Raw genomic sequence first — 144,179 nt, 5'->3', positions numbered from 1 at the left:
CGCCCGTGTTGACCTTGTTGAAGCCGGACCAGCGCACGATCTTGTTGCCGAGCTTAGACACCACGTCGGAGCCGGTCATGAGTTCCTTGATCTTGTCCTCCCGCTTGGGGCCCGGCTTTCCGTTCACGGCTGCCCCTCGGCCTGCGGACTTGGCTCCGCGACCTCTGGCCAACGCCCCACGGCCTCGTACGGTGGCGGCTCCCCGCGGTAGACCTCTGCCAACGATGCCACCTCGTGCCATGCCTCTGCCAACGATGCCGCCCCTCGTCAGGCCTCTGTACACAACACCACCCCGTGGCAGCCCCCTGCCGACCACCCCACCCCGGAGAGGCCTCCTGACGGGGGCGCCCCCGCGGGGGGACGCGCCCGGCATCCGCTCCGCCGCCTGTTTGCGCTCCAGGTAGGCTAGCCTCCCCCGAGATGCGTGGGGCACCGGCCTGCCATAGCCCCGCCTTGGCCCGGCGCCTGCGAACTCCTCTTCCCGCCTGGGGGGCGGGCGCCGGTACTCGCGTTCATCCGACCACATAGGCTCCCGGGGCCGCGCGAAGTCGTGCTCCCGGGGGTCGGAGCGGCTGTAGTAGTAGTCATCTGGCCTCAGCGGACTGCGGGAGCGCCGGGGGTCTGGGTAGTAGGGCGGCGGGGATCGCCGGGTCGGGGTGGAGTAGGCAGCCGGGTGGCTCTCCGGGGCTCGGTAGTCATCGCGGGGGCTCCGGTAGAGTTCCTCCTCGTACCTGTGCGGTCGGGACGGCCCTGGGGAGCGGAAAGAGTGTGAGTACGAATATACATCAAACACCATGATCATTCATTCATTCATCCATCCATCGCTGCGGGGGGCGCACACGGCGCCGCACTTACCCGAGGAGCGGAAGGGGTCCTCGGCGCTGCTCGGCCGGAAGGTGCCCACCATCTCCTTCATGATGGCCTCGAAAATTTCCCGGGACACCTGCTTGTCCGCCATCTCCGCTCCGATCTTCAGCACCTGCAACGGGAAAGGGGCGATGAATACCTGGCTCCGGAGGTGCACCGGAAGGGGGGCGCGCACAGGTGAACACGGGGAGGACAGGCAGGCAAGAACGGGGGGCCTCCAGTTTCAGCACCGGGGGCAGGCCGGGGAGCGCGGCTTGATTCAGCACCAAGGATAGTCCGGGACTTGCACAAAAACTAAATGCGCAAGATCAACTGGTGCAGGAGGGCAGAGCGCCGGGAGGGCGACCAAAGCACTAGAAGCGGCAGAAGGGGCCCAGGAACGGCGGTGACCACTCAAGGCGTGGAGCTGTGCGGACGAGGGTAGAGAACTCATCCCGCTTACGCGACGGTTAGAGTCGGCAGCCCCTGCATAGGCCCTAGAAGTGCGGTGCGCCGGCCGGGGCAGCGACAGAAGGGTATAAGGACGGGGCGCGCCGCTGAGCAGGCCTGTGAGGGATTCGCCGAGGGCCCTAGCTACCAGGCCCGGGTGGAGAAAAGTGGACGGCCCGCGGCCGATGCGCGCTCACCGTGTGTGGTATGGGAAGCTGCCGGGGGTGTCTGCGGCCGCGGGCGGTGCGTTGGTTCCTGCAGCGGTGATGGCGCAGCTCCGCTCTCGGATCTTAGGCTCCGAACAAAGGGACGTTGCCTCCTCGCGCAGCGTCTCTTCACAGCACGGTCGGGTGCGCGCACGTACTCACGTCACCAGGAGGCGCCAATGGCGCGAGGCAGGAAGATAAAGGGCGGTAAAGCTTTGCGTCTGGGTCTAGGAAGGGAGGAGCGCCCAATCACGACGCAACCTGGCCTGCAGGGCACGGAAACCAAACTCGTCCAATCCGGTCCTTAGGGCATGCGGAAACAGGCTCTCAGCGCGCCCAATCACAGACCATCCAAGCCAGTAGCTCATGTAAATAGGCTCACAGCGCGACCAATCACGTACCTGCCAGCCCGTGGGAGTGAAACAGATGCACAGCTTGTCCAATCACGTTCCAGTCAGCCCTTGGGAGTGGGACAAGGCGCGGGAAACAGATGCCCAGCCTCCGGCTAGTCTCTCTCTGGAAGATTATGCTATTTCTTCAAATTTCATTTTCCAGCGGATCGAAGGGCGCTCTATTGTAAAGGGGTGGCCAGGGATATGTCCCTCTCTTTTATATCAAAACTATTTTGAAGATTTGCTACTTAACCAAGGTCGATAGGGTGGACACAAAATGTCCCATTTCTTTCACAAACCGATCAGGTTTAAGGTCCACCTTAATCAAAAGTGACATGCGTTGCCCTGCTGAAAGAGAGCAGGTTGCTGTTATGTTCTGTCTTTACAGTTGCTTTGCTAACCATGCAAATCACACTGCACCCATACCGACACTATCTCTGTACACATAGGTGTACCAGAGGTTTTGGCCCTCCACAAGGAGACCCGGCAAGTCCAGCAAATTATCTTGAACAAGCACTCCTCGAACAAACAATGCTCTGTTGGGGTCTTTCGTGCACTTCCAGAAGAAAATTCACACTTTAGGGTCAATGTCGATAGTAGCTGTCACTTTGTCTTCCAATAAGGTTCTGGTATATTCTGCTTTCAATCTTGCCCTGGCCCCATTCTTTAGGATTGTCTGATTTTCTTGGTGACATACTCTGTTCCGACGATCCCAGGCGATAACATTTGTTGTGGCAAACATATCCAAATGGATTGTCACTTCTTCAGATACGCCTTCAGGTGCTGGTCCAGGATGCCAGAGTCTGTTTTGCCCCGGTTCCATGTCTAAGGATCCATCTTTGTCCTCTGTATTGCCCTCCCTGTATTAAAAAAAGTGACCCTGAGTTAGGATCTCTGTATACTCCAACAAATGCTAGATTTTATGGGCTATACAGCCTCTCGAGAGGGTAGGGGTTTCAACATGCACACACAGTTACGGAATGCTTTGCTCAATTTTTCAAAGCCTTCCAGGTACCTCATGTCTTATTTTCTAGAAGCTTGTTCAGGACGCCCCTTAGTTCCTAGGAAATTAACCGCTCCACAAGGCGTTCAGGAGATTACAGACGATAGACTGAATAGAGCCCTGTCACGCTCTCCTGGTAGGCTCTGCCCTACAGGGGGCCATTCCTCATCTTCCCCAGTGCATTGGTAATATTCATGGCCCCAAAAGGACTGCATCTCGTAAGAATTAACACCAAAATATATATACATGGACCCATCCCTGGACCGCTCTAAGGGCCCTTCCCTGCGCCCTTCGGCAGCTGCTAGAGCCATAAGAGACATTAATGCTCCGCTAGACCTTTTGGATGTTTGGTGTACGAGATCCCTTGAAGCAGAGGGTTTCACTCACTATTCAGCCCCACATGACATCACACCAGAATTGACTACTGGTTGATTTCCAGATCGCACTTTCCCTGCGTGGTCACTTGCACTCCACTTCCCGTTCATTCTCGGATCACTCTCCTGTACTGCTGGACATTGATATTACCCCAAAGAGGAGCGCGCCCTTCACATGGAGGTTTCCCCCATATTCTTTATTAGACACGGTCATTAAAGCAGAGTTGCCTCATCTATTGAATACTTTTTTAGCATGAATATTGGGTCAGTTGACCATTTCTTTACAGTGTGGGAGACATTTAAGGAATTTATTAGAGGGAAAGACATCTTCAAACATGCAGGAGTGCTCTGCTCATTACGGAATAGACTGTGAATGCTCAAGTGGCAATTGGCTCGGATGAAGCGGACCCTCCTACAGGGTGGTGATGCTCAGGTCTTAGAAGATCTGAAAAAAACTCTTGAGGAATACCATGAGGTTGCGGATGGCGAGGTGAAGCACATGGGCAAGTATGCTACAGCTAAGACGTATGGCGAGAGTGAGCGTCCTGGTGCAGTTCTCGCTGCACTGCAACGACACAAAAGAGAGTCCAGCTTGATTGCGGAGTTACGGAACAAAGACGGTGGTCTGTTGTTTGGCCCTTGGAGATTGCTGATAGATTCCGCATATATTACGTGGAGCTGTATAGTTCCAAATTTGTTCCAAACAAAGCTGCTATGCAAGAATACCTAGAGCACATACAAATGCCATGGCTTACCGATGCCCACAGAGAGCACCTTATGGGCCCTCTTGATCCCAACGAGATCCGCACTGCACTTAATACTATGCAAAACGGCAGTGCTCCAGGCCAAGATGGGCGCACAGTGTCCTTCTAAAAAACATTTAAGGAACTTCTCATACCGCATCTAGCCACACTATTTGAGGAAATGGTGGAGGGCAGCGTGATGCCTCCCTCTATGAAAGAGGCATTGATAGTGACCCTGCTGAAACCGGGTGAGCCCCCAAATGAATGCTTGTCCTATAGGTCCATGTCACTCTTAATTGTGGACACAAAACTCTTTGCTCAAATCCTAGCAAATCAATTGGCTCCATTTGTCCCGTTCCTGGTGTTCTGCCTGGGTTGTCGGATCAGATAGAACCCGCTCAACAGAGCCTCTCTAACCCAGCCAGAACGTTACCCTCTCCCTAGGGCCTATTCACAATAAGTAACCACATATATATATATATATACCACCTAAGGACAGGGAATTCCTACTATATATGTACCAAGACCTCTTATAATACAAGTGGCGGCCTCGCGATCCCAGACGGACCCAGGACTTCCTACCCAGACGGCAGCCTTAGCCTCGCGGTCCCAAACGGACCCAGGGCTTCCTACCCAGACGGCAGCCTTAGCCTCGCGGTCCCAAACGGACCCAGGACTTCCTGCCCAGACGGCAGCCTTAGCCTCGCGGTCCCAAACGGACCCAGGACTTCCTACCCAGACGGCAGCCTTAGCCTCGCGGTCCCAAACGGACCCAGGACTTCCTGCCCAGACGGCAGCCTTAGCCTCGCGGTCCCAAACGGACCCAGGACTTCCTACCCAGACGGCAGCCTTAGCCTCGCGGTCCCAAACGGACCCAGGACTTCCTACCCAGACGGCAGCCTTAGCCTCGCGGTCCCAAACGGACCCAGGACTTCCTACCCAGACGGCAGCCTTAGCCTCGCGGTCCCAAACGGACCCAGGACTTCCTACCCAGACGGCAGCCTCAGCCTCGCGGTCCTAACTGGACCCAGGACTTCCTACCCAGACGGCAGCCTCAGCCTCGCGGTCCTAGATGGACCCAGGACTTCCTACCCAGACGGCAGCCTCAGCCTCGCGGTCCTAGATGGACCCAGGACTTCCTACCCAGACGGCAGCCTTAGCACGAGTTCATCCTATGATCACCCTAACATACAACAAAGGAATCAGCGTTACTATTTATCAGATCACACAAGAACCGCCAGTTTGAGCACAACCTGTTCTCTGGTTCGAGGGGCTCCTCTCTCCCTTATTCAGCTACCACTTACCTGATCAGGGTTAACATCTGTTCATGTCAAGTCACAGCTGACTAGAAGAATAGGCTACCCTCTTATACAAGAACACGCAGCACATGTTGATTCACTACAAACTGACTTTATTATATATCATATACGCAAGCACATAACATTACAGTGTGACACATAACCTGTAAAGAAAAGTGAAAGATTAGGTTGTACACTCTAATAAGAAAGGGGTCGACATCACCTTAGTCGTGTGTAGCCTGCACTCAATGGTCATCTAGGTTCCCTTCTCGTCTGTGCCTCGGCTCGCCTGGAGATCACACCTCCGTAGCTCCCTTCTCCGAGTCACTGGGACCTCTTCCTCATCGGCTACTCTCTCCTCTCTGGCAATTCTGCTAGAAGAGTATCTGTCTCTTGGTCTTTCTCCGCCCTCAAGTTTGTCATCTGTCTTCCCTGGAATAAGTAGTAGCTTTTCTGCTAACGGCTAGGTGCCGCCTATAGATTGAAAGAATAAGTGCCAGTATCTGCCTCAGACTTTCACTAATATAGAGGTGCATTTTCTCATGGAAAATTCCAGCCCGTAACCTGCCGCTCACCAAATTCTTGTACCTCCCCGTGCCAAGGACACTTTCCCAGCCGGCCGGCCTGATGTAGCGTCTTCGGCATGAAGAAAAATACAATCCTTCGATAAGGGCCGGTCTGAACCGGTTCTCTCCAAGCGAATAACACCTCATAACTAAAACATCCCCTTTAACCTAGAAGCATCTCAAGCTGCTGGAGCAGAAAGAAAGATGGAGTCTCCCCCGTTTGAGGCCTACCAGGCCTGAATTCAGCACGGCTCCATGAAATACCCTCACTACAGGGCAGGCTATCCCTAAGACTAACGAATCTATCCCCTAGGATATGTGTGCAAGCCCTGATCTATGGGGAAGAACACAGAATCATGTCGAAGTGCCTAGAAAATAGACTTCATTCACTACTCTAACCCTTAGGCTTGAATGGTAGAGAGACTGAAGTCACCCTAATCACCCATCAACACAATAGGGCCGGGAAAATCAAGCAGTACACCTGGTCGAGCTGGAACAGGCGGGCTTTGTCCCAGGGTGCACTTTAATGTATAATCTAAGAACTGTATTTGGGGCCATTCAACATATAAAACTAGAGGTCAAAGCTGCTGCCGTCTTCCTAGATGCGGAGAAGGCATGCCTTTCAGTGGAGTGGGCATTTATGAAAGCAGTGCTGCGACGGCTTGGTGTGGGCGATGTCTTCCACAATCTGGTGACAGTCTTATATAACATGCCGGTAGCCAGGGTTAGGGTTGGTGATACTGTCTAGTCTCTAATTGCTATTTTGAGAGGTACTCGGCAGGGTTGTCCACTGTCCCCACTGCTATACGCCATAGTGGCAGAACCATTGGCGTGTGCACTAAGAGAGTACCATGGACACTGAGGAATGCGTATCCCTAATTATCATCTCATTCTATTTGCATATGCTGATGATATGCTTTTATACATACGAGAGACAAGAACCAATCTAACCCCTGTATTTAATGAGGTCATGCGATTTGTCGCCACACCAGGCCTCGGAGTCAACTGGGCTAAATCCATTATTTTTACTCTGACCCCTTCCATGACGCCTATTGAACTGGATTTCCGATTGCAATGGTCCTCTGATCCACTTCGCTATTTAGGCATACAAGTACACACAAATTCAGAATTGGTGCTCAACGAGAATTATGGGAGGGCAGTCTCCAAACTTGAGGGTGATGTGAATCGTTGGATTCGTCTCCCATTATCACCAATAGGCTGCATTTCCCTTATGAAAATGATAGTCCTCTCTAGATTTCTCTTCCTGTTCCAAAACATTCCGATTATACTCCTGAAGCATGTGCTTAAAGTTCTCCGCTCATTATTTTTTATTTTTTTTTGAAACCGTTTATTGCAATCTCAAGTATATACAAGTATGGGCCTACAACCTTCCGGCCGGCCGCTAGAGTGACAGGAGCACCTGACGAACATACAAAAAGGCACTTGGCGTTGCAGAGAAGTAAATCAGGAGGTATCAACGACGTGGGCCACATGACTCTAAGCCCACAATACGGTTTCATTTTATACAAACACAACAACACAAAAAAACCACACCCGCAAGGCAACCCGCAATCGAAAGTAACCGCACGTGCTCCTCAAAGGAGGGACCCCGACCATCCACAGGAATCTAAAGAGGGGGAGGGGAAACAAATCCAGGACTGGGGGAACTCTGTGCCCGGGGCTGGGGGAGGGGGTCAACTAGGGGGACGGAGCCGGTGAGGCGGCAGGCAGCAGTGGTGGCTCGCAGATACCCCCGCGGTAGGCGTTCCAGGGGCCCCATACTTTCACCCACGCCCCAGGCTTACCCCTTGCCACATACACCACCTTTTCTCGGAACATGCACCAATCCATGTGTTCTTTCCAGGCCGACACCGCCGGGGGCCGCTGGGACCCCCACAGTTGAGCGATGTCACGCTTAGCTATCATGTATCCCAGAGTCACCCATCGCGTCTGCGGAACCGAATAATCAGTTGGTTCCCACACATTCAGCAAGCATCTCCTCGCTTCAGGCAACAGTGCGACACGCGTAACCAGTCGCAGGACCTCATGCACACCACGCCAGAATCGCTCCACCTTCGGGCATTCCCACAAAATATGCAAAAAAGTCGCCAAAGCACCACACCCACGCTTACACAACCCATCCTCAGCATAGCCCATACGCAGAAGCCTTGGCCCCGTCATGTAAACCCGGTGGAGTATCTTAAGCTGGACGAAGCGAAGGCGAGCCGGTATGGCCACCTCCTTCGGAGAGGCCACCGCGGAAATCCAGTCTTCGTCGTCCAACTCCAGCCCGTCGGCAACCCAAGCCTCACGGAGGCCAGTCAGCAGGCCCGAGCGGTCATTGATCAATTTTTTGTAAATAAGGGAGATCGTGCTGTCCGGAACGTGGCCATCCAGCACTCTATCCTCCAGGGGGGAAGACTCCGGGATGGAGGCGACGTCTGGGAAGACGGAGCCCAGCGCGTGACGGACCTGCAAGTACCGAAAGTATTCACTGCCCTGCAGCTGAAACTCCGTCTGCAGCGTCTCAAAAGTTTTAAATCCCCCCCTCGTCCAGAGATCCCCCACTTTACTGATGCCTATCGTGTCCCACTTCTCGAAGCCCTTCGAGGTCCACAGGGAGCCCAGCCTCTCAGGCGCATACAACTGTGACGCCCGGGTCAAACGGTCCTTCCATCCCATAGCTGCATTGGCCGCGTGCCACACCCGCACCATGACACGCGTGGGCCCCGTCAAGCGGGGATCGGGCGCGCCAGAGTAGAGCGCTTGATTGTAGTCGCCACCGGGCAGGAGCATCTTGTCCATTTCAAATGCCGGGTTTAAGGCGGGCCCATAGAGGCCGTGATTAATTGCAGCTAGCTGGGAGGCCCAGTAATACCGCTTAATGTCCGGGAGGGCGATCCCCCCGTCGTACCACGGGAGCGGCAACTTCGCCAGGGCTATACGCGGCCTCCCGTCCCAGAACAGGCGGCGCTGTAGACTCTCCACCTCACGGAAGTAGCGCGCCGGGACTAAGTCCATAGTGTTCTGGAGAGCGTACAGGAAGCGCGGCAACGACATCATCTTAAACAATGCCGCCCGGCCGAGCGGCGAAAGCGGCAGGCGCCGCCAGCGCGCGACGTCCTCCTTCAAGCGCTGGAGGGGGGGAAGCAAATTCCACTCGTAGCGGGCCTCCGGGTCCAGCGTGATATAGACACCCAGGTACCGAAACCCCTGCGAGGCAATCTGGATCGGACAGCCCCGCGGGAGGACGGGAGCCTCCCCGGAAAGCACATAGACACAGGATTTAGCCCAGTTGATGACGAGGCCTGAGTTACGGCCAAAGGAGCGCAGGACATCAACCAGGACAATCAGTGATTTGCGCGGGGAGGCTAGGTACAAAAGGATATCGTCAGCGTAGAGGGACACGCGGTCCTCATACTCGGGGGTCCAACGGAGACCACGGATGGAAGGGTGCCACCGCAGCCACTCCGCCAGGGGTTCCAAGGCCAGTGCGAACAGGAGCGGCGACAAGGGGCAACCCTGTCGCGTGCCCCGTCCCAGCGCGAATGGGGCAGAGACTCGTCCGTTCACTACCACCTGCGCTAATGGGCCCGAATACAACAATTTGACCCAGCTGATGAATCCCGGTCCAAATCCAAATTTCGCCAGCATCGCCCAAATGTATGGCCATTCGAGCGTGTCAAACGCCATGGTGGCGTCTAAGGACGCCAAGATGGCCGGCTCCCGCACAAACGGAACACGCGCGAGCACCCCGTGCAAGCGCCGCAGATTGAGGGCCGTGTTGCGATGGGGAATAAAGCCGGACTGGTCTTGGTGGACCAAATCGCCCACCACGCCGACCAGTCGGTTGGCGAGCACCTTGGCAAGGATTTTGGGCTCCGCATTCAAGAGCGAGATAGGCCGATAGGAGGTAACCCGGTCTCGGGGTCTCCCCTCCTTGTGGATCACCACGATTGTAGCCAGACGTTGGTCCGGCGGGAGGGAGCCCCGCGAATGGGCCGCCAGGAACATCGCGCGGAGGTGGGGTGCCAGTACATCCGGTCGCAGCTTATACAACTCGATAGGGATGCCGTTCGGGCCCATGGCCTTGCCAGATGCGACCGAGCGTATGGCGAGGGCAATTTCGTCCGAGGTAGGAGCAGCATCCAACGACTCCCTGTCCTCCACCGAAAGGGAGGGCAGCGCGATATCTCGAAGCAGGGCATGGGAATCCGCCTCCGAGCAGGGAGAGACCGGGGAATACACCTCGCGGAAATAATCCGCGAAGCAAGAGACAATGTCTTCTGGCTCGGTGACACGTACACCATCCATCCTCTCAATCAGCGGGACCACACGACTTACTCTCTCCTTTTTATCCAACCACGCAATCAATTTACCAGCCTTATCACCCACATCATACAGTCGCCCCTGTTGCTCTCTACTGAGGCCCCTGGCTGCCTCCGTGACGAGGGCCCTATAGGCCGCTTGCTTAAGGTGTAGAACATGTAGTGCAGCATCCGTCACCCCACTCCCCAGATCACCCTCTAATTCAGTAATTTCGGCCTCCACCCGGGTCACCTCCTCCTGCTCGCGCCTCCGGGCATGGGATATGAAGGAGAGGGCCTCCCCCCTAAGAACTGTCTTGAAGGCCTCCCACAGGGAGATAGCCGAAGGGACAGACCCCACATTCTCCTCAAAATACCGCTGCAAGGCTTTAATCAAGTCAGCACGAATGGTGGGGTCGCGCAGGTACCAGGCATTGATTGGAGCTACCCTGCCCTCCCCCCTCGGGAGGACATCAAAGTGCAACAGGAGCGGGGAGTGATCTGAAATACCCCGCGCCAGATGGCGCACCTCTCCCACTCTCCCAGCATAGGCCGCAGGGACAAGGATATGATCAAGCCGCGAGAGGCTACCATGGGCACCCGAATGGAAGGTGTATTGCAGCTGCGTGGGATGTTTTAAGCGCCAGCAGTCCACCAATCCCAATGTATCTAAGAGGCCGGACAGCCACGCCTGCGCCCGGGGGAGGTCCCTAGGGGGGTGACGATCCATAGTCCCAGAAACCACCGCATTGAAATCCCCCCCAACCACCAGAAGCCCCCCCGGGAGGTCAAGGAGGAGGCGCCCCAGGTCCGCAAAAGTGGTAGACTGTAACCCCGGTGGGACGTACACTGAAACAAAGACAACTACTTTGCCCTCCATTCTCCCCACCAAGGCAGTATAGCGTCCCCTCTCATCATGGCGCACCTCGTCTATTTCCAGCGGGAGCGAGTTCTTAACCATGATACCCACCCCCCGCGAGCCAGACGTGAAGCCCGAGTGGGCCACCAAACGATAGCCACGCCGATTCATGGCACAAAAGGAATTACCAATAAGGTGTGTCTCCTGCAGAAAGACCACATCTGGCGAAATTCGTTTCAGATACTGCAGGACCACACCTCGCTTAATCCTATCCCCCAGTCCATTAACGTTCCACGACAACAAAGTCAAGTCCCTACCCCCCATCACGTACAGAAGCCATCATTCGTCCCCCCGAGAGCACCTCAAAAACACCAACACAGTAAAGGGTTTGCCTTGCGGTAAAAACAAACAACACCCCACCCCAACCCACCCGTCCCAACAGAACTCCCCCCTCCCTGCACCCCTGCATGAGCCCAAACAGCCCCCCCAAAGTGCAGTGTGCCTGTCGCCCCATAGATAAGAAAACTAACTAGTCCCCCAGAGGAGGAGGGAGAGCCCCCAAGAGACCCCGTACGACCTCCACGGGAGGGGAACTTACACAATCAGTCAATGATGACAATAATGTTGTCCAGAGCAAGGCCTACTATTAGTCCCTCAGTCCTGATCCGGCGAGCCCTCCCCGCCAACCGCGCCCCCCCCCCCACCCCCCCGGCCCCGATCCCCAGGCAAAGTGTCCAACCAGTCCCCGGCCGCCTCGGGACGATCAAAAAAGTGCGTGCGGCCATCCACCTCTACCCTCAACTTCGCTGGAAAAAGCATCGCATACTTGAGGTTCAGGTCCCGTAGGCGACGTTTGACTCCGAGAAAACTCAGTCTCTGCTTCTGGACCGCCGGAGTAAAATCAGGATAGAAGTTTACGTCCATATTGTCGAGTCTGACCGGTCCTTGTAGCCTAGAAGTCTGCAGGATAGCGTCTCTGTCCCGAAAGTTGAAAATCCGGGCAATGAGAGGCCTCGGAGGGGCTCCGACCTTAGGTCTTCCTCCGGGGACCCTGTGGGCACGTTCCACCGCAAAGAGTTTACTCAGCCCCCGGGGCTGGAGATGGGTAAGGATCAGGTCCTCCACAAACAGATCCGCCGCCTCCTCCTCACGTCCCTCCGGCACCCCGACGATGCGGACATTGTTCCTCCGGGCCCGACCCTCGGAATCCTCCAGTCGACGATCCATCAGGGCGCTCGCCTGGCCAAGTCGGCGCACCTCCTTTTGGAGGGCCGCCACGTCCGTTGTGAGGCCCGAGGTAGTGTGGGCCAAAGAGTCGACCCGGTCATTCGTCTTGGACAGATCGGCCCTCACCAGGCCCACATCCACGAGGACCGAGTCAATCTTCTGCGCCAGAGTGTCAAAGCGCTGGTCCACCGAGGCCTTCATCTCGGCGATGGCGCCCATGACGTCTCGGAGGGTCAGATCCGCGGGCAGAGCAGGAGCATCAGTCGGGCCCACAGGGGACCTACGCGGCGCCTCTGGAGATCCCTTCTGGAGGGTGTAGCGGTCCATGCTGTTGGATTGATGGGCTGCGCCACGGCGGGTCGATTTCACCTTTGCCCGGTCGCCATCTTGCTTCGTGGACATGGCTCCAGTCCCCAAATCGTGCCAATCTCCTTGAAAGGGGCCGACAAACCAGTTCACGGGCTCCGGGGGGGGGGGGGGGCGACCACAGCTCCGAAGGGCGGATCACAGCTGGCGGGCCGGCAGGGCACCCCGACGAGGCCACACCACCGCACGCCGCCCCGCGACCCTACCTCGCTTGGCAGCAAGGAGGGCGCGAAAGTGAAAGTGCGGGGTACGCGAGTCGCCCAGCCTTGCCCGCCGCTGTTGTTCACTTTGTCTCCGGATCGCCCCACAACTCCAATCCGGGGGGCCGGCGTGGAGAAGGCCGCAAACCTCAATCGGTGCTCCCGCCGGTGTCCGAGGTCCGATTTGGGAACGGAAAACGGGTGGCACCTCAGCTCGGTCTCACAAACACAGTCCCCTCGTCTAGGACAGGATATAGTCAGGATTTATGCAGGAGGTCGCGGAGGTCCTCGGGAGCCTCGCACCTACGCGGCCATCTTGGTTGCGCGCTAGGCTCCTCCTTCTCTCCGCTCATTATTAATAAAGCTTGCCTGGGCTGGGCAGCAACATGAATTTAAATGAAACATTCTTACATTGCCCTATTGCATGGGCGGCCTCAAAGCACCAGATCTAGAATTATATTATAGATCTGCGAAGTGCTCCATGCACACTGTTGGATTCGTGGTTGTCAAGAATTCCTGTCATACGAGGGGAGGAAAACGGTAACCAGCGAAAACGGACTACATCTCCCAGGATGCTTAGCGGTTGAGAGGTTATGTAAACAGGAGAGCTGTTACATAACTCAAGGAAAACACGCCCTATAAAGGGAGGAACCGGGAGGTACAAGGCTGTCGGATATTGTGTTTACACCGACGTACCTGCTTCGTGAAGAGCAGTGTTCCGGAGTGGTGCTCCAGTAAGGCAAGAACGGAGGTAGGTCGAGTCGTTACTCCCTGGGCCGTGTCTTGCCCCATCGTCACCTGTGAAGGACCCGGAAGCTCTACCGGTCAACCATTGAGCTTCGCTTTTTGACTCGGCTGAGTCCAAGCGCAGTGGCGCTTTTGCTGGTTGGAGTCGTAACTCCCAGCCCGACCAGAGACACAGGGACTGCCAGCTGTAACGCACACCAGGAGGTGTTTGCCGCGTTACAGACTCGGAAGTCCACAGGATCGATCGAGCGGCTGCTCTCGGTTCAGTCTTCTTGCTTGTGATTGGGGTATCGGTGACGCATCACCAGGAGGTGACTCCGCGTCCCGGTGCAGTCTGAGGAAGAGGTTGAGCGGCTGCTCCCTTCAGGTAGAGACCCCGGCTAGGTGTTTCCCTGACTCCTCGATTCTCCCCAACACTCTTCGTGCCCCTCACAGCCTACCGATTGGCATTGTCGGCCATTTCATTTCTGCCCTCTGTTGGCATACGCCGGGATCGGCGTATATGCAGAGGACGGTTAGGACCATCCGTGCTGTGGGCTGGTAACGTACTTAGCCTGGAGGATTCCAGTGACTATAACTTTTGTTTGTTCTTTGTATTTTATTTGCCTTCATTAAAAGAACTAACCCTTCACAAGTGGTTGCGTCCTCATTGTCGTGTCTGTTAAACGATCCTGAGACGTTCAGGGCGTTACAGTGGTCCACAGAACCATCGCATTTGCAGATTGAAAGAGTGGCAGCTGATCCTCCTACTCTCCTGCAAAAGCTGTTTCAAGCCCCCATCAAAAGACCCAGTACACTGGGCTCTATTAATTCTACTGTCCACGCTTGGCAGGATTTATTAAACAGACAGGCATGAGCACTCATGTACTCTCCCCTGATTCCGAAGGAATGGTGTCAGTGGCTCTCAGTTAGAAGAGAAAAAGAAGTAATACAAGCTCTAATGATACTAGGCATTAATAGGATGGGAGATTTATTTTTAGATGGTAGGGTTCGCAGGTGGGCAGACATTGAGGCCGAAGGGCATGACACCACACCACTTACACAATATCACTATTATAGAGTCAGACATGCTCTGCATGAGCTGCTTGGGGACGACATGCATGAACCCCCAGAACTACTGTCCCTCTCTTTCATTTTACGCTCCACCTCCTCCTCTAAGACTATAACTTCTATTTATAACTTGACACAGGAAACCAGGAGGATACATTCCACCAAAGCCAGACTAGAATGGCAGGGTGATCTAGGGATAGGTATAGATGATAGCACTTGGCGGTATTGTTGTGAAATGACTAAGCGCATTTCACTAAACGGAAGACATCACCTCATCCATGTTAAATTCCTCAAAAGGGTCAAATACACGCCTGTGAGACTATGTCGGTATGTTATGTTATGTTATCTGGAATTTATAAAGTGCGCGGCTACTCCCAAGAGTGTCCCGGCGCTGAGAAAAAGACCACCATAACAGCTGACAGAAATTCACCCTAACCACAGAACTGGAAAAAGCCTTGAGCTGGAAAAGCCACATCTTCAGATTCCCTTAAATGCCAGGAGGTCCAGGATCTGTCGCAAAGGGGGAGGATGGCTGTTCCAAAGTCGAGATGCTAATACTTGAAAAGATCTTCCCCCCACCCGGGAAAGCATGACCTTCGGAGTCAAGATCAGGTGCTGGGTAGAGGACCTTAAAGAACGCTGAGGCGAGTAGGGCTGAAATCTTTCCCTCAGATATGGGCCCCTATCTTATAGAAAGCTTTGAAGACCAGGACTAAGGCTTTAAAGGGGATTCCCGGCAGCCTGCTGTCGCTGCAGGGAGGGAGAGGCTCCGTTCCTGCATGTTGCCTGGTATTGCCCAAAGATTGCAGAATTTTGAAACAAGGTTAATCGCATACTGTTAGACTTGGTATCTTTCGGCGTGTTTCCCCTGTCTTTTTGCTTCCTGACCTCCCAGTTTTGACTCTGTTTTTGCTGGTTTAGTGTCTCTGCACAATTTCTCGCTGCTGTTCAGTGTTAAAGTGCAAGTGCTCCTGTTGTAAATTGTTGTTATGGATTGGCGATTCCATAATTGGTTATTCTGATTTATCAGTCAGTCCCTAGTACAGTGCACTGTGTGTGCCCAGGGCTGGTGAATCAAATGCTGCTAGTGGGCTTGAAGCACTAGTTGTGCTACCCACACAAGCAGCCATTAGAAGGTAACTCAGACCTGCCACTGCAGTATCTGTGTGCAGTCTAGTACTGCCATGTTGACTTGGCAAGTGCACCCACTTGCCAGTCCCTAACCTTCCCTTTTCTTACATTTGAGTCCCCCCTAGGGTAGGCCCATGGTACCCCTGTGGGCAGGGTGCAGTGTATGTGAAAGGTAGGACATGTCCTGGTGTGTGTGGCATGTCCTGATAGTGAAATACTGGCAATTTTGTTTTTCACTATTGAAAGGCTACCTGGCCTGTAGAAAAGCATGGGAGTTAATTTATAAAATCTTATAAATATAACTTCCCATTAGGACCAGATAGGAAAGTAAAGTCTAGTATGCCTGAACTCAGAATCAAAAGTTGCATCTTTTAGTAAAGATGATTTTTACATTCTGTTTGAAAATACCAGTTTTAGAAAGTAGGTATTTTCTTGCTTAGCCATCATGTGTGCCTCTGCTAAGATGTGTATTGACTGTCTGGCTTTGGAGTGACAGGGGCTGGGGATGTGCAGTGGCTCCAGAGAGTATGGATGAGTCAGAGCTGGCTAAAAAGACCTGGGCTGCATTTAGAGTAGTGGGAGGAGATTTCCTTGCACCTGAATGGGCCTGGTCTGCTGCAGACAATGCTATCTCTGCCTCCTGCTAGAAAGCAGGGCCAGAGAGGACCAAACTGGTTTGGACTAAACCCAGACACTCTCTGCCTAAGAAGACAAAGGAATTTGGGGTGTAAATATTGGGGACCAGACCCCAGAACTTTAGAACTCTTTTGGAACCAAGAAGACTGCCAAGAAGAAGAGCTGGAGATGCTGTGGGGACAGACTACCACTTTCCTCTGTGCTTTGCTGTGTTGGCCTGCAGTGGCTGCTTCTGTCTTGGGCAGTGAAAGGACTGGACTGAACTTTCTGCAATCTACTTTTGTGAGTTTCTCCAAGAGCTTGAGGTAGAGCTTGCCCCCTGTTCAAGAAGTCTCAGAAACAGCAAAGACTTCAAGTTCTTCTGCCATCAGCACTGGGAACTGTGTGTTTTGTGCTGCAACAGAAGAAAAAGCAACCCAACACCATCTACGATGCCGCTGCCGACTCAATGTCCTTAAGGCACCGCAGAGGGCACCGTCGCACGCCACACCGCAACCCGGGCTCACCGACAACGCTACCTGATGCCGTCACCGAGTTGCTGCTTGCACCGTGACCTGTGGGCATCGCTGTCCGCACCGCCTCGCTTCACGTCGTTGCCCTGGTATCCCAGATGACGCCGCTCCATGCCAACATCGACGCCGCTGCTTGCACCGTGGTTCGAGGTCACCGCTCATAAGTTACACGACTCACCATCCTCATCCTGCACCGCATCCTTGGCCTACAAATGCCGGTGCCATCATCTTCAGTTCGTCAGCCAACAACAGCGCTTCAGCAACGACGACACAGCTGCTTGCACCGTGACCTGCCAGCACTGCGACGAACACCGCATCACTTCGCACCGCAGCCCTGGTCTCACCGATGCCGCTAGACAACTGTCACCGAGCCGCTGCCTGCACCGCAACCGGAGGACACCGCACCTCTGCACTACGCACCGCAGCCCTGACACCTACTGACACCGGCGCTCCCGAGTTCAACCACGAGGAGTTTGATCTGCAACGTGTGTGACATCAAGGGCCCGACGACTCCTGCACTGACTTCCGGAACCAACGCCTGTGGACACCGGCCTTACGGGGCTCATCGAGAGGTCGCTGACGCTCTACAATTCTAAAGGTACTGTTTTGAGGGTCTTCCCGACACCTTAGCTTGCCCGTAGCGCCGCGGTGAGCCAGAACTGTTTGGATTTGTTATTCATGACGCCATGATAGCCCCAGATGAAGCTATTGACTTCAAGGAATTGTATTTCAAGTCTATTTTGATTACTGAAGATTTCTGAGAACTGTATGATAGATTTTTATTGTTATTGGTCTTGTTTTGGATATATTAAAATATTGGATATTTTTCTAAACTGGTGTGGTGTCCTTTTGTAGTGTCTTCACCCTATTACTGTTGGTTATGTGCAAATGCTTTACAAACTGCCTCCAAAATAAGTCTGACTGTTCGTGCCAAGCTACCAAGGCGGTGAGCAGGGGTTATTTTAGGAGTGTTACTCCCTTATTCTGACTAGAAGGAAGGGGACCTACTTGGACAAAGGTGCAAACCCTTGCCAACTAGAGACCCCCATTTCTAACACATACTAAATGAAGTCACAGGGCTCTCGCTAACACTAGATCTGCTGCTTGCTTTGTTAGGTTATACAAAAAATCGAAATAAGGAAGTCAGACGTTTGATGCAATGGGTTTACTACTTGCCAAGCACAGAATAGCAATGAGCTGGGATAGGGGCCCAGTTCCAACCATAGTGGATTGGTCCAAAGACATGTTATATTGTAATAAGCAGTCCAACATTTACAATGAGCTGTTACCTCCTCAGAATCGTCCTAAAGGTTTTTGGGGTTTATAACAACAATATCTTGTGGGAAAGGAAACTGGTGAACTGGAAGGAAACGATGTTGATTAGACTTGCTAGACATCAAATTGTATCGTAACCTGCCTGCTGCTGCATATGTGGGTGGTAAAGTTTGGTGTGTTCCTGGGAATTCAATAGTAAGTATCTTTAATGTATGTATTTCTAATGTATGTTATTAAGAGCCTGTAATGCACCATCTCTCTAGTTGTGATGTTAGTTATGCTTCAAAAACCTGCTGTGGGTCTATGCGGCAACCATCCAATATTGTTGTGTACTGCTAAGAGCTCATGTAATACTGTAAAAGGATTAAATAAAACAATTAAAACAAAAAAGTAAAATTATCTTTGAATTAAGAATGAAAATCATCGTAAAGCAATAGTACATGGAGTCAAACCAGTAGTGGTACAGTTACAAGTTAAGACACAGTGTATGTAGAAGCCCAGCCAAAGGTGTAACCCCACCCCCTGTTGTCAGGGCATCATGCTCCTGCGGTCTATATGTGGATCCACTACATCACTGAAGTCACCTCCCACTATATGCGTCACGGAGTCGGACTCCAACAATATCTCAGCTACCTTGTGAAGCGTTTGCTTTTGCAGCTGGGGCGGTGCGTAAACACTAATGTGAGTTCCCTTCAGCCCCATGTCCCCTGTACCTCAACAAATGTGCTAGTGGGGCCTATCTAGGTTTTGTTGGCATGGAAGGGAGGCATCGTATTAATGAGAGTGGCAACCCATATGGATCCAGAGGAAAATCCAGCATGTGCGTGAGTTGTGTATGCACCTCTCCATAAAAAGGCACACTGAGTGCCGTGGAGGAGTGTCTCTTGGAGGAGGACTATCAGGTTTCAATCTCTTAAGATATTTAGCCACCAACCCCTTTTTGATCTTGTGTCCAAGACGTCTTGACATTTAACGTCATTATGGAGTATCCTGCCTCAACCTGTACATGTGATAAAACTCCTGTGGTGTCTTGTGGTTGCATAGTTCTGGGAATGAGGACTCACTTCTCTACATTTGGTTCCACCGTCTCTTCGTTCAACATTATACAATTAACTACCCCCCCTTGCTTAACCTTGAAGCTCAGGAACCCCTCCTAGCCTCTCCTCCCCACTCTCTCCCACTGCCCACGCACTTTTCCCCAACTGTCAACATGACAAATGTGTCGCAGGTTAAGCTTGAGAAGTCTGTATCCATCCTCCCTCAAGCCCCCCCCTTAAAAGAAACCCAACAACGAAAAAATTGTTTATTTAACAGTAAAACTTGACCCCCACTGGGTGTGGCGAGTAAGTCTGGTAGAAGGGTAGTATCCATGCATTTCTTGTTCGTCAGGTCCCCTCTGTGGTTAATTTTCTGTCAGGTGGGAGGTCCCTGCTGATTCATTTCTGAGTCTCTGGGGAGGGCATTCTTCCCAGGTCCATGTTTCCTCTGGCATCTGGAAGAAGAATGATTTGCCCTAAAAGATAACTCAGTTTCACTGGGAAGAGCAGCATGTATTGGATATGAAAAGTTTGCTGTTTTTCTTTGACTGAGTCGAAGGTGCGCCGCTGTTTCTGGACTTCCCAGGAGTAGTGAGGGAAGACCATTATTTTGGATTGGCATGATGGACCTCCCCGATTTGTCGCATCTCCCGTAGTATCAGATCACGGTTCTGGTCATTTAGAAAGCGAGCTTTTAAAAGCAGTGGGGATGTTCCCATTGGTGGTCTGAAACTGGGCATCCTGTGGGCCCGTTGGATTACAAAGCAAAGCCAAAACTGTGCCATCGGGAGGGAGTCTCTGAGCCATTTACCCAGGAAGGATCCCACATCTAATCCCTCAATTCCCTCCGGAAAACCTATAAAGCGTAGATTGTTCCTGCGCGCTCGGTTTTCTGCATCATCCACTTTGCGGGTGATCTCCTTCAGTGAGGTTGCAAGGCTTGTGACTTCATTGCGCAGCGTGTAGGATATGTCCTCAACCGATTTGCGATTGTTAGAAATGGGGGCCTCTAGTTAGCAGAGGTAGGTACCTTTGTCCAAGTAGGGACCCTTCTTCCTAGTCAGGGTAAGGGGGTACACTTCTAAAACAACCCCTGCTCACCCCCTTGGTAGCTTGGCACGAACAGACAGGCTTATCTCAGAGGCAGTGTGTAAAGCAGTTGTGCACCTATACAGTAATACAGTGAAAAGACTACAACTGGACACCACACCAGTTTAGAAAAATAAGTAATCTTTATCTAAACCAAAAATCCACAATACCGTAATAAAAATATGACTTTCAAATGATAGAAACAGTTCTGTTCAAAGCAAACTGCAGATGCGACACTTTTCACATAAAGTACCTTGAATGCGTCACGCGCACCAACCTAAACTGCTGCAGGGAAGGTGATGCGTCAGTTCCTTACACCCAGGGAAGGTGATACGTTGGCTCCTTACTTCAGGGGAGGTGATGCGCCGGTGCCTTACTGTGAGAAAGTGCCATCTTTCTTGCCTAGTATGCCCCCACTTTTTGCTGAATTGCTGAATGTACTTTGACTGAGTGTACCCTGGAATCCTGCCAATCAGGTGCCCAGGGCCTATATTCCTTCCCTAAAACACACAAACTCCCAATTGGCAAACCCTGGCCACATGTCAGCCCCTGGAAAATGGTACCCTGAGTACCCAGGGCCTTGTGACCAGGTAAGGCCTCTAAGGGCTGCAGCACTCATTGTGCCACCCTTAGAGGCCCTGTACCCTTACACACACACACTGCCTTTGCAGGCTGGGTGTCTGGGTGCAGGACAAAACAAAGAGTCGACATGGCACACATCTCTGTGTACCATGCCCATCACCTACATATATCAGCCACCCCTCTGGCTGGGTGCCTTATGCCAATGGTGTGGGCACAGGAGCAGGAGCCCTGTGCCCCTACAGTACCCAGGTCCATTCCTGGGCACTGTAAGTGCAGTGCTGCCATTTAACAGTACATGGTGCTGAGAGCTTGTCAAACACGAACTCCACAGCACCATATTGGCAACACTGAAGACTGGGAAGTTTGGTATCAAACTTCTCAGCACATTAAACCCACACTGATGCCAGTGTGGAATTTAATGTACCAAGCACCCCAGATGGCATCTTAGAGATGCCCCCTTACAACTAACCTACAATCCACGTCTGCTCTGAGTCTGCCCAGGCTGCCACACAGCAGACACGTTGCTGGACCCCTGGGTGGGAGAGCCCCTGCTCTCCTGGGCCTGCAACAATGCACATCCTGGGCGAGGTGATAAATCTCCTCCCCCAGGATGAGCAAAGGGAAGCTTCAAAGGCATGCCGCCTCTGTGAGCTTCCCCAGGCCACTGCAACCCCCCACTCTGGCGGGAAGCTTGGCCGGAAACCCCAAACAAGGACAGGGGATGTGCCAGCCTGCCCACCCCACCCCTCAGGTGGGGGAGGCGAGGTGAAGCACATCTCCGGGCTCTCGCCATCTTGAAGATGGGAGGCCCTACCCTATCAGGACTAGGCTACTGCCCCCCTCCCACGGGAGAGAGGCAGGATAGGGGGTGTACCCACCCCAGGACAGGTACCCATTGGTCCCTGGCCTTCACCTACCTGTAACGCCCCTAAATCTAGTATTTAGGGGCACCCTGAACCTTCCTTCCCTAGATTCCAGATTCGAAACTACAAGAAGAGCAAGAAGAATAAAAGACCTGCCCTGCAGCTGCTAAAAAGAGGAAGACACCAACTGCTTTGGCCCCAGCCCTACCGGCCTGTCGACCCTTGAACCTGCTCCTGCTCCAGCGTGGCATCTCTCGTGGCCAGCAACCTCACCAACCCCGTAGGAACTGGCTACCTTTTGGCTCTAAGCCCCTGGGACTCCCATGAGTAGAGGCTCTACTCAAAACCTATCTCTTACCCCTGGCAGCAGCCCGGAACCGCGAACCCAGCACACTCTGCACCAGCCGAGCCTGGCCAGTGCCGGAGTGAACAAAGACCCTGAGGACGACCCCACGGCGACTGTGACCCCGAGTCCGGCACCCAAGGACCTCCCTCGACATTCCTGAAGAAGCCTGCAGCCTCAGAACCAGGTGCCCCCCCCAACCGCGATCAACTGAGGGTAAGATTTCCCGACACCTAAAGGCACCCCTGCACGCGGTGCCCCACGGCCCCTTGTGTCCAACCCCGGGGTACCTACCTATCCTCCAACTACCCAACTTACCTCTCGAAGTGGTGGTGGCACCCGAAGAGTCCTCGTCCCCGAGCTTGCAGTCTTTTTCCTAACCGGAGATTTCCCATTGACATCCATTGAGTGCCCGAAGGCTCAAAAGCACTCTGCACCCAGCCGCCCGAGTGGCCCTGGCAGTGAAAACTCTACTCCTTCCTACTTCCCCACTTGCCCTGAGTAAGTGACCAGGAGCCCAGCTCCCACAGCCGCGTGGCTTGCCAGTCAGCAGCCACCAAACAAGGCCCCCCTATCCCTCATAGGATAACATTGGGCCTAACTCTCTCTGCACCCAGCCGCCCTAGAGCCGCTGAGGGTGAACCAACTGTACCTACCTGACCCTGGGAGACCCCTGAGTCTGTAAACAACCGCAATGGAGCGCACACCGCTAGCTCCTCCTCCGGGTTGCCCCATGGGAAGCTGGTACATGAAGTTCTTGAGTGGTTCACCCCAGTGGGTGCAAGTAAGTACTTGTAAACGGATAATCTCTAGACCCGATACATATCCCGGGTTCTAAAATATCACCCGAGACATGGCTCGGGTTTCGGGATAACTTCCCTCCTCAGTAGAGAAAATAGTTAGGGGTGGAAGAGAGGGCCGCCAAGCAACCGTCAAGGGCCTCAGTGCCCACACAGGCACGCAGGTGCGTCGTCCAGGAGCTCGTCAGCTCAAAGCTCAAGGGAGCCATTTATATAAACAACCGCAATGGAGCGCACACCGCTAGCTCCTCCTCCGGGTTGCCCCATGGGAAGCTGGTACATGAAGTTCTTGAGTGGTTCACCCCAGTGGGTGCAAGTAAGTACTTGTAAACGGATAATCTCTAGACCCGATACATGTCCCGGGTTCTAGAATATCGCCCGAGACATGGCTCGGGTTTCGGGATAACTTCCCTCCTCAGTAGAGAAAATAGTTAGGGGTGGAAGAGAGGGCCGCCAAGCAACCGTCAAGGGCCTCAGTGCCCACACAAGCACGCAGGTGCGTCGTCCAGGAGCTCGTCAGCTCAAAGCTCAAGGGAGCCATTTATATAAACAACCGCAATGGAGCGCACACCGCTAGCTCCTCCTCCGGGTTGCCCCATGGGAAGCTGGTACATGAAGTTCTTGAGTGGTTCACCCCAGTGGGTGCAAGTAAGTACTTGTAAACGGATAATCTCTAGACCCGATACATACCCCTGAGTCTGTGCCCAGAACCTCAACTCTGCCAGTCGAGTACTTACCCTTAAACCGCAAACTCTATTTTCCTCATAGGGTAACATTGACTGGCTTTTTCCTGAAATTTCTTCTAAGTGTGGACTTTTCAAATCTTCAAATATTCACCTAAAATCAGCCGAGTGACAAAAACTAATTTACTCACCTGTTCCTAGGTGAACTCCCAGTGCTGGATCATGATGCCCAGCACTGACTCTGAAAAATCTCTACAACTGTACTTACCCGTAACTCAATTTTCTTCCATAGGAAACCATTGACTTTTTTTCTGTGAAATTTCTTTTAAGTGTCGATTTCTGCAATCTTTAAATATCCTTCAAAAATCGTATAATATCTGAAAACGTAATTGCTTACCTGTTTTGGATAAAGGTCCCAGTACTGAGCCTAGGCACCCAGTACTGGATTACAAAAGTAACGAGAACATACTGTACCTGTAACCTGCATTTTCTTCCATAGGGAATCATTGATTGTTTTCTCTGAAATATTTTCTAAGTGTCAACTTTTAAAATAGCTAAATATTAGTTAAAAATCATTACAGTACTTAAGTCGACTTTCATCACTTGATTCTGAGAACTGACCCAGGACTGAATCTAGGATTCAGTCCTGGAATTCCAAAAGTAATCTAAAAAGTAATCTGTTGCAAATCACTTGAATTTAACATTGAGCTCAATGTATTGTTGTGTTTAAAAATAGTTGCCTACTGCAACCTCTTGTAACTGTTTACTAAAATCTATTGCATATTGCAAAAGTATTTATATGAAACATCTACTGTTGAGAAAGTATATTTTACTCCAAGTGTTGGTTCTAAAATAAAACAAGCATATATTTTTTATATATAAACCATTGGCCTATAGTTCAGTTATTGAGTGTGTGAAACCATTTTCTGACTGAGTGTGTACAACAAATGCTTTACACTGTCCTCTGGTACGGCCTTACTGCTCGACCAAGCTACCACTTCAGAGAGTAAGGTTATACCTAACTTTAACCTCTGTCAAACCCTGGGGGACTGTGGACTCTGTACACCCTGTACCTATTAAGTAACAGTATATACAGAGCCACTTTCTCACACTTACTGCCACCCAGGGGCAGTGATGCGTCGGTTCCTTACTGAAGGGGAGGTGATGCGTCGGTTTCTTACTGAAGGGGAGGTGATGCGTTGGTTATTTACCATGACCTCGGCATTCTTGCAGGCGTGGCGCCAGATGCAATGCGTGAGAATTGGGAATGCGTTGCAGCCACGTTCCCGAGATGCTTTGGTTTTTGCAGCCGCACAGCTGGACCTGCATTGGAATCGGTGCGGTGATCTCGGACTTCGTAGATTGGTTCACTTAATGCGGCGATTTCTCGAGCCGCTGGCAGGCGCTGCATCGGTTTCTTGTATTACTTTCCCAGCTCCCAACAGCAGGAACAACCTCCAGAGGCCCAGAACAGCAGCAGGCACCTCCTGGCAGGTCAGAACTCCCAGCCAGGGGAGATGGGGGTGAGGTCTTTGTATCCCTTGGACTTCAAAAACAGCAGGAAAGCTCTACTTCAGGCCCTTGGAGATCTTCCTCAAGCAGGGGACACAGCAAAGTCCTTGTCCTTTCCTTGGCAGAAACAGCCACTGCAGGTCAACCCCCAGCGAATAGGACACTTTGCCCCGCATGCATTACTCCGCAGTGCTATTACCCTGCAGTTTTTACACCGCAAAATCTTTTAGAATGCAGGGCTTAACACCGCAAACTATTACCGTGGCGTTACTTTGGGGAATCCATTGTAATAGTTTGCGGTGTAAAGCTCTGTGTTGTAAAAGATTGTGCGGTGTAAAAACTGCAGGGTAATGGCACTGCGGATTAATGCATGCAGGGTAAAGGATGTTTCGCATCCCAGGCAGCACACAGCAAAGGGGCAGTACTTGTCCTCAGTTTCTCCAGCTATTCTCCTTGGCAAAGGTTCCTCTTAAATCCCAGAAGTAATCTACAAGTCTGGGCCCCACTCTACTCTTTAAAGTACAAAATCATTTGTTCTCTGGAGGCAGAGAGTTTCTTTGCCAAGCCAGAACCAGTTCTGTCCTCTCTGGTGCAGCTGCCTAGCAGGCGGTGGAGACAGAATTGTCCAAAGCAGACCAGGCACATTCAGGTGTGAAATAAATCTCCTCCCCTACTCTGAATGCAGACTAGGTCTATTCAGCCCAGCCCTGACTCACCCTGGAATGGAAGGACACACCTCACTCACCCCCCCCCCCCCCCCCAAGTGGCTGTCTGAACAGAATTCACATCCCCAGCCCCTGCCGCTGTACAGCCAGTCAATACACAAACCTAGCAGAGGCACACTGGATGGCTAAGCAAGAAAATACCTACTTTCTAAAAGTGGTATTTTCAAACCCAGAATGTAAAAATAATCTTTACTAAAAGAGGCACAGACTTATAAGATGTTATAAGTAAACTCCCCATTCTATTGGACAGATAGCCTTTCAATTGTAAAAAAACGAAATTGGCAGTATTTCACTAACTGGTCATGCCACATGCATCAGGGCATGTCCTACCTCTCCCATACACTGCACCCTGCCCACAGGAATACCGTGGGCCTACCTTAGGGGTGACTCACATTTAAGAAAAGGGAAGGTTAGGGCCTGGCAAGTGGGTGCACTTGCCAGGTCGACATGGCAGTACCAAACTTTATACAGACAGTGCAGTGACAGGTTTGAGTTACATTTACAGGCTGCTCATGTGGGTGGCACAATCAGTGCTGCAAGCCCACTAGCAGCATTTGGTTTACAGGCCCAGGGCACACCCAGTGCACTGTACTAGGGACTTAATAGTAAGTCTGGGGGGTGAACTTTGCTCTGCTCGCGGAGTTTGTGGAGATATCTGCACTCCGCGTTACGCAGAGCTCGCGGAGTTAAAAAAAACCTCCGCTCTGGGGAACGGAGCGGAGTTTTTTTCCTCGCTCGCATTCGTCAACATTAAGTTTATGAGTGCGAGCGAGGAAAATCAAACTCCCAGCAAGATTTCTCAACGTAAGCGGTCAGATTTCTCATTGCGAGCGGTTGTATATGCTCGCGACCGCGTTGAGAAACTGTCCGTTCACGGGGAGAAACCTGCAGCTTGAGTAAAAATCTACTTGAGCGGCAGAAAGGAAACAGTGCCTGCTTGCGCTGTGTATGGTGCCGTTCGTGATGATTGCACAGTGCAGACAAGCACCTGGCTCAGAGAATCACCGCGAACAGCATTTATACAGCCACTAGCGTGGCTCCGCGTAGCGCGGCAGAGTTTTTTTTGCACTTACGTAATAGCAAACCAAATAAGCCAATTAAGGAAACACTAATCCATGACATTTACTGAAGGAGCACTTGCCCTTTGGCACTGAAAAGCAGTGGCAAAGTGCCCAAAGCATCTAAACCAGTCCAACACACAGCAAAAACCTAGGAGGCACAAGGCAAAAATACAGGGGAAACCCACGCCGAGGATGCCAGGTCTAACAGTGATATTCGCCTGTGTCACCCTTTTGGATACATTGCATAGATCCTAATGTAGTAGGGTTACCTCCGAGCGGACTTCAGCTATTCTCCGTTCCAGAGCCTCTCTGGAGGAATGTATCGCCTGTAGGAGGGACACATTATATGGCAGGCATGAGTTTTCACCCACCGCTCTGAGTGGGAGGGCCATTACCTTTGCATATCTGTCCATTTTCATGTGTTTTGGTGGTCTCAGCTGGCCATTAAGGGTGGCTATGTCGCGGTGCCACTTCATGGAGGTACTGCAACTGAACGTTGTGTGGCTTAGTAATGCGATTTCAGGCTTCGACACACCTATCTGAGTGCAATACTGTTCGTGTTTATCTAGAAACTGGTCATCCCACCTGTTTGTGGTGTGTGACTCAAAGACTCCTTGTAGATTGGATCTCTTTTTGGGGCCTTAGGGGAACCTGTGGGTCACAGCTCAAGTTCTGATGACAGCGGATGCCCTGGGGTACATCCTTCTGGCCCACTGGGAAAATGCCCAATATGACCAGTATAGCCCTGCAGCCGCCCTCCTTAGGCATCCCAGCAGCGCAGCCCAGCCCCTGTCGCCTGCTGTGCCCTGTGGGATCGCCAGAGGCCCACTGCCCCCTTAGCCTACAAATGGCCCCGCAGCCCGTCGCTTGTGCGGACCAATGGCAGCACCTTGGATCTCTCTGGTGTGGCCGGGGAGCAAATCAGGGGTAGAAGGGGTGTTCCTCGGCTGGGAACATACTTATTTTTTATTTGCAGAACCAAGCAGGACTTGGTACAGGTAGGTAAATTGTACTTGCGATTGTAAAATTTTACAGTGTAAAGCAATTGGGAATGGATTTGCAAGTGTTACAGGTTTGTATATACTTTAAAAACTGTTCAAATTACATAGAAATTACCTTTGATTACTTTTGGATTCCATGGACTACTTAGAATGGTATGCCTAGATACCACACCGTGGATCCTACAGTACAAAGGTAAGTAAGACTTTTTCAGGTTTCAAACAGTTACTTTTCTCCCCTACAGGAACAGTTTCAACACAGAACATTTTCTGGACAAAAACCATGTAGTCAGCAATTGCAGGTAAGTAAAATGGTTAACAGTACTTAGCTTTTGTGTGCTGGACCAGGGTCCAGCAAGGTTAGGTTCTTCATGGAAACTCCACCCCCAGCGGAACTGGGGCGGCCGGGAGCAGAGTGCAAATTTGGCACCGGGCATGCCAATCGTGCTGGGGCAAAGATCTTCTGGGGGTTTTGTGGGAGCAAAGGGAGACCCAAGGCAGCACCAATAGCGCACCACCAGCGGCACAGGGGCGGCTGGGTGCTTGCACAGCATTGGGCGCCCAATGCTATTCTATGAGGATCTTCAAAATAAATCTTGGGATGCAGGAGCTGGTCAGGGGGCCAAATGAAGAAAATCAACAGGCAGGTAAGTATCTTCGGATGCAGGAGAATGTCTTGACCCATTTGGAACTGGTCGATTGGACTCAGGGCCGGAGACTGTAGGGGGTCTTTCAACGTCAGGATTTCTCGTCAAGATGTTGTCGTGAAGAGGCTGAAGGCTTCAACACTGGACCTTGGAGGTGACGCCCCTCGATGGTTTGGAGGACAGGACCGCTGGGTGACCCCTTCAGGACCGGTCGACCTTCTGGACAAGAGTTGTGGACGGCGGGTGCAGAGGTAAGCCCTGGAGCAAGGTTTCTTGGTTTCGTAGGGTCTTGATCTTCTTTTGTGGACAGAACCGCTGTCCTCTGGAGCCTTTAGTCTTTATTGAAGTTGGGGATCAGTCCTCACCAAGTCTGGAGGTTGCTGATCCTTTTTTAAGCTGTTGTTTTCTCTTGCAGGGATTTGGAAGCTGCAGACAGGTTGGTGCGGAGGGGCCAAGTCAGTTGGGCCTGGAGTCTTCACTACTTCGCCGTCTTCGGGTTCCAGTCTTCGTAGGTCGTTGTGAGGGGGTGGTCCGGAACAAGGATGGAGATTCCCCATATTTCACCTATGACGGCCCGGGTGGTAATGTAGGAAGGAAAGAGATAACTGAAGTAACTCCCTCCTCCTCACAGGAAGTAGAAATTCACTGGGGAATGTGCAGCGAATGGTCATCAAGGAAAAGACCGGAAGAGGAGGTAGCCCTGACCAGGAAAAGGACGCACTCCGATGAAGCGAGAGAGACGTGGAGGAACCCGGAAGACGCGGAGCCAAGCACGAGAGTGGAAGATAGGAGTACCGAAGAGGTCCCGCCGAAAGACCAGGCGAGACAACAGAACATGGCAGGAGAGGAAGAAACCGGTGAAGAAGTGAAGAACTGCTCCGAAGACTGGTGGATGCCCCCGGAGGTTGCTGTGGAGCCGCCGCAACTCAGGAGAGTTACGGAAGGCGCGGTGAGTTATACGGGCAGAAGGGAGGAAAGCGAAGGATCGGGTGAAGAGGGGCCAAAGGGATATTGACCTGAGAATATACCTGTAAAGTGTGCCCAAATCAAACCCTGACGCCACCTGGGATGGAAGCATACACTTTGGTTTAGAGAAGTGTGTACTTTCTTCCTTTGTCTTCACGCTCTGTTATAAAAAAAAGAGCACCATAATTTAAAAAGGATTAGCTGCATGATATTGTCAGCTCGGCTGTTTTACTTTGCTTTGTTCACGTCCTCTCAGGAAAAACCAACCTGGCCTTATCATTTAGAAATTTTGTCTTTTGGAGGAAATAGCTCTTTTCCCAGTCAACCTCACCTGCGGGGGTTCAACTGCTTCTTTAATGTTTATACTCTTTGGGGAAACTAGATGGAGAGACGTATGACTATGGATTGGACTGACACCAGTCAATGCATTTTGTATTCCTGACTCTATTAGCACTCTGGGTGTGGCGACTATAAATCATAGGGAAAAGAGGGGCATTCTACTTGCCATTGTTTTCTTATCTTTGGAGAGACTCCGGGGGTGCGTCAACCTGGCCTCACTGAGTGGAAATTTCTAGAAGAAGAAGAGTGACCTAAAGAGCATCACCAGGAGCATACTTAACCTTCAAAGCTGATGACTTTTTATTACTTAGCTCAACATATGCAATACATTTTGTCAAAATTGAATCACATATTAAGCCTCCTAGATTCTGTTTCCACCCATCCCTCCCACAGTCATCAATACTTAATTCCAAGGTTCAGGGCTGCCTCTACATACTACATTTAGGGGGCGTTTTAGGGGCCTCGAGGTAGTAGCCAATGGGCTACTGACCTTGGGGTGCCTATACCCTTGGCATGCTTACCTCACGTGGGGACGTGAGCACATCCCCTAACTCTGATTGGGTCTAGTTCTCCAACCCAAAATGGAGAGTTCTGGGGGAGGGGTTCACCTCAGCTACTGGCCAACTCAGGGGCGTGCCAAGCCAAGGTGGACACTCCTATCCTGTTTACAAATTGTCCCACCTGTCCTGCCAAAACGTGGGGCGAGGACTAGGGGGCGGGCATCTCCACTGGTTGGAGCTGCCCAGATCAGCTTAACACAAGGGGGAGCCTTTAAGATTCAACGCCAAGTGGACAGAGGAGAGGAGGGTAGAGGAGTTGGCCTAATGGCTAGGGCGCTCGACCTCGGACCTGGGGAACTGGTTTCAAGTCTCGGTAATGACGCTGAACATCATGTGATTCTGGGCAAATCACGTAATCTCCCAGTGCCTAACAAAAAATGAATGTGTGTCCTCATGTAACGTAACTGGTGCTATGTGAAGCGCTCTGATACCTGATTGGATTCGGGTCAAGTTTGCGCTATATAAAACTCGGCAACAAAAAAATAAAGTGCTGCTGTTCCTGCTAGGGGGAGGTGAGAAGCACCTCTACCCAGAGTAGGCTTTATTACTGACCTCCAGGAGCACAAAGGCTTCCACCCCAGTAAGTAAGAAACCTGTCTGATGGCGTCTGGCTGGCAGAGACCAGTCAGCCACTACACTAGTAGCTGGTCGTTTTTCTGGGGGCATCTCTAAGGTGCCCTCTGAATGCATTTTATAATAAATCACACACTGGCATCAGTGTGGGTTTATTATGCTGAGAAGTTTGCTGCCAAACTTTCCAGAATTCAGTAAAGACATTATGGTGCTGTGGAGTTCATAATGACAAACTCCCAGACCATATACTCTTTATGGCTTTACTACACTTACAATGTCTAAGAATGGACTTATACACTGTAGGGATACAGTGCGCATGAAACTGTTCCCTCACCAGGGCTACAGTGCACCCAGCTAGAGGGGAGATTTACCTATACCATAGGCAGTGGGTTGTAGACATGGCACACCGGTATGTGTTCCATGTCGCCTCTTCACTATTCTCTGCACCAAAACACGCAGCCTGCAATGGCAGTGTGTGTGTTAAGTACAGGATCTCTAAAAGGGGCACAATATGTGCTGCAGCCTTTAGATGCCTTCCTTGGTCACAGGGCCCTTGGTACCCATGGTACCTTTTCCAAGGGCCTGGACACCTGATTGGCAGAGACCCAGGGCACATCAAGTCAAAGTGCTTCAGAAGTCAGGCACAAAGTGGGGGAGGGGAGGTACTGCAACCAAAACCCAATTTCCTACAGACCCATTATGAGACAGTCCTCTTCTGCACTTCACAACCTTTCTTCGTTCCAACACATCACACAAAGAGTTAGTCATCCACCCGAACTCTTTAGTGTGGTCAACTTAGAATGACTATGCTCTTTTTGCATCTAGACGGTGGAGTCACTCCTCTTCTTTAGAGGGATGCGGAGGACTGAAGAAAGTGGGCAAGGTGACAGATTGCCCCACATGGAAAGGTGTTACCACTTTTGGGAGGAAAGAGGACCTAATGAGAAGCAACAATTTATCAGGTAATATTGTCAGGTAAGGAATGAGGCTTGGATGGCAAAGCCTGCAATTCGCTCACCCTTCTGGCAGAAGTGATTGCCATTGAAAAAGATGTCATGAAGGTAAGCAGCCGGAGGGGGCGGTTGTGCAGAGGTTTGAAAGAAGCATTCATCAGGAAGGTAAGAACCAAATTAAGGTCCTACTGAGGCATAATGAAAGAGGAAGGTGGGAACATATATACAAGGCCTTTGAGAAATCTTTATACAATAGAAGATTTAATTTATGAGGGTTGGTCTGGCAGCCTCAGGAAGGCAGACGGGGGTGTGAAAGGTGCCCTTTGAGACTGCCCATTGCAAAGCCCTGCTGAGCAAGGGTCAAAGTAAAAAGCAAAACTTGAGGGAGGGATGCAGAAAGAGGATCAATAGACCTTTCTGTATATTACTTTACTTTACAAATTTGTTCCACCGGCAGGCGTACACAGTCTTGGTGGAGGGATGCCTGGCAGCCAAAATAACATTGTAAACTTCGAGAGGAAGGCCGAATGCTTTCAACTGCTGCCACTCAATCTTAACGCAAGAAGACCTAGAGGTGACAGGTTCCGTGGAGGACCCTCTCCTGCCGCTGCAACAGAAGATCCACCCAAAGGGGCAGCCTGATCGGAGGATTGATGCTCAATTGCAGAAGCTCGGGATACCAGACTCCCCATGCCAAGTCTGGAGCCACAAGAATGATTTGAACCAAGTCTCTCTTGATCTTCTTGAGCACTCTGGACAGGAGTGATCTGGTCGGAAAGACGAAAACATCTCTGAACGAGAGCCGTCTTGGAAACTCCAGAGCGCAAAACTGCTGACATTGCATGTTCTCAGCAGAGGCGAACAGATATAACCAAGGCTCTCCTCACTGTTGAAAGAGACATTGCACCACGTCCAGATGGAGATTGCATTTGTGTTCCGCTAGGCTTGATGGCTGAGTTTGTCCGCCCTGGCTTTCAAAGAACCTGCCAGGTGTTGAACCACCAGTGATACGCCCTGCTGTTCCAGCCATGTCTAGAGATGCAGGGCCTCTCGACAAAGGGTCCGCGACCCTGCCCGCCCTGTTTGTTGTAGTACCACATGGCAGTGGTGTTGTCAATGAGCACTTGAACCAGGTTTCCCTTGATTGAAGGAAGAAAAGCTTTCAATACCAAATGAATCGCTCAGAGCTCTAGCAAATTGATGTGGAGTCCTCTGATCTCCACCTCTCTCACATGGCTGCCCCATCCCAGGAGTGATACATCTGTCACTACTGTGAGGTCTGTTTGGGGAAGGGAGAGGGGTCTACCTTTAACCCAATTGCAGTTGGTTAGCCACCACTGCAGGTCCTATGCAGTTTCCTTCAAGATCTGGACCGTATTGGAGAGATTCCCCTGATGGTGCGCCCACTGGAACTTCAAATCCCACTGCAGCACCCGCATATGCCATCTGGCATATGCCACTAGCAGGATGCAGGAGACCATGAGGCCCTGCAGCCTCAGTCATTCTCACCATAATCCAAGATAAAGGCTGAAATATCGGTATCATAGCATGAATATCCTGGACTTGCCGTTCGGGAAGATAGGCCCGAAACTGCACTGTGTCTAGAACTGCTCCAATGAAAGGGAGCGTCTGAGAGGGAGTCATGTGTGACTTTGACACGTTGATAGTGAACCCAGATGAATGCAGGAGGTTCACCTTAGCCTGGAGGTGGGAGACGACAGCCTAGGGTGAGCCCACCTTTAACAGCCAGTCATCGAGATAGGGGAGGACTGGCACCCCTTATCTGCGCAGATGAGCTGCAACCACCGCCATCACCTTTGAGAACACCCGAGGGGTGCTGGTAAAGCCAAGGGGAACACAGTGAACTGAAAATGCTCCCTACGGTAAACTGCAGACAGCGCCGATGTGCAGGCAGGACTGGAATGTGAAAATAGGCATCCAGTCTCCTGGGTCCAGGGCAATCAAGACCTGAGCCAGAGTAAGGACCTTGAACTTTTCCTTATTGAGAAAGTAGTTCAGGGCTCTCAGATATAGGATAGGATGAAGGCCGTTGTCCTTTTCGGGACCACAAAGTAGTGGGAATAACAACCACGGACTATTTCTGGCATCGGAACTCTCTCTATGGCTCCCTTGGCCAAGAGAGTCATGTCAGCTGGTTGTAAGCTGGAGGCTTGGCAGGAGGGGTAGTCTCGAAGGGGAGGGAGTAGCCCCTCCATACTATCTGAAGAACCCACCAGTACAAACTGATGTACTGCCAGTGGTGGAGGCGATGGCTGAAGAAAAATCAATCTTGTGACCTTCTGAAAGTGCTACCTGTGTCCTGTGGCTCGAACCCTTTGCAGTTTGCACCAGAAGACATTGTCCCCCCAAGGTTCTCCAACTAGTCTCCTGCACTAGCTGTGGTGGAGTACATTCAGCATCATCTAAGAAAAGGTTTTGACAAAGAAGTTCATATTAGGCTGCATGATGAATGCGCTAGACCTGACATGCATGGGAAATATGTCAGGGACCCTAAAAATGGCATTGACAGGGCATGGAACGCATGCCAGGATAAACTTGTAGACCTCTTTGGTCCCTTGGAAAAAGTCGAGATGGCTCTCGAGGTGCTGGAGACTGCTGCCACAAACTATCTTGAGGTCCTAGCTGGCTGATCACAAAAGGCGGTATGCCTCCACAGTAACACCAACTGTGCAATCTCTTCAACGCACAGGAACGCCCTAATTATGCACATCAACCCTAAATTGTAGACTTGGCAACTCCTGATGCTGGTCCCAATGCCGACAGCCTCCTCTTTGGGGAGAAAGCTGTCAAAGACACTGGAAAGCTCGTTAACAGCGTCACAGCCCTTGACAAAGCTCAGGGGTCTCCCAAGAAAGTCTTCCAAGTGAACCTTTTTGGCCAGGCGAAGCCTCCGCAAGCCTCCGATTTCTCAGGTATTTCCTTTATCTCATCCGCAATCTGCGTCTAGGAGGCAGGACTCAACTGTTTGTTCACATTTGGCAACAAATCACCCCTAACCCTTGAAGACCTTTATAGATTGAGATTCATGAGCTTCTTTACAAAGGTGCAATTTGCCATTCTTTCCCTCATCCCAGGGGATTTTACAGTACGATTTTCCTTGTTCAGAATAAAGGGGGAGGCCACAGCCTGGTTCCAAAACAAAGTTCAACCACTGTGTGGTCAACAGAAATCTCAAAATGGACGGCAGCCGCGGTCTGTGCAAGTAACAGCGGTGGGGAGGGTGGGTCCGGGTAAGGGGGAATTTTGAGGGACGATGCAGAGGGAAAATTATTTATTTAATTTTCCCTCAGCATCGTCCCTTGAAATCTCCACTTATCCGGCCCCACCTCCCCACGTCTGTTACCTGCATGGGCTGCTGCTGATGGAGGGGGAGACATTTGCTGAGAGATCTGTTAATGAAGGACAACTGGATGGTCCGTCTGGATCTGAAGGACGCTATTCTTACAGTACTGATCTTTCCACCTTACAGGAGGTTTCTGCAATTCCAACAGCAGGAGCAATGGTACGAGTACCTGGCTCTTCCTTTCGGTCTCTCATCAACAGCCTGGTGATTCACCAAGCTGATGCAGTCTATCGTGGAGAGACTCAGAGAAAGGAACAAGATTATTTATTTATCTAGACAACACAATTCTCAAGGCTCAATCACAGATTCTACCACTGGACCACAAGTATTATACAGTTCATCTCTGACAGGAGTTGGGTTTTTTCATCAATCATGCAAAGTCTGTTCTGATTCCAACCCAGACGATAGAATTCCTGGGGTTCCAGGTAGATGCGGTCAAGGAAATCATTTAACTCCCCTCCCAAAAATTGAAGGACATCAAGGTGGTCTTTAGATCTACATTGAGCAAACAACTGATTTTGTTGCAGACAGCAGTGAGAATTGCCGGATTCCTGGCATCCTCTATCCAGGCTATTTTCCCAGGCCCATTCCATTACAGGACTCTTCGTGTCTGAAGATCAGGCATCTCCGCAACGGCCTCTCGTACAACACCCAGACTTCCCTTTCCAAAAAGGCAACGGAAGAACCTAACCGGTGGTTACTGCACAAGGACGCTTAGAATGGCAGGGCCATTTTGGCACTCTATCCAACGTGTTGATCAAGTCAGATGCCAGGGTCGACAGGTGCAGAGACTTCTTCACTGGACAGCGTTGGGCCCCTCACAAACTGGACAATGACAAACTGCCTTGAGCTTTTTTGGCAGGTTATTTTTTCTTGCTATTCAAATGCTCTCCTCGGAGGAGAAATTGTTGCTGACTACTGCGGATGGACAACTTCTCGGCAGTCAGCTATATCAACAAACTGGGGAGCTCCAAGTTGTTGACAGATCACCAAGAATGTTTTGCATTTCTGCCTAAAACATCAGACTTCAGTGATTGTAGAGTATCTCCCGGGGCATCGTCATGTGTTTCAGCAGATTCAGACTCCCCTTGGACCTTGTGCGATCAACCCGTTTCCATCCCAACTTAATTACCAACTTCCAGTATTCTTCAGTTGGATGACAGATCCCTTGGTGAGAGCAATGAATGCGTCTCTGCAGGACAGGTCCAAGGGGCTGTTTTATGCCCCTTCTTCCCCATGATTGCAAGAGTGGCAGCACAGGTGAGGAGACAGGGAACGACAGTGGCCTTGGTAAACCCAATTTGGAAGGCCCAACCAGGGATCTCAGTTCATCAGATCTCAGTAGCTCTCTAGTGCTCTTCCAATGTTCACGGAAATCCAAGCAGGATCCCTTCGTAGACCATCATCCCATGATATTGCAACGCAGTCTACCTCTCACACCGTGGAAGGTTTCCGACAACGTTGCTTTGTGCCAGGAATTTCAAGACTGACTTACCTGCTACGAGCATGCACCCCCCTCCACTCACAAGCGATACACGCCCGCTTGGAGGAACTGGTTTGGTTGATGTGTGGAATGAGATTTGGATACCTTGGAGTCAGACTTAAAGGATGTTATAGGACGCTGACTTTTTATGTAATATTACCAATGTAAGGGCACACTAATAAAAAGTCCAGACGACCCTCATTGGTTTACAGGGCTTACTTTAATAATCCCCAGTGCTCTATTTGTGGTAGTGTGGTTGAGCAGTTGAGGCTTAAAGAAGTGTTTTGCATTTGTTGTACACAATCAATAAATGAGAAACACTCAGAGACTCCCTGAACCAGTGGAGTGGTGAGTTGCCCCCCCCCCGGCCTGTCCTGCCTAGCCTGGTGGACCTAGGCACAAATGCAGGATTGCCGCACAAATGCAGGTTCCCAGTGCGGTGCAACTCAGACAACCCGCTGTGAGGGAGCATGCGAGAAGAGCCGTGACCTAGACCTGAGTGCCATAGTGAACTGACGAGAGAACAGGAGCCCGCCGGAAAGAAAGACTCAGACGCAGAGGTGAGGCGGAGGCATACTTATGCCACTGGCAGGGTTTGGCTAGTTGCGGCACAGCGCCCCAGGCTCACACTAGGGCCTCTCCTGGTGGCAGCTCATCCTAATGATTATTGCGCTGGGTTGCCCCCCTTCAGACACCGCGTTGGGCTCTTGCGGGGCAGTGGATGAGCCCAGGCATACCATTGTAATTATGAGAGCTTGCAGCCCGGCCCGGCCCTCAAAACTCCTGTAAGGTTTTTCTTGTTTGTAACACTATATTTTTAGCCGTCAGTTTCCTGTTTGCTCTTTGTGGTCCATCATGGTGAAACGCGAAACTACTGAAACTCTTCAGGGAAAGGCATAAAAAAGTAAATCAGCTCCGAGTCCATCTTCTGATGATCCTACGAGGAACTTAATTCTATGGCAGTCCACAGAGTCTTTGGATTATGCTTCTCTGTCTTTACTGAAAGACAACAGCAGAACCCGGAAGGACAGCCCCTCGACAGTATGCATCAATCATATAACCCCCAAAGGTATAAATGTCCTGAACACTAATCAATTTCCTCTTTCCCCCCCCCCCCCCGAAAAACTCCTCCACACCTCCGTTGGCATGGTGGCATACTACGCAGAGGAGGTTGACCAGTGGGCAGATTACAACAACTATGCAGAATTTGAAGAGGTGCCCTACGAGCACCATATGGAGGAGCAGTTGGTGGAAGCCCTGGATACCCACGTCCAAGGGTCTGTGAACAGGGTGTTGGTGAAGGTGTTACAACTATTTACTAAGCCCCTGAAAAACTATGGAAAGCACAAATTAGGGGCATCTCTGGGTGAGCCATCATTTCACTCCTCAGCTGAAGTCCTTTCCCAAGTGGCGTCCAGTGTCCTTAGAGACCATGGTTATGGCGGCTCCCTCCCTTCTGGAAATTCATCTCTTTTGAATCCAGGGGAGGCGGAGGAGTCGTCTCCTGTTGCTCCGGCCACCTCTGAGTCAGAGCAGGATACGGAAGAACCTAAAAAGGTGACTAAAAGGAAGCGCAAAACTCACAATGTGAGTGGTACTCCGTCTCATAAAAACCTGCTGTTCAACCCCCGAATTATTGTCCATCGAGGTCTACCGAATGGGTGCTGTGTGTTGAGATAGCACCCTATGACAGGAGAACCTCCGACGAGGATTTGAGCGCCACATGCGTGCTACCTTGAGGTCAGAATGCCCTAGACCATCATTGTTGGGCAAAGTGGCGGACATGCCAGAATTGGATCCTAATATGGTTGCATTCATGAAAAAAGTTGCTAAAGACCTAAAAAAAAGGGGCTTGACAGGGCAAAGAGAGGCTGCCAGGATAAGCTACTGGATATATCTGGCCCTCTCAAGAAGATCTTTGACTCAGCCGTTCAGGCTAAAGACTCCAACACTCCATTAGACACAACGGAGATACTAGAATGGGCGCAGAGAGCCCTCTGCTTTTTTAGGCAATGCAAATTGCGCTTTATCAACCGAGAGGAGAGGGTCATTCCTAATGCGAATTGATCCACAACTTGCGGATATGGCTACAATGGAGGCTGGTACCCTGGCGAATGGGTTACTATTTGGTGACAAGTTTGTTAAAGAGTTGGGGAAATATGTGGCGACATTCTCAGCACTCAACAAAGCCCAAAGCAACATCAAAAAGGTTTTCCACACTGTCCTTCTTACCAGGGCCAGAAGCTTCAGGGCTCGATCGACCGGCCCTGGATTCAATCAGACCTCCAGACGCTTCGATCTAAGAGGACGTGGCGGAGCCCTGCGGTCCAACTTCTACCCCACCCAAAACCGTGGTGGCAGAGGCAGGCAGCATAGGGGAGGTTATCGAGGACAGAACACAACTGAGATGCCTCCTAATCAGGTTAACTTGATTCAGTGTGGGGAGGTCGTAGTGGGAGGCCGAATTGCTTTGTTTCTACGCATGTGGGAGAGTTTAACGAGCGATCCTTGGGTACTTCAGACAGTACAGGGTTTTCAGATAGAATTTTATGTGACCCCACATCAGACACACAGACCTCTACCCCTACGTTTTTCCAGTGTAGAGATGTCTTTCATAGTGGCGTCCCTGATGAGGAAAGGGGCCATTGTAGAGACAACCCGTCACCGTCACGGCTTCATCAGCACCGTATTCTTAGTTCCAAAGAAGGATCAGGGATTCAGATTTGTTTTAAACCTCAGAGAGTTCAACTCTTGGGGTAGTGTATCACCACTTCAAGATGGAGGGCATACACTTACAGCAAGATCTTTTCTTAGAAAAAGATTGGATGGTGCGTCTCGATTTAAAAGACGCGTATCTAGCAGTGCCTATTTTCCCTCCACATCGGAGATTCCTGCAATTCCAATGGAGAACCAAATGGTATGAATTTTCCGTCATGCCGTTCAGGCTTTCTTCCACCCCTCGGTGTTTCACCAAACTCCTGAAACCAGTGATCCAATTCGAGAGAGAGGTGAGACTCATTATTTATTTAGATGACATCCTTATTATGGCACTGAGCGTGAATACAGTTCTTCGACATCTGGCATGGACGTCTCAACTCTTACAAGAGTGGGGTTTTTTCATAAATTCAGACAAGTTTATTCTGACTCCGGCTTAATCAATTGAGTTTTTGGGATTCCAGGTGAACACAATAGTGGCACAGGTCTTACTCCCATTGAAAGAAAAGGATAGCGATCAAGAAAGAATTGAGGAGAGCACTTGCTTCTCTGACTATATCCGTGCAGACACTAGCCCGGTTAGCAGGCCTGTTAGCTTCATCGATTCAAGCAATCTTCCTCGGTCCCCTTCATTACAGGGCTCTCCAGAGGTTGAAAATTATGCATTTACGCAAAGGCTTGGGCTATGCAGAACAGATTCTGCTTTCCGAGGAGGCCAAGACAGAAATCACTTGGTGGTTGGAGCACATGGACGCATGGAATTGCAAGGCCATTTTTGCATCAGTTCCAGAAGTAGTCATAGAATCAGATGCCAGCAGATTGGGCTGGGGAGCCCGCTGCGGCTCAGTGGAGATGGGGGGCAGATGGTCCTCGGAGAAATTGAAACTCCATATAAATTGTCTAGAGCCTTTAGCGGGATCGTTTACGATCAGGACACTTTCTCCAGAGAAGGTGAGTTGTTGTATACTCCGTGGATGGACAATGTCTCGGCAGTGAGATACATCAATCGTCTAGGTGGCACGAGGCCCCGTCTGTTAGTGGAAATAGCCAAAGACTTTTGGCATTATTGCCTCCTACACCACATCTCGGTGACGGCGGAATATATTCCGGGCAGTTCCTATGTGGTGGCAGACTGGAACTCACGTTTTCTTTGAGATTACAGCGACTGCAAACTTCACCCCAGGGTATTCCAACAACTGAACAACAAGTGGGGCCCTTGTGCAATCGACCTGTTTGCGTCCAGACTGAACACGCAACTTCCTCAGTTTTACAATTGGCGACTGGTTCCACTGGCGATCAACTCGGATGTATTTCTTCAATCGTGGACGATGGGTATGCTTAGGCTGTCTGGAAATCGGTTAAAACAGACTGTACCAGACAGTACCTTACCAGATGAAAATCAGCTGACCTGGTTTAAACCGAGTGTAACTGATTTTCAAAGTTGTTGTACCACTTGGCCACTTGATGGAGCCAAATCATTACAAACCATTGGCCTGCCTGTGGTGGCCTGGCACGGAGGTGTCAGGGGAAAACACTGCTTCTGCAAATGGGGAGCCGAGGTGTGAATGGCCCAAGGGCCAGAGCAACACCAGGCCCCCTGCCTGGCTCACATGGGGGTAGAGGAGCTGTTGTGGTCTGCCGTCTGTCATACTGCGGCCCCACCCGAGTTCTTCAGACGTCTTTCAAAAGTCCATTTACTTAACGAGGCTTTGTTCTTAAAAAAGGAGTGGGCGGCGGGTAAAGAGGTGGCATGCTCAAGTTTCATCAGGAAAGAATTAAACCCACAAAAAGGAGCGTCTCTGTCACCTTCCTCAGCCTTGCAGGCTCGGTCCACCTTTCAAGATGCAAGGTTGGTGTTTTAAATGCATTTGTATTTTATTGAACAATACGCAGTTATTTGTTGAATTCACTTTGTAGAGTTGTGTTTCTGAGAAGCTATATCAAGAGATCCCGCATGTATAGTAGAGAGGAAACAGACGCCTGAAAGACTCTGTCATCAGGGTCTCTGCCACTTCTGTCCCGGGGAGGGTTAGAGACTTTACAAGATTGACTACACCGTTACGGCTAGGTGCTGTTCCTCAGAGCAATAAAGAGCCATGAAAGTTCCTAAAATAGTTCTTATGCTCTAAAGGCGACCACACCAGCCTTCAATCACCAAGTCAATATGGGCAGAGGTAATATCTTGAAAGTGAATGGGAAAGTGCAGGCTGTACGAAATGGGAACGTAAGTGTCCGACCGAGAGGCAGAAGAAATATTAATGTGACCCAAGCCATATTAGTAACAACTTATTGACGTATACTGCATGACCACGTACGGGTGGTAGATTTAGAAAAGCAAGATTGAATAGTAACACATCGTCCGGTTTTATGCCGGGGTCACACATGGCAGCGCCTGCTGAAAACATGTGAAAGAGGTGCGTCACCAGTGTTCAAGGAAGGTTCTACTTCCATGCAGGTCTGACTTTCATGTTTACTTCCTCTGTTTTCAAAGTATAGAAAGTCCGATCTTATACGCACAACACAGTCAAGTCTCATCCAAACAGCACATCCATTCCCGGGGTGGGATCTCTCTGGGGGACTAGAGCCTACGCACACTGGGCTCATGAGCAGAATTGTCTCTTCTTCAGAGGGTGTAAGTGAGGTGAACCTCTCTTCCAAGTATTAATTCACTTTAATAATAATACAAATTGTAGCTTGTTTTATGTGGCACGTCATTCCGCACTTCTGCCATTTCTAAGCGCTGTACAGAACAGGGCTTTAATTGAAGTACACTTGTATTTCAGACACCTCGCAGTCGCAATAGACCTCACGCTCCATTCACTTCAGCAGCCACAGCAGTATAATAAAGCGGGAACTCGACCCGAAGGTATTGGAGCCACAAGTGAGCTGTGGGGGGGGCACCATATTTAGATATTGGCTCTTATGGCATAGGCGGCCAATGGTACCCACGTGTAAACAACGCAGAAAATGCAATATATGCGCAGTCAGCCATTTCTTTGGAAGACACCAAATGAAGTGCCAAACAGCGCTTCACGTACACAACACGTGTGAGGGCGCTAAATCGATGATACAATGCAATGCAACACTTTGAGCAGGAGAGGGGTAGCGAGTTTGGAACACAGACTGTAATTCCCAACCTGCTGAGTGACCAATTCATGCTTTCATTTAAAACAAGCATTTGCAATGCAATAGGTCTCGCATTTACACGAGTTTGATCTATTGACATTGCAAATAACAATGCCTTTTATTTTTGATTTCGTTTTTAAAACATAAATAAAAGGCTTTGGCATTTACAATGGCAATAGCTTAAACTCGCAAAAATACGAGACCTATTGCATTGCAAATGCTTGTGATAGAGCGCCACTTTATTGTGAAATTTGTAGGGGTGCATCATATTCACTGTTAGTCCACACCCACATAATAATCGAAGTAGTTTAGGTGTGACATAGAAATTGTATTATTAGAATAGTTTAACAGAGGTGATTAGAAATGTAACCATGCTTTTCATGAAGAATAGTGTCGTAGATCACTGCAAATGTATTTTCGTAAATGCATAATATTTGATTTATGTAATGCAATGTATTAGTTTAAGCATGTGTCATGTTAAAGTTGCACGTGTAGTTTGCTTATCTACGTTTAAAAGAATAATTAACTAATGCTGAACGTGTGATTTGGTAACGTGTGTAACAGTGCAAAGGCCTGATCTCATATATGTTTAAAGAGAAAGGCCTGTTAATTTCTTATGTTAGCTAACGTTGTAGGCCGAAAATGATTTCTTTTGGTAAAGGCTTTGGGTTTCAGGAGAATGGAAAATCTTAGAGAAGTGAAAAGTTTTTTGTTCCCATGTTTCTGTTGCAGGTGCAAGGACATTTAGCTTGTTAGAGAGACTAGGTCTTTGTTTTAGGAGTTAGGATGGTACGAGAAGCCAACAGGGGAGTGCATTGGAATTTACGGATGATACTCTCGGCGGAGAAGGTGCCTGGGACCCAAGGTCAAGCTAACCATCGTTGGATGGAGTACAAGTTTCCATGGAAAAGTACTGGGAGAAGACCTGGCTGAAGAGGTGTGCCAAAGGGCGTGTTCTACGTTTTTGGGATTTTGTATTAGGGACAGTGTCCCGAGGGTTGAGCAGTTGAGGTTTAGATGGAAAGCTAGAAGGAGCATCTTAGAACGAGCTCTGACTAAGTCAATGCACTTCTAAGGAAGTCTTCACTTATGACACCTTTTTACTCTCTTGCCTGGGAGGGAAATGCTAAGTAGGGATGTCACCTTAGAGATAGAGTAGGGATAAACTAACTGTTTTTCTTTTTAGGCTAATGATTCCTAATGTAGACATTGGCTTAGCCATTGCATTTCTTATTCTCCTTGAACTTGTGATTTTTTTTTGTTCTGAGTCGTATGAGACTCTTACGTAGACTTGTGTTTGTTCTAGTGCCCATTTATCTTCTTCACCTTGTGCTGAGGTGTCTGTATGTGCAGTTATTTTTGGTTGTAATAAAATCCTACAAATTTTAGATTCGGAGTCAGTGGTCCTTTTTGAGATAGGATTTGATCCTGGTGATTATGTATTGAAAATTGAATTTCCTCCCCTCTACATTATTTAGCAGATAAAAAGATCCTGGCGGCCCGAGAGGATTCTTGGAGAGAATCAGGTAGGCAAGAATCCGGTCCTATCACTTGTTAATCTCGGATAGTGAGGGAAGATCTAGATCAAGATAAGAGATTTTAGAGGCCCATAGAAGTCAAGTGATGGTGACCCATCGGATGGTGGATGGCGGCTGGTGGAGATTGATGGAGAGTAGCTGTGCGGCAGATAGCAGCAGTTCGTGGAGGAGTGAGTATGAATAGGGTGAGATGTTTTGTAGATTGCGGTGTTGATTTGAATGTGTGATGTCTTGCGGAGTTGGAGTGAGTGTTGAGTGTTTGTGAGATCAGGCTGTGAGCGCGTGCAGCCCGGGAAAATCTTAGGCTTGACAAGTAGCTTAAGTGATTGTGGTGTAGAAGACACCCAAGGTAGATTTTGTTGACCACCGAAAGGGGATCGTGAGACGTCATCGATTACCCGGACCGAGATAGGGGGTGCGAATGTGTGAGTGCGTGAGTAACCGACGTTGGTCGTGGGTTGCTGTATGTGGAACATTGAGTGATTGAAACCTATCAGATGAGGCATTTGTCCAGTCGTTTCGCAGACAGACAGTTGCCAGTTGAGGTCGACAATTTCGAGAGACCGTCGGAGACAGAGAAATGATTGTCCGGTAGTTTCGTGGACAGATAATTACTTCAGCGTGTGATTGGTACAAATGCAAGGGTGAGACGCGAATTGTGAAGGAGGGGAACTGCTGCGGGACGTTAGAAGGGGTCGCGCTGTGATAGGTCGGTTGGTGTGAGTCGCGCTGCTATTGGTGGATTGACATCAGGAAGTGAACGAAAACATTGTGTGTGTGATCAAAAATTGTCCATCATGAAATGTTTTAAGGTTTTGCGAGAATTATGTAGAGGTGATACACATGTGGTTACTCGAGGGGGAGAAGAAGCCCCTCCTGAGGATACTCCGGTGCATTATATGGCAAGGAATGTGGAATTGCATACTATAATTTGGCTTGAAAATTGACATAAAATTACTCATGTGAGGGAGAACTGGCTTTTCCCGCGACATGGTTCCTTCAGGTTGGAGGTGTTGTATCAGTTGAAATCTGTAATGTCTTCGTTGCGACCTTTGCCGAGACCAACTCAGTTTGAGGCGTTGCATGCATGGATTAGAGCAGCGCATGACAGGAAAAGAGATCGAAGTCAAGAAAGGGTGAAGAAGTCAATTAAGGCATTCCAGGATGCACAAGAGAAGAGGTGGAGAGTAGAAACGATAGAGGGAGACCGGTTGTACCCGCTACTGGTAAAGACAGACAGTGCTAAGGCAAAGAGTGTGGATGACGAGGACAGTGATACAGATGATAGTCTAGTAGAGAGGTTGTTGTCTGAGAGACCACCTCCATACAATCCAGATTCTTATGAAGAGAAGTCGGCTCAAGCAGAAGGGACTAGTGGATTACAGACCCAGTCAGAGGTGAGAGTAGAAGGGAAGATCTCGACAGGAGCGGAGGGCACGAAAAATCAGTCCATAGTAAACACAGAGGTTGGGAGAGGTGTGAGGTAACCGGATGCTCTAAAGGTACCGGTTACCATTGGACCCATTGTCTCAGTTTACGACCCAGATCAAGAGAGAGTTGGTAGTCTAGTACAGTCAGCTGTAGGAGCGAGGAGTGTGGTGGAGGGAAATGGATCAGTGAGTGGAATGGAACAGGCTCCGAAACCTATGAAATGGAGTACGCCACTGCCAGCTACCGCAGACTCCTCTAGGGGACAGGTGGATGCGAGTGTTTATGAGATTTATAAAGCGCTCAAATACCCTTGAGTGTCTCGGCACTAAGGACGGGCAGCTTGAAACTTATACCAAGGAGGCTTATTGTGTGAACAGCCTTGTTTTCGTCATTTTCCTGAAGGTTAATAAGGATTGGGATGATTTGATCTGTAATGGGAGCGAGTTCCAAAGTTTAGTAGTCGCAACAATGAAACGTTTATCAGCCCAAGAGGCAGTTTTAGTGCGTGGCACTGTTAACAGATATGCCGTAGATGAGCGAAGAGCCCGGGCTGGAATATAGGCTGCTAAATCTCTAATCAGAAACTGAGGCCCTGTGTTGCGGGATGTCTTGTATGCAATACACAAGGCCTTGAACATTATACGACTCTTCACAGGGAGCCAGTGAAATTTCTGAATAACGTGATATAGGCTTATATTTAGGGATTCCCGACAACATCCTGGCAGCTGCATTCTGGATAGTTTGCAGCTTATGGATAACCTTGTTTTGGGCGTTCAGGAGAAGCCCATTGAAGTAATCAATGGTAGACATGATTAGAGTGCTAACCAGAGTTTTTCCTGATGTCAGGGGAAGAAATGGTAGTATTTTTTTTTATCATGCGTAGTTTGTAAAATGCAGCTGAGACTACCGAGTTAGCATGAGGTAGAAAAGTTAGTCTATCGTCAAATATGACGCCTAGATTCCTAACCCTAGTGACTGGGGGCGGCGGAGAACCCAATGACTACGGCCACCAGGTTGAGGACCAGGCAGGGGATAGTTTACCGAAGGTCATAACCTCTGTTTTATCAGAGTTTAATTTAAGGCAATTGCTGGTCTTCCAATCACTGATGGCCAGCATGCCTCCTTGAAATTTTGCTGCTACTTACTCTCCATCATTGTGTATTGTTAACACCAACTGAGTATCGTCGGCATATGAAGTAAGGCCCAACCCATGTCCCTTGATAACTCTAGCCAAGTCCGCCACGTAGACATTAAGAAGTGTTGGACTTAGGAATAAGCCTTGCGGGACACCACACGGGAGGCTTAATTGGGTGGACTGAAAGGTACCAAAATTTACCGACTGAGTACGGTTGGCGAGGAAAGAGGCCGGCAGCTCTTGGGCTTTTTTCTGGATACCCAGTTCAGTGACCCGGTCGATCAGGATGGCATGATTGACCGTGTCAAAGGCTGCTGAGAGATCCAGCAACACAAGAACAGCCGTGCCTCCCTGGTCAAAGATGACTCTGATGTCTTCGGTCACTTTAATGAGTGCGGTCTCTGTTCCGTGTCCTTTGCGGAAACAGAATTGTGTGGCATCTAACAGCTGGTGGTCTTCAATATATTTGGAAAGTTGAGTGTTCATCACCTTTTCAAAGATTTTTGCCGGAAAAGGCAGGCTAGCTATTGGCCTGTAGCTTTTAGTTTCGGTGGGATCCAGGTTTTCTTTTTTTAAAAGTGGTTTTATAATCATTTTCTTCCAAATTGTGGGATAGATACCGGAGGCAAACATGGAATTACAGATAGTAGATAAGACAGGTGCCACTTGATCTAAGACTGATAAAAGTATAGCCGGGGGCAAGGATCATTAGCGGAACCTGATTTTACGGAGGATATTATAGTAGCAATCTGATCGGGCGTGGTGTTGTCAAATTTCACTAAGGAGAATTCAAAGGAGTCCCTTATTATCGGTTGAGCCATAGTGTTGGTTTCAGAAGCAAATTTCGAGTAAATATTATTTACCTTCTCAACAAAAAAGTTCGCTAAAGAGTCACATAGTGACTGAGTAGGGGCCACATTGCTGGAGGATGTTTGGCCTGACAGTTTGACAACTACTTGAAATAGGTGTTTATTAGAATCTTGCGCAGCTTAGATCTGAGCAGTATAGCATCTCCTTTTTTCCTGCGCGATCGAGTGTTTGTAGTTGGTAATTGCTGCTTTATAAACTATTTTTTCCTGAAGGTTATAGGATCTATACCATTTTCTTTCACAATTCCTGCACAATTTTTTTTGTTCTCTAAGGAGTTCAGAAAACCAAGGAGGCTGATGGCGCGCTTCGATTTTTTGAGATAATTTTGTTAGGCATTAGCCGGTCAAAAGCATCATTTAACCAGTTGGTGTATCAGATCAGATTTGCGGATGTGGGCACCGCCGGTGAGGAATCAGAGTGAGAGAACTGTAGAAAACGAACAAGGCAATTTAGGAAATCGTTCCGTTTCTAGGAGCATGACAGAAGGGATTAGACCTCAAGAACAGGAATGCGAGTACGATGAACAGAATGGGGCAGCTTGCCGAGAAATACTGAAGGGAGCTTTGAAAGGGAGGATGCTAGATGTGGTAAGGTTGAAAGCGGAAGTAGACGAAATAATAAGTGGAAAGGGTATACATGTATGAGCAAGATGAGCAAGATGAGTTGCGAAAGATGTGACTCGCAAAGCAAGAACTGCGCATGAGAAATTGTCAGAATTGGCCAAAAGATATGATGTGGATCTGTCCAAAACAAAGTCATTGCAGGGAAACCATAGGTTGCATTATAGCAACCAGGAATTGGGAGAGAAGAGGGTCATGGGATTGAGGTCCCAGATCAAGGATTTGATTATAGCAATGCGTGCATGGATCATGCTTGACAAATGGGAAGAAAGGTGGTCTAAGAAGAAGGGTTCTAAAAGGACGGTAGGATGGAGGATGTAGGAAATTTCCCTTTACGAGAGGTACAGAATGGAGGGTACGTGCATGTGTCTTGGAGTAGGGGTGATTTGGCTGCATTCACGAACGATTTCCCCTGCTTGCGGGAGAAGCCCGTCGAGTGGTATAAGCAGGTTGACCGGTTTGTTCAGATCTCGAAGGTGTTGTGGATTGACTGGAATACATTGTTTGACATTGTGGTTCTAGGTGATTTATGGTCCGCATGTAAAATTGCTGTTGAATGGCCAACTTCGGAGCCCGAAAGAGATCCTGTTTCGAATGGTCCGTCACCGATAGTCATGAAGAAGTTTGAGCAAGTGATTACATGGTTAAAGTCGGAAATTTCACCTCAGGATATTGATTGGGTTAAGATAGATCGGACAGTCCAAGAACCAAAAGAGACAGTGCATGAGTATTATGAAAGACTCTTGCTGGCCTTCAAGCAGTACAGCGGATTAGATGCCCTAGAGACTAAAGATATGGGACAGTTTGTTTCAAAGTTTGTGTTGGGTTTGAGACCAGAGGTTAGTCTTATGATTCAGCAACATCTGATTTGCTGGCAGAATAAGCCTGTAGATGAGATCTTACGGTATATGCCAGGTACTGTAGTGATGAGATAGAATCGAAGCACAGGAAGATGAAGGATAAGTTGATGCTTGTCCAGATGCAAACAGCTCAAGCTCAGTCTAGTGGAGGGACGTTAGGAAGGAAGCAGGGAAATAACCAAGGAGGAAATCAGAATGCCCAGAATCAGGGAAGACCAAAGTCCATTGATCACAAGACAGGGATGGATGTGGCACATTGAAAAAGACCACTGCGTGTCATCTTTGTCACCAGGATGGACATTGGAAATGCAAGTGTCCCTTGAACCCAATGAATCAAGTGCAGCAAGAAGTAGAGATAACTCAGGTACCTGTACCTGAAGTAGTTCCCACGGTGAGTAGACCTAGGATGGTGAAAGGGGGGACTAGTAGTCCGCAGGTGCAAGTTCCTCAGCCACCTAGGGTTCAAAATGTTCAGCAGGGAGTCCGAACTTACCAACAGATGCCTTTGTTCAAAGGGGGTGAGGAGTTCGGTCCAGACCCGTTGGCATGATGGTGCCTGAGGGGAGAGGAAGACTGCATACTTGGAACTGTCTTGGAGGTAGACCAGAGGGGACCATTTGTAGAAGCAGATGTTGATGGTCACCCTACCACCTTTTTGGTTGACACTTGTGCTACCCGGTCTACTGTAAGATCAGCAGTAGTCCCCAACCTACCCCTCTCGGGACAATCGATCCAAGTTGTTGGCGTAGTGTGAGAAAGTGCCATCTTTCTTGCATGGTATGCCCCGACTTTTTGCTGAATTGCTGAATGTACTTTGACTGAGTGTGCCCTGGACTCCTGCCAATCAGGTGCCCAGGGCCTATGTTCCTTCCCTAAAACACACAAAACCCAAATTGGCAAACCCTGGCCACATGTCAGCCCCTGGTAAATGGTACCCTAGGTACCCAGGGCCTTGTGACCAGGGAAGGCCTCTAAGGGCTGCAGCACTCATTGTGCCACCCTTAGAGGCCCTGTACCCTTACACACACACACTGCCTTTGCAGGGTGGGTGTCTGGGTGCAAGATAAAACAAAGAGTCGACATGGCACACATCCCTGTGTGCCATGCCCATCACCTACACTGCCATGGCATATATCAGCCACCCCTCTAGCTGGGTGCCTTATGCCAATGGTGTGGGCACAGGAGCAGGAGCCCTGTGCCCCTACAGTACCCAGGTCCATTCCTGGGCACTGTAAGTGCAGTGCTGCCATTTAAGAGTACATGGTGCTGAGAGCTTGTCAAACACGAACTCCACAGCACCATAATGGCAACACTGAAGACTGAGAAGTTTGGTATCAAACTTCTCAGCACATTAAACCCACACTGATGCCAGTGTGGGATTGAATGTACCAAGCACCCCAGAGGGCATCTTAGAGATGTCCCCTTAAACCTAACCTACAATCCACGTCTGTTCTGAGGCTGCCTAGGCTGCCACACAGCAGACATGTTGCAAGACCCCCGGGAAGGGGAGCCCCTGCTCTCCTGGGCCTGCAACAATGCACATCCTGGGCGAGGTGCTAAATCTCCTCCCCCAGGATGGGCAGGGGGAAGCTTCAAAGGCATGCCGCCTCTGTGAGCTTCCCCAGGCCACTGCAACCCCCCACTCTGGCGGGAAGCTTGGCCGGAAACCCCAAATAAGGACAGGGGATGTGCCAGCCTGCCAACCCCACCCCTCAGGTGGGGGAGGCGAGGTGAAGCACATCTCCGGGCTCTTGCCATCTTGAAGATGGGGAGCCCTACCCTATCAGGACTAGGCTACTGCCCCCCTCCCACAGGAGACAGGCAGGATAGGGGGTGGACCCACCCCAGGACAGGGACCCATTGGTCCCTGCCCTTCACCTACCTGTAACGCCCCTAAATCTAGTATTTAGGGGCACCCTGAACCTTCCTTTCCCAGATTCCAGATTCCGAAATACAAAGAAGAGCAAGAAGAAAGAAGACCTGCCCTGCAGCTGCTAAGAAGAGGAAGACACCAACTGCTTGGCCCCAACCCTACCGGCCTGTCGACCCTCGAACCTGCTCCTGCTCCAACCCAGCATCTCTTGTGGCCAGCAACCTCACAAACCCCGGAGGACCTGGCTACCTTTTGGCTCTAAGCCCCTGGGACTCCCATGAGTAGAGGCTCTACTCAAAACCTACTTCTAATCCCTGGCAGCAGCCCGGAACCGCAAACCCAGCACACTCTGCACCAGCCAAACCTGGCCAGTGCCGGAGTGAACAGAGACCACGAGGACGACCCCACGGCGACTGTGACTCAGAGTCCGGCACCCAAGGACCTCCCTCGACACTCCTGAAGAAGCCTGCAGCCTCAGAACAAGGTGCCCCCCCTACAGCGATCAACAGAGGGTAAGATTTCCCGACACCAAAAGGCACCCCTGCATACGGCGCCCCGCGGCCCCTTGTGCCCAATCCCGGGGTACCTACCTATCCTCCAACTACCCAACTTACCTCTCGAAGTGGTGGTGGCACCTGAAGGATCCTCATCCCTGAGCTTGCAGTCTTTTCCTAAACCGGAGATTTCCCATTGAAATCAATTGAGCGCCCGAAGGCTCAAAAGCACCCTGCACCCAGCCGCCCGAGTGGCCCTGGCAGTGCAACCTCTACACCTACCTACTTCCCCACTTGCCCTGAGTAAGTGACCAGGAGCCCAGCTCCCACAGCTGCGTGGCTTGCTAGTCAGCAGCCACCAACCAAGGCCCCCCTATCCCACATAGAATAACATTGGGCCTAACTCCCTCTGCACCCGGCCGCCCTAGTGGCGCTGAGGGTGAACCAACTGTACCTACCTGACCCTGGGGGACCCCTGAGTCTATGCCCAGAACCTCAACTCTGCCAGTCGAGTACTTACCTTTAAACCGATAACTCCATTTTCTTCATAGGGTAACATTGACAGGCTTTTTCCTGAAATTTCTTCTAAGTGTGGACTTTTCAAATCTTAAAATATTCACCAGAAATCAGCCGAGTAACGAAAACGAAAATACTCACCTGCTATTAGGTGAGCTCCCAGTGCTGGATCTTGGTGCCCAGCACTGACTCTGAAAAATACTTACAACTGTACTTACCAGTAACCCAAATTTCTCCCATAGGAAATCATTGACTGTTTTTCTGTGAAATTTCTTCTAAGTGTCAATTTCTGCAAACTTTAAATATTCTTTAAAAATCGTCTAACTTCTGAAAACGTAATTGCTTACCTTTTTTGGATAAAGGTCCCAGTACTGAGTCTAGGTACCCAGTACTGGATTACAAAAGTAATGAGAACGTACAATACCTGTAACTTGAATTTTCTTCCAAGGGAATCATTGACTGTTTTCTATCAAATATTTTCTGTCAACTTTTAAAATAGCAATATATTGTTTAAAAATCATCACAGTAATTAAGTCGACTTTCATCACTTGATTCTAAGTACTGACCCAGGACTGAATCTAGGATCCAGTCCTGGAATTCCAAAAGTAATCCTAAAAGTAATCTGTTGCAAATAACTTGAAACTTCCATTGAGCTCAATGCATTATTGTGTGTAAAATAGTGTTGCCTATTGCAACCACTTGTAACTGTTTACAAAAGTCAATTGCATATTGCAAAAGTATTTATACGAAGTATCTCATTCTGAGAAAGTATATTTTAATGCCAATTGTTGGTTCTAAAATAAAAAGCATATATTTTTTTATATATAAACCATTGGCCCAGAGTTCAGTTATTGAGTGTGTGAGACCATTTGCTGACTGAGTGGGTACAACAAATGCTTTACACTGTCCTCTGATACTGCCTTACAGCTCGACCAAGCTACCACTTTAGAGAGTAAGGTTATATCTAGCTTTAGCCTCTGCCAAACCCTTGGGGACTGTGGACTCTGTACACCCTGTACCTATTAGGGAACAGTATATACAGAGCCACTTTCTCACACGTAGCAAATAAGAGATTGATTAGACCATTGACAGAGCCAATTCCTGTGTCTAGTTTGTCTGTTAGAGAGAGATCTGTTGTGCAAGTTGAATGGCACCGTCTATTGCACACCAAAGGGAGTTGAAGTACAGACAAGAGATGATGATGCGACCTTTAAGGTTGCAAATCAGCATGTGTGCATAGAAATGTACCCAGCGCTGACAGTGGAGGAACTTCCACTCGACTTGAGGGATTCTGTGTCACTTGATGTGTGGGACTTCAGTGGAGAAGATATCGGATTGATCAAAGGTGTAGAGCCAGTGAAGATGCAGGTCAAGCCGAACGTAGAAATTCCTAGGACACCCGAGTATAATTTGTCACCTGAGACTATTGCAGGGATCAAGCCTGTAATCGAGTCTATGATCAAGCAGGGAATTCTAAAAGAGATCATGGGTAGCCCATGTAATTCACCTATCATGGGACTACAGAAACCAAGTGGGAAATTCGAGATCGTACAAGACCTGCGAAAGGTCAATACGATAGTTGTTCCATGTTGTCCGGTTGTATCGAATCCATCTGTGATACGGTTTCAAATTCCATGTGAGGCTGAGTGGTTTACAGTGATTGATTTGTGCCAAGCATTCTTCTCGATCCCACTCCATGAGGAAAGCCAATTTCTTTTTGCTTTCCGGCTGGAGAACCGTGTGTTAACATGGTGTCGTATCCCACAGGGGTATACAGAGAGCCCATCGATCTTTAATCAGATCCTGAAGAAGAATCTTGAAGGACTTGTGTTACCACAGAACTCTGTTCTGGTGCAATACATTGATGATTTGCTTGTTGCCTCAAACAGAAGACGCTTGCAGAATTGATACCATTGCTTTACTGAATCATTTGGCTGAGAATGGACACAAGGTGTCCCCGAATAAATTGCAGTACTGTCTGAGTGAAGTGCAGTATTTGGGTCACAGAATTGAGAAGTGCAGGAGAAAGGTGTCACCAGATCGCATTGAGGCTATTATGAATATGCCTGTGCCCACCACTCAGAGAGAAGTCAGAATGTTCTTGGGGATGGTTGGTTACTGTCACCAATGGATTCCCAACTTCTCCTTTGAAGCGAAGCCTTTGCAACGGCTGACGCACAAGGATGTGAGTGATCCGGTACCATGGGACAATGACTGTTTAATGTCATTTTTGAGGCTCAGAGAAGCCCTGTGTCGCGCTCCAGCTTTGGGAATGCCTGATTACAACAAGGCATTCACATTGTTCTGTTGCGAGAGAGAAGGTTGTGCATTGTCAGTTCTGACTCAGAACCATGGAGGTGTCCGTAGACCAGTTGCCTATTTCTCAGCTACTTTAGATCCAGTAGCCTCTGCGTTGCCCGGATGCCTTAAATCCGTTGCTGCAACAGGTGTCAGCATTGAAAGATGTGAGAGTATTTTAATGGGATGTCCACTTACAGTTTATGTGCCACATTCTGTTGAACTGTTGATGACAAGGACCAAAACACAGCACCTCACGAACAACAGATTAACACGTTATGAGCAAGTTATACTGGCTGCAGAAAATGTGACTTTGAAGAGGTGTTCTGTTTTGAATCCCGCACCATTGATGCCTATTCCAAATGCCGATGGTGAAGATTGTGAGGATCACGATTGTCTCGATGTGACTGAACTATGCACCAAACCGAGACCAGACATTGTCGATGAACCGCTTTCTGACCCTGGTGAAATTTCCTTTGTGGACGGTTCATGTCTAAGAGACGATGTTGGTCGGTTAAGGGCAGCGTTTGCTGTATATACCATCACAGGAGTGGTTGAAGCTGCTTGTTTAGAAGGACTACACTCCGCACATGTAGCTGAAATCATTGCTTTGACCCGTGCCTGTTTGGCTGCTGATTAGATTTGGATAACGATTTACACTGACAGTCAGTACGGGTTTGGTGTGGTTCACGATTTCGGACCGTTATGGACACAGAGAGGGTTCATGACATCTTCTGGTTTGCCCATTAGAAATGGGGAATATGTGAGACAGTTGTTGGAAGCATTACAATGTCCGAAAGAAATTGCAGTTGTTAAATGTTCAGCACACAGTAAAGGGAGTGATTTTGTTTCCTTGGGAAATAATTATGCGGATGAAGTTGCCCGGTTTTGTACAGAACAAGGATACATATTTACAGGAGGGTACACTGGAGAAAGCCAAGAAAGAACCGAGCTCAGCATGACACTAGCCATGGCCCATACATGGGAGGAACTAAAACAATTGCAGGATGAGGTTCCCGATCAAGAACGAGATAGCTGGATACGAGCAGGATGTGAGAAGGGAGATGTGGATGTGTGGGTTTCGAGTGATGGACGAGCTGTGCTACCGGAAAATCTGTTGAACCCAATGGCAAGATTGATACATGGTGCAATACATCTTGGTAGAGACGCAATGGTGCGAGTGTTCAGACAGACATGGTACAATCCGAAGTTTCGTGCGGTTGCTGAAGCTGTGTGTCAGAGGTGTGTTACATGTCAGCAGATGAATGCAGGAAGGAAGACTGCTGTAACTTTGAGTCACATTGGGAGTTCAGGAGGGCCTTTCAATAGCATGCAATTGGACTTTATCGAGATGCCGAAGTGTAATGGGTTGAGGTACATCTTAGTTGTGGTGTGTGTCTTTTCGAGATGGGTGGAGGCTTACCCAACACGTAGGTGTGACACACTCACTGTAGCTAAGTTGTTGTTGAGGGAACTTATACCTAGGTTCGGATTTCCGACCTCTTTGGAGTCGGACAGAGGGACACACTTTCACAATGAAATCATGAAATTGCTCTGTGCTGCCCTGAATGTGGATCAGAGATTGCATTGCAGCTATCGACCAGAGGCTTCTGGGATTGTGGAACAAGTTAATGGGACTTTGAAAGCGCGGATGGCCAAAGTATGTTCTTCGACATCCCTGAAATGGCCTGACGCACTGCCCTTGGTTCTCATGAGCCTTCGCAGTGTTCCTGATAGGAGAACGGGGTTGTCACCTCACGAGATCCTGATGGGGAGGGCAATGCGATTACCAGCGATACCCGCTACTGCTTTGATTAACATCACAGATGATTTAATTCTCGACTACTGTAAGGGACTGGCTGACGTAGTCCGTTCTGTGTCCCAGCAGGTGCAAGCAGCAACTGTTCCAGCCGCAAGTGACCTGTGCCACGACCTGTGCCCGGGAGTCTGGGTGCTTGTCCGCAAGCATGTGAGGAAAAGTTGCCTGGATGTTCGTTGGCATGGCCCGTACCAGGTAATACTGGTCACGAACACGGCAGTGAAGTGAGGACTGCCGAACTAGGTGCATGCCTCCCATACCCGCAGAGTTCCAGCACCCTTGGAAGATACAGCCCCTCATGAATGAAAATCCAGCTTAGGTGGCAGGGCCATCTGAGAGAGCAAGTCAAGCTGTGAGGGTTGCTGATGCAGTTGGTTGTGCACTAGATCGAGCTGAAGGGGGTTGTGCAAATCAAAGTCCTGAATTTGACTCAGATGGAGAAAGTGTTGCTGTGGGTGGAGTACAGTCAAATTCAGTTGAAAGAGGAAGTAGTGCACAGGGTACCCCAAGGGAGAGCAGAGGTGCCGCAGGAGCAGAAGAGGTTTGGCCTGTGAGTCAGAGACAGCTGAACTTGAGATTGGCACCTGAAAGAGATCTTGCCCCAGTTTCTGAAACATCTGAATCTGAACAGAGCGACGAAGAGCAAGCTCGAGTTGGTTTGAGAACGTCCAGGAGGAGAAGAGTGCCGTGTCAAAGGTACGCCTCACCAGAGTGGGCATACGCTGTTACTGATTCCAGGAGTGTTGAGCTCAGGGAGACTGAGGTCCTTGACGCTGGTCGGCGATTCTCCGAACCTGAAAGTGGATGTGTTGCTGTTGGTTCCAAGGGTGGAGATCGAAGGAATACTGACTCTCATTATTCCGAAACCACCACTTTTTGAGCAAGATTCGTGAGCTGATCCTGGAGACGTTGGTTTTTCCAACCTTTGGTTATGTACCACCGCATCAGGGGTTAGTGGTGCTTCGTCTTGAACTTTTGCAGTGTGTTTTAGAGATCTTGGGATCTGATCTTATTTTGGACTAAAGGTGAACTTTCTTGGGGGGCGCTAGAGGGCGCACGGCGAGATGGCCGCCTGTTAAGACGTCTCCGCCTGGTCAAGCTGAAAATGCGGTAGTAACAGCGTAAGGCGGACTCGGAACGGCCCGCAAATGGAAGCAACGGTCATCGGAAACATGGGGCTCTGATCGGACCGTGTGATACAGCGGATACACGGCTGCAGCGATCCGTAAGCCGAAGTTACTCTCCGACCCGGAGAAGAGAAACGGCGCGAACAAGATGGCGGCGCCCAGGGACCAACGGTAAACGCTGGAGCGAAGGCGGAGGCGGGCTACCTCGGTGGCGCAGAGAGGCAAACGGAACGCTGCGTGGCCCCCCCCGGGACTGGTTATCGCTGTGCACGGCGCCTAAAGGTGAGGTGGGGGACCCACGCTGACGAGTGACCGCCTCGCCTGGGGCGGCGCTGCATGTGGCGGAGTAGGTGAGCGCGATCGAGGGAACGGCGAGCGACTGCCAGCGGCATGGAATGGAGGAGTGTTGGACATTGCGGTGGGGGCTGCTGAAACATGTTCGTTGAGTGAAGGCGCCCAGGACACCTGCAGTGCCACGGCGGGGCAATAGAAGACCGCAATTGCTCCCTCACGTTGGAGGGCTGGCGAGGGGAACCCGGCCTGAAGGCTAACGGCAGAAGTGTGCTAACTCTGGCGCCATCGGTTTGCCGTGGCAGTGTCCCCGATGTGGCTCTGCTCGATCGTGAAGCATCGGAGGACGGGCCGTGACGCTGTGGGGGCTGCAGCTCAATAACGTACTGCGGACGGTCTGGCTATCGGTGTCCTGTCCCAATGCAGCGACCGTGACGGCGATGGAGGGTTGAGCAGTGTGCAACAACGTGTGGTGCTTGACGACCTAGGTGCCAGCCTCACTGCAGTCCCGGGCGCAAACAGAATAGGACATGGAGTAACACCCCGGCAATAGTGAAGTACTAACCTAGTGGCGGTACCCGCAGGGCCAGGCTGTGATCCTTACCATTGGCGTGGCGCCGCCCGGCGCAGAAGATTGCAGTGCCGGATTGGCATCAGCGGGAAGGCGACATGGGAAAGCCGGACAGGGGACAGGCCAAGCTCCAATTTGAGGCAAAAAAAAGCGTCCAAGGAGGCGACGACGGCGCAGGCCACCGTACCGGACACTGACCCGGGGTTGTCGGAGGGCATGGAGGGGGTACTGCAAGCCATACAACGAAGCCTACAAGACATAAACGGCAAGCTAGACACGATCACTCTACGAGTGGACAACATGGCGGCTAAACTGGACAAGCATGGGGAACGGCTGGTAGAGGCGGAAACTCGTATCTCGGCGGTGGAAGATGAATCCCATGGCACGACCAAGAAATGTGCAGAGATGGAGCGGCTACTGGACGTTATTAGTGCCAAGTCGGAGGATTTAGAAGCGAGGTCCCGACGTAATAACGTTCGTATTGCGGGGATTCCTGAGTCAACAAACACAGGCCGCATGGAGACATATATTGAGGACCTACTACGTGATGTATTTGGTGTGGAGAACCTATCCACAATGTTCGTGGTAGAACGTGCCCACAGATCTCTGGCCCCGCGACCGAAGCCAGGAGCCACGCCACGTATTATACTGGTCCGTGTTCTTAACTATAGAGACCGAGATACTATACTGCGGTTGGCGCGGGAAAAGAAGCAGATCAACTACAAAGGTAATCAACTGGAATTTTACCCGGATTTCACGATGGCAGTGCAGCAGGCGAGGAAAGAATTCGGAGCGGTAAAAGAGAGGTTGCGCAAGCTCAAAATCGAGTACGCAATGTTGTATCCCGCGCGCCTAAAAGTGAACCATGAAGGCCGCGTCACCATCTTACCGTGACCAAAAGCAGCCCAGGACTTCCTCAAGCAATTACTAGCCAGGCGCAAAGAACAACAGCGTACAGTGCAAGAGAGTGACCAGGACTAATTGACCACCGTGGGTATGTTGACACTTGCTAATGAAGCATCATACACTGGTAAGGTCTACCTATATATATACTCATCTGGGATATTATAGACTGGACTGGGCGAGCCCCAAACTAATGAACGGCTTGAAGTACATTAGGACACTGGTGGACATGGGCTGCAGGGCGGGAAATCAGGCCGCCATTGTTGCTATTAAACTCTGGGTTGGTGGTAAGGAGACCAGTAAACGTGATGTATCATGGGTACACGGGGCGCTAAGAGTCTCAGGGAGTGCTCATGCATGCACGGCAGTGAACATGGAATTGCGGGCTGGGATAGGTCTGCGAAATATCCGTATGCTTGACCACATCCATTTCGGTGGATGACGATGTGTGCTCTAGGTGGATCCCCTGCATGGAAGCTCCCCAAACAAAGTTTGAGTTATGTGTTTAACTGCAGAGGGGATATGGCTTTGGCATGGTTGGGGTGCTGAAGTGGGAGGTGGGAGGGTACAAGGGGGTTGGGGTTTGTTTGTTCACAGACTGGGGCGCTTGAGACACGTTGCTGAATCCACTGTGATTTTTTGGACTTATGTGATTATGTGGCTGTGGGGGTATTGGTACATGGTTGCAAGTTCTCAACAGTTTCATCTTACAGAGCTCATAGATGCATTTACACAACTATGACAGCACGACATAAGCCACTGCATTTACTAACGTGGAATGTCAGGGGTCTCAATAATCCCAAAAAAGTTAGACATGTATTTGCATACTTAGATAGACATGCGATAGACGTTGCACTACTACAGGAAACGCACATAGCACCCACAACTAAGTCAAAGCTGGGGAGCCGGTGGGCGGAGGCCACGCACGGATCCTCATATTCATCATACGCTAGGGGTGTGATTATATTGGTAAAGAAGGGGGTACAGTTCGATATTGACACCACGCTCACTGATGACACGGGGAGGTCGGTCCTCATCACGGGCATAGTGCGGGGGCAACGAATAGCCATACTCAACACGTACGGTCCCAATGTGGACGACCCCGAGTTCTACCACAAGATCTGGCACACATTGAGTGAACTACCAGACGTGCCAGTGATATGGGGAGGAGACTTCAACCTTGCACTGAATGACACACTAGATAGGTTGGGCACTGCACAGGAGCCACATAGAAAGGCGGTAAGCAAAGTAACGGAACTCATGATCGACAGGCGTCTGTTAGATATTTGGCGGGTCCGGAACCCGGCCGGCAAAGAGGCGACACATGTTTCGGCTGCTCATGGCAGTTGGTCACGCATAGACTATTGGCTAGGATCGGAGGAGATTATACACTGGGTGGATACCGTTAAACACCTCCCCAGGACGCTATCGGACCACAGTCCGGTCCTGCTGGCGCTGATGATCCCGCATTATGCACCGCCACCGTATAGCTGGAGATTCAACGCCAGGGCACTGTTGGATCCGAACTATAAGGAAACGTTAACTCAGGCTATAGAGGAATATTTTGCCATTAATGCCCCCACGACGAAGGACAGGGGCCTATTATGGGAGGCATTTAAGGCGACTGTTCGAGGCGTTTGCATTGGTACAACTGCGGGCATACTAAAGGATATAAGACGACAGCTTATTATACGAGAAGATAAGCTCAGCGACCTAGAACGTGAATATGAAAACACACATGATCTGCGCCTGCTCGGTGAAATTCGTGTTCTCCTTACGGAATACCAGACATATGCAGACGATGAATTAAAATATATTGGCAGGCGGCAGGAAGCGCGACGCTATGGGGAGAGTGGCCGACCGAGCAGGAGCCTGGCAGCAAAAATCTGTTCCGGCAGACGACCGCAGGTAGTAAGGGCGGTAAGAGATGACGAGGGCGAACTGCGGTCGGACATGCCAGGCATAATGGCGGTGTTCAAGAAAACGTATGAAGCTCTCTATGCATCGCAATCTAAGGCAACGCCGGAAGAGATAATGGAGTATCTGGCGGATGTTGCGATTGCGTGGCTGTCAGACGCACAGAGGGAATACCTATCTGCGCCTATAACTGAGGAGGAGGTGACGGAGGTCATCAAATCTCTCCCTAACGGCAAAGCGCCGGGCCCAGATGGGTTTACAGGCGAGTTCTACAAAACATTCGCAGAACAATTGGTGCCACACTTGGTGGACATGTACGGTGAGGCTCATGAACGACAGCGGCTGCCGCCGTCCCTGCGAGAAGCCATGATTATAACCCTCTTAAAACCGGATAAAGACCCCGAATGCTGTGACTCGTATAGGCCATTGTCCTTAATAAATGTCGATAATAAAATACGAGCTAAGCTCATAGCCACGAGGTTACAACCACTTATGACTAAATTGGTGTTGCCGGACCAGTCGGGATTCATCCCGACTAGGTCAACGGTTCATAACACCAGGACGCTCTTTGCATTGTCGCACTATTTGATTCCTGATACCAAGGCGGCGGCGGTGCTCCTTGATGCGGCGAAGGCCTTCGATTCCATCGAATGGCCTTACCTGCAAACGATTCTGCAACGCATGGGCTTCCCACAGATTTTCCTCCAGGGGATACAGTTGCTGTACACGGCACCCACCGCCTGTATTAAAGTCAATAACTACATCTCTGACCCAATACACATCGCGCGGGGCACGAGGCAGGGCTGCCCGCTGTCGCCCCTGCTTTTTGCGTTGGCGTTGGAGCCCTTGGCATGTCAAATTCGACAAAAACACCACTACTCGGCGCTGCAGTTTTCACAGCGGCCGCTACACATCTCGCTATATGCGGACGACATGGTACTCTATGTCCGTGACCCTGAGATCAACCTGAACCCCTTGCTGAGGGAATATATCCGATTCGGACGACATTCGGGCCTAAAAATAAACTGGTCTAAATCCCTAATAGTACCGCTAACGGACACCACAAATCCATGCGACTTGGACTACCCATTGGAGTGGCAGTCGGACCCGGTGAGATACTTGGGTGTCTGGTACCATCGGGATCCGGAAGTGGTGATTCGTACAAACTACGGTAGAGCAATTGCGGCATTAGAAGAAAAAGTAGAGCGATGGATTCAGTTGCCGTTGTCCCTGGCGGACCGCTTAGCTGTGGTAAAGATGGTCATACTGCCGAAGTTGTTGTATTTATTTAACAATATTCCGATTCAACCCCCACTCGAGGTGTTCCGTAGGATATCCACCCTAGTTCTTCGCCTGGTATGGGCAGGCAGACACGCTAGAATCGGAATGCGTGTTCTTACGCTACCTTATGCCAAAGGGGGATTTAAGGTCCCTGACTTCTTCTTGTATTATTTATGCGCGCAGGCCCAACATGCCCACGTGTGGTACCACCCAGTTCCTTATTTGACACATGCAGCGATAGGAGAGGGAGATGCACACCCGATACCTTTAGACGCCATCCTACCCCACCAAAGACCCCCGTTGCATAATCGTGATATTAACACTATTGACACAACCGTTAAAGCGTGGAAAATCATGGGCAGGAAGGTGGGCAGACTGCCACTGTATGCACCGGCGATGCAGATACACCATCATCCGGAGCTGTCGGTCACTCAGGAGGGGGTGGGTATGGGACTGCTCAGACAGGTGGGGCTTGTCACAATGGGTGACCTCTATGAGCAGGGGGCTTTTAGACCACTCACAGACCTGACATTTATAAGTAATCAAACACTACTATTCCAATTCACATATCATCGACTACAGGGTGCACTGAAGGCGCTCTACCCGTCACACCCAGAGGAGCCACCGGCGATGGCTACATTGCAACTGCTGATCACGACTGACACGGCCACACATATGGTTTCGCGACTATACACCTCACTGCAAGAGGACATAGCGGGAAATACAGATGATGCGAAGGGTAAATGGAGCAGTGACCTGGAAGAGCCTTTGACGGAAGAAGAGTGGGCTACAGCCTGCTCCCTCACTGGTATGCTAACACCTAATGGAGGCCTACGTATGATACATTACAAATACTTACATCGCACATATTACACCCCAGAAAAACTTTACAAATATGGGCTGCGGGCGGATTCCAGATGTTGCCGCTGTGGGGTGGACAACGCGGATTTCGCACATTTGGCATGGTACTGCAGTGAGATAGCTGGATACTGGGTGGAGGTCACACAGACGGTGGGGAAAATGGTAGAGGCGACAATAAAATGTGACATTAAAACCTGTCTGCTGGGACTGATACCGGGGATAAGGGCGAATAAGAGAAAATTCTGTGCGGTGGCATTGCTAATGGCCAAAAGAAGGGTGTCGTTGTGCTGGGGCGGAAGAAGGGCACCTCAGACTAGACAATGGTTACAGGATTTGACGTACTGTAAAGAAACGTTACAAACATACGAGGAGGAGCTACCAATGGGCTCTCGGCCCAGAGACTACTGGCAATACCTGGTGCAATACTTGCAAGCTTACCCGATTGCCTAAATGTAGATATATGCTGGACTTGTGCTTACGGAGATCCACAGCCTTGGGACACTCTCGTTCAAAAGTGGATGACGAATGTTGTTGCGCCACAGTATGTATGTTTCAGAGTTGTTGACATTGTATGTCATTGTATTGGTATTAAAATGTCAATAAAAAAAATAAATAAAAAAAAAAAAAGGTGAACTTTCTTGTACATAAAAGTCTAAAGAAGATAACCTAGGCCTGAGTGGAAGAAGAATACACTTAGGGACTTTCCATCGAGACGACGAAAGAGGGCTAGGGAAGTCTTTTTGTGGACTGTGTAAATAGGGAACTGAAAGTTGCAAGGGGATTTCCAGCTCTTGAAGTATTGTTCGAACTGGTTGACAAGCGATATCTGGAGGAGAAAGAGACTCTTAATTCTTGCTGAAACCAAGAACTTTGAGAACTTTGCAAAGATGGTAGGTGCTGGAAATACTCACTGTAGGTCTAAATTAGTGATAGGTACACTCATAGGGTTGGTAATAGTTTCTATAGTCATAATAGTTAAAACCTCGTATATCGTTTTGCATGAGCAGGAAGCGGAGGTACAGGAAACACCTACACCTACCACTTCTAGCCAAAAGGAGGTTACTATAGGAGCTAAAAGAGCTTTACTAATCGAAGAGAGTCGTAGATTTCACATAGACCTGTCTAGAAGTGATTTTAAGCTTAATGCGTATGCAAAGTTGTTGTAAGAGTATGTTGATGCGATGAATGCGAAAGACTTGTGTGCATGCAGCTACCTTCTTCAGCAGATGAGGGTATTCGATACCATCACCTTCCACTAACGTATGGAATTTTTTGTAGTCTGTTGCTTAGTATCTTTTATGAAAGAGGTCAGTTTGAGTATTTCTTTTCCAATTACGATGCAGTACTTCCTGAGGTTCCAGCTTACAAGCATTTGAATAAATATGATTATTATAAATCGGAAGACAGACTCCGGAAGTATTTCATACCGTCTTTGGAACTGGATACGGCTTATGCTCACCGACATAATTTGACATGTTTGTCAGATACAGAGAAGAAGTTCATAGGTCAAGTAGAAGATAGATATAGAAAACTAACACAAACACGAAATACAGGAGATAGTCTAGTAGATTGGACTGATGAGAGATTACACAGATCTAGGGGGAGTTATGGACCCATAGCGTTGGATCAGGTGCAAAGGGGGAAGTTGTGTGTGACGTCCTCAGAACTACTATGAAAAGGTTTCGGTAGGACAAAGTACGTGTTATCATGTCTTCACTATGGAAGATTCAGCTAAGAACTTTTTACAAGGCTCGGGCAAGTGATTCCAACTGTGTATTATGTGTGTTGAAGGAATGCTTATGTGAGGTTGCCTGCGAATTGGTATGGTACATGTTATTTGGCCATTATCTTTCAGAAAATTTATCATGCAGAAGATTTGGAGCTTTTGGAGACTGGACATCATTCTAGAGCCAAGAGAGCTGTGAGTGCAGGAGCAGTGATTGGTGATGTCTTTGGAGCAATAAGAAAACAAGTTACTTACCTGTAACTACAGTTATCCAGTATTGGTATCTTTCATAGATTCACATGCCTGAATCATTCCCCGTCGCCGAGGCGGGAGTCCCACGGTAAATACAAAAGTAGTGCCAAGAGTAAATAATAGTAGTAGGCTAAAAGAAAAAGCCTAATGCCTAAGTCTTAGTAGCCTATCTACATCATTATAGAAAAAAGAACCAAAGATTGGTCCCAGCCAATCAGCTGCCAGCACCCTCCAGAACCTTCCCAGCAGATGCAGTTCTCCTCAGATTTTCCTAGCACAAGTGAGAAGTAAGTATACCAGATATAGAGAACTGACTAGCCGGGGAGGAGGGTGGGTGCATGTGAATCTATGAAAGATACCAATACTGGATAACTGTAGTTACAGGTAAGTAACTTGTTTTCTTATCCAGTATTGGGGTATCTTTCATAGATTCACATGCCTGAATCAGAGTAGTAAGCAGTATAACCATATACTGTCGTTTGCGGATGGTGGGAGACACTGGTTCATAAACTCCCAAATAGCATCCACAGTGCTTGAAAAAACACATTTTCCTTTTTTTTTTTTTTAAAAGAGTAGTCTTAAAGGAAGCAAAGCTATATCCAAGTATTAGCTATTATATATATATATATATATATATATATATATACACAAATATTTAAAATCTTGCTGATATATAAAACTGTACATTTACATGAATATTAAAGAATGGAATAATACATAAAAGGGCAAAGTATCTGAGTCTGGTCTTAATGAAAAAGATGGCATAGAACAGCCTGTCCAACCGCTGCATCATCTTGATGCGAAAATTGAAGACAGTAATGCTTCATCGACGTGTGGACATTTTTTCATGTCGCAGCACAACATATTTTCCGGAGTTACTCCAGCAAATAAAACGGTCGACGTCAATACTGTTCTTGTTGAATGAGCTTTGACTTTCCTCTGCAAAGGTCTGTTAGCCTTGTCGTGGCAAAAAAGAATAGCAGATGCCAGCCATCTGGCTATTGTTCTGCTTTGTTACAGCATTTCCAAGAGTTGCTTGACCATTCGCCACAAACAGCCGGTTGGATCGTCTGATATCCTTAGTTTTCTGTAGGTAGAGCTTAAAACAGTGTGTAACATCCAGCGAGTGTAATGTTCTTTCAGCTGGAGTGGATGGATCCGGAAAGAATGTTTTTAATCTTACCGGTTTGTTCAAGTGAAATTTTATGGTACCTTAGGAAATAAACTGATTTGTTTGAAGGGTTACATATTCCCAAGCAAAATGTAAAAGGGGGTTCATTTATAGTGAAATTTTGGATTTCACTAACCCTTCTTGCCGAGGTAAGAGCCAGTAAATGGGCAACCTTCCAAGTGAGGAATTTGAGATCAGCTTTATGGATAGGCTCAAATGGACGCCTCATTAACTGCACTTGCACAGTGATGAGTTCCCACTCTGGAGGGGTGCTCGCACTGGAGAGAAGGCTCGGAAGATTCCTTTTATAAATTGTTTGATAAGAAAAGGCGAGCAGAGAAAAGGGAATTTTGAGTATTTCCTGAATCTAGAAAGTGCAGCAAGATGTACTTTGACCAGTGAAAAAGTAAGTGCAGACTTGGCTAGAGAAAGCAGATAATGGAGAACTTGTTCTGCAGTAGCTTGAATTGAGTGAATATTATTTGCCTCACACCAACAGCAAATTCGGTTCCATTTGAAGTGATAAGTTTTGATTGTGCTTTGGGCACGAGATTTGGCCAATATTTCACGACAGTCTTGTGAAATGCTGAGGTCCTTGAACTCTAAGAAATCAGGAGCCATGCCTGAAAGTGCTGTGACTGTGGGTCCGGATGAACCACTTGGCCTCCGACCCTTGACAACATCATAGGCGTCAGCAGAAGGCAAATGGGTTTGCCTTGAGACAATAGTAGAAGTTCCTGGAAGCAATATTGTCTTGGCCAACGGGGTGCAATCAGAATTAGACAGCAACCTTCCAACTTCATCTTGCGGAGCACCTTCGGAATCAATGGTATTAGGGAAAAGCGTATACACCAATCCCTGTTGAGGGAACCTGCTGGCATAATATTGACATTCTTTGTTCTCTCTTGTTGTGAATAGGTCCAGGGCTGGCTTACCGCAAGCTTGGAACACTGTGGTCGCCTGTTCCTTTTCCAGCTTCCAGTCTTAACAGTCCGACTGAGACGTGCTCAGCGTATCCGTCAGGGTATTGAGCAGACCCCTGAAGTGTTTGGCTCTCAGGGCATCTTGTGGAAAGTCACCTATTCCTACAATTCCTAAGCTTCTTGCGAGAGCATAGCTGATTTTTAACCTCCTTGTTTGTTGATACAATACATGCTGATGGTATTGCCAGTCCGGACTAGCACCGACGAACCCTTAATCCTCGGGAGGAATGCTTGGAGAAAACAGATAAACGGCGCGACGCTCAGCCTGTTGATCTGCTGTTGTTTTTATCTTTTAGATCAAATCCCGCAGATGACCTCCCCATCCTTCCATGGAGGTATCGGTCGTTAAAACGAAATCTGGAATGGTCTGTAGGAACGTGAGACCCTGGGTTAGATTCTCTGTCTGCGACCACCAATGTAGATAATTTATCATGTGCGGCGTGACCTTGATGGTATCGTCAAACGAATCCATGGCTTGTTGCCATTGAAGTTGCGGTTCCTCCTGAAGAAGTCGTATTTTGAGCCGTACCAAGGGTATGAGATGTATCATTGAAGAGCACATCCTCAGGAGCGAAGCGAACATTCGGACTGAAACTGGCCTCTTTTTTTTTTTTTTTTCCCAATCAACCTTGCCAATTTGTGAAGATGCAGTTGGCGACCAAGTGACAACAATGCGTTGCATTGGACCGTGTGTAACCTTGCTCCGAGAAAAAACATGACTTGGAGAGGACGTAACTGATTTGCTGTCATTGAGAAACAGCCTCAGAGAAGAGAAGAGATGGATACACTCTGCTGTGGCAATCTTGGTTTCATGTTCTGAAAGACCTTTGAGCAGCCAATCGTCTAGCTAAGGGAACACTTGTATTCCTCGAGATCGTAATGCTGCTACCACTGGTGCCAAGCACTTCGTGAAGGTTCTTGGTGCCAATTACAGCCCAAACAGGAGCACTTTGAACTGAATGTGCGCAAGGCACTTGAAAGCGAAGATATTTGTGATGTTTGGGGTGGATAGGTATGTGGAAATACGCATTTTCCATATCCAGAGAAGCCATAAAATCTCCTTTGTTTAAACAACTCAAAATCTCATGACGACGAGGGGGACCCCTGGGCAGAGTAATAGGTGGCTATTTGATGAATTCCAGGGTGTGGCCATTGGTTACTAGGTCTAGAACCCATTGGTCTGATGTAATTTCCTGCCACTTGTGAACAAAGCGGATATCTTCTGGCCCACGGGTAAGAAGGGTAAAATGGTTGGTGCCCTACGGAGATCACTGCTTCCTGTTAGCGTCTCGGCCTTGATACTGCGATCTCTTTCGACCACCCTGACGGGAGAAACTAGCCGTAGACTATTGACGGTATGATGTCTGGCTGTAAGGCTGTACTGGGATCGATACTGCCTATTCTGTTGGTTTTGGTATCCTCCTCTTGACGAAAAAACCACGTCCTCTCGCTCCTCCAAAAGATCTGCACCCGTATTAAAGGGTGCCTGATGATCCTGCAGTATCCGTGTTAATTTTTATAGCTAAGAGGGTTTCATCAATATGTTCACCAAACCAAAAACCTCTTCCTCATAGGCCATGTCTAGAATCTTTGATTGCCCCTCAGGCTTGAAAGTAGTGGCTTTAAGCCATCCCTGGTGTCCAAACACTGCAGCCCCTGCTAGCTGACGAAAGTTGGTGTTCACTATGTCAAAGGCGCATCTATAGTTTCCGATGCGGCACATTCTCCTTCCAACAGAATCTTTCTTGCTTTCTGCCTTCGGTCCTCAGGAATGAGGTCAATGAGACTCGCCATGTCTGACCACATTTGACGGTCATAACAGCCGGTTATGGCTAGAGGATTGGCAGCTCTAATAGAGGCCGCTGCCATGGTAGAGAATTTTTCACTGTTGGGCGGCCTGTAAAATTATTGAAGCTGGCCGAGGGTGACCCATTAGACATTATGGGCTTTAGCAGGTGCACAGTATTTCTTCTCATCTAGAATAGATGTAGTCTAGTATAGGTACCACACTCGAGATCTTCCAGGACTCTTCTTTAAAATCATAAAGGAAACATTCTGTCTGCTCGACTAACTGGCAGTAGAAGTCTAGTTCTTGCCCACTGTATTAAATTATGTACAGGATGCAGTCATAAATGAGGCCATCATAGACGATCTCATCGTAGACTTTGCTGTCGTAGACATGGGTATGTAGGCGAGGTTATTGCAGACGAGGCCGTCGTCATAGATGACAGTCCTGCACAACCATCATAGATGAGGCTGTCGTAGACGACCGTCATAGACAATGCCATCATAGATGAGGCAATCATAGGTGAGGCCATCCGTAGATGAGGCAATCGTCATAGACAATGCCATCATAGATGAGGCAATCATAGGTGAGGCCATCCGTAGATGAGGCAACCATAGATGAGGCAACCATAGATGAGGCAACCATAGATGAGGCAACCATAGATGAGGCAGTCCTATGATGGCCATTTGTGGATGAGGCCATTCGTAGATGAGGCCATTCGTAGATGAGGCCATTCGTAGATGGGGCCATCCATACATGATGAGGCTGTCGTAGACGATGGTCATAGACAATACCATCATAGATGAGGTAATCATAGGGAGGCCATCCGTAAATGAGGCAGACCTAGATAAGGCAATCGTATGATGAGTTTTTCTTCGAGATGAGGCTGTCCTGGGCAATCTCATTGTAGAGGAGGCCATCGTAGATGAGGCCGTCGACGACCGTCGTAGATGAGGCCGTCGTCGACGACCGTCGTAGATGAGGCCGTCGTCGACGACCGTCGTAGATGAGGCCGTCGTCGACGACCGTCGTAGATGAGGCCGTCGTCGACGACCGTCGTAGATGAGGCCGTCGCCGACGACCGTCGTAGATGAGGCCGTCGTCGACGACCGTCGTAGATGAGGCCGTCGTCGACGACCGTCGTAGATGAGGCCGTCGTCGACGACCGTCGTAGATGAGGCCGTCTTCGACGACCGTCGTAGATGAGGCCGTCGTCGACGACCGTCGTAGATGAGGCCGTCGTAGACGACCGTCGTAGATGAGGCCGTCGTAGACGACCGTCGTAGATGAGGCCGTCGTAGACGACCGTCGTAGATGAGGCCGTCGTAGACGACCGTCGTAGATGAGGCAGTCGTAGATGACCATCGTAGACGACCATCATAGGAGGCCCATCATAGACGAGGCCATCGTAGATGAGGTCAATATTGTTGAGGCAGTAATATTAGACACGGAGTTTTGTAATAGACTCCTTAATGTCAGGTTAAACAGATTTCCCTGATGTAGGGATGAAAAGGGAGTTGTAAGATCAGCCTCTGAGGAGATTTTTCCCACTTGCCTCTCTCTGTGAGAAATGCCTATCAAGACTCAAGGTAGGTCTTTATGGCTTTTTTGCGCGCCCTCAGGAGGCTCCTGGCGCGACTTCTCCCTTTGACCTCTCCTATGAGATGAAGCAATCCTCGTCGTTCTCATCAGAAGTGACAGATGAAAGTCTCTGTAGTCCCAATAATAGCCTCATCTCTCAGAACGTGAGAGTTATTGAGGAAAGGTTAGACATATTTCGTAGTCTATTACCTTGTTTCCTGCCACTCTGCCATATTACTGCCTTAATAGGGTCAGAGAAATGAAGTATGTTCCAAAAAGTAGTAATAGCTGAAGAAACTGAGCAGAGCTCAGGGAGACTCCCTTCACACACGACGTGCGGTGAAAATCTGAGGAGAACTGCCTCTGCTGGGAAGGTTCTGGAGGGTGCTGGCAGCTGATTGGCTGGGACCAATCTTTGGTTCTTTTTTCTATAATGATGTAGATAGGCTACTAAGACTTAGGCATTAGGCTTTTTCTTTTAGCCTACTATTATTTACTCTTGGCACTACTTTTGTATTTACCGTGGGACTCCCGCCTCGGCGACGGGGAATGATTCAGGCATGTGAATCTATGAAAGATACCCCAATACTGGATAATACCGGGTTCGGGTGTGGTTTTGAATGATGTGAAAATCAGAAGGCTGGCAACTGTGGTTGAGGAGTTGTCAATGAATACAGCAAGGTCTTTGATATTGGTGGATGGAGAGATGTTATCGATAAGGACGATGGTTTTGCAGAACCGCCTTGCTTTAGATGTATTATTAGCAAAAGAGGGTGGAGTCTTGTAAATTATTGAAAGTTCTGGAATGTTGTACGTATATTCTAGACAATAGCAAGGATCTGGAGACATATATAGACAACATTATCAAGATTCATCAAGAGATTGGAGAGTTGACCGAAGAGGGTGTGGGAAAAGATTGGTAAAGGATTCAGTCGTGTGGGGAATTGATTTGCGAATTTGGGAAGAGGGTTCCTTGGATTAGTGCTAAAACCCCTTATCATAGTTGTGGTTAGTGTGATCTGTTTGTGGGGGTCTCATCAGAGCTTAAAAGTGGTACAGAGGAAACAGAATTGAAAGAGCTCTCAGATCGAGTGAAATGCGAATGGCCAGACTGCAGGACAGTCAGTATCAGAATATTAAAACTATGGAGAGATTCCGACGGGGGAGGATGGCGACAAGTACTGTTTAGGTTGGTTCTTTCTCCAAGGGAATTAATTGTGTGATGGTGTGATGACATTGGTCATCAAAGGGGGGAACTGATAGAGCGCCACGTTATTGTGAAATTTGTAGGGGTGCATCATATTCACTGTTAGTCCGCAACTACATATTAATCGAAGTAGTTTAGGTGTGACATAGAAATTGTATTATTAGAATCGTTTAACATAGAGGTGATTTGAAATGTAACCATGCTTTTCATGAAGAATAGTGTCGCAGATCACTACAAATGTACATATTTGATTTATGTAATGCAATGTATTAGTTTAAACATGTGTCATGTTAAAAGTTGCACGTGTAGTTTGCTTATCTACGTTTTTAAAGAATAATGAACTAATGCTTAACGTGTGATTTAGTAACGTGTTTAACAGTGTAAAGGCCTGATCGCATATACGTTTAAAGAGAAAAGCCTGTTCATTTCTTATCTTAGCTAACGTTGAGGCCGAAAATGATTTCCCTTGGTAAAGGCTTTGGGTTTCAGGAGAATGGAAAATCTTAGAGAAGTGAAAAGTTTTTTGTTCCCATGTTTCTGTTGCAGGTGCATGGACATTTAGCTTGTTAGAGAGACTAGGTCTTTGTTTTAGGAGTTAGGATGGTACAAGAAGCCAACAGGGGAGTGCATTGGAATTTACGGATGATACTCTTGGCGGAGAAGGTGCCTGGGACCCAAGGTCACACTAACCATTGTTGAATGGAGTACAAGTTTCGCTGGAAAAGTACTGGGAGAAGACCTGGCTGAAGAGGTGTGCCGAAGGGCGTGATCTACATTTTTAGGATTTTGTATTAGGGACAGAGCCCAGAGGGTTGAGCAGTTGAGGTTTAGATGGGAAGCTAGAAGGAGCATCTTAGAACGGGCTCTAAGTGAATGTACTTCTAAGGAAGTCTTCACTTCTGACACCTTTTTACTCTCTTGCCTGGGAGGGAAATGCTAAATAGGGACGTCACCTTAGAGATAGAGTCGGGATAGACTAACTGTTTTTCTTTTTAGGCTAATGATTCCTAATGTAGACATTGGCTTAACCATTGCATTTCTTATGCTCCTTGAACTCGTGATTCTTTTTGTTCTGAGTCGTATGAGACTCTTACGTAGACTTGCGTTTGTTCTAGTGCCCATTTATCTTCTTCACCCTGTGCCGAGGTGTCTGTATGTGCAGTTATTTTTGGTTGTAATAAAATCCTACAATTTTTAGATTCTGAGTCAGTGGTCCTTTTTGACATAGGATTTGATCCTGATGATTATGTATTGAAAATTGAATTTCCTCCCCTCTACACTATTTAGCAGATAAAAAGATCATGGCGGCCTGAGAGGATTCTTGGAGAGAATCAGGTAGGCAAGAATCCGGTTCCATCACTTGTTAAATCTGAGCTGCAGAATCAAAAGACAATGGAAAGTATTTCATGACTGTATTAAGCTTCTGAAATGTAGAGCAGTATACATTTTCTGAAGAAAAACAGAAAAAGCAATAATAAAAGCAAAGCGTTCCATAAACACTGGTAAAATACTGTTTCAGTTGTTTTTTATGGCGCGAAAATGAGTAACCACTGAAAAGCACTATTTTTTTGAGGTATTGAAATCACTGGAAAACACTGAAAACCCCCCACCAGAATTTCCCAAAAATAGAAACTGAAAACAGGAAAGCCTAGGTATGCTGTATGCATTTCCTCCATTTGTCATGATTCCGAGAGTGTTGGCGCAGATCCGCAGGCAGAAGGCGGAGGTGAAGATGATATCCCGGTGTTGGAGAGCACAAACTTGGTTCCCAACGGCACGCCCTGTCTTGTGATCCTCCAACACGTCTACTATAATTTCCAGAGATTTTGACGGACCCTCTAAGTCAACCCTATCCTTTAGTGGTTAAGGAGCAGTTGTCCCTCATGGCAAGGAAACTTTCAGGAGACGTTGGCAAATGCCGGCAGTTTCGCAGGAAGCAATGGTTTTTCTGTCTCAATCATGGCCTCCATCTACGCATAAACGATACGAATGAGGTTGGTGTAAGTGGGTTAGTTGGTGTTCTGAGCGACAGGGGGGATCCCGTGGGATCCGGAATTCATATGATAGTTAATTTCCTGTCGGAGATGGCAGGTAAAGGTTTGGCCTATCGGAGAGTTAATAGTTTAAGGTCCGCCATCTTAGCCGGTCATCTTCATGTGGATGCTAGACCGGTGGGAGAGCATCCTTCGATAGTGAGCGCATCAGGTTGATGAATCCTCCAAAACCTAGGTATTCACAACTATGGGGTGTAGATGTAGTTCTGGGTTTTCTCAGGAATTGGCCTTCAAATGATGGACTGTCGCGTAAGCAACTGTCAGCAAAACTGACACTTTTGTTATGTTTAATTTCATGCAGACGAGTGTCTGACGTGCGAGCACTGGATGTAGCAGGTAGGGTTTTCACTCCTTTGGGAGTATCATTTACAATCTCAAAAAGAACAAAAACAAACTCTAAGTGTGTTTCTTATCCGGCATTCCCACACCATAGTAAATTGTGTGTTGTACAATGTTTAAAATGCTATGAGGATTGTACTAAAGAATTTAGAAATGATGTAGCAGGACAAATATTGATTTCATTACAAAGACCGTTTCGCCCAGTCACTGCAGCGACTTTGGCCAGGTGGGTCACTTGGTTGTTAAGTCAGGCCAGTATGGACACTCCAGCATTTGGAGCTCACTCTGTAAGGGGGACTATGGCTTCTAAAGCTTTAGCTACGGGTTCTCGTTTAGAGGACATTATGACTGCGGCTGATTGGTCGTCTGACTCAACTTTTAAGATTTTTTATCATAAACCAATTGTTGACGTGGCTTCTACGATAGTGGCTCAACTTTACACTAGCATAATCCAAAGCCTACATGGACTGCCATAGAACAAAAAAAATTCTAGCTGAAGAGTCAAGAATTTTCAATTCTATTCAGGACACGGAGGCGAGGATTATCCCACCCTAGAAACATTAATATACAATATGTGATATGGATTGTTCAGACTGCAAATTACATTTTTTATACAAAAGTTATGTACAATGATTTGAGGTTTCTACCACCCATAATAATGTTGGAAACATTTCCAGTGAATGGTATATTACAACTTGTATTCTCTTTTCAGGCGATCAGAGTAAACCGGCTTGAGGAGTCAAGATGGAGTCCTAACTGGACCAAGAGATGGTGTTCATGTGGTTAGCGTTCTGGTTCGATGAAGAAATCGATGCTGTTCAAGGTTCAACAGTCATGTCCAAGGACTGAGTTTGATGGTTCGCAAAGAAAGGGGAAGTTGATTAGTGTTCAGGACATTTATACCTTTGGGGAGTTAGATGATTGGTGCATACTATGGAGGGGCTGTCCTTCCGGGTTATGCTATTTAAAGTTTTATTGTCTGCTGTTGTCTTTCAGTATAGAAAGAGAAACATAATCCTCGCTTCCGTGCCCTTGATAGAATTGAAAATTCTTGACGCGTCAGCTAGAATTGTTTTTACCATTAAAGACCATGATAACCTAATTGAAGGAGTGGAAAACCTTCTGGTAAAAGACGATTCTAGTAATCCTTTGTCGGGACAATCAAGGAAGAAAGTAACGTCTGTCTTCCTAAAGTATCAGAAGAAAATGTAACGCCCTGAACGTCTCAGGATCGTTTAACAGACACGATAATGAGGACGCAACCACTTGTGAAGGGTTAGTTATTTTAATGAAGGCAAAAACAATACAACGAATAAACAAAAGTTATAGTCACTGGAATCCTCCAGGCTAAGTACGTTACCAGCCCACAGCACGGATGGTCCTAACCGTCCTCTGCATATACGCCGATCCCGGCGTATGCCAACAGAGGGCAGAAATGAAATGGCCGACAATGCCAATCGGTAGGCTGTGAGGGGCATGACGAGTGTTGGGGAGAATCGAGGAGTCAGGGAAACACCCAGCCGGGGTCTCTACCTGAAGGGAGCAGCCGCTCAACCTCTTCCTCAGACTGCACCGGGACGCGGAGTCACCTCCTGGTGATGCGTCACCGATACCCCAATCAAAAGCAAGAAGACTGAACCGAGAGCAGCCGCTCGATCGATCGATCCTGTGGACTTCCGAGTCTGTAACGCGGCAAACACCTCCTGGTGTGCGTTACAGCTGGCAGTCCCTGTATCTCTGGTCGGGCTGGGAGTTACGACTCCAACCAGCAAAAGCGCCACTGCGCTTTGACTCAGCCGAGTCAAAAAGCGAAGCTCAATGGTTGACCGGTAGAGCTTCCGGGTCCTTCACAGGTGATGATGGGGCAAGACACAGCCCAGGGAGTAACGACTCGACCTACCTCCGTTCTTGCCTTACTGGAGCACCACTCCGGAACACTGCTCTTCACGAAGCAGGTACGTCGGTGTAAACACAATATCCGACAGCCTTGTACCTCCCGGTTCCTCCCTTTATAGGGCGTGTTTTCCTTGAGTTATGTAACAGCTCTCCTGTTTACATAAGGGCGTGTTTTCCCTTGAGTTATGTAACAGCTCTCCTGTTTACATAAGGGCGTGTTTTCCCTTGAGTTATGTAACAGCTCTCCTGTTTACATAAGGGCGTGTTTTCCTTGAGTTATGTAACAGCTCTCCTGTTTACATAACCTCTCAACCGCTAAGCATCCTGGGAGATGTAGTCCGTTTACGCTGGTTACCGTTTTCCTCCCCTCGCATGACAGGAATTCTTGACAGAAAACTGCTATCCGGCCTCCTCAGTTTCAATTAGCTCAACTGCTGCGATTACTCACAGGACAGGCGAGTGCGACAGTGGTCAAACAAGTATCCGGATCCAATCTGCAGCCCCTGCCAAGGCTTGCGTCTGTTCCACTCTCTTCTTTGGTCACATGTGCAAATAGATTTTTGCCCGTTACATGTCCTGTTACACATACAGTGGGGCAGTTCCAATAAATCCAGTGGAGGCCTCCCAACCATCCAGTGATCTTCCCTGAAATATCAAATTATATCAAATGTGTACTGTTCCCCATTGACATGGCTTCTATTGTTTAAAGTCTCCAGTCGGAGGTGGTGAATTTTAAATCGACAATTGTTTTAACTGATGAAACTGATGGAGCTGAGAGCACTTCTTAAACCACCACGTCTTGTAAGTTAACCACAGGCCTTCCAGCACTGCTTACATTACACTGATTGATAGAAAAAAAGTAAAAAAAAAAAACCAGAGTTCTATTAAAGTGCGACTCATGCCCTCCCGCCCAATCCTAAATCCACTCCTTGCCTATTCTTCACGTCGGCCACTTAGCATGACTGTGTGTCCCTCACTCCTTGTACAGGAAAGATTGGAGGGCGTTGCCCGCTTGATACCAAAAGTGGGTTGAGTTGATTTCAACCCCATGGCAGGGCTACCCCTGTCAAAAACTCCATTGGTGCTATGTATGGTATGGACAGATCCTTCGATTGTCCAAACACTTCTGATGAGTCGGTCTCTTGAGACACACTCTTCATATGTATTGTAGACCAACGATACATAGGAGGAAGGGTCCTTGAGAGACACTCATCAGAAGTGTTTGATGGATGTGATTTATTATCACCAAGTCATAGGATCTGGCCCCAGTAGATTCATATTGGATCCCTCATATGGCTGAATCTCTCTTTATGTATGGATGTAGGTTGAATGAGCAGGTTTGAATGGTAAGAATGAATTGTTGATGGGGTGCATGTGTATAAAGAAAAAATAGTTTGTCTCTAAAGAAAATATCTTAGAAGTTCAATAAAATATACAACAAAATTATTTCTGTGATCGATTGTTTTGGTTTATATTGATGTTGGGTTTGTGGCATTTTAGAGCCTTTTATGGTCACATTTAAAGAAATATAGGTAAGATTAGAGGTTTTCTTTGCTAGCTTTATTCTCTTAGGGGCCAGCATTCCTCCCTGTTGAAGGCTGCTGAAATTTTTCCTATCCATAAAAAGAGCCAGATGTCGTCGGGGACCGAAGTCGACGAGTGAGCCATTGTTCTCCTTACTTTTCGGTCCCGGATCGTCTTCTTCAATCGGAAGGAGGCGTTCCTGTTTTCATTTCTATGCCACCTTTCCCGCCGCTGCGTCCCCGCCCCCTGCTGTTCCCATTCGCCGCCCCTCTCCCGCCTCCCAGCTGCTCCCCCCTCCCACTGCCCTTCATATGGAGGGCGGGCCAAAGGAAAGCCCGTCTGCGCCAGTCCGCGCCCGAACCCCTGGCCCCCACTGGAGCCAGGGCACATGGCTGAAATATGACTCCGCCACCCTCAACACCGGACGACTACCTGCCTGCCACCGAGCCACCCCGAAGCAAACCCACGGACCCTTCACCTGCCAAGCCTGCAAATTCACCTGCCTCCGAACCTTCCCCCGCCCGCCGGACCAAGCAGCAACAACCACCACCTCAACCAACGCTCTGTCCACAAGCACGCCGTCGAACTTTGGGACTTCCACGACACAACAGCACCAGACGTCGCCTTCCTCACGGAAACCTGGATGAACACCTCCTCGGCCCCCGACATCGCCATAGCCATACCGGACGGCTACAAGATCACCCGGAAGGACCGCGTCAACCAAACCGGAGGAGGAATCACCATAGTCTACAGGAACACCATCAACATCACGACCAACACCGAAGACACACTCTCCGCCGCCAAACACCTACACTTCCAGATTCTCACCAACCCCAAGAACACCCATAGAGGAACGCTTATCTACAAACCCCCAGGCCCGCGCACACAATTCAGTGAAACTATCACCGACTTCATCAGTCCGCAAGCCCTAGCCTCACCAGAATATATCCTCCTAGGCGACCTGAACTTTCACCTGGAGAAAAACAGCGACAACACCACCACCCTGCTCGACAACCTCGGACTCAAGCAACTGGTGAACACCCCCACCCACCTCGCTGGCCACACGCTCTACCCCCCATCTTCTCCGCCAGCAACCACGTCTCCTTCAGCCAGTCCACCGGACTACACTACACTGGACCTACCACAGATGCATCCACTTCACCTTCAAAAAGAATACATCCCACCACCGTACGCAACAACTCCCCCGCAGATGCTGGAGCAAAATCACCACAGACCAGCTTCTCTCATCACTGAGCCAGAACCCGCAAGCCAACACCGCTGACACCAACGACGCAGCCCACAACCTCGCACAGTGGATCACCAACTGCGCCGACGACCTCGCCCCACTGAAGAACCCCCCAGGCATGACCAGCACCAGGAAAACCCCATGGTTCACAGACGACCTCAAAGAAATCCTGCCGAACCCTCGAAAAAACCTGGAGCCACGAATGGACAACAGAAAACATGACAGCCCTCAAGAACGCCACTCACGAACACCACCAGCTGACCCGCACCACCAAAAGGTCATCGTTCAAAAAGCGTCTCGACAGCAACACCCACAACAGCAAGGAACTCTTCAGCATCAAAGAGCTCTCCAACCCCAACGACATCACACCATCACAAGACCTCTGCGACTCCCTCGCCACGTACTTCCACCGCAAGATCGCAGACATACGACAGCTTCAGACCCCAGACTTCGCCTCCAGTCACCGAACCAACGACCCCCACCACCACCCTCAGCGCCTGGACACCCAGCTGCACTGAAGACACCACCCACGTCATGAACACCATCCACTCGGGCTCCCCCTCTGACCCATGCCCACATCATATCTTCAACAAAGCCGACATCGCACCCCACCTCCGGAACATCATAAACAACTCCTTCACATCCGCCACCTTCCCAGAGAGCTGGAAGCAGGCAGAAATCAACGCCCTTCTGAAGAAACCCACAGCGGACCCCAAAGACCTCAAGAACTTCCGCCCCATCTCTCTTCTGCCCTTCCCTGCCCTTCCCAGCTAAAGTCATCGAGAAGACTGTCAATAAACAGCTGACTGCATTGCTCGAGGCAAACAACTCGCTCGACCCGTCCCAGTCTGGATTTCGAACCAACCACAGCACTGAGACCGCCCTCATCGCAGCCACCAACGACATCGGGACCCTGATGGACAATGGAGAAACTGCTCTCACCCTCCTAGACCTCTCGGCAGCCTTTGACACTGTATGCCACCGCACCCTAATAACCCACCTCTTCAACACTGGGATCCAAGGATAGGCCCTGGACTGGATCACCTAGTTCCTCTCCGACAGAACCCAGAGAGTCCGCCTCCCTCCCTTCCGCTCAGAGGCCACCGAGATCTGCGGCGTACCCCCAAGGTTCCTCGCTCAGCCCAACCCTCTTCAATATCTACATGAGCCCCCTCGCCACCATCGCACGCAAACACAACATCATCTCCTACGCCGACGACACCCAGCTGATACTCTCCCTCAAAGACCCAGCCACCGCCAAAACAAACCTCCAGGAAGGAATGAAAGACGTTGCAGAATGGATGAAGCTCAGTCACCAGAAGCTGAACTCAGACAAGACCAAGACTGAGGTCCTCATCCTCGGACGACTCCTGGTGGCCCACAGCGCAGGGCACCGCACCGACACCCACGGACGCAACCTGGGATTCATCCTGGACTCATCCCTCACGATGCCCAAGCAAGTCAACGCCGTCTCGTCCTCTTGCTTCACCCTGCGCATGCTCCGAAAAATCTTCAGGTGGATCCCCACTGAAACCAGAAAAACAGCCACCCAGGCCCTCGTCACCAACCGACTGGACTACGGAAACGCCCTATACACAGGAACCACTGCCAAACTTCAGAAACGACTTCAGCGCATACAGAACGCCTCCGCATGACTCCTAGACGTACCTCGCCACAGCCACGTATCTGCCCACCTGATAAACCTGCACTGGCTCCCCGTCAGCAAGAGGATCACGTTCAGGCTCCTCACCCACGCACACAAAGCGCTCCACGACATGGGCCACGAATACCTCAGCCGCCTCTCGTTCTACACCCCCACCCGCCAGCTCCGCTCCGCCAGCCTCGCCCCACAGATTCGCAGAACCACCTCCGGAGGAAGATCATTCTCCTACCTGGCTGCCAAGACATGGAACGCCCTCCCCGCACACCTACGACTGACACAGGACCATCTCGCCTTCAGGAAACACCTCAAGACATGGCTTTGAGCAGTAGCAGCACCCCCCCCCCCAGCGCCTCGAGACCCTCACAGGAGTGTAGCGCGCTCTATAAATGCACTGATTGATTGACAGCTCCTTGCCTCGTGTTCTGGAGAGAGGCAGAGATTGCACACCTGGAGATCAGTGTGGTGACACTTCGAACCACATTGAGGACACTTCTTAAATGGCGTCCTTTCCATCAGCCAGGACCGGAGCCCAGGTAGGCCTGAAGGCCTTGGTCGACGACCGGAATCAAAGACTTCGATAGTCGAGTCACGTTGAATGTGGAGAACGCGATCGAGACAATACCGCCGAAGAGGTGAGGATTGAGCGCCAAACACGAAAACTGGAACGGTTCCGAACTGGAGCGCGAAGAACACATCCGAGCCCAATGGCGGTAAAAAAAACAATCTGAGGATGGAGCCGAAGCCCATGCGCAATATGATCCAAAGGAGGAGTCACATGCCTTGCGACTTCCAAAGACTTTCCAAGAGAAAAACTGCAACATCTAGGCCCAACACCATATGGCGATCTATGCACAGTGTGTAATCTGCAGCTCATTTGCCTCGAACATATGCATATAGCAATTGAGCTTGGGAGTGGTAAGTAGAGCAGGCTTTAGGGCAGTGCAAGTGGTGCAGCCGCACTAGGTGCTGACCTGGAGAGGGGCACTGCACTCAGGAGGGGCGCTGTGCTTGGCAGCTTCTTACGATAAAAAAATGCCTGCTGCAGAGGTCCTTGTGCATCTAGCTTCCGGGCAATGTCAAGATAACTAATGATTAACATTCCTGCTAGAGAGAAAAAGACTGGAGTTTTGTCTAGTCGGTGGCAATTTCGACTCGCCATCAAGTAGCACAGAGGGTTAATATGCCTGCTGCAAAGAACAGATATATATTTTATTAGGCTAGGTGAGTGGATTAGTAAAGCCAGCCTACAACAGTGCTTTCAATACTTTTTCCAGGGGTTGCAGAGTCCAGTCCATGGCAGCAAAGATGGCGCTAAATAGGCAACAAAGGTCCTCTACTACTCTGGCCTTGAGAGATCTCCATTGGCTACCTATTAAGGAAAGGGTCTGTTTTAAATCGCTCTTTATGGTATACAGAGCGGTACATGACTCTGGCCTAGTCCCACTGCAGGAGAAGTTCACTTGGTATAACCCCATGAGGCAACACCACTCCTCCAGCGCGAACCGGATGACAACGGCCAGTTAAGCGCTCTAGGATGGGGGTGGGGCTCTTAGTGTGGCAGCCGCATATCTATGGAACGAGATGACCCAGAGCTTCAGACAAGTTAATTCCCTGACGAGTTTAGAAAGAGTCTGAAGACTTGGCTCTTTCCTAAGGTCTGACCCCTTTTTTCCAATTACTGATCTGCTCATGTGACGGTCATACTGCAGGCTAAGCACCAGGATACCCGTAGGGTGACAGCATGCGCTATGTAAGAACTTATGACATTACATTAAAACAAATTAAATGTATGTGAGAGAGGGGCTATGGAGAGATGAGGGGAACTTTTGCCAGATGGTAGTGAGGGCATCCGAGGAGGAGGTCATTGGAGGAGGGGTGGCAAAAAACTGTAGCTAAAGCCAGCCTGGTGGTGAGTGACCAACTGTAAGCATTGCATGTGCCAAGCACTTACCCTGCCTTCTTAGCACCTCCAAGGTGTCTTTATTATGAACTGCTCTGTTATTGGATGGCTGATGCTGTGCCACTCACTTATAACGCATCACAACTCCTGACAAGCAGCCAGAGCACCATTGCGATATAGCCTCTCAGAAATAATCTACAAATTACACCACTGATTTTCTCTGATGCCCATCTGCGGCCGGTCTACATGCCCTTACAGTTTCTCTCCCTCTCTCTAGCGAGTGGAAACAGGTTGGTGCGGGGCAGATATGAGAAAAACACATCTAAGGAGCCAACCAGTAAAATAAATGCAGTCTACACAAGCAATTCGGAAGAAATCAACAGCATTCTCAAATTTACTGATCTTTCAAGCAGGCATGCAACAGTATTTACTTAGGAGTGTCTCAGGCATTGTGTGCACCCCTTTCTGTATTTTGAATAGTGTGTAATGTACAGCGTTTGCCCATTTCTTTACATCCATGAGCAATACTTCTGTGGAGGGGGCTTCTGAAGCTTTCCTCGCCATGGCCATCCTTTTTGCTAGCATAAAGGCCACGTAAATTAATTTGCTTATGGTTTTTAATTTTCACCTTACATGGGGCAAATGTCACACTCAGAACAAACCGCACACTTTTTAACTCTTGCAACAAACCAGTCTGAGACAAACACTCCAACCTCTACTCCATTCTCTCCTACACGCAACATACTCTACTCAAACACATCACTACCCCCTCTACTGTACAACCTCCTCACAAATACTATACAACTACATCAATTGCATGAAACATACATCAGCACCCCTTTTCATTACTCCTCAAAAACAAAACATATCACACACACCAGCACAACAAGATCTTCAAAACGCAACACCTCATAATACCATCACTAAACACAAACCTTCACCCACCTTTCAAACCACACAAAGGAACAAACTACAATGCCAAGCTTTCGCTCTCCCACCACACCTAACACAGATACAGCAACTCTAAACGCCTCATCCATTGGACAATTTAGAACCTTACTACATGACCCACATGCTGCACCACCTCCCCTGACTTATACACCTTCCGCCTTAAACACAAGCAAAAAATATAAGCAACATGCCACACCTCACAACTTCGCTTCCCCAGGCCCAGCTGTCTCCCCCAGAAGGGAGAGGCAGGCTGAGGTGCAGCCTGAGCAAGACACAGGGGTGCCGGAGCCTGGCTGCGGCAGCACCCCTCAGAACGTGCTTTCAGAGCGGATGCAGAAATGCACTGGGCGGAGAGGGGCGACTGCGTGGCATGCAGAGCTTAAGGACCTGCTGGGCGGCAGCATCTGAATGCCTGGTGCCACCCGACCACTTCCACTCTGGTTGGACCACTAGGGGGCATGAGCTGCCGGGGCCGCTCGGCCTTTCTGCTGGCTAGAGTGATGGCTCGCAGGGAGGAAGCTCTTTGCTTAAGACAGCAGCAGAGGCTGGCCAAGCAGTCCATTTCAGTTTTGGTTGTTGGGGCAATGGCGTTTCTGTACTCCCGGTACACTGACCCAGTGTAACTTGCTCCTCTTCTGCCATGTCGGAGTCAGCCTTGGACACAGACATGTTCCTCTTACTCGGGACAGAGCTTGGAGTCAGTTCCATCAACAGCTAGTAAGCCCAGTGCGGTTAAGACCACCGGCCCTCCACGAGTTTTCCGATTAAATTTTCTTGGTTCGAGACGATACGCGAAGCATGGGAAACGTGATCGAGAAACAATACAGTGGAGGGTAGTGGATTGCCAGTCAAAAGGGTACCCGAGAAACGGCACCAAACCGGAGCACAGCAGTTTACATCTGAACCAGATAGACAATGTAGTCAATGCCCATGCGCACTATCACTGAAAGGAGTCTCCTACCTAGTGACTGGAAAAGACTTCTGCGAACAAAAAACAGAGGGCAAACATCCGGACCAACCACTAGATGGCAGGCTATGCACAGCTTGTGATCTAAAGCTCACATGCCTCGAACAGCTTCTTCCTTTTCAACAATAGATCTGATAGCTGAAACTGTTTAGATTCACAATTTGGGTGATCCGCCATCCAGAGGCTATGCGAAGGAAAGCATTCCAATATGAATTAGTTTACTGGGTTTAACCAGGCATCAGCATAAAAGGTAATCACCCTAAAGAGTAGTGCCCCACAACATAGCCTTTAACTTTTTAACTCCTGTAATGATATTGCACATGACATGGCACCCAACGATATACCGTAATTAGGTTACATATAGGTGGTGTGTGATCTGGTGAAAGCCTTTTAATACTCTTGATGGAGCGAATGGTTGAAACGCAAAACTTCAAATATAAATAGTAATAACACTATGTCATAGAAAAGGCAACAAATATGACAAGTCTCTTGCTTAACAGAGCAGTTAATCTTGAGCCAGATGCATATTTTTTTAATGGGCAGAAAACTTGTAACACATGCTTCTATTAACCCAACCACTACATGGTAGTATGAAGACTACGCAAACCTAATCCTTTATAGTAGATACTGTACTATGCATCAGCAGGTGGAAAAGCACTAGTAAGTACACCTGAATAAGATGCAGAGGTTTTTCCATTCTCGCTCTATAAGAACCACACCAGAAGTAGGAACTTTGGGACAGAAATCAGTTGCTCTCACCGACTAGCGTATGAAAGTAATGTAGTTGGAAGAAAAAAAATAAGCCCACAAAAGGTATTGATGACAAGATTTATTCTAGTTATGGACACAACTTTTTACACCCATTTCAAGGATAGGTTTCTACTTAACAAAAACTTCCACAGACTATTCAAATACTTGTCATTTATTCAACAGAAATATAAAAAAGTTAAACAAAAGCGGACATTAAAATACATTTATTACACCATTGACGGAAGAACATTATTCAGATGAAGTCTTCTTGCAGACTGAAAAAAATAAAAAGCACTGTTAGTTAAAAGTTACAACATGCATTTAAAAAAATGTTCAATTTTAAAACCAGAGAAAGCCAGTAAAAATGTATATTTAATAGGCGTGCAAAAAATGTATACAATACTCCTGATTTTTCGGTTTAATTGTTCACTGGATAACGCCACCTCTCCCTAAAGAATTTGGTTACCTCCGACTAGAGAATCAGTTGGAGTACAAACTGGTTGTCAATCCCACCATATTCAATCTCCTCTAAAAAGAAATGTAGTCCGGTTGCATCTTATGTATATTAGATCAACCATAGAATTCTAATTAAAAATGTGATCACGCCATTTACAACAATAACTGCCAAAATTCCTAGGGATCGATTCACTATGGACCTCGTATCGCCTAGTGTAGGAGCAGATGTAAGCAGTTGTGGAGCTGCAGGGAAACCTTGCATACCAGTCAAAGAATTGGCAAACTGCTGGCTCTATAAATATGGCATTAACAGACAAAGGGAAGAGTGAAAATCCGACCTATATCAGACAAGGACTTATTTCCTAATGCAATGATTCACTTAAGTTGATGTTTTGCTGGAAAAACCATCAAGATTAAAAATACATAAAAATGTAGGCAACACCTAAGGAAATGCTTTGGAGTCTTAAGCTGAAAGCCCAACGAGTCTTACTGATCAATGACTTAGTGCAAATCCACTAACTATTTTGGCATGTCCAACATTGACACATTTTTAATCATATTAGACTAAAGTTTTTTTTATAACTATCTGAACCCAGAAGACCAAGATCAACACAAGAGAAAGCAACTCAAGTTCTTGTGATCTAAGTTTATAATTTGTATTATCAACATATTTTCTACTACTGCAAGCCACTGCCACCAGATACCAGAATTTCGTAAATAGTCTACAGGATGTCTTTTCCTTTTGACGTTAAGATTTCTGCTACACTGCCCTGGAAAGGATTAAATTCAAAGCTATTCATTCCTGGGTTATGCAGATAACCCTCAGAAGACAAGTTATAAATACCATGTTTACAATCACTAAGCAAGAATCAACACCCCCCCCCAGAAAGAAACAGATCCCATGCTAGTACACAGACTCATGCTGTGCACAGGGAGATTTCTAGGCCAGTTCCCTCCCAACTATTCCCGACTTAAATGGTCACCCAGTCCTTTGGGTCTACAATCAGTTACGCAGCGAACCTGCATACCTGGCCAGCTCTAAAAGCAGAAAACATACACTGAAGGACACTAAACATCCCATTGAGCTCTACCACAGCAGTTGCAAGACAAACATTATACATACAGAATAAAAATTGACCCAGCTAGAGTTACCAATAAAACAAATTTAGTATCTTCCTGCATGCATTGTTGCCTCCTGTGCTGATAAGTAGGTTCTGATTCTCACAATACTAAACTCCTTATTTGTATTTCTCACCAAGCACATGCTTTACCGCTATAGCCTCTCCTCTTTATGAGCCCAAAAATCAACACCTACAGAACAATCAAACATGTGCTGGGATCACAGAGCAAAATATTGAAAAGGAGATGCAAACATTAGTCAAGTGAGAAAATTACAGGAGTTGCTTTGACGTGTGTATTGTGTGCCCAAGTTTGCTGAGGCACATCAGTTATGGAAGCCTGCAATGCCCAGGTCCTGTAATTCAAAAATGGGCGAGAGGATGAGACCCAGAGTTCACAGCTGCAACAGGCACTCAAAAGGAATTAAATTAATGACCAGATCCCTCAGCACAATTAAGGAAACTGGCTTTTTGCAGGATAGCCCTTCACCTTTTTGCCCCTAATTTGGCTTATAGGAACTGTTGTATTGACTGAACTGCCACGATCCCAGTTAAATAAGGAACTGTGCCTAAGCTCTGACCCATCAAAAAGGTGTCTTTAACCCCTTCGCTGCGGCGGTGGCGCTGTGCTCATGACGGAGCCACTCCGTCATGAGCCACGGTTGAGCTGTGCTCATGACGGAGCGGTTCCGTCATGACTCCGCCCAGTTGCGCTGTCCCCCCGCACAGGCTGGGAAACAGCGCCGCGTGGGCGGAGCTGCCGCCAACGGTCATGGCATGACGGAACCGCTCCGTCATGAGCACACGGCAACCGTGGCTCATGACGGAGCGGTTACGTCATAAGCGGGAAAGGGGTTAATTGGCTGAGACCCAATTGGCACCTTTCTTAAAAGTCCCTAGTATCAAGTACTTCTATATGGGACTAAAAGTAGGATAAGTATCAGATTCAGCCATTAAATTGGATTTAGTCACTGGGGAGAAAAGTTGCCACTTTAGTTGCCCAAGATTTCCAGTGTCCGTTTACAGACGTACATGGGGTGTGTCCTGCAGACAGCTTTCTGCCCTCCTAGGAATACATGCCAACGACTTCCAGGAAAAGTAACAATAGATGCCTGTATGGGAGAAAGGAGTAAGCTATCAGGAAGAGGGACGAAGTAGCCGTTGAAAGGCAAATGGTCAACATTTGTGAGAGGGCTGCGCAATTGTTTAGAAAAACAGGCTGACACTCGGAACAGGGATGGGAAAGCCAGTTGTCAAACCAGTTTTAATCAGGGCGATCAGCCCCCATGGTGAGCTCTGGATGCAGGCGTAACGTCAGCGAGGTCACATAAGCCCCACCCCGGCACGCTGACGTCCGTTTGCGTCAGAGAACTTTTCCGCGTCACAACGCGGAGCCATCACAACCAAACTGAGGAGAGTTTGGGAACAGTGTGCGAAAAAATGAAACAAAACTAGAGAAACAAAAAAGGTAAGAAACATCACCAGGTGGCACAAAGGCACCAGAAGGCGACAACAGCAGACCAGAGCAGGAAAAGAGCAGAGCACCACCCTGAGGAACCATGCAAGCCAAGGCAAAAGCAACAGGTGGCAGTAAAGCAACAGAAGGCCAGAGCAGCGAAGCCATCGCAAGAAAGCACCACCCCTTGGAACCACCTCACAACCCAAGGCGAGAGCCATCCTGGAGGCACAAGCATGTGAAAGCGCCGTGACAGAAAGAGCCTGCAACCACAACTACAAAGGGAAGGGCCATAAGCCCGGAACAGAGGAGCAACAGCGACCCATCCCCAGACAACACCAAGGATGGCCCCACCTCCTGAGAGGAGTAGGAGGACAAAGCTACGTAAGCGATCCGCAGACCACACTACCAAGGAGGGCCATAACCCCCGAAAGGAGTAGGAGATCAAAGGACAGGCAAAAGAACCGACAACAAAGAAGACCGGTGGGGATCAGAAACTAACAGAAGGAAAGAGTAAAACTAGGCCTTCACGCTGGTAAGAAACCAGCTGGAGGGATGCCTGACCAGAAGAAGACAAAGAGGACACCCACAGAAGACAAGCCACCCAGAGGGAGGCGACTGCAGAAACCCAAGCAGAGGGTCCTCGCAGAACGGGGAGGAAGGGCGGGTTGTGAAGGAATCTGCGGTTAGAATAGACTCCCAGATACATTGTTACCAAAAGGTAAGCAACTTGTACATCTGATAAGACTACTAGCCGCAGATTACTTAACGTAGAATAGATACCCTAGCCATACCCAGAAGGGAGGAGGGCCTGCGAGAGAGCCTCCCCACCAGGAGAGACAGGGCCCCAGCAGGGGACATGTCACAAGGACAAGAAGGGAAAGGCCAGGATATCATTAAGCCCATCCAAGGGAGAACTGCCCAACACCCCATCGGGGCACACAGCGCCTGAGAGCCCCAAGGACCACCTCAACCCTAGGGAGGAGGAGGAAGAACCGGAGGCAGGGCCCACCGTAAGAAACACATACAAAGCAACAGAAAAAGCTTAACACATCTCAGCCGCAAGTAGCGGCCAGGGCAGGAACAGCTCCACCGTCAAAGAGCAGACGGAAAAGAGGCACAGTCGCGCAAGCCCCAGCGGAACCAAAGGCAGGGGCACAAGGGAATACACCAAAGGCCACAACGGGGGGTCAGAACAAATAGGCCTGCACAGGCATGCGTAGCTAGCAGCAGGCAACACCACTTAACAATGCACCCAGGACAAGCCAAACGCCAGACGAAGGTAGAGGCCAGGACACACCCCAAGGGAGGGGGCCAGCCCAGAAACACACACGCACACAGACAGACCCACGAAAGAAGTGGAACCAGGCAGAAAAGAGACTGAGGACGGAGCAAGCCGTCCACCAGAACCTAAGCCGAAACACCGGACAGAAGTGCAGAACTGCTACAACACGATACCGCAGACAGCAGGCCAGACTGGCCTAGCGACGTAGCGAACCTGCGATGTACCGTGACGTCACGGAGAGCAAGGAGCCCAAAAGGGCAACCACACCTCTCCAGCACATGAGAGCTATGTAATAGATACCATTACCCCACATAGGGTATGTTACGTCCCAAGAACATGGGAACACCTCTCAGGAATAAAATTTCCGCGGCAGAGGACAAACCGAAAGACCTGTGGAGAAAACCGCAGACGGCTTGCCATTAAGCCAATAAAGAATACACAGAAGGCCTAATCTCAGGGCCTACAGAGGCTTACCAACAACCACAAGTCAAACAAGCATTTACAATGCAATGGTCTCGGCATTGGTAAAGTTAGAGCTATTGGCATTGCTCATGACATTATTTTTGTTTATGTGTTTGTTTTTAAAACATTTAAAGAAACGGCATTGTCATGAGCAATGCCAATAGCTCTAACTTTAACAATGCCGAGACCGTTGCATTGTAAATGCTTGTTCAGGATATGTGCCCTGTGTGCATGGCTATTTGGGTTGGAAGGGCGCATAATAATTGTGGCTGGATATTTTAGCTGTAATTGGACATTTGATATTGTAACTAGCTGTATAATGGCTGCTCCACTGGAATATCAGAGCTGCATGCCGGCATATCATTGCATCACCAAAACTGGTATATGTGAGGCAACTCAAACAGACTTACTTGCCTGCTGTATAACTGCTTTGTTCAAATTCTTTTATTATTCTTGCACCGTTGCATTGTAAATGCTTGTTATCCAAGCCAACAGCCGCCGCAAGCGACGTGATCACATCTGGCCAGCAGCAGCACACGTGGCTGGTTCTACGGTGTCCGAGTAGGGCCAATATCACTCAATATCCTATACCTTTTGTCGGGCTTTAAAAAACAGCGACGCTGTTGTGCTTTATACGGGGCTCCTCTACGAGCTGTTTAAAAAACACAGAGCCTCATTTTACGATATTGTGGCGACCAGACGACAAACTGTGTTATTAATTTACCTTCCGAATAGCGCCTAAAGCGAGTTCTTTTTTAATCTCCATGCTTTCCGTTTGGGCAACACAGAGGGTTAAGAGGCACATGGAGATTAAATATTCTGTTCAGGATCACACCATTTGTGTCAAATTGGGATGCAGGGATTGAGAGCCAGGGCTCCCTGGTTCACAGTTAACGATGTAGGCGCTAGGTCCCACCTTTCCGTCTCCCGCCACTATAGCTTGCACTCTCCCGTGGCACGTATTCCCAGTAACATTTCCCCAGCACCAGGAAACGAGGGAGGGTGTTTAAGGGCAGCCCCTCGAAGGAGCGGTGAACGAGTAGCAGAGGCTAGCACTCACCAGGCGGCGTCCGTCTTTCCTGAGCAGTGGTGAAGCCTGTGTAATCCAGTGAACATCCAGCTGTGCGCAGGATCACTGTTCCCCCATGCCTCCGCTGCCTGCTCCAGGACGGCTATTGTTCCCGGTTGGTGTGGCACGGCGAATCCTCCGGCACATTCCTGCCTCCGGGCTCCCAGGCTGCCTCGCTTCCTCCTCTGCCGGCTGGGAGGCAGGCAGGCTCTCTCTCTCTCTCTCTCTCCCCACCGGCAGGCAGCAGTCCCTTCCTTCCTGTGTGTAATCCAGCCTGCCCCCCGCCTCACGTGTCCTTAGCCTCCTCTGTGTGCAGCTGAGCTCGGTCTGTGGCGCACAGGAGCACCCCACTCTGTGTGAAATCCGGCCCGACAGTCTGACAGACCCCTCCCATCCAAGCCCTCGAGTATACGAGCCAGCCCGGCTCTGTGGCTCACAGATCACCTCCGTGGGTGTGTACAGCCGGGTCGGTGGCGCACAAGACCATGCTGTGTGTAATCCAGCCCGTCTTTCTCTCACAGACCCCTCCGAGCCAGGCCGGCTCTGTGGGTCACAGATCACCCCCGTTGGTGTGTAATTGTACATTTGATATTGTATCTAGCTGTATAATGGCTGCTCCACTGGAATATCAGAGCTGCATGCCGGCATCGGATCACACAATGGACGCATCCTGCCTCGCGCTGCGTGGGTGCCATGTTTGCGCCGAAGGGGAGGGGCTGCGCGAGCGAGGATGGAGCGGAGGGGAAGCGCAAGACAGCAGAACCTGGAGAGGACATCCCGTCCAAAGCACGGTGCGGATCCCGATAGCAAAACAAGGAGATCAGGTGAGGGAGCAACGCCGAGACACCACCGCCTTTCTCCGAGGCAGAGAAGAACTGCCTCGGAGAAACGCAGCCTCGGTTTCGGATTCGGGGGCGTGTTTCTTTTTCTCTCCTCTTGCCATTGGCTGGAGGAGAGAAAAACACGCCCTGCGAAAAGCAACGAAAAAACACGCCCCCCGATCCGAAAAGGACGGGGCTTCAACGGAGTGACTGGACCTCTTCTCCAGTGGCTGGCCAGCATTTAAGAGGCCAGCCAATGGAGAACAGGAGAGAAGAGGGGCGGGTGCAAGCCCCTCTTCTCAAAGTCACTCAAACTCATTAAATCTCGGAGCGAGACTGCGCAAGCGCAGCCTTCGCAGCCGAGACCTAAAAAGGGCAGGACCAGCAGCACCAAAGTCCCAAGACCCACACAGAACACACAAACGGGGCTACTTGTTACAGGGCCCCAGGAAAAAGGAAGAACATCTCCCAAAACAGACCGACAAACGGGTCACTGAGGGGGGAGGACGAAGCCCCGCAAGAGGCCCCTGAATGGCAGAATCCGCATGGGCGTGGAACAAAAGAGCGGCATCAAAGGGAAGGTCAACCAGCTTAGGGAAATACACTATCCCGTAGCCAGGCATGATGGCGAAGGGCCACCGAAGAAGCCATGGTACGTCCAATCACCTCCAAAATGTCCAGAGCCGAGAAGAATAAACGCCGCCAACTCCCGGCCATCCAACAAATGGTGCTGCAGATCAACACAGTCACCCTCCTGAGAAGCAGAAAACATAAGGGACTCCGCCGAATCCCATAAGCAAGAAGGAGTAGTTTCTTACCTGTAACTCCAGTTCTGTAGTAGGGGATCTCTGTGTATAGTCATAATCTATGAATAATCCCCGCCCATGTGCGGGGACCCCGGAGCAATCAAAAATATCTCTTAAGCTGTCCCGCATTTGCAAACCTGCAGAGACACTTAAGAGACAGACAAAATAATACAGCCTAATCACAACAAGGCTGCACTGGCCAGCACTTCCTCTGAAGTGAACACAAAAGCCAAAATAAAGTTTAAATGTCATTTATATTCACATCTGACATCCTCCTTTATTACCACACACTCCCTTCACCAAAATCCCTTTAAACAATAGAGAGGAAGGGGTGGACAGACAAGCCCTATAGGCTGTCGTTATGTGTCTGCTAAAGGGATACCGTGCCTTTAAGAAACTCCAGAGACCCCCGGTATCCCAGGATGCACAGCCAACACAAGTTACTTTCAGTTCTTTTTTCCGGCTCCTGCTAGCAGGACCCTGGAGCTTGAGCTCTACCCTTTTGGGTGGTTTATTTGATTAAAATAGGATTTTTTGGATAAATAGTGTTTTCATTCGACGTCTAGAGCCTTTGTCTACTACTGCCTGCAATCTGGAGCAGTTTTGGCCCACTCTTAGCATGGCTTTGTTCGATAACTGCCCTGAGTGTGGGAGGAAAAAGGCCAAGACGGACCCACATGATGTTTGTATCCTCTGCTTGTCGTCCTCACATGTCCCAGCTACATGTGCCATCTGTAAAACCTTTTCAAAGAGGACCCTGAGGGACAGGGAGAAGATTCGCCTTCAGGGACAGGAGCAGCAGAGGACCGGTGGGACTTCGGGGCATGGAGGGTCTCATTCTCCCTCCTCCGCCCATGCTTCAGCCCCTGGAAGGACCTCTGGGCAGAGCAGGGAGCAGAAACGGCGCCTACCGGCTGGTAGGTCGCGTTCGACGTCTAAGGCGACGACGGCGAGGGAGAAGGCACCGGTATGTTCGCCGTCGATCCAGGGCTCTGGGTCGCGGCAGCCTCGGCGTTCGACGTCGAGAGAGGGGCCAGCGAGACCCGGGACCGGGTCGCCGTCGCAGGGGTCGCGGTCGACGCCCCATCGACGTCGCACCGAGCCCCATGGAAGACTTCACTCGCCACCTTCGCCGTCGACCCACGTCGAAAACTGACGTCAGCACACCTGGGTGGGACTTGTCCTCCGCAGGCGTGACGTCAGCGAGGTCACATCGGGCAGTTGCGTGGTGCCGCCCCCTGGCACGCAGCGATGCTGAGCAAAAAAGCTTTTCGGGTTCAGTCTCACGCCAGGGGGAGAATTCTACGTTAGGGAATCCGACTTTCAGATTATATACAGAATCAATCTAATTCTGTTGGCCACCAATCATTAGAGCCAAAGCGATTCAGTAGAATGTGCTGTTCAGAAGCCACTTTGTGTGGGATCCAAAACGTTATTGGTAACAAGGTAAGTAGAAAGAGGGGGAGTTACTGTGAGATTATAAAATCTTCGTTGGTACAAGCCAATGGGAATTACTACAGCAGGTTTCCAGAATGCGGAGATTTAAGCAGATTTAATGGATTCATCTAGTACAGAAAAAGAGGCATAATAGTAGAACCAGATTTTTAAACGTGGGGATCCTAAATAACATTGCAATAACAGCTTCTGCGACCCTTGATTGGTGGTAGTCAGAAATTTTCGAAGGTGCGCACCATCCCAACTTGTTTGTCAGCATGGGGACAGATTCCTCAGACAATCTGTACATTGACAAGATCTTATCCTTAAAATGGTAAGTCAATTAATCACAAATGACTTGAAAACAATTGACTGAGGATGTATTAAAAGTAGGGGCAGTCATAGATTGGATAATGTTAAATACCGTCTTGCTTGAGTTGTGCGGACTCAATCTTGGATGCATAAACAAAATACTTAAGATTGCCTAATGTCATGGAGACCTAATTTCCAACAGACTAGATATGCTTGTTTGTCTATAGTCATTAGCTAAAGACACATTTTCCTCTACAGTTGGTGTCGATCATTTTAAAGCTTGTAGGTGGTGGTGTTGGTGAACCAAGGTGCCCTATCAGTTGACCCATTAGTAGGATTTGATTTCATGGGGATGAAAAGGTCTACTGAATACTTAATGCATGATTGAAATACATTTATTAGTAATGTCAGAGAGAAAGAAGTTGATCCCAAGATAGAGAATTTAGTTTTTTTTTTAAAATCTTATAACAAGGTCTAGATGGGCCAATTCTAGACCACTATGTCACCTTAATTGCGAACGGGATCGTTCGCTGATCCAACCAGAGAATAGAAAACAGTCTATTACAGGATAGATGCTATCTAGAAGCACATCATGCTGTTCAGCTAAATGGTTACTATACCTGTGAAAGTTGTTGTGCATCTCTGAAAGTCTTCTGGATTCAAATGCTGTGCCTCATTCTGCCATCTATTGGCAGAGCTCGGAATTTAATTCTTACTGTTTCCCAGATAGGTACCGCCATCTCGACTACCATGTTGTGTTGGGTCCATCCACTAGTAACGTCAGAAGTAACATCCCCAGATGTTCCTGTGTGGTAATCATCTGATTTTTTTCCCCCCTTTTGGTAACTTGCTCTCATTTTGGTGGAAGACCTGTTGCATGTGAACCCAGAAACTCCAAGCAGCAAACCTTTTGCAGCATGAATCTTTTTTGCATTCACATGCTGTTCATTAATTTTACAGAGGTATTCTCTTAACAATGGGGGATGTGTTGAAAAGACAGTTTGCAAACTGCTTCCTCGGACTTGAACGTCCATGCAAGAATGTAGCGCGACAGTGTGTATGAAGGAGCATGTTATTACCTTGCTAATGTCCTGCAACAAGACTGCAAGTGTTGCTCCCCCCCCCCCCCCTTGTGAAACGAGCCTGCGGCCTCTCCTACACTGGTACACCTGCTTTCTTGCAAAGTCGGTATTACTAGTGCTACGTTCACCAGTGAGCCCCCACTAGCTGCTGCAAAGGGCAAGAAGAACTGCGTTCACTTCCGGATTGTGTTTATGGTAAGAAGTACATTACCTTCCTCCTTGCATCCAAGGTGTGCAGGAGGAATGTGTCTTTGGGTGTTGGAAAAACACAGACAGTTGGACAAATTGATTAATATGAACGCGCGAAACCTTGGAGAGACAATGTGGGTTTTTTCTCACCACCCTCTGAATTTGAAGGTAGGATTTCTCGGTGGCCTGAGCTTGCAGCTTATGGACTTGCCACAGTGAGGTGATCGCCAATAATAAAGTCCTTCTAATTATGTACGCAAGATGGGCCTTGTGCATGGGTTCGGATGAGTACCAGATTTTAGTTCCACATGGGCGAGGGTACTGCTCAAGGTGGAGCTATACTCTTTACTCCATCTAGGAAATGTTCAAGTGCGTGGTGGAGGGGCCTCTACCAAATTTTCCCTTAGTTTAAGGGACAATGGCTGCCACGTGCACCTTAACGGATGCCCTGGTTGGGTATTTCACACCACCGGGATAAATGGAGTTGGGGTGAAGTGTATGCTAGTATCCTAGATCAGTTTATTAATAGGGAATTCCCATTTGACCAGTGGTGTGGGTACCTGGACGTAAAGTCTTGGCATTTCGCAATTTCTAGTGTTGTAATGAAGTCAACCGTTGGCTTGCACCACTTTTGAACCAAATTCTGGCAATTGTGGTGGTGGCGTTGGTCAGGCTGTTTTCCCACTTGTGTGAAAGACCTTGAGCGCTAGGAAAACACCTCTGTACCAACACATGTACTTTACGTCTTCTGTAGGGCTCCAAGCCCCACAGACGTCGAGCTGGCACATGGGACGCACTCATTGGAATGGGCACTGTTGGGAGTCTTGAATAGTCTCCCTATTGTTATGTTTAATGAGGTCTACTTTTGCACTACCCATGTGACCACCACTAGATCATCCAAAACTGTTGCTGGTGACTATTTGTCAGAAAGCCACTCCTGTATGGGATGTTGGACCAGTGGTATGCAGGATGCAATTACATTCTATAGATTCATTATTCTCCTCTTCATCAGAGACTGTCACTTCTGGTAGAGAAGAGTTTTGTCTTCAAGTGTCAGGGCTCTTTTGTATCCAGGGTTGCCTTTGCCTCTCTCTAGTTTGTGTCATGGATTATTTTCCCATATTCATAGAGAAAATATCAGTTTGTGCAATGCAGATATGATCAGATGTCCATCGGACGTTGCTTTTCCAAATTTACCTATACTAGCCAGTCTAGGCTGGGGTATATGTGAAACTCTCCACTTCCTAAGTGGGCAGCAATCACTGCCAGGCACTCTGAATACCCTGGGGGCAGACTATCTCAAAAGGCAAAACCCTGGTTTGGTTAAGAACATGGTCTACAATGCCAGCTTTTGAATTGGTACACGATTTAAAGTCTCCAACCCAAAGGGTATGTGTTTCATCGGCTTCGAGTGGAGACTGTTTTGACCCTTTGGTACCAATTTCTTTTCAGAATAAGATCAGTGTGATTGATTACCTAGTCCAAACCCCTATTTTAGGCATCAATTGACTTTGGACAACGATTTAGCAAGACTCATCCCGAGGGAAAAAAAGCACGAGGAAACACGTCCCGAAATATATCAGCAAAAGCTTCTGACCTTTCGTGAACTTCCAAACCCCGAAAAAACTCTGAAATGTGACATATTGGGGTTGTGTTGGCACCATGAGTGACCATGGTCGCATTCTTATAGATTTATTAGAATAATTCTAGAACCAACCACTAGAAGGCCGAATGCACACCATGTGACTCTAGAAGAGGGGCATGCCTCAATTTTTTTTTTGCTAACCAATAAATGCTACTTTAGTCAACGAGAATCTTAGAGCCAACTATAAGATGTGCCCAGACACCAAAGCCCTCGAGAAACGTACCAAGGATATTTAAAGAGTGTTGGTAACTTAACATAAACTTTGTCTCTTGTGGATTGTGTGGTGTAAAGAACGCATATAGAACCAGGACCCACAGTTTAATGCACGTAAATACCTTAGGTTTTAACTTTACGCATTCTCATTCATCCCCTTCTTCTCCTGAGGCATCACCCCTGTGAAGGAAAATTAAAGTTAGTGAATACCAGCACTATCAAACAGTCATGCAAAAAGCGCAGCTTGTTAGAACTAATGAATCAACAGATTGCACATAGACAGCTAAATGGCTGGGGAGCAGCCTTTTTTTGGTAAGCGGAGCAACATGCTCAACACAAGTCTCTAAACTGCACCTCAACTTTCCATTTTGTTGGGTCTTCAAAGAGGTTGAGAAGATTTGAACTGGTAGGAGATTTAGCAAGCCAGGATTTGTTTTTCCAAGGTAATGGGCATTAGACGGCAGAGCAGTAAAGGAGGGATTGTTCAGTCATAAAAAGCAGGTGGGCTCCATTCTTTAGCAGGCCTCACATTGGTAAACATTGGGTTACAGAAAGCTATGGAATGTCACCATTGTTCTGACATATCAGAAACCAGGGTCCAGTAAAAGCATATATTCTGTGCTCATAGTAGCTATGCCCATAAGGTCTAGATTATTCTGATGGGACAAGTAAGGCACTCCAGCTATTTGATGTCAAAATGTTACCATGAAGGATAAAATGCTGGATGTTTTTTAGGCTAAAGGCTGCTACTTAAAATCAGCAATTGAGATAGGGCCTCTGGTTGTCACAATTAACTATGCCTCATTTAAATTCAGCAAATTCCCCAGGGTGGTATCTCGCGGACTGCCCTAATAATGACCATTAGTATGTTGTGCCATACCTCACAGCAGAGATCCATTTATGACATACATTTCCAATGCCATCCGTTAAAAAAAGGAGCAGCCATCATGGAAAAGCTGTGGAGCTTTAGCATACGATTTATTTTCCCTCAACATATTGCATAAGTAAACAATCCGTCTGAAAGGGGTAACGTGACCCGCCAAACACTGCAGCCTAAAAAACATTAGGTAGAGACAGGCCAGTCACAACGAGACCACTTCACATGAATGATACCATTACTGGTCAGTTAAGCGGGGATAAAATAGTCCTACTGTGCGCAGAAAGGAAATGTGGCAGTGTCATCATTCTGGTGAGTAAGGTGGTCATCATAAGACCATTCATAATTTTTTGTTTCTCAGGTACCTTTCATAACTGATCATTAATTTCCACAAACATGGCCGGAATCTTCAGCAATCTAATGTCCACTGTATTCTATTAAAGGGATTACGGAAAGTGGTATCTCGAGATCCAAAGTGTACCCTTCCACCTACTAAATTCAGGGAAACATTTTATTTTCAGTACTCCAAGGAATGCAGGTTTTCTTCCTCTTGCACGTCTGCTCCATTCCTGTTGTGCTGCTTAGTTAAAAAGTAGTAGGGGTGTTTATTTTCACATGGGATTTTAATGTGAGTAAGAGTCACTAAGATCATCATCTATGCGGTTTCACTACCATTGCAACTTCAGTACAGGGCGTAGGTGATCTCATGTGCAAGACTGTCTGCTGCAAGGGCAACCACAAACCCACTCATTCACAACATTTTTCTCACTGTGGTGTGGAGCTCGACTCTTCTTTGGTGCCCTCAACTTATTTTGGCTTGCATAAGCTCCATATCATTTCAGGATTAGTTGATATTTCCAGGCCCTTGCAGCAAACATCCATTTCTGCAGTTTGTTGCACTTTCTGCAGCGATTACTCAAAGCTAGAACATCTCAGTGAGACCCAACTGCTTTGTGTAGTTTGCCAACTACGACTGACCTAAAGGGACATCAGACTGAAGAAATAATGTAGTATTTACTTCAGGTCTAGACAAATGCCTTTCTTGCATCTATATAAAACTATGGCCACCGGCGAAGCTCTACGACGGAGGCACAATCTGTCATCTACAGAAGACCATGGGTAAGCAAGGAACGGTGTCTAGGAGACTTAAAACATGCACTAGAACCTGTAACTACCATCAAATAACAAACAAACCATAAATTGGGTATTGCATGGGAGTCTTAGTCACGTCTGAATGTATTAAACCATCTACAATATTCAAGCAGACGTGATCTTACAGGAGTCCCTTGTAGATACCCCCCGGTGAATTAAAAGCTCACCCAGCCCCCTCCATTCTATATACCCAACGTGACTTCACAAGAGGGCACTTCCATTTGTGGCTGATACCCAATACAAAGGATTATAACATTTTTAAAAAACATGGTTATTTACAGCTACAAAGCAATTATTATCATGAAGAGTCATGGCTTAGAATTCAGCATCCCTCAATGCAGCAGGACCAAGACTACCTCAGACTGAACTGCCCCACAACACCAATAGCTCCCAAAGTAGTAGTCTACCCCCACCAGAACCATGCACAGCTGTATCAGACTGTAAATTGCCCAGTCCAAGCCCTTTTGAACAAGGGCAGACCACTGAGGTAAGTTCATCTCCCTCAACCTGGTTTCAGAATGTAATATAGGGTGATCATGTCCAGCTCCACAAGGATTGCCATCTGTATTGCTGCCAGCTGAAGGAGTCCAATGTGTTTATTTTTGTTTGTACATAATAATGCTGTACAGTTATCATCCAGAACCTGCTGTTGAGCAGTCTGATGGTTTACAGCAGCAGCCCAATTATCCATTTGTTTCTATGGCTAGGAGGCAATCAAGCCCCCCCCCCCCCCCACCCCGGCCTGTCGCTGTTTAGCGGTGGGGGTGGGCTATCCCAAGCCACCTCGACCTTGCCCACTGCTGTGGTCCCCAAACCCTATGCTTTGAAAGGACTCCTGGCTTAGAGTCTCTTGTTATCGGTTTAGTTAGTTGATGGGTCCGTAATTTGTTTTCTCCAGCATGGCGTCCACCCCCAAGAGCTGAAAAACACAATCCTCAACAAAAGGGACTTTGAGATTGCACCAGTGCCACTAAAGTCTGGAGAATCGTGCTACCAAGGACCTCTGGAAGCACTTAAGATGTTTTCCTTTCTGCCCCAGCTCCCCGTCGTTCTCCCTGTAGTCTCCAAGATGATGCTTTTTAAGTTGTTCTATATATTCCCAATGTTTCGATCATACCATGGGCAGACTAGCTGGTTATACACCATTGTATTGCTGCCCCACTTGCAAAATGTTTCCCAGCATCAGCACTAATGTAGATTTGACTGGAAGGGGTATGTCACATATGCTTTGCAAAGTGCAACACCACCGACTGGTGCAACCTGACCTCTACTGCACAGTGCCCCCGGGAAGGAATATGCTACTTACCAGTATGCATCTGTTCTTGGCATGTAGAGCTGCAGAGTTGTACACTTAGCATAGGTCGCCATCTGGTGTTGGGCCCGGATGTTTGCAGTTTGTTTTTCTTCTTGGACCGTCTTTGGAAGTCACGAGTTTGGTGACTCCTCCTTCGGTCCGTACTGCGCATGGGCTTCGGCTCCATCCTCAGATTGTTTTTCGCCAACAGGGAAATGATGGAGCGTAGTAATAACAGTGAGAAACCCATGTGTGTTGTATCTAAATAAGATGGACTGGAACGGATACAGGTAGCCGGGGAGGCGGGTGGGCGTGTACAACTCTGCAGCTCTACATGCCAAGAACAGATGCATACTGGTAAGTAGCATATTCCGTTCGAGGCATATGAGCTGCAGATTGTACACTTAGCATAGATTATATAGCAGTACCCAACCTTAGCGGCGACCACCGGTATCCGTTGCAGCTGTTTGAAAGAGTGTTTTTAGTACAGCCTGGCCCACCCTAGCTTGCTGCTGGGAATGCACATCTACACAGTAGTGTTTTGTGAATGTGTGCGGTGTAGACCATGTGGCTGCCTTGCATATGTCATCTAAGGGTATATTCCCTAGAAAAGCCATAGAAGCCCCTAACTTTCTTGTAGAGTGGGCTTTAGGGGGAACAGATAATGTTCTCTTTGCCTTCTGATAGCAAATTTGTATGCATTTTACAATCCACCTAGCTATCCCTGATTTTGAGATGGGGTTGCCTTTATGTGGTGGAGAAAAGGAAACGAACAACTGTTTGGTCTTCCTGAAGGGTTGCGTTCTTTGTATGTAATATAGCAACGCTCTTTTCACATCTAGTGTGTGTAAGGCCCTTTCCGCAACAGATTGGGGTTGCGAAAAGAAGACAGGTAATTCCACTGATTGATTGAGGTGGAAGGGGGTAATGACTTTGGGCAGGAACTTCGGATTAGTTCGAAGTATGACCTTGCTGTGATGCATTTGTATGTAAGGTTCCTGTATGGTGAACGCTTGTATTTCACCAACCCTTCTAAGGGAAGTGATAGCTACAAGGAAAGCTGTTTTCCAGGTGAGAAATTGTAGCTCACATTTGTGCATTGGTTCGAAGGGCGGACCCATTAGTCGTGTAAGGACCAAATTTAGATTCCATACAGGGGAGGGTGGTGCCCTGGGAGGAATTACTCGTTTGAGGCCTTCCATGAAGGCTTTAATAGCGGGCACTCTGAAGAGTGACAAATGCTGTCTGTTTTGTAGATAGGCAGCGATCGCTGCTAGGTGTAGGCGTATGGATGAATACGCCAGGTTACACCTGTGAAGATGGAGCAGATAGCATATGATGTGTTGTATGGATGCATCTAGAGGGTTGATTGTATTGTTACGGCAGTACATTACAAATCTTTTCCACTTTGCGGCATAGCATGCTCTAGTGGTAGGACGTCTGGCTTCCATGATGATGTTCATGCAATCAGGGGGAAGGTTAAGGTACCCGAATTCTAAGATTTCAGGAGCCAGATCGCCAGGTTGAGCTGAGCTGGGTCCGGGTGCCTGATTTCTCCATGGTTCTGGGTTAGGAGGCATGGGGAAAGGTGCAGTTTTTGATGTGGTACCACTGATAGTTGTAGTAGCGTGGTGTACCACGGCTGTCTGGCCCACGTCGGAGCTACCAGAATGAGTGTGAGGGAGTGCTGTTGTAGTTTCCTGACCACTAATGGAATTAGTGGGAGAGGTGGAAAGGCGTATGCAAATCTGCCTGACCAGTTCATCCATATCGCATTGCCCTTGGACAATGGGTGTGGGTATCTGGCGGCGAAGCTTGGGCATTTTTTGTTTTCGTGGGTGGCGAAGAGGTCTATTTGAGGATGCCCCCACTGTCGGAAGAATGGGTGAAGAACTTGTGGATGCAGTTCCCATTCGTGTAGTTGTTGAGTCTGTCTGCTGAGCAGATCTGCTATGGTGTTTTGTACGCCTGGAACATGTGCCAGGAGAAAAATGTTTTGGGGAATTGCCCATCTCCATATGCTCTGGGCTAAGCGGGAGAGCTGGGGAGAGTGTGTCCCCCCCTGTTTCTGTATATAATACATCGCAGTCATGTTGTCTGTGCGAATGAGGACTGCTTTGCCTGAAATCTGCTTTTGGAAAGATTTTAGGGCTAGAAAGATCGCCAAAAGCTCCAGATGGTTGATGTGGAGCGTTTTTTGCTGTGGCGTCCATAGACCTTGCATTGTGAGGTGTAAGAGGTGCGCTCCCCAGCCGGAGAGCGATGCGTCCGCTGTTACGAGTCACTTGGGGAACCGGGTCCAGGAACGGCCGTCCCTTGGAAAGGTTTGTGGTGTTCCACCACTGCAGAGAGTGATGTGTGCGGCCGTCCACCAACACCAGATCCGTCAGCTGACCCTGGGCCTGGTTCCACTGTTGTGCTAGGCACTCCTGAAGTGGACGCATGTGGAGTCTTGCATGGGGCACTATGAAGATGCAAGACGCCATCATCCCTATGAGCTTCATAAACACTCTTGCTGGTAGAGAGTGTTGAGGAAGGAATATTTTGCGTAAGGCTAGAATGCTTGTGATTCTGGCTGAGTTTGGATAGGCAATACCTTTTGAGGTGTCTATGGTGGCCCCGAGATATTGCTTTGTGTGAGATGGTATGAGGTGGGACTTTTGGTAGTTCACCGTGAAGCCTAGCTGATGAAGCAGATGGATGGTGCTGTTTGTATGTTGCACGCATTGGTGGTAGGACGCGGCTTTTATGAGCCAGTCGTCTAAGTAAGGGAAGACGTGAACATGTTGACGTCTGAGGTGTGCTGCTACTACTGCTAGGCATTTGGTAAACACCCGTGGTGCAGTGGTGACCCCGAAGGGGAGAACCTTGAATTGGTAATGTTGCCCGTCCACCACGAACCGGAGGTATTTTCTGTGAGAGGGGTGTATTGGAATGTGAAAGTACGCGTCTTTCAGATCCAGTGTTGTGAGAAAGTCTCCCTGGCAGAGGAGTGGGAGGACTTGTTGTAAGGTGACCATGTGAAAGTGGTCTGAATGTATGTAGGCATTTAGAGGCCGGAGATCCAGAATGGGTCTGAGGGTCTCGTCTTTCTTTGGGATTAAGAAATATAGGGAGTAGACCCCTAGATTTCGTTGATTGTCGGGTACCTGCTCTATGGCGTGTTTCTGGAGGAGCGAGAGTACCTCTTGTTTGAGCAGTGTGGAATGCTCTTGGGACATTGGACGGTGCCTTGGTGGGATATTGGGTGGGGTAGATGTTAGCTCGAGGCAGTACCCTGACCGAATGATTTGGGTCACCCATTTGTCCGATGTTATGGACTCCCATACGTGGATAAAATCTTGTAGTCTGCCCCCGACCGGAGTGGAATGGTCTGGGGGGAGCGAAGGGGAGTCATTGTGCGGGTGGGGTGGCAGAACGGGTATTGTTGGTTTTGCCCCTGCCCTTATTGTTGTTGCCTCTGTAACCACCTCTTTGGTTGCCCTTTGAAAAGGTATTTTGAGGAGGGGATTTGTAGGAGGTAGAGGCATTATCGGTGGAGGAGCCTCTACCTGTGCCACGAAAGGACGAGCGTCGAAAGGAACGCTTAGAGGCTTGGGTCTGGAGCGCTCCCATAGACTTCGCTGTGTCTGTATCTTTCTTCATTTTTTCGAGCGCTTCGTCTACCTTTGGGCCAAAGAGTGTTTGCTGGTCAAAGGTGTGATTAAGTATTGATGTCTGGACCTCAGGCTTGAACCCTGATATCCTGAGCCAGGCATGGCGTCGAAGCAGGACACTGGTGTTTATGGCTCTAGAAGCAGTGTCTGCTGCATCGAGGGCACACTTAATGGAGGTGTTTGTGATTAGTTTGCCCTCCTGTATCAGGTCATGAGCTTGGCGTTTGTATTTCTCTGGAAGGTGCTGCATAAGAGCCTCTAATTCATCATAGTGTGCTCTATCATATCGCGCCAGCAGTGCTTGTGTATTTGCAATGCGCCACATGTTTGCAGCCTGGTAGGCGGTGCGTTTACCAGACGCGTCCAGAAGTTTAGATTCCTTGTCTGGTGGTGGGGCATCTCCTGAGGATTGGGAGTTAGCCCTCTTTCTAGCTGTGGAGACAACTAGGGAATCTAGAGGAGCAGGGTCCTTGATGTATGCAGGGTCTGTGGGTGCCGCCTTGTACTTCTTCTCTATTCTAGGGTTTAGTACTCTGGCTCTGACAGGGTCTTTGAATACCTCTGTAGCGTGCTTGGTGACACCCTTAAGCATGGGTAAAATAGCAGTGGAACGATCTTGTAAATCAAATGTATCCAGTAGGAAGTCTTCTTCCACTGGTTCCGTGTGCATGTCCACCCCATGGTAGTGTGCTGCTCTCTGCACTAAATGGTGAAACCCTAAAGAGTCCTCTGGAGGAGACGGCCTTGATGGGTATAGGTCGTCTTGAGGTACATTGGGTACATCAGGGTTATTATAATCCTCCCATGGATCTGGGGTCCCTGGTGGAGTGGGATCCATTGGGGCGTCCCCTGGGTCATTGTCCGGGTCCCCGTCATCCGGGTCTGGGGATGGGGCCGGATCGTAGTGAGGTAAAGGTGGAGGGGGTGGTGGTGGGAGGGGGGGTGGCAGTGGGGAGGGTACTCTAAGGGGAGAAGTAGCTGAGTCCCTCTTTTTGGGTGGAGGAGGAGGAGCCGGAGCCTCAAGGCGACGCTTCTTAGTAATCACAGTCAAAAGGCCAGTCTTTGGATCTCTGGACAAAGTCTTTTGTAAAGGGTCTGGTGTAAACAGAGCCAATGGCGCCGAGTCGTCTGTCGGCACCGGCGATTTCGGAACCGGAGGTTTCGATGTTCTGTGTACGCCCTGCTTTTTGGAGGTCTCCGTGTGTTTCGGCGTCGAATGCTGTTTCGGCGCCGGAGCGTCGGTGCCGACCGATTTCTGTTTGTGTTTGGTCGGCGCCGAGTGTCCAGGCTTCGGCACCGGTGGTTTCGGAGTCGAGCTGGATTTTGCAGGCTTCGGTGCAGAGTGGTGTTTATCGGCACCGGGCGTCGGCTGGCTCGATCCCGAGCTGCCGTGAGACTTTGAGTGCTTCGACACCGGGCCCGAAGGTGGGGTGATCGAGGCTTTGGTTTTGGTTTTGCCCAGGCCGGCAGGCGAGGGAGTAACCGGAGTCTCTTTGGTTTTCGGTGCGGGGCTGGGAGGGGGCATTGTACTCACGGCCCGCTGTCCTGGTGTTACGTCCTCCAGGTCGGAGTCGTCGGCCTCGGAAGCGCTGACGATGTCTTCTCCCAGTTCGGTGTGTGTCTGCCCCGAAGATGTCCGGTGGAACTGTCGAGGATGAGTGCGCCATGGTGCGTCGAGCCTTTCGATCTCGGATCGTTTTCTTCGATCGAAAAGACTTGCAGGCGGGGCAGTCTCGAGCCTCGTGTTCCGGAGAGAGGCAAAGGTTACACACCTGATGGAGGTCGGTGTGGGGAAATTTAGACCCACATTTTGGGCACTTTTTAAACGGAGTCCTTTCCATCGGCCGGGACCGGAGTCGCGGAGGGCCCGAAGGCCGGTGTCGATGTACGGGATGGAAAAAGTGCCGCTTCGAGAGATGAAGATGATGAAGGAACTCGAAGAATCGAGGATTTTCCGTCGAGGCTGGAACCGTAGAAGTTCGAAGCCGGAGTACGAAGGATCACATCCGAGCCCGATGGCGGAAAAAAACACTCTGAGGATGGAGCCGAAGCCCATGCGCAGTACGGACCGAAGGAGGAGTCACCAAACTCGTGACTTCCAAAGACGGTCCAAGAAGAAAAACAAACTGCAAACATCCGGGCCCAACACCAGATGGCGACCTATGCTAAGTGTACAATCTGCAGCTCATATGCCTCGAACTCCTGGTTTTCACTAGCTGCTTTTCTGCTGCACACCGGGGCATGCTTTTAGGCATGTGTAGGAGCTGTGTAGAGACCAGGGGGGAGCCATGGTTAAGGCTGTGGCGCAGGAGGCGTTACACCATGCCCTGGGTGTCCGACATTAGGGACAGGGTGTCCCTACAGTTATCCCAGAGGATTCCTCCTAGATGGCCAGCCTTTTATTCAAGCGGTCAGTGCCTGGCACCCGTAAATGTGGATGACCTAGGCTCTGATCTTGCCTCTTTAGCAGAGTCTTAAAGCACAGTGTCTAAATCCATTTAGAATGGTGATCGGCCCTCTGTACCAGCCAAAAGCCTTAAGAAACTCCAGCATCACATAGTAGGTGAGAACGTCTTCCGTAGAACACCACAATCTCCTCAACTGTGATCCATTTGAAGACCAAAATGACACCTAGTTAAAAATCTTAGTCTTAATGTTAAGAACTATCCCCTTATCCAACACTGGGTGCAAAGAAGTCACAAACGGAAGTTTAACGGAGGTTGGTCCAACCCACCCTACAGGCTTGAGCTGAACGCACTGGATCTGACCGACATTAAAATCTATGCTATACGGGGACCCCATTCCACCCTGACTGCCAGACGTGACGTGCTCTGTGCTGCTGGTCTGGCGGGCCGTACTGCGGCACACTCAGTGGACATGAAAGTTGACAGAGTGCACCCCCTCTGGCAAGGCACCTGGCTTAAGGAGGTGAGTGGCTTTCGTTCCTGGGATCTTAAAGGGATCTCAGTTTGACGATGCGTGGGCGAGCAGTCACATGCACTCCTTTGCGGACCTCCAAACTCAGTACTCCATGCACCTGTCACAATTTTACAAATATTTACAGCTGTGCCACACCCATTTGCACCTCACCAACGGCACGCAGATCCCTGACCACAGCCCGCCTGAGGCTCAGATCATGCTTTGGGACCTTAGGAAGAGGGGAATCGCCCACATCTACCTCACACAGATCAATAACACCCCGACCACGCTAGACCGACTCCGACATCAATGGGAGCATTGGGTGGGAGCTCTAGATAAGGACGACAGGTTTGATGCCCTTATGGCCCCCAGGACCGTCAACCGCTTCTGCCAGACTGTATGGTTCAGCTATACTACTTGCCTACCTGACACCCCCCCCCCCCCCCCCCCCCCCAACGCCTTCACCGGGCTGGCTTCTGCCCAACCCACGCCTGCACCAGGTGTGCCCACGAACCAGTTGACTTCTTCCACGTGGTATGGGGTTGTCCCCGATTGGCGCGGTTCTGGGGTGCCATTGAAGAGGAACTCATGGAGGTGTTGGGCTGGGAGGTTCCCCATGACCCTCAACACGCAGTTCTGGGTATTACAGGTGGGCTAGATGGGTCCAGGAATGAAAAGATCTCACTACTGCAATGGTTGTGGCTAAAAGGGAATTGCCCAGATCCACCCCCCCCCCTCCCCCAAGCGTTGAACAGAGAAAACACTGCATGAAGCACGTGATTGTCCCAAGAAATACCGGGGAAGATTGGTTGAGACTTACAGGACTTGTATTATTTCTTGTACCCTACCAGATCCGCATTTTGGGAAAGTCTAGCTGTTGACTACGTCCACGTTCTTTCATTGTATTGCGCTGAGTGGCTGATACTGCGTGTGGAAAAAGTTAAGTCGTTTAATCGAAAAGAAAAAAAAAAAAAAAAAAAAAAGATGGTCCTGGGCAGTCTAATGTGTAGACTGTTCGTCCACGGGGAAGTTGAGAGGACTTCGCTCCCCTGTGAGGCAGATTAGCTATTTAAAGTCCATTACATAAGATTTGTTGAACGGATAGGAGTGAAGATCTCCCATCCACCCCCCCCCCCCCACATAATCTGAATATCTACCTCTTCAGTTGAATACCATCCAAAGCCTTCTACACAAAGGCAGTGCAGTGAGAGAGGATGTCTGTTATACAGTCAAATCATGGCAGCATTTGGACATGGGAAAACAGATGCACGCATTACCATAAAAATGTAAAACCAAAAATTAAAAAAATTAAGACACTGCGGACTACTTACAGCTTGATACCATCATCTTCAGCACTTAGTTCAGCTTCCTTTTGCTTCGTTTGTTTCTGCGTGTAAGACGAGGGAAAATTAATCAAAAGGTTTAGATGCATATTAACACTTAATAGCGGAATTCAATGACAAAAGGATAAAATACTATCAGTTGTCATCATTATAGCAAACTTTTACGCAATGAGCAGCAAACCATGTTCTTTTCAAAATAAAAAACGGGGGTAAAAAAAAAATAAGGGATTAAAAAAAGGGGTACAGACCACCATGGTGGTTTGAGAAACCTATTTGCATAGAGGCAATTAGTACCTAAAGAGGCGCACGGGTAAACTTTCCATAAGTTGTCGAGAAAATGGTTTCTAATTTGAAGATGTAACCGCTTCTCAATGAGTCAAAATGCTCAAGATCTGGGCCATATCACTATTGCTACTCTAAGACACAAAACTGCCACTGAAGACTCCTGCCATCAAGGCAGAGCCGTTATGCGATTTGCATGCATAGACTGAATCCTGACATACTGCTCACATGATCTCATGCAACGATGATCGTCGCACTAAACTGGCCTGTCTTAATTCAGGCAGGTGAGGCATTTTAAGTGAAATAAGCAGCAGATATTGGGTAGGCATGACAGAACATGGAAAAACACCTTCCAAAACCCAGCACTGGTATATTCCTCGCTGCACTGAAGGACGCTTGGTTTTGCAAGAGCTTGTAAAATGCAGAGCCACCGCAGCGCAAAAACTTGAGTGATGGTCCAAACCACATGGCCAACACATAAAAGCAGTTTTCAGGGATGGAATAGTGAGCGGTTGATGCAAATGGTCCAGGCTGAAAGTTAGGCCAGAGGCTTTGTCTCCATACACTGTGCAATTTACTCAGGACGGTGTCAGTTCAGACCAGGCTGTAACTTGGCACACAAAAGCCAACAGTAGAACACAAGTGCATACTTGTGCCAGAGGGGAAGAGGAGGGAAAAACATAAGTATGTGTGCGGCACCACGGATAACACTGACCTGTATCACATGAGACAAACAAAACGCTGTATTCGAGTGGCTAATGCCAGAGATGGTGGCCTTGGCCTACCGCACCATGAATCACCTCTTAAGGCCTGAAGCCTCAACCCAGGCCTTAGTCTGGCTCAAAGCTTACATCACACTTACAAAGCAACCAACTAACAGAAAATCTCTGCACCATGGAGCCGTTATACAGTGCACTGCATCACTGCAGAGCAAAGAGGCTTGAGAAATAGGATCCCTGGCTCCAGTTGAAGCACAATGTTGAAGTCTTTTCATGCCAGGGCTCTGACGTTTTGCTGAACAGAGGGGTGACATTTGTTCCACCTCACCTTCCTTAGAGCTGGTCGTCCACTTGGCTTTTCATTACCAACTCTGTTTGGTTCCTCAACTAAAAAGTTAAACCGAAGACATAATTAGGAAGGAAGAACATTCAATGACAACATTAACATTTCTCAATCATGAACAACCACACAATTCTCTGGCTTCAAGTCGGCTCTTTTGCTCGACTGGCGTGCGGTGCGAGGCCATGCATTTTCACGGTTTGATTGCCCTGTATCTAAGGCTGTTGGGAACGCTTTAATAGGTTCCTCACATCCCCATGGGGAGGGGCATTTGGAGAAAGGAGAAGTGACCAGTGCACTAGTCTAGTGCATGGATGTGGATACAGATACAGAAGTGATATTTTGGTTCGTCATTTAAGCACAATTGAGAGAACTGTCCATATTTTAGAAGGAAGGCTGGATATTGCATTGTGGCACAAGAACACCTCTGTTGGGGCCCCGTCACAGGTCCCCCCTACAGCAAACCACCCAAACACTTATCCCCAGGCTAGCACTGCTCTGGGGAGGGGCTTCTGAAGATTGTATCAAAGTACATTTCATCTAACTGGATTCTTCCTTTGCACTTTTAAAAGCTACAATTTGTTCATGTGAGCAACATACATTGAAACATTAAAGACACTTAAGGTCCAATTTAATCAAAATGTTGGCAATAAAATAGATCCCTGCCGCCAACAGGGCACAGAATTTAGTGACTTGAGACCAAAAAAAAAAAAAAAAAAAAAAAAAATCTAATTCAGGATGCCAGGTCTCATTTCAGACAACCTTTGCATTCTGAACAATGCAAATTCTTTTGCAGTAGATGCAAAATGAGTCAATTTGAAAAAAATCCCGAATATGATATGTACATGAAAATGGGTCTCGAGATTGTCTATTAAACAATTCTGACCTCAAGTTTGGAATATTAAAATAGCAACAGGACAAAATGCTACTTACATTCTCAAACAGTGTTAGGGCTGTAATGTCCCAGAGTAGTTGAAATGTATTCCAATGAACCAGAAGCACTGCTTTACATAAAGCTCTGTGGACACTGCAGCCACAGTACTTACCTTTCGGCTCCTCTGCTGGACACGCCCTCTTCGCTGGGCCTCCCCGACCACCCCTCATGGGTCTGCCTCTCTTGCGGGTGAGGGGGGAGCGGGCAGGAGTAGAAGTAGCACTTTGTGAGGCGCCATCAGAACCAGCGCTTTCCGTTGCATCGCACTCCATTTGATCTTGCGAGGTTCTCTCTTCACCCTCTTCATTATCCTGAGATTCAGATACCTCGACTTCTAGTGCTTCAGAAACGTCAGATTTATCTTTTGATTTGGAGTCTTTCATCTTTTGGGGCGACGGGTCTGACTTTTCACTTTCAGAGTCTTTCGATTCAACATCAAGTTTGCCAGAATCAGAAGACTCTGCCTTCTCTGGGGACTCGCGAAATTCTGTGAGCTTGGTTTCATAGAATTTAAAAGCTGCACTTTCTTCCTCATTCAGAAACCTACAAAGGCAAAAAAGGAAGGAAAAGAACTAACATGTTACAGATGAAGCCAAAAGGTAACAAGGTCGCAATATCGCACCAAAATTTCTTTTCATAAGGCCAAGGTTACTGGAACTAGGCGGCAGGGATGACTAAATTGTGTGTCAAGAAAAGGCAAAATATGCGGTATAATGTAGTACTTTTGATATTTTGTAATTTCTACAGTTGGGATAATACGGCGAGCACCGATTCAATCTTATTAGAAACTAAATCTACAAATAAGCAACTCAAAGATGAACAGTTAATCTTTGCGAAGGGGATGCCACTGTGTGCTGACACGTTGCGATGTTTAATAACTTTACCCACTTGAGCTAGTAACAATTTTTTCTAAAATATCTGCAGATTATGCAGCAGATTGCTAAGGAAATGTGGCAAGTTCATAATTGTGCAATGAACATCTGAAAAATTTAAGTTGGAATAGGCCATGTATAGAGAAAATGGATGAATTGTTATATTGACAGGTAATTAGGTATACATTCTGATTTTGGCACCTTGAAAGAAATTACTAAGCTCTGAGGATATTTTTGCTTCTCAGAACTCCAACATTTTAGATCAATGACGGAGGAAATACATCCCTGGTGCTTGTCACAGGTTCACATTCTTTACATATAGAAAAGGTGTTTGTTGTTTAGAACGAGACTCCTTTTGGACGCCATGCCTCTCCTACTCTCAAACAACGCAGTTACTACTGGGGCATTGGACTTCAATTTGGCACTAATCAATGAAGATTTGGTGTGGTGGAATTTGACAGTTACACTTACATAGGGACTATGGTAATGACAAATTTATTAAACCTAAGCTGATTTTAGGAATAGTGTAATCTCCTTTGGTTATAAGATTTGTTTCAATTGTATATATGTTTGGAAGGGAAATTAAGTGAAGATATAACACTGGTTACAACAAACCTTGAGCGTTGTAATCTCATATGATTATTGCTCTCTGAAGATCTATTAAGTTAAAGAGAATGTTATATCAAGTCCATGTAAGTGCTCAGTCAAATCCACAAATCAGAATGCCATGCAGGGTTAATACACCAAACTGCAAAGGAATAAGGTGGTCAGGTTCTGATTTTCACTATCAGTGACCTATGGAAATGTGTACTTTCTAGCATCCTATTCACAAAATGTCTAGGTATGGACTGCATCAGTCCTGTCCCAAATGATGAAGTGAACTGGTGAGTCTATGTTGACAGTCCCATTGATAAAACCCCCTCCGACATTAACTAGAGAAAGTGGAAACTAATCTCAAATAACGAGACAACAGTAATTAAAACATTTTAGACACGTGAAGGTCTATTAGCCATATGTAGATTTTAGCAGCACCATCGATTCTGCAGCCAGGTCTACTTTATGACATGAATTGGTCTGGAGAAAGCAAGAAAAAGTTCAGTTTTTCCCCCTAACAGTTTTAAATGTCAACAGAATACATGTGGGCTTGTTAAACATCTAATGTATGAAGAGCTTGCTCCGCAACTGAATCAGGTTGCGGGAAACAAAAACAGTAATCTCAATGGATTGATGTGGAACTGTGAGACCACCTTCGAGAGAAACCTGGGACGGGTACGAAGTAAACTGTGTGTATTTGGAAGAAGGGTTTTTCTAAAGTTGGCGCCTGGAGCTCACGGACATGTCCAAGTGAAGTGATGGCGAGAAATGATACCTTCCAAAGAGGGGAAAAAGTGGATGGGTTCAAATGGAAGGGCCATTAGTCTTGTTAAGATTCCATGTCAGAGCCAAAGAGGAAAACGTGTTGCCCGTTTTGAAGGTGAGCGGCTAGTCGATAATTAGCGGACAATTTCTTGGACAGACAATAGAGAAATTTGTTCCACAAAGCTGCGCAACAGGCATGCCTCTTTTTGGAGGGAGACTTAAGATACATCAAGATCTAAAGGTGCTATTATGGAGTACTATGGAGCCTGGATCAACAGGAGTGTAACATGGCAAATTAAGGGGCTCGTAGGGGAAGAGATAGGAATCTAAGGAAAGGCAAGAATTAAAAGATATAAAAAGACAGGAAAGGGGAGGATGGAGGGGAAAGGGAGGTTATAATGGGTTAGGGTAGACCGAACCCGGTAGATGGTAGCTGTTACATCAACGATGGAAATGTGAAGTGTCTAAAAAAAGATTAAAGATATTATCAATGATGACGTGTAGACAGACACTCCTTAGTTATGTGTAGTGATTCGTTGGTGGTAGAATCACAAAAAGTGGAGTGTATGGGTCAATCTAATACGGATAAATACTAGTGACTGTTCTATAGCCCTACTGCCTTTCTAGGTCTTATAAAATTGACTTGCACGTAACACCGGGGGCACAAACAGAAGTAGCTGGAGAGTAGGATAGCGTAAGCCAGTGGTTCAGAAACTTTGACTTACAGCTCCCTTGACCAATTGGCCACGGCTCCCCATTACAACATTTTCGTATGTGTATGTAAGTGTAAGTAATCCCAACCTCTGTAGTGCATCCATTTCAATCCCTGAAAATATTTGTGCACCCTCAGGGCGTGCAGTGAATGCATCTGTTTGCTCTTCATGTGCGACCAAACTGAAGTTGGACACATCCAGCCAAATCCAGGGACGCTAGGGTGCTGCGGCGCAGTTTGTGAACCACGGGGCTTACATCTGTTCATGATCTACACCGAATTCAATGAGGAATTGCAATGGCTGGTTCGCTTTGTCATTTTCCTTTCACATTATGACAGGTCAGTAGCCTACCACGGAGGTTCAATTGGACACAAAGTCCACTCAGACGGCTTCCATGTGTCCACATAAATTCCTGTAAAGCTATTTATCAAGAAAGACAAAGCCTATTTTTGTAGCCATGGATTCATGTAATAAAACCAATGAAAAGAATGCCAAGGCATTCAGAGTACTGCTGGTGCTATACCTCAAATTAAGAAAGTTAGTGCTGTTAACCCCTTCGATGCTGCGCAGATTCCGCCGCTGTGCTGACGGAATCTTGCGCGGGTGTGGTCATGACGGAATGGTTCCGTCATGAGCACAGCTCAACCGTGGGTCATGACGGAACCATTCCGTCATGAGCACCGAAGGGGTTAAATACTGTCTGCCTATATACAAACCACTGTAATTCGCAACGAAACAGCAGCAATAACCACAGTATGGAGATGAAAAAAAACTCACAATGACAACCACAGGATTCCGTTGCTTCAGGTCAGTCATTTGTACTTCAAGTCTCACTGTACATCAAATACTGTACTAAGAGCCAGCACATTTGTAATGGGATTAAAGGCTGCAGTGAAGGCATTCTAACACCCATTAAAGTACTCAAAATGCATCAACTGACAAAACCTCCAGACCCCTCTAATGAAAAAGAACATCCACTGTGTTATCGATAATGGGCAAATATACGGAAGTGCTATAAGGAAATGAAGACGTTTCTACTGTAGTCCTGAAGGAGGGACCAGTTTGTAACTGAATTACACAGGATCGCATTTAGTGCTAAAGTCAAACAGTGAAGGTATCGCATAGTAACGTGGGGCTATGCAGCCCCAATCTTTTCTCCTTCATAAATACTGGAAGTAACATAAATGAGAATATTCATCACTGTGGGCATTGGACACTGGACCACGATTCTTTTTTGAAAATACAGTGAATCTTAAATGTCCTTGTGCCATCGACTTGGGAACGCCCTCTGAGACGAGTTGCCAATTCCAGTGGCTTGTGCTCATAATAAATACCCAAATACCAAACTGTTTCCCGTCCGGCTGTCCTCATGTGGGGATTGATAACACTTTCAATGAGGGCAACGTCTGCTACCCTGCGTTTCTTCACTTATGAATTATTATGCTACGAGACAGCAAGTGCACCACCTAGTGGTCGCCAGGCACGGAGCACCCAGCCTGCATTCCAGAGGCTGGTGTAATTCAGAATACATTATGGATTAGCATCTGCTACTGCGGTGCCCATGGCTGGTTTTGGTGGCGCACCAAGGTGCCGCAGCGCACACTTTGGGAACCACTGGCGTAAGCAATTATCCCCAACCAACTCAGCCATATTGGATTGCTCCTGTACTGTGGGGACTGGGAGGTGACGTTTGGGCATTTGGCGCTTTCTGGTGTGGTGATGGTCTATGCCTTGTAGTCACCAGTGCCAGAAGTACTTCTGGGGGACCTGAAAGTTCACTGGTGGACTTGCTGCTACTTCCTGCTGGGGATTTTGGCAAAGTCGTGGCTCACTCCTGGCAAGTATTTCGCCGTGTCAGTGCCCACAGCCAGATGCTCTGGCTAAATAAGAGCGAGGAGGGTATTTGATGCCCCTATGTTGTCTGTCTTAATGAGGACTACTTTGCCAGTGAGATGGGGGACGGAAGGCTTTCATAGTAAGGGGGGGGGAACAGCCAGTTTCAGATCATTAATGTGGAGACACTTGTGTGTAGAAAGCTGGGGTTCTGTTGCAGTTACCCCCCCATTTTTCCCCAGACTACTGATGCATTTTGACTTGATGTGCCCTGGGTCCCTGCCTATCAGGTTCCCAGGGCCTGTGCTCTTTACCGAAACTGTACCTTGTACCCCCAATTGACACCCTTCGAGGCCATGTACCTACACACACGCCTACAAACACACGCCTACAATCCACTGCCCTGGCATAAGGCAGCCACACCTATTACTAGTAGCGATGGTACAGGTGCATGAGCCCTATACCCTTACAGTGTCTAAACCAATTCTTAGACATTGTAAGTGCAGTAATGCAATTAAGAGTAAATGGTGCTGGGAGTTGGTCATTACGAACTCCACAGTACCATAATGGTTTTACCATGGGTTGACCCCTCCAGGACTCCCAAACGTCAACTGCAGCCTCTGAGGCACGGGGACCCCTGCAACCGCATGTGGTCAGATAAGGTGAAATCAGACCTTAAGACACCGCTGCATACAGCCTCCCGTGCAGAAGAGAACCCAAGGTGTACCTACCTCCCTGAGCCCTCCAACTAACCGTTGGTACCTTGCAGAAGCCTTCCTGGACCGAGCCTGCAGCTAAGAATCCAAAACCGGCAACTCCCATTGAAAACAGGGCAAACCGCAACCATAGGACATTGGGTCTCAGCACCCGGCCGCCCTACTGCAGCGGAGGGTGCTTGGAGTGCATCCTTGACCCTTGGGTGAATCCTGGTTCTAACCCCAGAATACTACATCCAAAAACCAAGTACTTACCTGTAAACTACAACTGTGCAAAACTAAATTTTACTTTCTCTAGGAAATGTCCCAGAGTGATATCTAGGCATAATCGCACTGATTAGCAAGAGTAACTTAAAAAGTAATTCAAGAAGTAATAAGTCTTGTAATCTACAAAGTAACTGAAAAGTAATTCTGATAGACATGCCCATAAATCAACCAAATGCATTTGAACCTGCATTCAACTGTAATTAATTGCGCAAGTATTGCCAAGTATTACTGACCTGTACCAGGCCTTGTTCTAGAAATAAAAGTAAATATTTTTATACAAACAAAATTGGTCTGGGTTCAGTCTTTTGAGTATGACATTCCTTGCCAGAGTACACAAAAAATGCTTAACACTACCCTATTATAAAGCCTTACTGCTCGCCCACACTACCACAAATTGAGAGCAAGGCATGATCTACTTTTACCTCTGCCTACCTTAGAGGTACCACAGGACTGTATATACTATACCAAAATGAGTTAGTGTGCAGAACCAGCTCCCTACAACTTGTAACTGAGTGTTGACTGGCCTTGAGTGGTCGGGTACTTTGATGTGTACCCCCCAACCCTTAAGGGATGCGTCCTTTGAAATGGTCCTCTGCAGGAACTGGGTTGAGAAAAGACCATGCCAGTAACAGGCTGTTGGTATTCCGCAATAGCTGAGAGCGAGCAGCTTCACGGCCCACGAACACTAGATCGTCCCAATGACACTCTGCTTGGGACCACTGGTGCGCTAAGTAATCTGGCATGGGATACACTGGCAATACAGGAGACCATGTCAAAGATGGCTGCTAGTCTAGTTGGAAGAGAGGGACTGTCTGAAAAGCCTGTATCCAGAGTTGAGAATTGCACGATGATCAGGCTGGAGGAGTCCGATGCCGATAGCAAAGGATGGTTAATGAGAGTTTGTGGCATTTCTGACGAGTGGCACTCTTGACGAGTTAGTCGTCCATGTAAGGGAAGATGTGCATGCCATGTCGGAGTAGATAAACAGCCACCACCACAAGGCCTTTAGTAAAAATCCTGGGTGTGGTAGGGAATCCGAAGGGGTACCTTTTCCTTGAGGAGCAGTTGGTGTGGTGGGGAGAGTTTGCAAGGTGTAATGCTGGAAGGCGTGGAAGTGAGCTCCAGACAGTAACCATATTGGATAATATCCACTAGTCCACCAGGCAGGAAAGTAGACGTGTAGACAACCCCCGATTGGTGTGGGATGGGGGCGCAACAACAGGGTGTCCGTTCCTTTGGGGGAGCCACCTTTAATCGATTCCTTTGGAGTGGTTACCGCTGTAGGAGGTGGAGGTTTCAGGGTGAGTTGGTTTTGGAACCCCCTCAATAGGATACACAGTGAAAGGATGCCCGAAAGACAATAGTTTGATGGGCACCCTTTGCCGAGGCTGTCTCCGTATCTTCCCTTCTCTTTAATAATTGGCCAACCTGCGGACTGAAGAGATTTTGCCCATCAAAGAGCAGGTTGAGCACATTTTGCTTAATCTCCGGTTTGAACCTAGACACTAAAGTTTACCCCCTAGCAGCCATATTCACCGCATCTAGGGCACAGTGCATGGTGGTGGAGTCGGAGTCTTTCCCTCCTCTTGTAAAACACTTGAAACCTTTTCTGTACCTCTGGGAGATATTGAAGAAGTCCCTCTTTCAGGCCAGTGGGCAAATTCATACCTGGAAAGCAGTCCAAACAAATTGGCATTCCAACGGTTGGCTGGTTGCGCAGCTAACCCCTTACCTGCGGAATCTATTCTTTACTCTCAGGTAAAGGGAATTATAAGTGATCTGAGAGTTGGCCCTTTTAAAGGCTTTTGGAATGAATGAATGAATAAGAGATATATAGCGCATAGTTACCCTCAGGCATCCCAGCGCTTGTCCAGGGTGACAACCATACAAAGCAGATAATTCAGCAGCGTCAGGCAGGGAAAGGAATATGCTACTTACCAGTATGCATCTGTTCTTGGCATGTAGAGCTGCAGAGTTGTACACTTAGCATAGGTCGCCATCTGGTGTTGGGCCCGGATGTTTGCAGTTTGTTTTTCTTCTTGGACAGTCTTTGGAAGTCACGAGTTTGGCGACTCCTCCTTCGGTCCGTACTGCGCATGGGCTTCGGCTCCATCCTCAGATTGTTTTTCGCCAACAGGGAAATGATGGAGCGTAGTAATAACAGTGAGAAACCCATGTGTTGTATCTAAATAAGATGTACTGGAACGGATACAGGTAGCCGGGGAGGCGGGTGGGCGTGTACAACTCTGCAGCTCTACATGCCAAGAACAGATGCATACTGGTAAGTAGCATATTCCGTTCGAGGCATATGAGCTGCAGATTGTACACTTAGCATAGATTATACAGCAGTACCCAACCTTAGCGGCGACCACCGGTATCCGTTGCAGCTGTTTGAAAAAGTGTCTTTAGTACAGCCTGGCCCACCCTAGCTTGCTGCTTGGAATGCACATCTACACAGTAGTGTTTTGTGAAGGTGTGCGGTGTAGACCATGTGGCTGCCTTGCAGATGTCATCTAAGGGTATATTCCCTAGAAAAGCCATAGAAGCCCCTAACTTTCTTGTAGAGTGGGCTTTAGGGGGAACAGATAATGTTCTTTGCCTTTTGATAGCAAATTTGTATGCATTTTACAATCCACCTAGCTATCCCTGATTTTGAAATGGGGTTGCCTTTATGTGGTGGAGAGAAGGAAACGAACAATTGTTTAGTCTTCCTGAAGGGTTGCGTTCTTTGTATGTAGTATAGTAACGCCCTTTTTACATCAAGTGTGTGTAAGGCCCTTTCTGCAACAGATTGGGGTTGCGAAAAGAAAACAGGTAATTCCACTGATTGATTGAGGTGGAAGGGGGAAATGACTTTGGGCAGAAACTTCGGATTTGTGCGAAGTATGACCTTGCTGTGATGCATTTGTATGTAGGGTTCCTGTATGGTGAACGCTTGTATTTCACCAACCCTTCTAAGGGAAGTGATAGCTACAAGGAAAGCTGTTTTCCAGGTGAGAAACTGTAGCTCACATTTGTGCATTGGTTCGAAGGGCGGACCCATTAGTCGTGTAAGAACTAAATTTAGATTCCATACAGGGGAAGGTGGTGCCCTGGGAGGAATTACTCGTTTAAGGCCTTCCATGAAGGCTTTAATAGCGGGCACTCTGAAGAGTGATAAATGCTGCCTGTTTTGTAGATAAGCAGCGATCGCTGCTAGGTGTAGGCGTATGGATGAATATGCCAGGTTACACCTGTGAAGATGGAGCAGATAGCATATGATGTGCTGTATGGATGCATCTAGGGGGTTGATTGTATTGTTACGGCAGTAAATTACAAATCTTTTCCACTTTGCGGCATAGCATGCTCTAGTGGTAGGACGTCTGGCTTCCATGATGATGTTCATGCAATCAGGGGGAAGGTTAAGGTATCCGAATTCTAAGATTTCAGGAGCCAGATCGCCAGGTTGAGCTGAGCTGGGTCCGGGTGCCTGATTTCTCCATGGTTCTGGGTTAGGAGGCATGGGGAAAGGTGCAGTTTTTGATGTGGTACCACTGATAGTTGTAGTAGCGTGGTGTACCACGGCTGCCTGGCCCACGTCGGAGCCACCAGAATGAGTGTGAGGGAGTGCTGTTGTAGCTTCCTGACCACTAATGGAATTAGTGGGAGAGGTGGAAAGGCGTATGCAAATCTGCCTGACCAGTTCATCCATATCGCATTGCCCTTGGACAATGGGTGTGGGTATCTGGCGGCGAAGCTTGGGCATTTTTTGTTTTCGTGGGTGGCGAAGAGGTCTATCTGAGGATGCCCCCACTGTTGGAAGAAAGGGTGAAGAACTTGTGGATGCAGTTCCCATTCGTGTAGTTGTTGCGTTTGTCTGCTGAGCAGATCTGCCATGGTGTTTTGTACGCCTGGAACGTGCTGTGCCAGGAGAAAGATGTTTTGGGGAATTGCCCATCTCCATATGCTCTGGGCTAAGCGGGAGAGCTGGGGAGAGTGTGTCCCCCCCTGTTTTTGTATATAATACATCGCAGTCATGTTGTCTGTGCGAATGAGGACTGCTTTGCCCGAAATTTGTTTTTGGAAAGATTTTAGGGCTAGAAAGATCGCCAAGAGCTCCAGATGGTTGATGTGGAGCGATTTTTGCTGTGGCGTCCATAGACCTTGCATTGTGAGGTGTAGGAGGTGCGCTCCCCAGCCGGAGAGCGATGCGTCCGCTGTTAGAATCACCTGAGGAACCGGGTCCAGGAACGGCCGTCCTTTGGAAAGGTTTGTGGTGTTCCACCACTGCAGAGAGTGATGTGTGCGGCCGTCCACCAACACCAGATCCGTCAGCTGACCCTGGGCCTGGTTCCACTGTTGTGCTAGGCACTCTTGAAGTGGACGCATGTGGAGTCTTGCATGGGGCACTATAAATATGCAAGACGCCATCATTCCTATGAGCTTCATGAACACTCTTGCTGGAAGAGAGTGTTGGGGAAGGAATGTTTTGCGTAAGGCTTGAATGCTTGTGATTCTGGCTGAGTTTGGATAGGCAATACCTTTGGAGGTGTCTATAGTGGCCCCGAGATATTGCTTTGTGTGAGATGGTATGAGGTGGGACTTTTGGTAGTTCACCGTGAAGCCTAGCTGGTGGAGCAGTTGGATGGTGCTGTTTGTATGTTGCACACATTGGTGGTAGGATGTGGCTTTTATCAGCCAGTCGTCTAAGTAAGGGAAGACGTGAATGTGTTGACGTCTGAGGTGTGCTGCTACTACTGCTAGGCATTTGGTAAACCCTCGTGGTGCAGTGGTGACCCCGAAGGGGAGAACCGTGAATTGGTAATGTTGCCCGTCCACCACGAACCTGAGGTATTTCCTGTGAGAGGGGTGTATTGGAATGTGAAAGTATGCGTCTTTCAGATCCAAGGTTGTGAGAAAGTCTCCCTGGCAGAGGAGTGGGAGGACTTGTTGTAGAGTGACCATGTGAAAATGGTCTGAATGTATGTAGGCATTTAGAGGCCGGAGGTCCAGAATGGGTCTGAGGGTCTCGTCTTTCTTTGGTATTAAGAAATATAGAGAGTAGACCCCTAGATTTCGTTGATTGACGGGGACCTGCTCTATAGCGTGTTTTTGCAGGAGTGAGAGTACCTCTTGTTTGAGCAGTGTGGAATGTTCTTGAGACATTGGACGGTGCCTTGGTGGGATATTGGGTGGGGTAGATGTTAGCTCTAGACAGTACCCTGACCGAATGATTTGGGTCACCCATTTGTCCGATGTTATGGACTCCCATACGTGGATAAAGTTTTGTAGTCTGCCCCCGACCGGAGTGGAATGGTCTGGGGGGAGCGGAGGGGAGTCATTGTGCTGGGGGGGTGGCAGAACGGGTGTTGTTGGTTTTGCCCCTGCCCTTATTGTTGTTACCCCTGTAACCACCTCTGTGATTGCCCTTTGAAAAGGTATTTTGAGGAGGGGACTTGTAGGAGGTAGAGGCGTTATCGGTGGAGGAGCCTCTGCCTGTGCCACGAAAGGACGAGCGTCGAAAGGAACGTTTGGAGGCTTGTGTTTGGAGTGCCCCCATAGACTTTGCTGTGTCTGTGTCTTTCTTCAGCTTTGAGCGCTTAGTCTACCTTTGGCCTAAAGAGTGTTTCCTGGTCAAAGGGGTGATTGAGTATGGATGCCTGGACTTCAGGCTTGAACCCTGAGATCCTGAGCCAGGCGTGGCGACGAAGCAGGACACTGGTATTTATGGCCCTAGAAGCAGTGTCGGCTGCATCGAGGGCACACTTAATGGAGGTGTTTGTAATTAGTTTACCCTCCTGTATGAGGTCATGAGCCTTGTGCTTGTATTTTTCTGGAAGGTGCTGCATAAGAGCCTCTAGTTCGTCATAGTGTGCTCTATCATATCGCGCAAGCAGTGCTTGTGTGTTTGCAATGCGCCACATGTTTGCAGCTTGGGAGGCGGTGCGTTTACCAGACGCGTCCAGAAGTTTAGATTCTTTGTCTGGCGGTGGGGCATCTCCTGAGGATTGGGAGTTAGCCCGCTTTCTAGCTGTGGAGACAACTAGGGAATCTAGGGGAGCAGGGCCCTTGATGTAAGCAGGGTCTGTGGGTGCCGCCTTGTACTTCTTCTCTATTCTAGGGTTCAGTACTCTGGCTCTGACAGGGTCTTTGAACACCTCTGTAGCGTGCTTGGTGACACCCTTAAGCATGGGTAAAATGGAAGTAGATTTGTCTTGTATATCAAATGTATCCAGTAGGAAGTCTTCTTCTACTGGTTCACTGTGCATGTCCACCCCATGGTAGTGTGCTGCCCTCTGCACTAAATGATGAAACCCTAAGGAGTCCTCTGGAGGAGACGGCCTTGATGGGTATAGGTCGTCCTGAGGTACATTGGGTATATCAGGGTTATTGTAATCCTCCCATGGATCTGGGGTCCCTGGTGGAGTGGGATCCATTGGGGCGTCCGCCGGGTAATTGTCCGGATCCCCATCATCCGGATCTGGGGATGGGGCCGGATCGTAGTGAGGTAAAGGTGGCGGAGACCTGTGAGGTGGAGGCAGTGGAGGGGGTAGGGGAGGCGGTGGTGGGGAGGGCACTCTGAGGGGAGAAGTAGCAGAGTCCTTCCTTTTGGGTGGAGGAGGAGGAGGAGCCGGAGCATCAAGGCGTCTTTTCTTGGTAGTTAAAGTCAAAAGCCCAGTCTTTGGATCTTTGGACAAAGTCTTTTGTAAAGGGTCTGGTGTAAACAGAGCCAACGGTGTCGAGTCGTCTGTCGGCACCGGTGATTTCGGAACCGGGGGTTTCGATGGTCTGTGTGCGCCATGCTTTTTTGAGGTCTCCGGGTGTTTCGGCGTCGAATGATGTTTCGGCGCCGGAGCGTCGGTGCCGACAGATTTGTGTTTGTGTTTGGTCGGCACAGAGTGTCCAGGCTTCGGCACCGGTGGTTTCGGAGTCGAGCTGGATTTTGCAGTCTTCGGTGCCGGATGCTGTTTTTCGGCACCGGGTGTCGGCTGGCTCGATCCCGAGCTGCCATGAGACTTTGGGGGCTTCGACACCGGGCCCGAAGGTGGGGTGATCGAAGATTTGGTTTTGGTTTTGCCCAGGCCGGCAGGCGAGGGAGTAACCTGAGTCTCTTTGGTTTTCGGCGCGGGGGTGGGAGGGGGCATAGTACTCACGGCCCTCTGCGCTGGTGTAACGTCCTCCACGTCGGAGTCGTCGGCCTCGGAAGCGCTGACGACGTCTTCCTCCTGCTCGGTGTGTGTTTGCCCCGAAGCTTCGGCGTCGTCTCCGAAGATGTCCGGTGGAGCTGCAGAGGATGAGTGCGCCATGGTGCGTCGAGCTCTTCGATCTCGGATGGTCTTCTTCGATCGAAAAGACTTGCAGGCGGGGCAGTCTCTAGCCTCGTGTTCCGGAGAGGGAAAAGGTTACACACCTGATGGAGGTCGGTGTGGGGAAATTTAGACCCACATTTTGGGCACTTTTTGAACGGAGTCCTTTCCATCGGCCGGAACCGGAGTCGCGGAGGGCCCGAAGGCCGGTGTCGATGTACGGGATGGAGAAAGTGCCGCTTCGAGAGATGAAGATGATGAAGGAACTCGAAGAATCGAGGATTTTCCGTCGAGGCTGGAACCGTAGAAGTTCGAAGCCGGAGCACGAAATATCACATCCGAGCCCGATGGCGGAAAAAAACAATCTGAGGATGGAGCCGAAGCCCATGCGCAGTACGGACCGAAGGAGGAGTCACCAAACTCGTGACTTCCAAAGACTGTCCAAGAAGAAAAACAAACTGCAAACATCCGGGCCCAACACCAGATGGCGACCTATGCTAAGTGTACAATCTGCAGCTCATATGCCTCGAACAGGTAAGTTTTGAGAAATTTCCGGAACCGTAAGATGCACGTCTCCGAGCGCAAACTCAGGGGAAGTCTGTTCCACAGAATAGCTATGTTGACAGAGTATCTTCGCCCACCAGCCCGCGCCCTTTTAACCCTAGGGACTTGAAGATGATGTTTTTGGTCAGATCGCAGGGCCCTATTAGCTTTATAGGGCACAGCTAAATTCCGCAGGATAGGGGGTCCCTTCCCCTGAAGAATTTTATGCACGGTGCAAAGAGCCTTGAATTTGACCCTTTCCCGCACCGGAAGCCAATGCAGGGCCCTCAGTGCAGGTCTAGCTGACTGCATCCTTCGTGTATCCATAAGTAGCCTAGCAGCAGCATTTTGAACTTGCTGCAGTTTATTAAACGTAGCTTCAGGGGCACCTAAGAAATGGGTATTACTGTAATCTAATCTAGACACAATAAGCCCCTGAATAAGTAACTTCCTAGATGTCCAAGGCAGCAGGGGAAGAACTTAATGAGCTGAACGAAGAAGACCAAAACATACTCCTGCCGTTTTTTTTCGCCTGGGTCCTGAAAGAAAGATCTTGTTCCAGCCAGATCCCCAGGCTTTTGATCTCCTCTTTAGGGCTCGGCAGAGCTCCCAGACAACTTGGCCAGCTAGTCAAAGGAAGAGAAGGAGCTGTGTCCTATCCGTATTAGTTCGGTCTTTGAACCGTTCAGCTTTAGCGCAGATTCACACATCCAGGTGTGAACTTTGGACATGCAGGAGTGCAGCGAGTCGGGGTTAACCACAAGTTGGGATAAGGTGACCACCAGCTGCGTATCGTCAGCATAGCTGACGATTTGGATACCAAATGGGGCCACCACGTCCTCCAGGGGGGCCATATATACATTAAACAATGTAGGGCTCAAAGAAGAGCCCTGTGGCACACCACACTGGAGGGGGATAGACATCGACCGTTCACTACCTTCCCAAACCTGATACGTCCGATCGCAGAGAAATGACCTAAGCCACTTCAAAGCCCCACCTGCGACCCCTATATCTGCCAGCCGTTGGATCAACACATGATGGTTTACCGTGTTGAACGCCGCACTAAGGTCCAGGAGGATCACTGCCACTGACCCTCCTGAATCCAAAATGCTTCTAGCTTCCTCAACGACTGCCAGAAGAGCGGTATCAGTGCCCTGACCAGGTCGGAATCCGGTTTGAGAGCCTCACAGCAAGCGATTGGACTCCAGGAAGTTTGACAGCTGCCGATTCACCAGCCTTTCCGCGATCTTACCGAAGCCGGGAAGCAGGGAAATAGGCCTGAAATTTGCCAGATCAGAAGGATCTAAATTTGGCTTTTTCAGAAGAGCCTTTACCACTGCTCTCTTCCAGCTCGGTGGCACCAAGCCCTGAACAAAAGATGCATTAATGAGGTCCATAACCGGAGCCGCAATAGACCTGTGCCTCGACGGCGATCTTCTCGGCGGCGACCTCCGCCTCGACGGCGACCTCCGCCTCGACGTCGATCTCCTTCTCTTCATCGACGGCGAGCTGCGATCCCTCGACGCCGAACGCCGACGCCGGGTCTTCTCGACGTCGACCGCTGGACGCAGTCGAAGACGGCGTCGTCGCCGACGACGCCGATGTAGTCGACGGCGGCCTATTCAGGCCCCTCGACGGCGATCGTCGACGCCGTTTCTCCCCAGAGCCCTGGGGAGACGGCGAACAGACGGTGGTCATCCTCCTCGACGTCGACGCCCTCGACGGGGAGCGGGAGCGCTTACTGGTCTTCCTGCCCCTGGGGAGCCCCCCAGAGGCCTCAGCATGGGCCAAATCAGCCCCTCCAGACCCACCTGGTGCCTTCAGTCTTCGCTCCTCCAGAGCTTGAAGCCTGCTCTTCATCCTGTCCCTCAGGGTTCTTGCTGAAAACGAGTGGCAGATGGTACAGCTTTCAGGCACGTGGGACTGGGGAAGGCAAGCTATGCACACCTCGTGTGGGTCAGTTTTAGCCTTCTTTCGACCACATTCCGGGCACTTGTCGAACAAGCCAGGCATGTTGACAGTACCAGCTACTAAACACAAGAAAAAGTGACAAAAATTGCCAAAATCTCAATGAAAAACCTTGAAAAAGGTAGAGCTCAATGCTCCGGGGTCCTGCTAGCAGGAGCCGGAAAAAAGAACTGAAAGTAAATGGGACCTGCTGGGCATTCTGGGATACTGGGGAAAGTTCTGGAAAACTGGAAAGTTTTCTTAAAGGCACAGTATCCTGTTCCAAGCCACATAATGGCAGCCTATGGGGCTTGTCTGTCCACTCCTTCCTCTCTATCATTCCAGAGGCTTTTGCTGGTAGAGGCAGGGTTTTTTCCTATGTGGAGAAAAACTGGACAGGCAGTGCTGTTTGTGGATTTTGGTGGAATTCTAGTTGAAGTACTGGACAGTGTAGCCTGTGGGTATAGGCTGCATTATCTGTCTTTAAATTAAATTCTCTCTTAAAGGTGTATGCAGGTCTGCATGATTTGTCACCTTTTAGAGATTATTTTTTATTGCTCCGGGGTCCGCGCACATGGGCGGGACTATTCACTAGATTATGACTATACACAGAGATCCCCTACTACAGAACCACTTTTCAAAGAGCCCAGTTCCTTACGGACTTCATCAACTGGCCCAAAGGTATCCAAATGAACAAAAACTCCGAGACTGATAAGCCGTCTCTATTCTTTGGACATCCTGTGGTAAGGCGCTGAGAATATTAACTATTTTCATATTAAAATAGTTTGCCAGCTCCTTGCATTTCTCACCTGGACTGTCGTGGGTTACCAGGGGCTCGGGGACTTTGAGAAGTTCATTTACCACTCTAAAAGTTTCTCTGGAGAAATTGGCTGAACTTTTTATTCTCTCCTCAAAGAATTGGGCCTTAGCATGACGAAGAGCAGATTTAGACCCCGTGCGATACTCCACTCGCTTAGCCTCCACACCTTCCTTTCTCCATGCCCTCTCCAACCTCTTTCATCCTTTCCTGAGAGATCTCAAATCAGGGGTGTACCAAGGGGCAGAAACTGACCTTTTCTCCCTTTTTAACACTCTTTTTAGGAATGATAACATCAAGAGAGCTGGTCAGCCACTGGTTGATATTCGCGTCTGCGCATACCGGGTCCGCGACTGGAGAGGGACACATACCTTCAAGAATAGTGATCCAGCTGTCCACTGCAAGCCTGGACCAGGTTCTCTCCAGAAAATGAACCTTTGGGAGAGGGATCGCCATTCGCTCCACTTGCCAAGTAAAAGGCACCAAGAAGTGATCTCACCAGGGGAGAGGGGAAGGGGGCAGGGATCGGAGATGGGGCATGTTAGAAAAAATGGAGTCCAACAAATGACCCTTAATGTGTTGAGACTACTAAGAGTTGGGTGGGAGCTGGCTACTGATGTAAAGAGAACATTTATGGGCTGCCTAACATTTGTCCACCCTTGGTGTTACATAAAAAGTGTCTGGGGCATGCTGGAGCATGCCTTCAAGTATTGGGAGAACATGTAGAGCAGTGACTGGAGTTCAAAACGGAAATCCTTCGTCTCAGTATGTAGATTCAGTCTGTGGGGGGAGGCAGCTCTACCCATTAGGTGGTGGTAGAACGTGGCATCAGGGAGGGAGGGTCGCATGTGTCCTAGGGATCCACATGTGGTGGGATATGCAAGCTATCACCATACCCCTGTCCAACCCTTTCAACTCTGAACGAGGCAACTTTCAAAGAGTTCATGAGGTAGGGTCACCTTGAGAAGTGAGTGGGGAGTGAATGTAATGGGGGTTGGAAAGGGGTGGAGGAGGAGTAGAAAAATGCAAAGACCTGTCCAAAGCTTTGGTGAATGAGAGCAGCCGTTCCCTGTGGGTGGGTGACTGCTAGCTGCATGCATTTCAAGATGTTTTTGGCAGGCTTAGATTTCTTTGCGTCCAATCGGGTTGACTGCCCCCGATATAAGACCAGACATGCTGGTCTGCGCCGACGTCGAAGATTGCCGCTCTGAGTCAGGTCAGCTCAGAAGCAAGCGCAGTCGGGCTGCAAGACCGAAGTCTGACTACCATGGCCCAGCATTCTGGATTCTCTGGCAAACTATTTTTGGCGGAGGGAGAGTGGGTTCACTTGACTCTCAGCATGCTGCACTGGTGAAATATTTCTAGCTATGAGCCAGAGAGGTTGGTGGGAGAAGAGCCTTTTGTCCACGGACAAACTGGTGGGTGGTGTTTGGGGCTGAAAAGGTCTGGGGTGTCGTCAAGTGAGACTGTCTCGCAGAGTTTTCTTTGAATGGAAGGAGTGGTAAGCGTAGAAAGCAGCCTTGTTGTGCTCGGGAGAGATTCAAACCTGGAGATGGGACGGAGGACGTTTTGTGCAACAGCGAGAACAGAATTGAAATGGCACACATTCCTTCATCATGAAGACCGTGGTAAATATACGCCTTATAGAAAAAAGGCCAAAGGAGATGGTCCAAATGGGCCAGAAATAGCTTGTCGATATAGGGGTTATCGAAAGGATGGTAAATGGAAACAAATAGATAACAAAACAAAACCAAGGGATGAATCTGTGAAAACCAAAAACACTTCAGCACAACCATGTCGAAACAGAGCGCCTGTCTGAACCAGATTGCGAAACACAAAACATTTGACGGAGTCAACCATGCAGATTACTAGTAAGAGTAACAATACCTCACAGCTCAAAAGACATTCTTTGAAGAAAAACACACATTCAGGCCCAACACTAGACGGCTGGAGTACGCTAAGCATGTGTATCTACAGTTATACGTCTCAAATGTTATGTTTAACACCTTAACCCCGCTATTTTCTTTATATTTAGCATACTTTCCAGCTTCAATGTTTAAAGTCACTAATTCATGCAGTTGACCTGGTTTTAATGACCCGTAGCCAGATAGATAGTACAAACATTTGAGCACAGTGAGAATTAGGCTTGCTTACTGCTGTGCTTAGGTTTGTGAGGTACAGATTGCGACCAGAGACTTTACTAAGTGGAGAGGGACAGACGCATGGCAACGAGGAGGCAGTCCCCCTTCGCTGCCGATCGGCACGAGCGGAGATAATCACTACGATAGTCTCCCCACGCCAGACGGGGCGCCAAAACTGTGCCACACAAGATATGTCAGACTCCATCAAGGACTCACAAACCACACAGGGTGGCAAAACGTAAACCGCACTATATGGGAACAGAGCCCTTCATTGAACACTTAATATTTGACCCTAATAACATCGTACACCTAAAGTCAACAGAATGAGTACCCTGCGCAGAGGCAGCACATTACATGCAACAGAATGAGAGCTTTGAGCAAGAGGTATGCAGTACATGGAGATCTGAGTATCCACGGCATACTCTACTGGGTAAGGTACCGGGCAGGCCGGACTTAGGCCCTTATATGGCTATATTAAGAGCCCAAAGGGGCTGGACTGGGCATGGTAGGTATGCCAGGACCCCTCACAAAGATCTTGGACTTAGCAGTCAGGGGTAAGGATTCGAACTCCAATCTCGACCCAATGGAGATTCTAGAAGTAGCTCAGAGAGCTTTGCGCTTTCTTGGTAATGCAAACTTTGTGCTGGTCACCCATCACAGAAAATCTTTCCTGATGAGGAGTGATCCTCAATTGACAGAAACGGCCTCTACGGAAGCAGGCTCTTTAGCTAATGTCCATTTGTTTGGCGACAAGTTGGCCAAGGATCACGGGGAATAGGTTGTCACTTTTCCAGCCCTGGGCAAGGCCCAGACCTACATCAAAATAGTATTTCATAGTGGCCTTTTTGCCAGGGCCAGACGCTTCATTGGTTGAGCAACCGACCAAGGACAGTAACATGCCTCTAGAGGATTTGTAAACAGGATGTGGCGGAGCCCCCGTTCAAATTTTTACCCCCATCTGCAACAGAGGCAGAAATAAGGTGGTTATAGAGGAGGCAACAGTAATGCCGGTGACACCACCTACCTCAGTCTGGAGAGGTATTGTGAGAAAGTGCCATCTTTCTTGCATGGTATGCCCCCACTTTTTGCTAAATTGCTGAATGTACTTCGATTAAGTGTACCCTGGGTTCCTGCCAATCAGGTGCCCAGGGCCTATGTTCCTTCCTTAAACCACACAAACTCCAAATTGGCAAACCCTAGCCACATGTCAGCCCCTAGTAAATGGTACCCTAGGTACCCAGGGCCTTGTGACCAGGGAAGGCCTCTAAGGGCTGCAGCACTCATTGTGCCACCCTCAGAGACCCTGTACCCTTACACACACACACTGCCCTTGCAGGCTGAGTGTCTGGGTGCAGGACAAAACAAAGAGTTGACATGGCACACATCACTGTGTACCATGCCCATCACCTACACTGCCAAGGCATATGTCAGCCACCCCTCTAGCTGGGTGCATTACGCCTATGGTGTGGGCACAGGAGCAGGAGCCCTGTGCCCCTACTGTACCCGGGTCCATTCCTGGGCACTGTAAGTGCAGTGCTGTCATTTAAGAATACATGGTGCTGAGAGCTTGTCAAACACGAGCTCCACAGCACCATATTGGCAACACTGAAGCCTGGGAAGTTTGGTATCAAACTTCTCAGCACATTGAACCCACACTGATGCCAGTGTGGGATTTAATGTACTAAGCACCCCAGAGGGCATCTTAGAAGATGCCCCCTTACAGCTAACTTGCAATCCACGTCTGCTCTGAGGCTGCCCAGGCTGCCACACAGCAGACACGTTGCTGGACCCCTGGGTGGGAGAGCCCCTGCTCTCCCGGGCCTGCAACAATGCACATCCTGGGTGAGGTGAGAAATCTCCTCCCCCAGGATGAGCAAAGGGAAGCTTCAAAGGCATGCCGCCAGTTGGAGTTTCCCCAGGCCACTGCAACCCCCACTCTGGCGGGAAGCTTGGCCGGAAACCCCATACAAGGACAGGGGATGTGCCAGCCTGCCCACCCCACCCCTCAGGTGGGGGAGGCGAGGTGAAGCACATCTCCGGGCTCTCGCCATCTTGAAGATGGGAGGCCCTACCCTATCAGGATTAGGCTACTGCCCCCCTCCCACAGGAGAGAGGCAGGATAGGGGGTGTACCCACCCCAGGACAAGGACCCATTGGTCCCTGGCCTTCACCTACCTGTAACGCCCCTAAATCTAGTATTTAGGGGCCCCCTGAACCTTCCTTCCTTAGATTCCAGATAGAAAAACGACAAGAAGAGCAAGAACAACAAAGACCTGCCCTGCAGCTGCTAAAAAAAGAAGAAGAAGACACCAACTGCTTTGGCCCCAGCCCTACCGGCCTGTCGACTCTCGAACCTGCACCAGCGCGGCATCCCACGTGGCCAGCAACCTCACCAACCCCGGAGGACCTGGCTACCTTTTAGCTCTAAGCCCCTGGGACTCCCACGAGTAGAGGCTCTACTCAAGAAACCTACTTGCTATCCCTGGCACCAGCCCGGGACCGCGGACCCAACACACTCTGCACCAGCCAAGCCTGGCCAGTGCCGGAGTGGACAAAGACCCAGAGGACGACCCCACGGCGACTGTGACCCAGAGTCCGGCACCCAAGGACCCCCCTCGACATCCCGGAAGAAGCCTGCAGCCTCAGAACCAAGTGCCACCCCAGCCGCGATCAACCAGAGGGTAAGATTCCAGACGTCAAAAGGCACCCCTGCACCCGGCGCCCTGCGACCCCCTGTGCCCAATCCCGGGGTACCCACCTAACCTACAACTACCCAACTTACCTCTCGAAGTGGTGGTGGCACCTGAAACATCCTCGTCCCCGAGCCTGCAGCCTCTTTCCAAACCGGAACATTCCCATTGAGCGCCCTAAGGCTCAAAAGCACCCTGCACCCAGCCGCCCGAGTGGCCCTGGCAGTGCCCTCTCTACACTAACCTACTTCCCCACTTGCCCTGAGTAAGTGACCAGGAGCCCAGCTCCCACAGCTGCGTGGCTTGCCAGACAGCAGCCACCAACCAAGGCCCCCCTATCCCTCATAGGATAACATTGGGCCCAACTCTCTGCACCCGGCCGTCCTGAAACCGCTGAGGGTGAACCAACTGTACCTACCTGACACTGGGGGACCCCTGAGTCCATGCCCGGAATTTCAACACTACCAGTCGAGTACTTACCCTTAAACCGCTAACTTCATTTTCCTCATAGGGTAACATTGACTGGCTTTTTCTTCAAAAATCTTCTAAGTGTGAACTTTTCAAAACTGCAAAAATTCACCAAAAATCAGCCAAGTGACAAAAACGAATTTACTCACCTGCTCCTAGGTGAGCTCCCAGTGCTGGATCTTGGTGCCCAGCCCTGACTCTGAAAAGTGTTCACAACTATACTTACTTCTAACTCATTTTTCTCCCATAGGAAACCATTGTCTGCTTTTCTGTGAAATTTCTTTTAAGTGTCTACTTTTGCAAATTTGAAATATTCTTTTAAAATCGTACCATTTCTGCAAACGAAATTACTTACCTGCTTTTGATAAGGACCCCAGTCCTGGGTCTAGGCACCCAGTCCTGGATTACTAAAGTAACGATAAAGTACTCTACCTGCAATTTGAATTTCTTGCCATAGAGATCCATTGAATGTTTTCTGTGAAATATTTTCTAAGTGCTAACTTTTGAAATAGCTAAATATTATTTAAAAATCATTACAGTTATTAAGTCGACTTTCATCACTTGATTCTGAATACTGACCCCAGGCTGGTTCTAGGATCCAGACCTGGAATTCCAAAAGTAATCTGAAAAGTAATTTATTACAAATAACCTGAAGTTACCATTGAGCTCAATGCATTGTTATGTTTAGGAAATAGGATTGTTTATTGCAACCAACTGTGACTGTTTACACAAATTTATTGCTTAAGACAAAAGTATTTATATTCAACCTCTCATTCTGAGAAAGTCTATTTTTACCCCCTTTGTGGTTCTAAAAATAAAACAAGCATATATTTTATATATATAAACCATTGGCCTAGAGTTCAGTTATTGAGTGTGTGAAACCATTTGCTGACTGAGTGTGTACAATAAATGCTTTACACTGTCCTCTGGTACTGCCTTACTGCTCGACCAAGCTACCACTTTTGAGAGTAAGGTCATACCTAGCTTTGACCTATCAGCCTCTGGGGGACTGTGGACTCTGTACACCCTGTACCTATTAGGGAACAGTATATACAGAGCCACTTTCTCACAGGTATTGGTTGGAGGAAGAATTGGCTTGTTTTTTCAAAATTGGGAGGCTTTAACGCAAGACCCATGGGTACTTCAAACTGTGCAAGATTACCAGCTTGAGTTCTACTCCTCCCCAAGCCAAGAGGCGACTTCAACCGCTCATTTTTTCCCTAACAGAAAGCTCTTTTCATAGACGAGGTAACGTCATTCATGGGAAAAGAGGCGATTGTAGAGTCAATCCCTCACCTGCTCAGCTTTGTCAGAGCAATTTTAATCAGGCATTCCATCTTGTTTCAAATTTCAGGGAATTAAGACTCTTGGATTGTGTATCACCATGGAGGGTGTACACCCGTTGAGGGATGTATTGTTAGAAAAGTCAGTCAGTCAAAATATCTTTATTCGACTCAATTAAAGTCATACAAAGAGATTAAAAACATTTCATACAAAGAGTTAAGAACATTTCATGCGTGTTAAAATATGACAATAAAATAATTTACATTAAAACAAATCTAGGCATACAAAAGTTAAAAAGGAATAACGATGGGTCTAATGGGTGTGTTTTTTCATCCTAACTGCAGCTACCAAGAAATTGGCTATGCAAAAGGTAATATGTATGTTGGGCAATGATTGCAAGAAGAGCAGAGCCGGTCTCACTTGTGTGAAGCCCGCCTCCTTCAAGGCTGGTACCAGATATTTTTTCCTTGGCTCTAAATAAAACCCACAAAACATAACAAAATGCATGGTGTCTTGTGGTGAGAAATGATCGCAACTGCAGGGTGAGGCTATTTCCGGTTTTTCCCCATGTTTTTCCCATGTTTTAAAGGTGCCTAAATAAAAATGTAGCAAATTAAACCTGAACTTGGTTAAAAGAAACCTATGGAATGGAATTGTAACGAAACCAAGATACGGTGCTAAAGAAAATAAATTAACAAGTAAGTAATGGCCCCTTACTGATGGTTTCACTAATTCCCTTTCTTCACGAAGTGCTCTTGCCCTCCCCATAAAATGCTTTTTGACAAGATCGATGTCTTGGACCTTGATGTCTTGGGGGGGAAGTAAAGAGCTCTTGTCGTCCCAAATCTGAGAATGCCTTCAACAGATAGGCCAGCCAGGGGATCTTTTTACAATGGTCTAGGGACAAGACGTCGGACATGATCTTATGGTTCAGTGAGAGGTCTTCATTAAGCCACGTCTTTAACCAAAAGATCAGGGGAGCCATATTCAACCCATCAGTAAGGAAATCTAGGCCCACCTCCAAGTGTATTGAGTAAGTTGGTGTTGACTGCGGCACAGAGAGGAGTGTCCGTATAAATCTGTTCTCCGCTCTCTGGATTGGTTCCACATTTACATGGGCCCAAATTGGTGAACCATATAACGCAATGGCGACAGGTTTACTCTTGTAAATTTTTAACAACGCTTCCATGGGCCTGGCGCCTAACCTGCCCGCAAAGCCCATGAGGGCGGACGATGATCTAATAACTGCCAACCTCTTCGCCCTCACTTGAGGACCCCAAGTTCCTCTCTGGTCAAAAAGTACCCCCAAGTAGGGAAAAGTGTAAACTCTAGAAACCATATCCCCTCTACACGTAAAGGTTTTTGTTCTCCTCTTACTACTTTCTCGGCCCACCACCATGGTATGCGATTTACTAGCATATTGTTAGAAAAGGACTGGATGGTGTGTCGACCTAAAAGGCGCGTATTTGGCAATACCAATCTTCCCAATCTTCCTACAGTTTCAATGGAGACATCGATGGTTTAAATTTATCGCCATGTCCTTTGGCCTCTCCTCCACCCCTTTGTGCTTCACTAAGCTGCTCTTGCCTCTCAGACTATATCCTTGAGGATACTGGCTCGTCTGGTGGGTCTTATAGCCTCTTCTATTCAGGGTTTCTTTCCGGGCCTTCTGCATTACAACTGAAGAGCATGCATTTGCGCAAGAGTTAGAGTAGATTTTCCTGTGCACAGAAGCAGGGTCGTCCGTGATACGAAATTGTTCACTGCTGAAAACATTGTTGTATCCTACTATGGATAAACAATTCCTTCTGTGGATGGACAATGTCTCAGTAGTACGATACATCAATCGTTTAGGGGGGGCACAAGGACTCATCCGTCAGCAGAGATTGCCAATGATTCTCATTATTGCCTTCAACATCATCTCAGTGACGGCAGAATATATTCCGAGCAGCTCATATGTGGTGGCGGACTGGAATTCCAGATTTTTGCAGGATTCCAGCAATTGGAAGCTGCACCCCAGGGTGTTTCAGCAACTGAATTTGAAATGGGATCCAGGCACTCAACTCAATGCATTTCTACAAACCTAGACGACTGGCACGCTTTCTCAGTTTGTTATGGTTCAGAGAATGCTAGCGCAAGTCTGCCATAAGGTAGGAGTTAATCTTGACCGACAGGTGGATTCCATGGGATCCAGTATTGTCAATTTTCTTTCAAGTAGTGAGTCAGAGAACGGCATACATAGCAGTCAATTTTCTTTCAGGGATTTCGGCAGGAAATTTCCACGTGGTTAAAAAATACCTGTGGGGGAACACCATTTGATTTGTAAAGTATTGAGAGGTGTTAACGCCCAACTGAGAGTTCATTGAAGCAAACCACATCCTGGACATCTCAATCCAGCTTCAGGGACAACCAAGACTGCACTACTTACGACCACCAATAACATCTGCTCCATCCTTGGCCGAGCCAAAATTGCAGCCATCAACCCCCTGGACCTCTCGGCCGCCTTAGACACCGCCTCCCACCACATCGTAATCTAGAGACTTCACAATACCTCCATCAGCGACAAGGCCCTGGACTGGATCCATTCCTTCTTCACCGGGAGCACACACACTAATCAGACTTCCTCCGTTCCATCACCAACAACTACTTCCACAGCGGAATGGAGGCAGCGGCACCTGGATGAAGAGCAGCTGCCTCCAACTGAATTCGGACAAGACAGAAGCACTCATCCTAGGACCCTCGCAAGGAACGGCACCTGGTAGCCCTCAATTCTGGGAACCCCACCCACCCCCACAGACCATGCACATAACCCTGGCATCATACTGGGCTAAGCGCTCACAATGAGCCATCAGATCAATGCAGACGCCTCATTGTGGTTCCACACGCTCTGCCTGCTTCGAAAGACAGACAGATCAACAGCAAATCAAGAACGAGTCACCAACGCATGCATCAGCAGCATACCACTACAGCAACGCACTCTACGCTGGTGTCACCCAGAAACTCTACAGGAAACATCAAAACGCCACAGCCAGATTGGTCCTCGACCTCCCTTGCTGCCGCCACACCTCCGAGAACTTCACAAGCTCCGCGTCAACAAAAGAATTACTTTCAAGCTCCTAACACATGCCCTCAAAGCCCTCCACAATGCAGGACCAGTACCTCAACCACCACACCAGACAAGGCTAGAACTGGAGGAAGATCCTACTCCTACCTCGTAACCAAGACCTCGAACCTGCCTCTCCACCTCCAATTCAGGAAGGACCACAAGACCTGGATCTTCAACTGAAAGACCCTCTAGCGCTCTACAAACCCCAATTGACCTACTATGGAACAGTCAACCCAAAGACATTGAAGTAATGACCAAATTAGTCTAAAAACTGAAGTTTGAAACAAACACAAGGAACTCTGCTGCCATTCCACCCCAAGCCTCAACTATCTATGCATCTGTCATAATTGTCTCATCTCATTTAGTTTGGGGATTTTTCGGTGTCCTCTTTTTAATATTACTTCTCATTGCCTACATTTCGGGTTAAAGTACGTTTCGCTGATACACCCTCTACCCGTTTATGACCGCCTGCAGGCAGAAGGCGAACAATTGCACCAGTGTGCATTACAATATGAAACAAAATTTCCTATATAGTGAATATATTCACGCAAAAAATGAATGGACCACGTACCAGAACTCAGGATTACTAGTGAGGCTCTCCATGTTGAAGTCTTTTGCTCCTGTGCCCATCTGAACAATAAACCGTGCCAGATTCTCAGCTGTTTCCTTGGTTTTTGCATCAACTGAAAAGAAGAAAAGTTTTTCCTTTAAGAGGATTTTGGTGCCTTTAAAGAATCGCAGTACAACCCTTCTTGTTTTTGTCCCACAAATTAACCTGCCAAGAAGCTTTAAACACAACTTTCCATGCATCTTACGGCACACTGCATTTAAGAATAGTGCCCCTAATTTGGAGTTAGCCAAGCCCTTAACAATGCTCTCTTATCTCTCTTCCTCAAGTCAATAGTTACCACTAAGATACTGTATGTGATTAACAAAGTAATAATAAAACAAGAAATCAATAAAACAGTGATCCGATGACGTGTTCTCTCTCTTTGTGGATTTATTTGGTGACCAAATGCCCAGCCAACACTTGTTTCATCAGGGAATGAACCCTACGACTTCTTTAGGGCTAATGGGCAAAGGTGAACAGCAAACTCTACCCGCCAAGCATCTAATCTCTACAAAGTGTCTAGCCAGGCTTTGACACCTCACGACAACACGGTGGATGCTTACCTTCCTGCGAATCAGAAGATTCGGTAGACGCAGCTGCCTTGGTTTTCTTGAGAATGCCCGTCAAGGCCTTCGTGGCAGCCTTCTTCTGCTTCTTTTGCTTTGCAGGGGTTACAGTCTTGGCAATTGTTTTCTTGACCGCCGGCTCCTTGGCAGCCTTCTCTGTCTTTTCAGATTTCTCGGCGGCTGCTTTTTCTGCAGCTGCTTTCTGGGCGGCCTTCTTCTCGGCTGCAGCTTTCTCTGCAGCTTCCTTTGCTGCTGCTCTCTCGGCTGCTTTCTTCTCGGCTGCAGCTTTCTCAGCTGCCTTCAGCTCTGCAGCAGCTTTTTCTGCTGCAGCTTTCTCGGCTGCCTTTAACTTCAGTTTTTCGGCCTTTAACTTGGCTTCTGCTGCATCACGCTTCAGTTTTTGAATTTCTGCAAGCTTCTGTTGGTAATATTTGAACTCTTGGCTCTCTTCGTCGAACAAAAACCTAGGAATTAATACAACTGTTGATAAATGGATTGTACAAGTAGCAGTTGAATGGAAGCAAACTCTTGTAACAAACCACACAGGAATAATTTGAACATAAAAACAGTTAAAACGCCACTTCACGTAGATATAGCCTGAATATGTAAATTGCAAATCTGCTTACCAGAAGTCCGGCTTTTCTTTTTCAGGCTCCTTCTCCGTTTCCGTTTCCATATCAGTTTCCTTCTCTTTATCAGTGTCAGACGTATCCTCCTCCTTTTCTTCATCTTCCTTCACTTCAGCAGCAGCCTCCTTTTCGTCGCCATCCTCAGCTTCTTTTTTGGGCTCAGTTTCCTTTTCAGTCTTTTTTTCTGCTTCTTTTTTAAGTTCAGCATCCTTCTCCGCTTTCTCTCGCATAGCCTCGCTCTCCTTCCAAGCATTAATGGCATTCTCCAGGAGTGAATCTAAAGTTTCTTTAACTTTAGGCTCTGGTTTCAGACCTAAAAAATAAAGAAGTTTGTTAGTGTATCCGTTTCACGGAACGAATTCTAGTGTCACCAACCATGAATGGACTAAAAAAAGGTTAGATGGGGTGTGGATGGTTCTGCGACAACATGCAAAATAATCTAGGACCACCATACATGCAACCCCACTGACCACAAATTCCAGACCCCCAATAAACGTGGAGAAGGTAGACCGTAACAACCCTAATGGTCGTGAAACCCTACGATTGGCATATGCTGTCAGGATTCTTTTCAGACAACTAGTTTACTCATCAGGACAGATAGTTTGAGAACGTAACAATAATGATTCCTAAAGAAACTGAGTGAAAGTTTAGTGCAGCACAAGATTAACTGCGAGTTCCTTCTTAAACCGAAAGGATGCATCCTTTAACCCTGGTGACAAAATTGAGCCCATGCTCAAAGTTCAATTGCATGTCTGGCATGCGGGACAGGGTGTGCTGTTCCGTGCAGATTCAATAACGTTGCAGCCCTTTCTACTATGGCATACATTTTGGTTACCGGCATATACTCGTTTAAATCGTGCCATTGTCTGCCTTAAGTAGGGCTCACCTTTACATATACCCGGGCTGACATGGCCAACTCTATCCCCCATGATCTGGGTATCCTTATTACAAGAAGCCAAAATCTTAAGACTGACCACTGAAATATTAAAGCCTAGCGTATTAAAAAACCGAGCCGCCCCAACTACGTATGAAATGCAAGCCTCGTCTTAAATCTGTTTTAAACTTTAGGCATAGATTTACCCTCACCCGCTTATGGATGGATACTTCTAGTAAAACTAATAAATTGTCCCTATTATACTCTGCCGGCACAGGAAGCATGTAGCTGTTTTCTGCACATTTTATGGTAATTTGAGAAAATGTTAGTCTGCCAATTTTCAGACCGCACAACTTCACAATGCAGCACTGTATCTCGACCAACAATCTGACTACCATGGAGATATGCTTAAGTATAACGTTTTTAGGGCTATTTTATGCTAGAAAACATTTAATTGCTCGTCTACCACTGGTCATCGGTTTTGAAATTGAACGGAGTGAACGTTTTGCACGGCACAAGATGCAATCAAAAGGATGCGTCCTTTCAAACCCTGACTCAATTTAGCCACATGTACCTCCCGCCGACATGGCGCTCTAAGAGGCGTGTACCGCGGGCACGGGTGCCGACAGACCCAGTACACTATCCAGCATCACTGAGGCTATCCGACGACCAGAGCCCCGATACCGCTAAGACTTCTCGCCAGACAAGGGCCCACGCTTAGCTCTTGATACCCAGCCAAATACCCGCCTGCTCACCTTTCTGCGGCACCACCTGGTCAGACTTCACCTTGATCTTGTGTTTGCTCTCTTCAAGCCAGGCCTTCAGACGGGTCATGTACTCTTTGCCGAACAGAAGGGAGTCGTCGAGGTTCGGGTAGTCGGATGGCTTTGGAGCTTCTTCCAGCAGACCTGCGGCTTCTAGGATCTTCTCCTGCCTGAAAGCTGTAACGACGGCAAAGGTCTGTCCCAGAAGCACCAGCCCCTTCCGGCACAGAGCCACGCTCTTCTCGATGGCACTGACTTCCTCGGACGGAGTCTCCGCCGCCGCATCCTCGCCGGCCTTCTTTAGGTTGAGCTCATGTTCATTGCAGGCCAGCAGAAGGGGGTGGGCGCTCTTCAGGAGATAGGTCTGAAAGATGGTCAAGTGCTTATCGAGGGGGTTTATGGTCTTACTGAAAGAGAACTTGTCAGTCACGGCCCCTTTGTCCATCAGCAGCTGGAAGAAGTCTCCGTCTATCTTGGGCTTCTTCAAAGCGGAGTGGTTCAGAGTCCTGACAGCCAAGAAACAGAAATAGCGGAGCTCTGGCTTGAAGAAACAGCGGAAAGATGTCAGCGTGTTGATGCAAGTGTCCGTTTCCAGGGTGCTGTGAGCGGGGTTCTTGGGCGTGAACTCAGACTCCCCAACTTCAAGGAAGCCTGCCCATCGGATCACTTGACTCTCGCAGTTGGACACGGCATCCGCCTTCTCCATCAGCGCCTTCAGGCTCTGCTCCCGGACTGGCGCCTTCTCGTTGGCCGCACCGCCTCGGCTGAATCCTTGCCTGCCTCCACGCCCCCTCTGAGTGATCGGCCTTCCTCCTCTAGTCGGGAATCCACCTCTGCCTCTCGCAACAAAGGTCGTGCCGCGTCCTCGAGGTGGGAATGTTCCGCGGCCTCGTGGAAGTGGGCCGCTGCCACGCACTGGTGGACCCTGGCCGGAGCCTCGGGGACGTAGTCCCTGGCTTGGACCCCGACTGCGTGGGGCCCGGGGATCATCTCGCGGGCTTGGCACCCACCCACGCTGACTGTAACCCCCACCGCGCTCCCGTGGAGACACCATGCCACGCTCCCTGTATGCGCCATGATCCTGATAGTAGTCGGGCTCCTCGGCCCAGGACGCATCGCGGGACCTGGAGTAGCTGAAGTCGTAATCTCGGTGTTCGGGGTAGTATCGATCCCTGCTCCGGGACGGGCTCCCCGATCGTCTGCGGTCCGCGTAGGCATGGTGTGGGTCTTCTTCGTACTCGCGCCGGTGGGGACCAGGATACGAAGACCTCCTAGATTCGGGGGCTCTGCTCCGGTAGTCATCCCGCGGGCTGCGTATGGGGGCTTCGCGATGATACCTTCCATTGTCACGGTAATCCTCCTCGTACCTATAGGACTGCGATCTCGGAGTGGATCTGGAAGGCCCTGTTGGAAAATGAAATATAAAAGTTAAGGCTGCAATCAACCCGCAGGAAAAACTAGTGACGTTCACACCCGAATACCACCCTTCAAGCTTGTATTGTCTCCTAGCCCAACAACGAGAATAATGCAAATTAAACAATGTCTTACCCGAACGGCGGGGTTCGTCGTAGCGATCTCCACTGTAATTTCCAATCATTTCTTGCATCATAGCGTCAAAAATCTCGCGTGAAATTTGCTCCTTTGCCATATCTGGGATATAAAGAGATTGAGAAAGACCTTAGCGCGTACAGTACATAAAAGCATACACGTGTCCTGCCACCACCACCCCGCAGCAGGTGACCCGTTACATCTAGACGGCGAAGTGGAGAAAACGGGACCCGTAGTGCCCTCCAGCATAATCATGCGGGAGTTGAACCAAAAAGGGGGTGCGTGCAGAATAGTTGAGCATGCGCCTCCCCCCCCCCCACCCCCCCCGAGACAGACAACTCACCAGTCGCACCCCTTCCAATGACTAAATCGGACACGAAACATTTCGGTTTAAGAGCAAGCAACATATCGCCCTTGGTCTGTGGAAGACACCACGATATCACCGGCACACATATGACCAAATACCCTCTAAAAAATGGACAAATCTTGCAATCTTCTGCCTTTACCTGTGTTGAACATCTTCCCTCCAGATTAATCTTTACCTCGACAATGCAAACCTAGCACATAATTCGCATGAGCAGCAAATTCATGCTAGTAGAACGACCATGCAACAAAAGGCTGGCTGTCCCCGGTGGCCATCTGCCTGACCCCAAGATGGCCGCTCGGGTCACGAGCGCATGCCGAGAGGGCATGCAAGAGCTCCTTCGGGATAATCACACCCAGCTCCAGATGTAAAACTTTAACGGCCTCGCGATCGCCCAGGGGATTCACCACTACAGTCCAACACCTTGAAAACCTCGACCGAAGCGTCGCGCGCTTCGCCACCCGCTGGCGGCCATTTTGTGAGCGCGCGAGCCGAGGCCGCCATTTCCCTAGACTTCCCTGCGACGCGCGGGTCCCCCCTCAAGCCAGTCAACGGGGTGGAAGGTTGTTGGCAGGCAAAATATTTGGTGTAGGGCGGCATCCGCGGGCGTTAAGCACTAACGTCAAATCGTGCTTTCTATTGCCAATAAACTGTACCCAATAGACATGGCGCTCACTGTACGTTAACCTCTTACGAGCCGACGGCGTAGGAGATAAACCGGACTAATTCTTTTGTTGCTCTCACCGACTGTAACTCACCGGGTTGAACGCAGCTGGAGAACGGTGCCGCGCGCGCTCAGTCAGTCCAGGCCGTCCTCCGACAACCACCTCCGTGCAAATGCGACCGAGCGCGCCGCCTTTCCTTTACTAGAAGCCAGCGAATGAGACGCGGCTAGTTCCGGCGGCGACGCCCGCAGGCTAACGTCACCTCCGCTTTCGTCCTAACCAATCATAGACAAGAGGTAGTTTTCTTCCCCCACGGGCCTCAGTTAGTGTTTCGGACTGGTAGAGTTTATGTTCAATATAACAACTCAATTTACACGACTTTCAAACAGAAACGGAGGAGTGTGAAAGATTTTTTTATAAAAAGTAAAACTTTAACGGAAATCTCCGTAGAGCAAAATTATATTTTTGTTTTAATTGCTCGTTGTGTAATAGCTTAATCTTATTCTATGTTGTGATATGGGTTTGGGAACTGTGAACCCAAAAGTATTACGATTCTGTTTAGTTTTACTAGAAGTCTTTATTCGAAGAATGAGCTCAGTATCATTCAAAAATGGACGCCGGAGAGAGAGATTTGTTTAACCCTTCTTCAGTAGCATTGCAGATGAGCATTGATGTCAGTTGGACATGGACTTGGCAAGATGCTGCAGCATGGCCCTATTCACACACTTGAATTATCATCTTATTCGGCAACATCTCATTCGCATGCAACATATCAAATACATTCCATTTACTGAATATAGAACATCCTGAAAACTGCAATGAATCTAACTTTGGGATTCCAAGTGCACATCTTTGTGTGACTAAACAATTAAACAACATTTCATGCAAGCAAGCATTTAGGCTGGCAAGATCGCTGAATTTGTCCACATAAGAAGCCATTTTCTTTCCTTCTTGAAGATCAGCTTGGGTCACAAATATTCACATACTGATTTTAACTGTAGCACTCCTAAGCCAATAAAGTGTAAATAATAATTCCAGATTTGTAAAGCACAACAAATCACCCCTAAGGGTATCCAGGTGCTGGGGGCCATCAGGGAGATTAAGTGAGCTAATGCCCAGAGTCACATGATACTGAGCTGCCACCGGGAATCAAACTGTGAGCCCAGAGCTCCGGAGTCAGCTGCTCTGGAAGATCCTTAGTCAGGCAGGCTAGTTGAAGGAATCCCGCGACTGGAGAGGCAAGTT

The 144,179-nt window shown here is 48.7% G+C and overlaps 2 protein-coding genes across 4 annotated transcripts in view; both read right to left on the bottom strand.

Annotated features, from left to right (window-relative positions):
• Positions 1-1,735, bottom strand: part of LOC146772285 (SURP and G-patch domain-containing protein 2-like) — an 8,924-nt gene extending 7,189 nt beyond the window's left edge. Inside the window, exons 1-3 of one of the 2 annotated variants that reach the window (XR_014972287.1) lie at positions 1,494-1,683; positions 856-979; positions 1-750 (exon numbers count right to left, since the gene is read on the bottom strand). The exon at positions 1-750 is cut by the window's left edge and continues 633 nt beyond it. Coding sequence is in view for 1 of the 2 variants with exons in the window: in XM_085638943.1 (XP_085495069.1) it covers positions 1-750; positions 856-958 (853 nt within the window). In the remaining variant the exon portion in view is untranslated. Of the gene's footprint in view, positions 751-855; positions 980-1,493 lie in introns of both variants that reach the window. The other variant, XM_085638943.1, reaches the window with a different exon arrangement.
• An 83,337-nt stretch (positions 1,736-85,072) lies between these two features.
• On the bottom strand, positions 85,073-143,197 carry LOC146772284 (SURP and G-patch domain-containing protein 2-like). Of its 2 annotated transcripts, XM_085638937.1 has the most exons (11): positions 143,028-143,197; positions 141,906-142,007; positions 140,349-141,761; positions 138,717-139,032; positions 138,088-138,554; positions 137,486-137,597; positions 110,985-111,415; positions 109,927-109,985; positions 108,586-108,641; positions 97,479-97,536; positions 85,073-85,283 (listed from the first exon to the last, which is right to left on the bottom strand). In XM_085638937.1, the coding sequence occupies exons 2-10, from the start codon at positions 142,003-142,005 to the stop codon at positions 97,503-97,505; spliced, it is 2,988 nt and encodes a 995-aa protein (XP_085495063.1). In that variant the 5' UTR covers positions 142,006-142,007; positions 143,028-143,197; the 3' UTR covers positions 85,073-85,283; positions 97,479-97,502. The 2 variants fall into 2 exon arrangements, 1 of the variants encoding a protein (XP_085495063.1); XR_014972286.1 differs by lacking the exon at positions 109,927-109,985 and having other exon boundaries at positions 143,028-143,191.
• Between the last annotated feature and the right edge of the window lie 982 nt (positions 143,198-144,179).

The sequence above is a fragment of the Triturus cristatus genome, chromosome 12 (genome assembly GCF_964204655.1).
Source record: "Triturus cristatus chromosome 12, aTriCri1.1, whole genome shotgun sequence".
NCBI classification, from domain to species: domain Eukaryota; kingdom Metazoa; phylum Chordata; class Amphibia; order Caudata; family Salamandridae; genus Triturus; species Triturus cristatus.
Note: the sequence above shows the minus strand (reverse complement) of the source record. Positions and strands in the feature narration are given on the sequence as shown.

Excerpts from the sequence above, each read along its gene's own strand:
- LOC146772284 (XM_085638937.1), bottom strand. The coding sequence starts at position 142,005 with ATGGCAAAGGAGCAAATTTCACGCGAGATTTTTGACGCTATGATGCAA. Across the intron at positions 138,555-138,716 it reads AAAGAAAAGCCGGACTTCTG|GTTTTTGTTCGACGAAGAGA; the intron begins GTAAGCAGATTT and ends ATTAATTCCTAG. Across the intron at positions 109,986-110,984 it reads TCCAGCAGAGGAGCCGAAAG|TTGAGGAACCAAACAGAGTT; the intron begins GTAAGTACTGTG and ends TTAACTTTTTAG.